This window comes from Onychomys torridus, chromosome 19, assembly GCF_903995425.1.
Source record: "Onychomys torridus chromosome 19, mOncTor1.1, whole genome shotgun sequence".
NCBI lineage: Eukaryota > Metazoa > Chordata > Mammalia > Rodentia > Cricetidae > Onychomys > Onychomys torridus.
The window spans coordinates 10,176,080-10,320,258 of record NC_050461.1 but is presented as its reverse complement, the minus strand read 5'-3'; the positions used below and the strand labels follow the sequence as shown (position 1 = coordinate 10,320,258).

The window sequence follows — 144,179 nt, the reverse complement described above, 5'->3', positions numbered from 1 at the left end:
CTCCAAGGCTTCTCATATGCTAACACTATCCAAAAAACTTAACAGACAGACAGCACAGACAGCAAAGAGTGGGCAGGATTAGACTTGGTGTTGTCCACCCATGTTGATAAACCCGCAAAGACAGCCTCACTTCTGCAGAGCCTGATTTAGTGACTCTGGACAGCATCTTCCTGGGGGGCTGAAGTGCCTGGGACTCCAGTCTTTGTTCCTTTGAATGTTTCCTTCCATTCCAGTATTCACTGTGTCTGATGCCATCAAATTTCCTCGGGGTGAAATTACCCTTTTCAAAAGTACTCTGAAAATTCAATGATACTGATTTAAGCACCTCACTGGCCCAAATTCTATCTCCCAACAGTGCTTGATTTCCTAAGACCAAAGCTGACTGTTTTTATGTATAAAAGTTTAGGTTTGTGTTTCCTTTAAGATTCCTTATAAGAATCCTTTTCAAGATAAATAATAAAATGATTGATTCTTTCTTTGTAACTACAATATGCAGCCTGCCAACAAAAGATTTGGCTGAGAAAAAAAAAAATGGTCCTTGCTTGCTTATGTTCTGTTAATCTGTAGTGGGTTATCAAGATGACTCTGTTTTTAATCATGTAAGGAAGATGAAAAACATGTTTTTTTTACCTGTATTCATTATAATCACTCACTTGAAGAATGAAATGTGACTGCTTTGTGACACCTGTACTGTCTGAAAGGTTTTGTTGGGGTATATAAGCTGTAGAAAAAAGTATACAATAGAAGAAGACAGGAGAACAGAAAAGAATAAAGAAGAAAACCATCAAGAGAGTGTGTCTTTTTCCCCTAACTCTCTCAGATAAAAAAGTCATAGTATAGTATACACTAACTCTGTGGATTTCCCACTGAACCCTGAGCTGTCTGGAGGCTGGCCCCCCAGGTAGCAATAATATGGTATGGTATGGTATGATTATGTGATACGATATGGAGGTGGCATCGTGAGTGACCAAATCTGAGAATCCCATTTTGTTGCTTTGTTACAGATTGATATTCTCAAGGCAGATCTGGAAAGTGCAGAATGGAAAGTTCTAGAAAATCTCATTCTGGAAGATGTCCTTGAACAGATCGGCCAGCTCATCTTTGAGATTCATCTCCACTGGCCTGGCTTTGAGGTCAGCGGCAGCGAGAGCAGCGTGGTGCGGTTCTGGTACAGCCTCCTGAAAGAGTTGGAGCGGAAGGACTTCAGGCTCTTCCACACCTATAAAGACCTGTCGAAGCCTCAGCTTTTCCTGAAGAAAGACATTTTCAATGCCAGCAGCTGTTACACCCTGAGTTGGGTGAATACAAGATGGAAATAGGAACATACATACGAGAAACGTTTGCAGATAGAGGCGTCGTCGGTGCTTCGGGTCAAGGAGCTAGGTCTCCGCCTCCACCAGCCTGTTACTGCTGAGCGCAGGGACCGTGTCTGCAGTTCATGAAGTCTTGAGCTGGACAAGCGACAGCAGCCCGGATGAACACCTCTACTTTCCCAGACTGAGACTTTTGCGTTTTTGCCTTTGACAGATCGGGGTGTGCCCTCTTCACTCACACTCAGAGGGTAGAAATACCCCGCCGGTGCCGGTTTCCTGTGTCCTTAAAACTCATTATGTGTCTGTAGCTCATGCATTTACATGAAAATGAAATTTTATTAATTTCGACTTTTACTAAGTTGATCGAATTTTAAATTTCACTGTTCATTTTAAATGGGGACACTTGCCTCCTTCAAGGGTTCTCTTGCCCAGCCAGGTAAAGCTGCTTTGCAGCCTGTGGATTTCCCCCAGTGCTTCTCAGCCTTTGCTGAGGACATGCTCTGGCTTTCCCAGAACTGCTGATTCCAGTTCCTGGGAACTTAGAGACAACAACTTCTGTCAGAGAATGTCAAGAACTTCAGTTCAAAATTCTTTTTGTACTCAGCCTTAAACACTTTCATTTCCTATGAGACAGAGACCAAAGCAGAGGCTGAGTGTTTTTGCTACTGCCTTGCCTGCCTTCAAACATGACTTCTGTACCACAGACTTGCCTATGCTGTCAAATCCTCTGAAATACACTCTCTTAGGGCTGAGGAGATGGCCCCGTTAGGAGAGTGACTGCTACACAAGCCTGAGGGCCTGAGTTTGCATCCCCTGTACCTAAAAGCCAGGTGCCAGGCATGCCTCTGTAACTCCAGTGCAGGACAAGGGTGGGCTGGAGACAGGCTGGGGCAGACTGGCCAGGCTAGCGTGGCTGAATCAATGAGTTTCCTGTTTAGTGAGAGCCCCTGTCTCAAAAGATAAATTGTAAGATGGGCATGGTGGTGCATACCTTTAATCCCAGCACTCAGGAGGCAGAAGCAGGTGGATCTCTGTGAGTTCAAGGCCAGCCTGGTTTACACAGTGAGTTCCAGGACAGCCTGAGCTACATCGTGAGATCCTGTCTGAAAAAAAAAAAAAAAAAAGGTAAGTTATACAAAGATAGAGGAAGACCCCAGTGTCAATCAACTGATTCCTCCTCTGTCTGTCTCTCTGTCTCCCTCTCCTTCTCTCTCTCTCTCTGTCTCTCTGTCTCTCTCTCTGTCTCAATCTCTCACTTGCTCAACCTTGCTGTGTAGCCCAGGGTAGTCCAGAACTCACTAGATGTCTCAGGCTGGTTTTGACCTTTGATCCTCCTGCCTCAGCCCCTGGTTTCACTTAAAAAAAAAAAATTAAGTAGAACAGGTATGTTATCAATGGTTCAAATGCTATCTATAATTCTTATTTATAGATATAGACTGTCCTGTGGATGATTTTCAAAAGTTTTATGCTAATTAAACAATATAAAAATAAACCAAGTTAAGGTTTGGAGGCATATTTTTACATACAGAGTATGAAAACTCTATTTTCATTATTCAAAACATTGAAGGAGGCAGAGGAACTCTGATTGTTTTCACAGCTCATCCCTTCCCCCAGGCTTCTCTTTCCGACCTGCTTCCACTTCAGATATCACTGATCTGGCTTTTGGCTTTTGAAAATATTATTTTCAATTGAGAACCTGACAGATATTAGAATAGGATGATCTCCCTAATGAGCTAAAGGGAGACCAGAATTTCTGAATTAGTTGTGATGATTTTTAAAAATCTGAGATTTAGGGGTTGGAAAGATGGCTCAGTGGTTAAGAGCATTGGCTGCTGTACCAGAGGACCCAGGTTCAATGCCCAGCTCCCACATGGCAGCTCACAACTGTCTGTAATTCCACTTCCAGGGGATCTGGCACCCTCACACATACATGTGAGCAAAACACCAATACACATAAAATAATTATTATTAAAAATCTGAGGTTTTGATTTTTAAAATCACAGTACCTAAAAAAAAAGTCCCAGGTTTGGAAGAACAGCTGGAATAAATGTAATCAGCAATGTCAGCTCAGTCTCATCAGTGTATTTCAGCCATCCATGAATACAGAAGGGTCCAAGGATAGTCTAAAATGGTTTGTACTGGAGTTTGTATGGTGTTGTCTCTGAAGAAAGGTAACTTTAGTCTGACTTTGTTTGGATTTGTCACAGATTTTTTTTTTTAAATAATAGTTTTATGCACTGAAGTGTATACATAATAAACACCCTTTATATACACCAATGTATAGAGTGCACTATATTTTAAGTGTCCAGTCTGACCAGCCCCTACATTTATACACACCTATAGCAAGATTTTTAGTCCACGAATGGGCGATTTAAGGCACTGAAGGTTCCGGACAAATGATGTAGAGCATTGGCTTCATCATGCCATATATGACTAAATCAAGAGTGGATGTACTGCTACAAACAACACAGAACCCCCACCCAGACCCACTTAGCAGGCAGCCTGTGTAATGGCTCTGCTATTTATTCTTATTTTTCTTCATGGATAGTTTAATTTTTACGATGGATATTTTGATGGTTGCTGTGACTTCCCTGTCTCTGGAATCGGTTGTGCCGATGTGGGCCAGAGTCTCAGCAGTGTTACCATTTGGAACTGGATAAATCTCCAAGTGTGGGAAGACTGTCCCATGCACTATAGGATGCTTGGCAGCATCTCTGGACTCTACCCGCTAGAAGGCAGGACAACAACCCCACCCTCCAAGTTGTCACATCCCAATGTGTCTGCAGTGCCAAATGTCCACCCGGGCGCGACCCACCTACTGCCTCCACCCTCGCCTCCAGTGTGGGAAGTACTGATGTTGGCTCTGAGAAGCAGGTCAGACTACTGTGGCCCTGGCGTTTGCTTTCAGAGGAGGGGTAACAAAAATGGCTTCCAAGGAGCAGACAAAACAAGAGCCACCACTGCCACCAACACGACACAGACAAAACACATCCAACAAGCAAACCAACCAAATCAAGAGCTGTTGTTGAGTGGGAGCTCTTCAGATGGGCCAGTCACTGTGTGCATCAGGCATTCCCTTCTCACTCAACAACACAATGAGGAAGTCTAATTTTCCCGGTGTACGGGTAAAGAAACCGAGAGGTTACATAGCCTGTATTCTGATAACTCACCGAGTGGATGGAATGTGACTCTACAGTCCCCATCAGATCCTACGGGGGGGGGGGGGGGGGGGGGGGGGGGGGGGGGGGGGGGGGATGCTCCATTTCCCGCACAGGGCAGCAACCTTAGACGCTACGTCGGAAGATAGCTTTACCCTCCGGTCAGCTGAAGGAGGGAGAACAGCAAACGCACCTAAACAGACCTGCAAATTGGTGACGGTTGGGTTGAGCATTTGGATTGAGCATTTGGATTTGCTTAACTTGGACTTCATTTAAATAAGCCTGGCAAGTGGAGGCTTACTGAGGGACTGTGGGGACCCAGTGACTTCTCTGTCCATGTAAGTTAGGCAGAAAGGCTGCTGCGAGGCCTGGGTGGTGCTCTTGCTCCTGCCTGTCACAATGGATGGTACCCCCCGACGCCCGCTGTGATGACTGTAACTGCAGCAGGTTCCCCTGGACCTTAAGGCTCGTCTTTAGCCTACACACAAATGAGCTGAGATGTGACTGTCTGTGGTGTGCATCCCCTTCATCAACACTTACCAGCACAGTGTTGCATAAACGATCCAGGAAATACGAACTCCATAAATATCAAACTACTTCAAAGAGCCTGCACTTTCTCAAGGTAAGGAACTAGGGGGTGTAAGGGACTCAGAAGTTGCCTTTTAGCATGAGCTGTGTGAGAGCCGAAGAAAAACATCCTCCTCTACCTGAATGTTACAAGTGGTTATAATCGGCTATGGTAGAAATGTCGCCAACTATTTGGCATGTTTGGATGAACGGAGCCAGGGAAAAGGGGATAACACTACACGAGAATTGACTGGCACTCCAGTAATAGTTACATGGGGTAAAAGAAAAGGAATTTCATAGATTTACAGGGTGTCCAAGCCTGTTATTCACACCAGCATTTCTGCCTTGGATACACAATCTTTTGGTAAATGTGGTAAAGATGTGACTTTCCTCAATGTTAAATGCTTGGGTTTTTGCAAAGCTGGATTAAACCAGCTTTCCAGTTTAGGCAACAAGGGCACCTCCGCACTCAGCTGTCCTCTGCTGATAAACTCGTGTTTGCTTTTAGGCAGTGTGCTGCCTGGCACTTTGTCCACTTGACACATTTGGGAAGAGAGAACCTCAGCTGAGAAAATGGCCTACCAGATCAGCCCATGGGCAAGTCTGTAGTGCATTTTCTTGGCAGATGATTGATGGGGAAGGGCCAGCATCGTGCATGGTGCATGGTGCAATCCCTAGTTTTTGGTTCTATAAGAAAACAGGTTGAGCAAGCCACGAGGAGCAAGCAGCAATTGTCACTCCCTCATGGACTCTGCCTCAGTTCCTGCCTCCAGGTTCCTGCCCTGACTTTTCTCAGCGACAGAGTGTGACCTAAGAGCTGTAAACTGAGATAAAACCTTTTTCTCCCCAAGCTGTTTTTGAGATAGGCAAGAATTACTTTTTACTAGCCGACTGCTGGCCCTTCCTTTATGTTAAAAAACTTCCATTCATTTCCACTAGGAGAGGTGTCTGCACTTCATGAAGCTATCACCCAAAGAGTCGGGAAATCCTTAAAACTGTCTAGATTTAGAGGTTAGTTTAAACATTGGAATACTTTTATTGTATTTGTGTTCTTAAGAAAAATAAACCAAGCAGGCCTAATGCCATATTTTATATTTAGAGCAATATCATTATCAATGTATTAAAAATATATCTGGAGCTGGCGTGATGTTAAAAGCACATGCTTGCATTGGCCCTGCACTCTCACACACATAGCCACATACAACACATAAATAAAAAGATAAAAATAAATCTTAGCCGGGTAGTGGTGGTGCATGCCGTTAACCCCAGCACTTGGGAGGTAGAGGCAGGCAGATCTCTGTGAGTTTAAAACCAGCCTGGTCTATAGAGTAAATTCTAGAATAGCCAGGGCTACACACAGAGAAACACTGTCTCAAAAAGCAAACAAACAAACAAGTCAAATCTTAAAAAAAAATGTTTTTTTTAATTTTTGTTTTTGTTTTTGTTTTTAAAGCATGATGCTTCATATTCATCTCATGTAAAGTTTCTTGGTGGCTGGTTTGTAAGATTAAGGGATTATACTTGGCTAAATTTAAATTCAGATAGGTTATACAGAAGTGTTCACAGGAGGATATCCCATCACTGTGAGCCAGTAGAAGAGATCTGCTATACACATGTGTACATATATATGTACATATGTATGTCCCTATCCTTGATAAAAAGAATGTACACATGTACACACACACACACACACACACACACACACACACACACACACACACCAGTTCCTATCCTCGATAGACATGACTTTACATCATCTAACTTTTCTTCTCTCATGAGATAAAAACTCTCCCTGCACAACTATGGATTGTGTGTAGTATACTGTAGTTTACATGATGACTCAGAAATGATTGGTATCAAAGCTAGTATAAAGGACAGTGAGAGTAGGGGGAAGACTGTATTGACTATCCCAACTTAGATCCATCTTCTAATAACTGAACCTCCATTATTGCCATATTTATCCAATGCATCAACTAGCTCTCAGCTCCCCAAGGTCAAGGTTAAGAAGGTCTCCAGGCTAGGATCTTTTAATCAGGAATGAAAACTACAAATTCAGTATAATAATCAATAAAAGGACGACTGTGTCTAAATACAAATTAACAAGACAAAAAAAAATACTAACTCATCTAACTTCCAAAAGTATTGAAAATATTTCTAATGACAGAAAACTTCAATAAGAAATGATGAAGTATTTTTACTGGAAAATTCTGTTTGTTAAGAACATTTGAAACTTACACCCAATGAATCCCTATTGAGCAGGTTCCTAGCAGGCTCCAAGGTGGGCACTGGGGCTCCAGGCTGCGGATGTGGCCCTTACTCTCATGGGCATAGTCTTCTGGGAGAGACAGACATTAACAGCAAGTAATAAGACACAGAGTAAAGGCAGCAGAACAATGGGGGCAGGTACAAAGCCAGAGGCCTTACCTGGGGTGTGTGTGTGTCCCCTTGATTTCACCTCAATCCTTTAGAAATAGTTTCTTATACACTTACTACATTTCAATTGCTATGGAACTGTGGTTTCTCACTGGGGCTGCAGAATGCACTTGGCCTTTCATTTCTTACATATGCCTGCCCAGGACTGGCTCTCAATATGCCTGGTACCCAGTCACAAGTAAGACAGAAGACAAATGGAAAGGAAGCTAGCCTAGTTGAGGTGGTTCCTGGAGGCTGCCTGTCATAGCTGTGCAGAAATCTGTGTGTTGTGTGATATTCTGTTTGTGTTCTGACACATAAAGCTTGCTTGGAGTCAGAGGGTGGAGCCAGCCACTAGTTAACCACAGAGGTCTGGAGGTCTGTACAGAGAGGAGACAGGAAGTGATAAGGTGGACAGAGAGAATCTCTGCCTTTTTGGACGGAGGAATGGAAGAGGTAGGAAGCACCTGGTGGCTGCTCCCAGTTCTCTGATCTTTCAGGTTCTTACCCCAATATTTGACTCCTAATTTTTTATTGATAAGATTGATTTGATTTACGCATCATCTGGTGCCCAACACAAACAGGGCACAACAGCTGCTGATCTTTCAAAGGTACCAACAGCCCAACCTTTAAAATGGTTAACTGACAAGCCTGTCTGGGTAGAACAATGGCCTTTGACATCAGAGAAATTACAGGCCTTAGAGCAGTTAGTACAGGAGCCACTAAATGCTCAGCATATTGTAGAATCAATCAGTCTTTAGGATTCTCCTGTATTGTTATTAAAAAGAAATCTGGAAAATGAAGAATGGTAACAGATCTAAGAGCTGTTAATAAGATGATTCAGCCAATGGGCTCTTTACAGCCTGGAATTCCCTTGCCTTCTCTATTACCTAAAGGATGGTCTCTTATAGTGATTGATTTAAAAGACTTTTTTTTTTTTTTTTTTTTTACTTACCTTTGCAAGAACAGGATAAGGAAAAATTTGCCTTCACAGTGCCGACTTACAATAATTCTCAGCCTGTTAAGAGATATCAATGGAAAATTCTTCCACAAGGGATGTTAAACATCCATACCCTATGCCGATATTTTGTAAGACAGCTGTTGGGAATAATTCATGTACAGTTTCCTCAATATATAACTTCCCATTATATGGATGATATCTTACTAGCTGATTCAAATGTAGATACTTTAGAGAAAATGTTTGAAGAAGTAAAGAAAATGTTGCCTTGTTGGGGATTACAAATTGTTTCTGAAAAAATACAAAGAGGAGATTTTGTAGTGGATAGGCATCCCAGCATTGGCCTGGAAGTTCCAACCCCCACTGAGGCTTTGGTAATGGTCACGCCCACAAGGCGGGGCGGAGGAGGAAGTGGAAGACCAAGGATCGGGAAGAGGTCGCTCTCTTGGTTCCCGGACTCCAGACGCGAGAGGTAGACCGAGCAGAGTTCTCCAGAGAACACCGCCGGACTGCGCTATACCCTTGCCAGACCCTGTAACCTACCCCTTCATTTGTAAGTACCCCACAAAATAAACCTCCCTTTTAACTACGTGGAGTGGCCTTAATAATTTCACCAATATCTGGCGCTCACGTGGGGCAAATTCCAAAGGCCTAGGTGGCTCCCTCCCTCAGCCTCCTCCCCGGCTGGCGGGTACCTAAAAGTTCCATTTAACCAGGGGACACCTACACGGTTCCATTCCCAAAAAAGGGAGCAGCTACTCCAGTCTCAGTTCCCTAGCTTATCCCCCAGACCAGCGAAAACCGCTGTGAGTGAGATCTTCCCACTCCTCCAAGTGCCATTTCCCCGCCATCTTGGCTCCTGCATTCAGCTGCCGCCAGCCAAGGTTGCCAGCAGGCCCTGCTTTGGAGCTATACCAACGCCTCCTGCTAGCTGAAAAGTGCTACTGCACCCCCGAAAACCACGGAAAGGTAAGCTTCTTTCAAGTAAAAGTACTTGATAATTTTACACCTTAAAACTGACTAACAAATTTTGAGTAATTCTTGTAATATGGCTGACAACATTACCTCACAAGAATTTAATAACCTTTTTGCCTGTATGATGAATGACATTTTCCTGGAAATGTACGACCTCCCTAAGACATATCTGGCCTGTACCATTTTGACATTCATTGTAATAATTCACACAGTGTTCAAACACTGGTTTAATAATAAGAACAAAGATGAGTCATTATTGGGACTGATACAGGCTTTAAAAGATAACAATGAAGGCTTACAGAAAAAGATTCTGTCTATGGAATCTGCTGACCAGGACTTACATAAAAAGATTCTCTTTCTGGAATCTGGTAACCAGGAATTACAGGTTTTAAAAGATAGCAATGAAGGCTTACAGAAAAAGATTCTCTTTCTGGAATCTGCTAACCAGGAATTACAGGTTTTAAAAGATAGCAATGAAGGCTTACAGAAAAAGATTCTCTCTCTGGAATCTGCTGGCCAGGACTTACATAAAAAGATTCTCTCTCTGGAATCTGCTAACCAAAATTTACAAAACAAGCTTGTACCCAAGATTGCTTTTATTGATAATAAATATGAGTATTTAATGGATAGAACACTAACTCTCCAGAGTGCAGTTGTAGCTACTCAGACACTATATAAGGAAGAAAAATTATCATTACTTGATAAGATAAGGTCCATGGAATCATGTGTTTCAGAAGAACATAAAAACTTCCATGATTCCATGAAAAATCTGGAATCCCTTACAAGAGAGGAGGTTTACTCCCTGGAACAGACCCTAGGTGCTCGTTTACAAGCCCTGGAGGAAACTCTAAATAAACATGACAAGGGACCTAATAAGCAGAAGGGCAAGACCATACAGGTTGTAACATCTCCAAATGGCTCTCATACAATGGCTTATCCTGTTATCATCCATGAGAAGCCAGCAGATGACACACGCCCTGAGCCATATACAACATATACATTACAACCAATTTCAACAAGGGACTTTAAAAATATAAAGGAAGCAGTAGTTACATATGGGATACATTCCACATATGTAAAACAGATGTTAAATTCGTGGTCTACCTCACATAGAATCATTCGAGATGACTGGCATCAGTTAATTTCAGCTGTTCTAGAATATAGCCAGCAGTTACAGTGGAAAAGCTGGTTGAGAGAAGAGGCAAGAAATTTAGAACAACAAGGTAAACTCAGAGGTTTTGAGATCTCCCAAGATCAAATACTTGGTGAGGGATGTTTCGCTTACAGGAATGTACAAGCCATTTATGATGAGCATACAATATCCCTATGCCGTACAGCAGCTCTAAATGCTTGGGAAAAAATTCCAGAACCTGGAAAAGCAACTGAGGTATACACAAAAATATTTCAGGGACCACATGAACCCTTCACTGATTTTTTACAAAGGCTGAACACAGCTATAACAAAAGCTATATCAGATAAAGAATTAAGAAAAGTATTAACTGAGTCCTTGGCATTCGACAATGCTAATGCAGAATGCAAAAGAATACTTACACCATTAAAGATCAGATCAGCTCCTTTGGAAGAATGGATTCAGTATACTAATAGTGTTGAATCTCTTAACTACAGTAATGAGGCTTGGATAGGAGAGACAAATCCCAGAGGTGTAAGAAGGCCCCATGGTACCAAATGTTTTAAATGTGGTACACCAGGTCATATAAGTAAAAACTGTACATGGGGTAATCCTAGAAGTAATACTCCTTCTAGGAATAGCCTAAACAGAAGACCCCAACCACCTCCTGGATTATGTAGAAGATGTGGCAAAGGCCGACATTGGACCAGTGAGTGCAGATCAAAAATAGATATACGAGGCAACCCTTTAGTATCGGGAAACGCCTCAGGGGGCCTCTTGTAGGCCCCCAAATCAAATGTGGTAAGAACATTCCCAGCCACTGTGGAAGACATTCCTCTCCAGGACAACTGAATAAACCAATGTCTAATGTAAAAACTGATACTGCAATGGATGATAAAACAGCTCTGATACATGAATCACAGTTTACAAAGAACACAATAAAACAAATATTTTGGCAGACTTCCATAAATGAACAAAGGCCAAAGCTTAGAATTCGAATTAATGGCTTGGTTCTGGAGGGCCTGGTAGACACAGGTGCGGATGTTACTGTAATTACACCAAAATCATGGCATCCAAATTGGCCTCTTCAAGAGGTAGATGTCCAACTTTTAGGAATTGGCACCCTATCTCAGATAAAACAGAGTTCGAGATGGGTTGAATGCATAGGGCCAAAAGGACAGAGAGGAAGGCTGAAGCCATATGTAGCAAATGTAGCAGTAAATCTATGGGGCCGAGATCTGTTACAACAGTGGAATACCCAGATTAAAATTCCTACACTCTCAGAAAAGGAATACAGGCCAATGCATGTTTCTAGGAATAATATCATAAAATGCTATAAAAAACAGTCACCAACCATTCAGGCTATACACAAACAGAGCACAACTGCTGTTGAACTCTCAGAAGTACCAACTGCCTTACCTTTAAAATGGCTAACTAATAAACCTGTCTGGGTTGGACAATGGCCTTTGACAAAAGAGAAGCTACAAGCTTTAGAACAGCTGGTTCAAGAGCAGTTAAATGCTCAACACATTGAAGAATCTACCAGCCCTTGGAATTCTCCTGTATTTGTTATTAAAAAAAAGTCTGGTAATTGGAGAATGCTGACAGATCTGAGAGCTATTAATAAAGTAATTCAGCCAATGGGCTCCCTACAGACTGGGATGCCCTTGCCCTCTCTGCTACCCAAAGAATGGCCTATAATAGTTATTGACTTAAAAGACTGTTTCTTTCCCATACCCTTACAAGAAAATGATAGAGAAAAATTTGCCTTCACAGTTCCTAATTATAACAATTCTCAGCCAGTCAAGAGATATCAATGGAAGGTCCTCCCACAGGGAATGTTAAACAGCCCTACCTTATGCCAATACTTTGTGCAAAAACCATTGGAGTTAATTCGTGTAAAGTTTCCACAATCCATAATGTATCACTATATGGATGATATCCTATTAACTGATCCACAGTTAGACACATTAGAAAGCATGTTTGAAGAAGTAAAAAAAAGTTTTGCCTCGCTGGGGACTGCAAATTGCTCCTGAAAAAATACAAAGAGGAGATTCTATCAATTACTTAGGATATAAGATAGAGTTACAAAAAATTAGACCCCAAAAGGTACAACTGAGGAGAGATCGATTAAAGACTCTTAATGATTTTCAAAAGTTGTTAGGAAGCATTTCCAACTTATTGGGTATCATGGGAATACCCAAAGATGGACTACAAAATTTGGCTAATACTCTAGAAGGGGACAAAGAATTAAATAGTCCAAGAGAATTATCAGCCGAAGCTGAGAAGGAATTGGCCCTAGTAGAAAAGACAATTCGAGAAGCACATGTGGATCGTGTGGATCCAGAACTTAAATGTATTCTTGTCATATTCCCCCCCAGACATTCCCCCACAGGTATTTTGATGCAGAGGGAAGATATTATATTGGAATGGATATTCCTACCACGTAAACCAAATAAGAAATTAAAGACTTATATAGAAAAGATCTCTGATTTGATTCAAAAAGGTAAATTAAGACTTCGTCAGTTGACAGGAATGGACCCAGCAGAAATTGTAGTACCTTTAACTAATGAGGAAATTTCATCACTATGGAAAGATAATGAATACTGGCAGAGAGCCTGCAGTAACTTTTTGGGAGAGATTAACAACCATTATCCCAAAAGCAAGAGGATAGAATTCATAAAGAAGACTGAATGGGTCCTTCCTCACATTGTACGACACAAGCCAATTTCTGGAGTCTTCACATTCTATACTGATGCAAATAAATCAGGGAAAGCAGGATACAAATCAGGAGACTTAAGTAAAGTGGTACAAAGTCCATACAGCTGTGTACAAAAGGCAGAACTGTATGCCGTTCTTATGGTACTGATGGACTTCACAGAACCCCTCAATATAGTCACTGACTCTCAATATGCAGAGAGAGTTGTTTTACACATTGAAACTGCTGAATTTATTCCTGATAATACAGAATTAACTTCATTATTCATACAATTGCAGTAAATCATCAGAAAAAGGGAACATCCTATATATATATATATATATATATATATATATATATATATATATATAACACATATCAGATCCCATACAGGTCTGCCAGGACCTCTAGCACAAGGTAATGATGAGATTGATCAGTTACTAATAGGTAATGTGCTAGAAGCCTCAGAATTTCATAAGAAACACCATGTAAATAGCAAAGGTTTGAAGAAGGATTTCTCCATTACTTGGCAACAAGCTAAGGATATTGTGAAAAAATGTCCTACTTGTTCCTTCTATAACCAAACTCCATTACCTGCAGGAAGCAATCCAAAGAGTATACAAAGAAATGAAATTTGGCAGATGGATGTGTTTCATTTTGCAGAATTTGGAAGATTAAAGTATGTACACCATACCATTGACACCTATTCAGGATTTCAGTGGGCAACTCCTATGAGTTCTGAAAAGGCTGATTCTGTGATTACACACCTATTAGAAGTTATGGCCATCATGGGAATACCTGTACAAATTAAGACAGACAATGCCCCAGCATATGGATCTCTTAATATGGTTATGGACTCTCGGTATGCAGAAACAGTTGTTTTACATAGTGAAACTGCTGAATTTATTACATATGATACAGAATTGACTTTGTTATTTATTCAGTTACAAGAAATAATCAGAAATAGAAATCATCCCTTATATATAAAACATATTAGATCCCATATGGTTCTATCAGGCCCTCTAGCACAAGGTAATGATGACATTGATCAGCTATTGGTAAGAAATGTGCTAGAAGCCTCAGGATTTCATAAAAAAACACTATGTCGATATCAAAGGTTTGAACAAAGATTTTTCCATCATATGGCAACAAACAAGAAAATGATAAGAAAATGTTGTATTTGTTTCTTTTTAAAAAAGATTTACTATTTTTTATTTTGTTTTATATTTTTATTATTATGTGTTTTAATTTTATATATCAGCCATGGGTTCCCATGTCCTCCCCCCTCGTGCCCCCACCCCCACCTTCCCCCCAGCCCCTCCCCTCCATTCCCATGTCCTCCAGGACCAAGACACCCCTGGGGATTCATTTAAACCTGGTGGATTCAGTTCAGGCAGGTCCTGTCCCCTCCTTCCAGGCTGATCAAAGTGTCCCTGTGTAAGCCCAAGGTTCCAAACAGCCAGCTCATACATTAAGGACAGGTCCTGGTCCCACAGCCTGGGTGCCTCCCAAACAGATCAAACTAGTCAATTGTCTCACTTATCCAGAGGGCCTGATCTAGCTGGGGGCTCCACAGCCGTTGGTTCATAATTCATGTGCTTTCTTTTGATTGTCTATTTGTCCCTGTGCTTTTTGCAATCTTGGATTCAACAATTCACGCTCTTGTAGTCCCTCCTCTTTCTCGACAGTTGGACACCTGGAGCTCCACCTGGGGCCTGGGTGAGGATCTCTGCATCCACTTCCATCAGTTATTAGATGAGAGTTCCAAGACGACTGTTAGGGTGTTTAGTCATCTGATCGCCAGACTAGGTCAGATCAGGCTTTCTCTCGACCATTGTCAGCAGACTACAGAGGATATATCATTGTGGGTTTCTGGGGACCTCTCGAGCACTCTGCCTATTCCTGTTCTCATGTGGTCTTCATTTATCATGGTCTGTTATTCCTCGTTCTCCCTTTCTGTTCTTGATCCAGCTGGGATCTCCTGCTCCCCTAAGCCTTCTTTCCCTCAAATCTTGCCCTTCATTACTCCTACTGTTGTCCAGGTTGTTCATGTAGATCTCATCCATTTCTCTGTCATTGGGTGATCCCTGGGTCTTTCCTAAGGTCCCGTTTTCTAGGTAGCCTCCCTGGAGTTGTGTAGCAGTCTAGTCATCTTTGTTTTACATCTAATATCCTCCTATGAGTGAGTACATACCATGTTTGTCCTTCTGAGCCTGGGTTACCTCACTCAGGATGATTTTTTCTAGATCCATCCATTTGCCTGCAAACCTCATGATGTCATTGTTTGAACTCTCCTCCATTGCTGGTGGGAATGCAAGCTTGTACAGCCACTTTGGAAATCAATATGGCGCTTCCTTAGAAAATTGGGAATCCATCTCCCCCAAGACCCAGCTGTAGCACTCTTGGGCATATACCCAAGGAATGCTCAATCATACTACAAGGGCATTTGCTCAGCTATGTTCATATCAGCATTGTTTGTAATAGCCAGAACCTGGAAACAACCTAGATGCCCTTCAACTGAAGAATGGATAAAGAAAATATGGTACATATACACAATGGAGTACTACTCAACAGAGAAAAACAATGACATCATGAGGTTTGCAGGCAAATGGATGGACCTATTTGTTTCTTGTATAACTAAATTCCACTACCTTCAGGAAGTAACCCAAAGGATACTCAAAGGAATGAAATTTGGCAAATGGATGCGTTTAACTTTATAAAGGTTAGAAAATTAAAATATGTACACCACACCACAGATACATATTCAGGATTTCAATGGGCAACTGCTTTGAATTCTGAAAAGGCTGATTCTGTAATCACACATCTGTTAGAAGTTATGGCCATCATGGGGATACCTGTACAAATTAAGACTGACAATGTTTCAGTACATATCTCTAGTAAAATAAAAGTTTTTTTTGCACATTACAACATAAACCATATTACAGATATAACACACAATCCCACAGGGCAAGCAGTTATAGAAATATCTAATCAAACTCTAAAAGATATGCTTAATAAATGGAAAGTGATAACAACCCCCCCAAGATAGATTGAATAATGCTTTATTAACTTTGAATTTTCTCAATGCTAATGAGAAAGGAACAACAGCTGCAGAGAGACACTGAATAATAGAAAAAAACTACTGAATTATATCAGCCTGTATACTTTAAGGATGTGCTAACCTCAGAATGGAAACCAGGATATGTGATACACTGGGGGAAAGGTTTTGCTTTTGTTTCTACAAGAGAAGAAAAGCTATGGATACCATCAAAACTGATATGGATTAGATTTGAAAAAGAGAGACTTCTTGATCAGAAGAAATGATAGTTCATCAACCAGTGTGGCCATTCAATCTAAACTAACTTAGAATAACAAATGCTTTTCATTTGATCAGGTATAACTTGTCAAAAGGGGAACTCCCCAAAGTTAGAGTTGGGGCAGGGTTTTGTTTTTGTCTTTCCAGGAGAATGAAGGCATCCAGCTAAAGAACTTGAAGAGCACTGGACAAATGAGACTTTTAGAGAAAAAGGATGAATCATCTAGAGAAAATGTCCCCCCCAAAACCCTGGTATATCACATTTCCAACAGAATAAAATTTCATAAATCTTCCCAAATGTTTGTTTCTGCTGTTTTCTACAGCCACATAATGCAAATAGTCTTTTTGTAGTCCCAGTTCAATTAAAAATTCAGTCTGGATTTGAAGTTGGAGCATGGCTCTCTCCTCTAAATTCAAGCATCCTTATTAAAAGGAAAATTCAAAATCTCTGTCTCATGTCAGAAGAGCCATCTAATATGAGACAGAAGAAAAACCAAAATTAAGGGACTATTCTATTGTTATTAATCTCATGATCCTTTGGTTTTATTTTGACTCTTTAAAGCTTTTCTTAAGGTATAAATACTATCTCAAAATTTATAAAATTAATATATATTAAACTTTTTGTCATGATATTAATGATCATATAGATTATTAATTCTAGTAAAAGGCTTCATCTAGCTTTCTGTACATGATTTTGGGTTTGAGTGTCTATCAGGTAACTAGGAATCAGGTAACTGTGGATGTACATAACAAATTATGGTCCTTTAACCTCTTTGAGATCTGCTGCATATGACATTTAAAATGTTTTAAGTTTTCTGCAGTGAACCATGGCCATGCCTAACAGCAACCTTTGAAGTCTTCAAAAAGATGATGGGGCCGCACAATGATGATTCCACCCAGATTGTGGTAATGCCACAAAGCTAACAAACACAACCCAAAGATTGGCTTTGGACTACAAACTGCTCAGGACAATTTCAAGATGGCTGGCTCAGATGGCCCAACCTCACAGACTACTCTAGCCAGGACTTGACATAAGTCCTGCACTTTCCCATCACACAGAAACTGGACAACAAATAATACCTCTAGCTCTCCCAGGACTCGACCATTGTCCCTATTTTTTCAGGGTCCCCTAAAAATGCCATCACCCCAGGACAGCAGGAAGTAATTTTAAGAACACAACACTCATATTTCCTAGAGGTAGGGTGGGCAGTTTTTGGTTGTTCAGTGGGTTGTCATCTTTTAGGGGGATTGGTTATAAGTCATTATGGTAATGGTCAAGAAAAAAAGCTGGACAAAGGAGATTATATTCAGGGATCTCATTCTAAAAAGAAAAAGGGGGGATGTAGAAATAGGACAAAAGGGTAGATTATTGAATCTGCTTTTTAACCAAAAAAGTAACTACTAGCCTTAAATATTTTACATTCATATGTTTTTTTGTATATTGATACAAATTTGAGGTTGTTTTTGTTATACTGTATATATGTTTCTACTCTTGTTTAAGATATTTTTATATATTGATACAAATTTAAGGTTATTTTTGTTAGAACATTCTGTACATATGTTTCTATTCTTGTTCAAGGTACTGTACCTATACAGCTCATTTAACAATGTAATGTAAATTCCTAATCCTTGAAAGTTATTATTACTTAGGATAATAAATAAATGCAGGTTAGTAGTTAGTCACCTATTACAATCAAACTTAGAGTCATGTTAGGTATGCTTTCAAGATCAAATAGAGACATATTTTACGTAGATAGGTGGTCTTCAAATACTGCAGAGATTTACAGAATATGGCATTTAAGATGCTTTAATAACATAAGGTTCTTTTTTTTTTTTATAACAATAAGACATGTCTGCTTCTGGCAGCACCAATCTACTTCAGAGAAGATTATGGGCATCCAAGAAACTCCATATGGAGTTTACTTTCTTTGTGGCAAAAGTTAGTCATTGGGCAAGAGATTGCCCTTGCCTCAACTACTGACAGTATACCATCCAAATTGGACAAGCAGGACAAGAAAGTGACTGCAGAACTTTGCCAGGACAAGGTTGGACAGTCCTTCAAAAATCTTGCTTTATAGAAAAGTCTATCAAATATTCTAGACCTGCAGGCTGAAGACAGATGCCCCAACATTACAGAGGAACCTTGGGTAACTATCCAGGAAGACAGCTGCTTCTGTCATTTCTTAATTTTGGAAGTTGTTTGCTCTGCACTTCCTGTTTACTCAGGTAATACTACATCCTTCTCAGGTCTCTGATGGTGTTGAAGACTAGATAGCTATAGAAACTCACAAAAGAGTTGTAACATGTATAAGGTTGAGAGACATGAAAGGATGGTTTTGGGTTAGTAATACAAGTTAGGATAGAAATTGAATTAGGTACAGCACTTTGGACTCATCAAGATAGGATAAGTAAGAGTATTTTCTCTGAATTTGTCAAATGTTATGAACTACACACTGTTAATATAATTATTGTTTATATATATTGTATATAGTTATTGTACTTATTGTATATAGTTTTCTATGTTAGTTAAAACCTTTACTTTTTATTTAGACAAAAAGGGAGAAATGTCATGTGATATTTTGTTTGTGTTCTGACAAATAAAGCCTGCTTGGAGTCAGAGGGCGGAGCTAGCCACTAGTAACCACAGAGGTCTGGAGGTCTATACGGAGAGGACACAGGAAGTGATAAGGCAGGGCAGAGAGAAGATCTAGGGTCTTTTTGGATGGAGGAATGGAAGAGGTAGGGAGCAACTGGCAGCTGCTCCTCTGCTTCCCTGATCTTTCCAGTTTTTACCCTGATATCTCACTTTTGGTTTTTATTGATAGGGTTAATTCAATTTATGCATCAAACCTGTCACTGCTCCATAATGAGGAAGTTGAGGTATTCTACACTGGAAGAAAATCCCTTGGAACTAAGAACCACATTACTAGCCATGCTAGCTCTTTAGGAAAGCATATTTTGCTTAATTGTTCTGTTTTGTATAAATATATCCAAACATTTCCTGGGACACTTTAAGATTAATAAACAAATCGTGCGCATTTACTGTGTACAAGATGCTTCAGTATATGTAAGCGTTGTGAATGACTAAAATGAACTGCTGCCGTCGCCTCACATGCTTACCTCAGCGTCGTTTCAGGTGAGCATATAAAAATCTACTCTTAGTCATTCCATATGGATATAGCTTTAATGAGTCAAGATATGCTGCTTTTATAAGATAAAATAAATAATAAAGGCAGCAGGTAGAGTAAAAATTGAGGTAGGAAAAGGTGCTATATATTTTCAAGACTGAAGTATGAGCCAAGAAAATTTCTCTGTGGGCGAAGGAAGTGAGGGAGGCCTTCTCTAATGTAAGGGGCTCTGAGAAAGTCTTTAGGAACAGGTTCTGTCTTGCTAAAGGAAGAAAACAAACATACATTGTTTATTTATTTAGCCCGTGTGTGCAGACATGTGCCACAGGGTGCATATGGAGGTCAGAGGACAACTTTCAGGAGTCAGTTCTCTCCTCCCACCATACGTTGGGTTCAACCCAGGATCAAATACTGGTCCTCAGGCTTGGCTCTAGGTGCCCTGACCCACTGAGCAGAAATGTCCCGGTGAAGCACAAAGATTCTGACATAAAGCTCAGCTTTAAGATGTGCACTTAAATGGTTGTGTGGAGGCAGGACCGTAGGGCCACAGAACAAGAAGACCCGGACATTGCTGCTAGCTAGCTTCATCTTGTCTAACAAATCAGCACCTTTCTCGGTCTGTTTCCTTCTTTTAGGTTAGACTGTTGCATTTCTAAAAGTTTCTTCTTGCTGGAACATCTCATTATTTTGAATCCCGTGGTTATGCCAAGTGTTGGCAATGATTGCATCTCACCTTGACTGTGTGTGCCTGCTGCATCTGAATGTCCTTCCAAACTTACCCTGAAAGCTAATACCCAGTGCTTTGGCAGTGAAGGCAAACCATTTGGGAGGTGAGCAGGTTGTGAGGTTAGAGCTTATTGGAATTAGGGTACTTGCAAAAGAGGCTTGGCATGGGGGGTGGGTTGGGGGATGCTTCCCCTTTCCACTATGAGGATGCAGCAAGAAGGTGCTGTGTCTGTGGCCAAGAGTAATCTCACATCGGGCACTCATGCTTGTTCTTGAGCATCTTAGCTCCCAACATGGTGAGCAATAAACCTGTTGTTTATGAATTATTCAGCCTAATGTATTTTGTTCCAGAAGCTTGACTGGACCGAGTGGACTGAAGCATTTGCCAGGAAAGGAAGTTATAGAATATAATACACTTATGCATTAAAAAAAAAAAGAAACCCAGATAAGAGGGAACCAATTCTGATGGCTCTTCAGGAAGCAGAAGTGCCCCGAGGGAAATGCCTTTTGGGATTACATGAACTCAGGGTTCTTAGACTGGAACTCAGGCTTTTATAGGTGCTACTAGTTTATTACTTCTGTTTTCAGACTATCTCAATAACATGACAGTATGCTAAACAGAACTATGAATAGCCCCAATGACTCTTTCATATGCACACACGCATGTATGTGTGTGTGTGTGTTTTTTTAGGAGGTGTGAGTATGAGGCAGGTATGGCTGGATGCCCAAGAACAAAATCTTCAGATATATGAAGCCCAGAGAGAACCTGGAATGAGAGGTAGAGTTAGAATACCACACTAGTCTTATCTGAGGATTTAGTTATCTGTGAAGTTCCAGAAGGACCAGATTCTTGGAGGGTACAACTTCACCCCCACAAGCACCAGGAAAAGCACCTTGTGCTGTGGCTGAGTGCAAACAGAAGCTCCCCACGAGAACTAGACACCAAGCTTGTGCAAGGAGTGCAATAGTGGAATTTATGTTAATCACAGGTGAGCAAAACTATAAGCTGAGGGATTACAATGACCACTTGGTTTTAGCGGTGACACCCCCAGGGGGACATGGTAAAGGCAGATGCAAAATGCTTTGAAGGGATTCTTCATCAACCCAGGCTACTAAGAATTTCCTCAGTGAATGAGACCATTCATAATTAAAAAGTTACATCCAGTAAGGAAATGAATGGTGTGCTATGAAGCAGAGAACAGACGATGAAACACTGAGATAAATGAATGGCACTCCTTTTTGGAGGGGGCAGTACAGAGGGACAGTACAAGGTCTCATCTGTCCCAGGCTGGCCTTAGACTGTAGCTGAGGATGACCATGAGTTCTGATCCTTCTGTAACATTTTTAAAAATGTAGAATACCAGCTGGAGAGATGGCACAGCAGTTAAGAGTTTATGCTGCTCTTCCAGGCACCTGAGTTCAGCTCAGAGCACTCACATAGGGTAGATCACAGCTACCTGTACACATGTGGCCTGTGCGCACACACATATGCACACAGATACATAAATAAAAACAAATCATAAAAAAAGACGATAGCTGGGTGGTGGTGGTGGTGGTGGTGGTGCACGTCTTTAATCCCAGCACTCAGGAGGCAGAGCCAGGAGGATCTCTGTGAGTTCAAGGCCAGCCTGGGCTACCAAGTGAGTTCCAGGAAAGGCGCAAAGCTACACAGAGAAACCCTGTCTCAAAAACAAAACAAAACAAAAACAAAAACAAAAAAACAAAAAACAACAAACAACAACAACAACAACAAAAAACCCAAACAACAACAACAACAACAAAAAAGACTATACTATAAACCGGTCATGACTGAAGACATAGAAGACAATATAAACCTTAAGAAAACAAGAGACTATGGAGGAAAAAAAGTGCAGGCATACCAACAAGTGCAAACAGACCTCTCAGAAAAGGAAAACGGTGGCTGAAGCGAGAAATTTAGTGGATTCAAAAAATCAGGCATAACCAAAGAGAATTTAAAGTTACCCGCAGATTGGGGGGAAATACCCAAAATGTAACACAGGACAGTATGAACATCAAAAGTCCTTATATGAATTCTATCATGAGCAATTTGGGCCTTAGAACATCTTTTAGAAGATGAGGTAGTAACTATGAATATCTGAACTCTTTATGTGAAGAAATGATTCTAGGGCCATACTTGTGCAGGATGGTGGCCCACGGGCACATGGTGCCATTGAGCATTTACAAGGTGGTTGATTGAGACACACGCTTATCCATGTTCATTGCTGTTCTGGTCACAAATGCTAGGACATGCAAACAGCCTAAATGCCCAGCCCAAATGATAAATGAAAATGTGCTTCCTATATACAATAGAATTTTATTCAGCTTTAAAGAAAAACAAAACCACAAAATTTGCAGGTAAATAGATGGAATTGGAAACCATGCTGAATGAAATAACCCAGACCCAGAAGAATAAGTATCACATGGGTCATCTTTAAATTTGTGTGTTTAGGAACTTGGGATACCTGTAGAATCCAGGCAACTAGAAAGGAACTATTGGTTAGAAGAAGAGACCTTAGAGGTGGAGAGATGTAGAACACGGGCGATGTGACGAGGAAATAATGCAGAGGGAGGTCTAAGTGTGGAGGCAGATGAGTGGGTAGGGCAGAGGAGGGGATGGATGAAGGGATACCTAACAGGGAGGATGCTTGAAAGATGAGAATCACCTGTAAAGGGAACCTGAGAAGTCGAGAATTTGTCTTAATGGACATGGGAAGGCCCTCCACAAATGCAGGCAGCACCTTCTAGTAGCAGCCCAGACACAGAGGGGGCTGGCAGAGGGAAGGCGGCCCATCTGCTGGTCGTTTAGTCTTGCCTCTTACTGCTGAGTGAGTTTATCCTGTGCTATGACGACTCCTTCGCTGAGCTCAAAACCATTGTTGCTAGGCTTCTGTGGGTGACTGAGGACCAATCGCACTTCAGAAAACCTTCAGGCTTTGGTGAGATTTGGACTGCTGAGCTGCCCAGCCTCAAAAACCAAGCAGCTACAGAGTTCTCAGTCTCCCGGGTGTGATTCAGTTGTTATGATGATTTCAAAGTAAGTGACTTAATAAAATCGCTTAATATTTATACTCATTGGTTTGTTTCTGGGCCTCTAGAGCAGTGGTTCTCAACCTGTGGGTTGTGACCCCTCTGGGGGTCGAATGACCATTTCACAGGGGTCTCCTAAGACCATCAGGAAATATAGATATTTACATTATGATTCATAACAGTAGCAAAATTATAGTTATGAAGTAGCAATGGAAATAATTTTATGCTTGGGGTCGTCACAACATGAGGACTGTATTAAAGGGTCACAGCATTTTAGGAAGGTTGAGAACCAGTGCTCTAGAGAAACCTGGCTAATACACCTTTCCTTGATTTGTTGGCTGGGGTGTTCTGGAGCCTCCAAAACCAATACAGGTTACCGTCAGTCATTGCTCTTGCTTGCCCAACAGAGCTTGGTAGTAAGACCGTATTGCTGAAAACAGCACACATTTGGGTCACATGGAGATGGTACTGACAGGGAAACTTCACCCTGCTGATCATTTCATACTACTGGAAAGTGCTATGTAGGCTTTTGGGGGTTGGGAAGTCACTAACAGCCTTAGTTGTAGCCTCTGTGAACTAACAATAGTGACCAATGTGGAAAGATACACCCGTGGGTACAATATTGGCATTAATGTTATAGAGGTAACCACCCAATTCCTGACTGGATTTAAGGCCTGCTCCACAGGAGAAGAAGAAATGTGTGGTACTCTAAATCTTGCCAAGAACTCATGGTTGGAGAATTCATAGGTCCCAGGAGTGAGCCTACTGCTATTATTTTGCTAAATTGACAATATTAAGTTGCCATCTAAATTTGTATCGCTGCACTGTACATCGTAGCTCTCAGACCTCATCAGAGGAGTTTTTTGTGCAATAAAGGGTGATTAACACAGAAACTCACAGTCAAAGCGCAGAGTCGGTGGAGCACTCAGCCGCAAACAGGGCATCTGCATCCCACCCACCCTGGAAGGCTCCAGACTGCTGTGGAAGAAAATGTGGGAAGATCTACACTAGAGGTTAGGAGGACCAAGATCACTGTAATCATGAGTTCATAGCGCCTGTAGTTGCCTGCATAAGACCCGCACAAAGTCAAGCCAATCAACACTCCAGCATGGAGCTCCCATCCCTGGGAAGCTATTGACAGTTATGGCTTCTGGGTGAAGGAAAGTCCGGTTTCAAAAAGGGTATGACTCCTAGTAGGTCAACAACACTCTAGTGGGTGGTCCTATACTCATGGAGTATATGGCTGCACAAATTTGACTCAGAGCTTTTTAAACAAAATGACATGAATCTGGGAAGGGGAAGTAAGGGGTGGATCTGGAAGGAGTTAGGGGAAGGAGTGGGGAAAGAACAGGATTAAAACTATTTGAAATCCTCAAAGAATACAAATATATTGAAAATGGCTGAGGAATTCAAAACAACTGAATTTCTTTTTACTAAAAACCATGTTTAGACCCTGGCTCAGTGCTTAAGAGTAAGAACATACTGCTCTTAGCAAGGACCAGAGTTTGGGTCTCAGTATTCACGTTGGGTTGTTTTCAACTGACTATAACTTCAGTTCTAGGAGGTCTGCTACCCTCTTCCAGACACAGATACACACACGCATGTGTGCACACACACACACACAAATAAACATTTTAAAAAGTGTTTTTGTGCAAGGTGCTGGGGTCAACTCAATGCCTCGTGTACGCTAAGTACATGCTCTTCCACTGAGCTCACTTTTAGTCCAAGAAGTGACTTTTAAGTCATACTTATTTTCATAATTAAAAACCATAAAATTCATTTGATTCAGTAATTGGAAAAATTTAAAGAGTGCTTGCAACAACTTGGTAGGTAAATATACTTCGTTTGAAAGATTTTTTTAAATGAAAATTTAGTTGTTTGAATTGAAATATGTTGTCAGTGTAAAATGCAATGTTTCAAGGTCTTGGGATACAAAATGAAATACTAATTTTCAAAATTGAATACATGCTGAAATAAAGATTTTGACATGTTAAATAAAATATAAGATTAATTGCCCACTTTAACCTGGTGATTAAAAAAGTTAAAACTAATGTAAGACTCATATATTTCTATTGGAATATAATACACACACACACACACACACACACATATATATAAATATTATAATAGAATCTCTTTGTACAGTGCTCTGTACAAGTGCACCTAAGACTCAGGGATCTATGTGGAAGAGGGGACAGAATTTGCTGTGAGAATGTGTCTCCTAGGAATGTCAGAATTTCATCAGCGTGACTGCCTCAACACTAGCTGAACAAGGATGCTACCAACAGACATGCTAATGTGGAAGCGAGGAAGCCCAGGAGACCTCAACCCTAGACAAAGAGCTACAGGTCACAAAGGAAGGCCGAGAGCGGAGACAGCCTTCCCCAGGGAAGAGCAGAGCAGCTGGTTGTCCAGTTCCAAATGGTCAGCCCTGAGAACATACATACAGGTAACACTACACAGACCGAACAGGTTGTACTTCTGCATTTAGGAATACACACACACACACACACACACACACACACACACACACACACACACACACACACACAAATTAATGAAAAAGGAGGCAGTGAATTTGAAAGAGAGCAAGGAGGGGGTACATGGCAGGGCCTGGAGGGAAGGGATAAGTGATATAATTATCTCAAAAGTGAAAAACATTTTTTAAAAAAGCATAAATTCTAAAGTGTTTATTCTGGGCATGGTGGCACACACCTTTATAACCCCAGCACTCGGGAGGCAGAGGCAGGCAGTTCTCTTGTGAGTTCAAGGCCAGCCTGGTCTACAACAGAAACAGAAAAATGAGATTTGAGTTAACCCCCTGAGATCTAAAATGCTGGAAGTTAGAGAGCAGGGAGCTAAAACATTCATTTAGTGTGCTGGTTAGATTTCATGAGACTGACACAAACCTAGACATACCCGGAATGGGGGATTCTTCACTGAAGAATCGCCTCCATCAGACTGGTCTGTAGGCGTGTCTGAGGAGTACTTTCTTGATTGCTATTCCAGGCTGGAGGGCCAAGCCCACTGTGGGCAGTGCCATCCCGGGGACAGGTGGGCCTGGGCGGTGTAAGAATAAAGGGAAATAGCTGAGCAAGGCACAGGGAGCAAGCCAGTAAGCAGCCGTAGTTCCTGCTGCAGGCTTGTGCCTCGGCTTCCGTTGGCCACAGGCTGTAACCTGGAAGATGAAAAGGCCTTCTGCTCCCCAGTTGCCTTTGGCTGTGCTGTTTATCAGAGCAACAGAAAGTACATGAGGCCGGTGATGCGGTGGAATCAATGTTCTCTCATGTACTGTGGCGGAAAACAAAGCCATTTCAAAGACTTTTGGTTCAAGCCTGTAATTCCCTTTTCCTTAAGTTCTGGGTAAAACAGAAAGTTGCTTCCTTCTGCATTACTGAAGTAGTTGTGCACATGGAAGATGTGACACAAGCATGTGATCTATGTGCATACATGCATTCAGGCAGCCACATGTACTTCTTCTGGCTATCCAATTTCTTTATCCAAACAGCCCAGGTTTTTAAATGTCCAAGATACAATTGTGATCCTAACTTCATTAGTACAATCTCGCTGGAAGATCGTTTGGAGAGCTTACCAAAAGTTTTAGTCTGAGTTAGAAACAAGAATTCTCCATTTTAAGGAAAGGTTCCAGGGATTTTATGTGTCTGTATTTTTCACTTCAACTGAATCTTCCGTTGGTTCATTCTGTTTATTTACCCACTGATCATGAGTTTCATGACACTAATTTTGTTCCAGTGTGTGTGACAGACACCTTCCTCCTACTGGCTCCTCTCTCCTTGCCTTGTCTACCCTACTCTATATCAACTTATTTATGACTCAGTGCTCACAGGTGCTGCCAGTAAACCAATGGTGCATCATTGCTTTTAAACTACAGCCTTAGCCTCAGACATGACATTATGGATCTGATGAAACATGGCAGCTGTATTCCCCAGCTCTCACACTGAGATCCACATTTAAGAGCGCTGGCGGGTCTGGGTGGCATTTTACATTCCTTTCTAGCACGTGAACTTACCATGGCCCCCTCAACTGTCCACTCTTTTCTATCATGGCAAACACCACAATCAAAGGTCAGTCCAGTCAGCTGATCTTCAATGAGCATCTGCAACTGTTGCTGTTATTAGAGTCTCCGTGGCTGTCACTGCAGGGTTGACATTTTACTGCCAGTAAATTCTCTTAGCGCGTTATAACATTTTAAGGTTAGTGGCCAGCCCCGTAATGCGTTTCTCAAGAGTCACATGCCTGTGATCCCAGCATTTGGGAGACAGAGGCAGGAGAATTAATTCAAAGACATCCTTGGCTACATAGTGAGTTTGAGGCCAGGCTGAGGTCCATGAGACTCTGTCTCAAAACACACACACACACACACACACACACACACACACACACACACACAAAGTGTTTCTATTCAGAAAGAGTTTGTTTGACTGAACTTCCTATTCCTTATCTTAAATCTGGTTGTTTACTTATGCAAAATAGTCAGGTTCTGCTTCAGTGTTTAAATATTAATTCAGTTGAATCTTTTACAGCAGTCAACAGTTCTGACTTTCAAAGAAGAACTGTCCTGGGTTGACACAAATCTTGCAGCAATGAGGCAGAAGGTTTCACAATGTGTAAGAGTATGCTTTTAAGTTTTCTATGCTGGGAAAGAACCCACCTGTCTGAATACCCTAGTCCTGCATGTCTACATGCCCTAAATGCTTCAAGGGTGCTGAGTTGTGTTTGATCATGTGATCAGAGTAAGCCATTAACACACTAAACACACCACGCCCACCTCTAATGTTCCTCTGAAGTCAGAAGATGATTTGATCTGGTGTCTCCACAGACTTAAGACTAAAAAGGACACAGTGCCACTTTCTACAAAAAGGAAGCTTTATTCAAAAATAGGATCTTTTCAAAAAAGAGAAAACTTTTATGTACAGTTACTCAGTTTAGAAACAGTCAAAAACACAATAAGAGAAATTGATATTCTGAAATTATGATTCATAACATGCAACCTTGCTGCTGAAGTCTTTCTCTTACCACACTTCAGGAATTCACATTTGTTAAGGTAGTGGTTGGGACGACAGAAACGTTTTGTATGAATTCTTTCCTCCTGTATGCCACCCTCCTGAAGACACACGTGGCGATGGTGTGGCAGTGAAAGTTCAGTATGTGATATTTTTTAAAAACATGGTTACTGCCTCTCAAACTGGGGACTCTTGGTATTTTCTTATAGTCTCAATGTTTTTTCAAAGATCTGAAAGGAAGTTTAATCTTTCCTAACGTTCAAAAGTTTTACTGTTTGTACTCACAAGCAAAACCAGAGTAATTTAAAAAACAAAATGTGACTTCAAAGAAATTACAAGGTAGTATTTTGGACTCTGCCTTCGTACTCTGGCCAGAGGGAATTCATTAGTAGCAGTGGTGAAGCAGAGCCCTAGAAGCCCTGATTTCTGAGGGTGCAGCCAGGTCCTTGCTGACAGTGATTACAAGTAAAATTCAAAGCCTTGGCTCACTCCCTGGAGTTCGTCTTCAGAGGGACCTCACTTCTGCTTTGAGCTGTACAGTCCTGTCCATCCTGATCAGGAAGAGAGTCAAGGGAGGAACTGAGGGTTGCTTTGAATTTTAAATTGCTTAATAATTGGAGAAATGCTGTAGCCAAGAAAGGTCACTCATTTACAAGTAAAAACATACATCACAGGCCACCAAAATAATGGGGCTCGTGAAGCCACAAGACTAGAGCTTGATTTGGTGAACATGGTAGGAGCAGCAATCCCGAGTGTCTTCAGCCCTCCTTTAGTACCAACTGTCATTCCTTCCCTTCCACTCTGGTTGGATTGGTAAGCATCTGGTACCTTTCTGAGGCACTAGTTACATCATTTCCTCTAGGATCCCATAGCCAATAGGCATTTTTTCTTGAACCCCAAAAATGATCCTTCCAGTGACATCTCGGGGATAAATGGAAACTGCCTGACAACAATAACTCTTTGTCAAATATAGTTAGTTGTCGTTCTTCATATAAATAACATCTATATAGAGCAAAATGAAGTTGCCAATGAACTTACATGAGGCACATTTACAACGCTCTTAACAAAAACCATGGGTCAACTTCATAAGGCCATAGATGAAAAGATTACCTATAAATCAAATTGTCATCCAACACATTTTAATAATTAAATAGTTAAATATGACACTGGATCAAAAATGATCCCAGACTGTGAAAGGACTAATCCCATTAATCCCACAATTTAATGAGGCCATCCCAACCACACGTGATGACCTTGGACGTCTCATGTGGGTGCCACACTGCACCTATGCACACTTTATCATGGGCTTTAAACCGACTGTAGAGTTTGGTGGTCTTCCAGTCCCAAATGTTTAATTTTCCATTTCCATCTCCTGAAATCACATAGCTGCAATGGAATGAAAACAAATCCCAATTACTCACACACCTTGAACTGGCGAGACAAATGAAGAAACAGAGCTTATGTGAAGCACTGCTCTCAGGAGACTAAGCCTAGGAAGCAGTCTGTAGTCGACGCCCCAGCCCTCCCCTCTGGTAAGCTGCTGATCTAAGAGTTAGAAAGTTACAGCCTCTAGACAGAAGACTGCACAGAGGGACCTGTTTCTCACACCACCAGGGAACTTTTAAACATTTTCAGCTTCAATACCCTTTGAACATGTCAAAGACTGAATCAGAGACAGGAAGCTGAGGCCTAATTCTCTCTAAACATACAAAGCCAGCAGATAGCTCAATTCCTTCTACCTATATATTCTTAACTAAGAGGAGGAAATGAATGCAGAAATTTCACTTTTGTGACCTAGAAATAGCCAAAAGCTGCATTTCTGTTTTCAGTGTGGACAAATCTGTACACAAGATTTGTAGAGTGTCCAACACTGTGATGAGGAATTCTCCTTGTACCCATTCAACCATAGCACATGGAAAACCAGAGAGTCATGGCCATGCAGACAGGAATGCATTAGCAGGTTAAAAGGCCTAAGTGGATCAGAAAACAGACCCTACAGAAAAGCCAAACTTGATTTTTACAACCTGTTCTTGCCTTTATAACTGTCCTATCTGTCCTTTGGAAAGATGAGTCAGTTCTCACGCAATTGCACATGTCACAGCGGTTTGTACTGTCATTTACAACACTATACCATCCGTCATAGGTGAGTATGAAGACTTAACTCACCTCATATCTGGGGAGAAGTCCACCTGACAAGCATAGCCTGCTACCATATGACCCTTAAAGATTTTCTTCTTGTTTAATCTGAATCTGTTCTGTGCTCCAAAAATCAAGATTTGGTTATCCATCGACTGGCATGCTAGCCATTTCCCTGTAAAATGCAGTAAGGGGCATATTTTAGTGGAAGAGTTAACATTTTTTTCTTTTTGAGCTAAGGATTGAACCCAGGGCAAGTGGGCAAGCGCTCTACCACTGAGCTAAATCCCCAACCCCAAGAGTTAACATTTTTTCAAGTTTTATTTTACATATATTAGTTTTCATTACTTTTGTGCTCAACTACTTTCTAATACTAGAAAAGCAAGTTCCTATGGCACCTGTGAAGTGTATAAATCAGCCACGGGAAGAGCTGTTTTTATCAAAGGAACTCCTGGAATCCCATTGTCATTTAGTACTCTTCACATCAAAGCTTTTGACTTTTTAAAAATAAGGAAACAAATTCCAAGCTTCGTGTCAAAAGAACTAAGTTATTAATAAAACATGCTAAGTGGAATTAATTTAACTTAAACACCAGTACATGGAATTTTAAATCCTGACAACAAAGGGTTTATATGGGGACTGTCAAAATGGTATGGACATGGCTGTTTTTCTAAGAATGACAGGGTTCTTGCCAACTGTCACTGAGCTGCCACAGAAAGGCAGATGGAGGGGCATATTCTCCCTGTCCTCTGTCTACCTCCAGAATAGCTCTGAAAACACACTCACGTTACCCCCCCCCCCCCCCCCCCCGAGAACTTGATGGTATCAGTATGCCTGTAGCACAATTATCTGTTACTTAAAAGACAATGGATTATGGAATAGGAAACTATCGATTTTTTGTTTTGTTTTGCTGAAGAAAATCTTTTGGAGATGCAGCTCTCCCTCCTACAATCCCCTGTACCCTTTCTTTTTAACTTGGGCCCTGAAAATGGCCCCCACAGAGAGGGGTGGAGAGAAGGGCCTCTGCCATCAACAAGAACACACCACTAGGACTTAAGAGATGATTCAGTGGTTAAGAGCACTGGATGCTAAGAACCTGGGTTCATTTCCAGCACCCACATGGCAGCTCACAACTTTCTGTAATTACAGTTCCAGGGGATCTGACACCTACACACAGACATACATGCAGGCAAAGCACTAATGCACATAAAAAAAAAAGAACACACCATTAACACTCCCAAGTGCATCCATGCAATGAGTGGGCTGCATGAAGTGTAACCCTTGGATAGTCAGAGAAAGACAGAAACTTGACAAGAAGGGCTCCAGATGTGAGCACCCACACCAGCTCAACAAAGCCATCTAGGCCAGAGGAATGAAGTTCCCCATCATATCTGGGCATGTTTGTCTACCAAGTGTAATCAGACAAGCTCTCCACTGTGGGGACCTATTCCTGCTACCACAGTCAAACACTAAAGAAAATGTGCCTGGGAACTAGATGTTTAAGTTAAATTAATTCCACTTAGCATGTTTTATTAATAACTTAGTTCTTTTGTCACTAAGCTTGGAATTTGTTTCCTTATTTTTAAAAAGTCAAAATGTGTCAAATAGGGCTATAAAACTGCTTTAAAAAACCTTTTATAAGTAAATTGCTAAAATGTTCCTATTTTGAAGAATCAGACCAAAATTTCCTATTCCCTTGAAAGAAAAGTGCTTATTAAATGATTTATTGAACCTGATTTGTGTTGGAAGGATAATTATTAAAAACTAAGAAACAAAAAAAAAGCAACTGTCAGAAATCCTTAACATTAACTGTCAATCATTGATTCTTTTATTTTTTCAAGAGAGTGGGTGAGGTGATTCACATATGAACTCCAGTAATTACTCCTACAACTGAAAAGGTTTCCTTACACAAGTATGGCAACACCCTGGCTCCCCACACCCAGGGCTCCAGTTCTCATGACTCCAGGAGTTACTCTGGGCCTTCGAAAGCTCAGTTTAGAACACAGTCTATGTTCCAACTCACCATTTGGAGACAAAGTCACTGCAGGCATTGAGTGCATACTGGGCTCTGCTATGTACTTAAAATCCACAGGGATATCCCTAAAAATTGAAAATAGCATACATATTAGAATGAGTAATTCATAAAAGCACATTTAGAAGAATTACCCAAATGTACCCAAATAAAAGCAACTTGCTTTTCATTAAACTTTCAGGATGGAGTTTATTATTAAAAAGCTTTTATTTTGCGAATGACTTTCCATGAAAATTATAATGGTGTCAGTAGTTCTAGTTTCTAGTTATGAGACTTAAACTTTGGCCTTTATATTCCTAAATATCCTTTAATGATGAACTCATCTTCAAAGGTACATGGGAGGCAGAGAGGGTGTCTGAGCAAGGCTTGAAGAACGTTGTTTACCTGCAGCCAACCTCAGCTCATTACCTCATGAGCAGTGGGGTGAGTGTGGATGACAGGCTGAGCTGTAGGGACCCATGTGCTAGTTTCATCTGCCCAGAAACAGTGACTCAGGCCATGGAGAGGAGGTGCTTGCTACCAAGCCTCTTTCAGTTTACATGAAAAGCATTTCCTAAGTGTACAGAGCAGGACAAAAGCAAAATACAGAGCAGCAAAACCCTCATCTGATAAAAATGCCTAATACAGAACACTTAAATTGAGAATGAAATGTACTAAGTAACTTTCCATTTTCATTATTTTTTATTATAAAAATTACTTGGAATTCTGAAAGGGGGGTTGGTATTGCTGCTTTCTCTGGGACTAACACTGGTTGTGTGGTGTAACGTGTGGGAAATGTAATCTGGTGACAACAATGGGGTGAAGAGAGATTTCAATCTTAAGGTACGATTTGCTTAATTGGAAAATAATTATACTTCACTTCATGTGCGGATTTCTCTGTCATTTACCCAACACCCAGAAGGAACAGATGACTAGAGGAAAAGACTTCTGTAACCAGGGAAGTGACGTTTGTCAGCTCCCAGAGCTCATGTTTCTAAGTGCTGTGAGAAGGGCCTTTCAGAATGATCCAAATTGTTAAAAAAGATTCATGTGCCTCTCTTTGTATTCATCACTAGTAGGTAGTGAATTTTATAACATGGATTGAAGAGCACTTTCTAAATTAATCAACCACATTTTAGGTTCACATCTTAAGTTAACACAGAAAAGTTCCAGTGCCCTATTTCAAAGCCTTGGTACAATAAACTCTACAAAAGTGGTACTCAATCTGTGGGTTTGAGTGTTTGAAAGACCTTTTCCAGGGTTGCATAGCAGATATCCTGCACATCAGATATTTACATTAGAATTCATAACAGTAGCAAAATTACAGTTATGAAGTAGCAATGAAAGAATTTTATGGCTGGGGTCAACACAACATGAGGAACTGTATTAAAGGGTCATAGTATTAGAAAGGGTGAGAATCATGCTCTAGAAGAACTGATTCTGGACTACCCTTGGAACTTCATTATTTCTGGCAAAAATGCCTGCTAGGCATGGTTAAATGTCATAAGCACAGCACCATTTTTCTACTTAGACACTGTGATTCAATTATAACAAGGGTGGAACTGATTTCAGATCACCTGGTTTGGAAATGAACTTATCAAAAAGCTAGCAGATCTGTGGCATTTTAAAAATAAAAGATAAACAGCAATGTTTATTAAATTCTGTAAAATTTCCTTTAAAAAACATTTTACCAAAATAAATCCCTTTGGTTAAAAGACAAAAACAAAACCGCCATGCCTACTGGTATCTACTATAACCTCTAGTTCTCCTTCTCAGTTACGTTACATACCGTCTTTGTTAGTACAGCACTGTTAAAGAAAGCCCAGCTTCCTTTGGTTGTTTTAAGTATTTATTTTTATGTGTATGGGTATCTTTTCTACATGTATGTCTGTGCACCACATGTGTACTTGGCTGCCTGTGGAAGACAGACGAGAGCATCCAGTCCCCTTGAACTGGAGTTATAGAGACAGTTCTGAGCTACCATGTGGGAGCTGGGAACTGCAGCTGGCTTCTCTAGAAGAACAGCCGGTGCTCTTAACCACCGAACCATCTGGTTCTTTCCTCTATCATGGTGCTATGCTACAATGAGGTAGAGGACATAGGAGTTTGGGAAAACACCTCTTGTACAAAAGCCCTAGTGCTGGGAACTTCCTGCACCTGGGCTCAGTCTTTCTGTGAGTTTAGGGCCCCTTCTCCTGTGCTAGGATCAGAATCACCAGCCATTACTCTCAGCAGAGATGTCAAGAGATCCCGAGGGGTCCTGAGCTGTCTGTTCTCCACTAAGTAGATGCAAGTTACCTTCTCTCCCTATAGGTCTCCCCATCATTCACACAGCCACAGAGCCACAAACCCAAGTTCTGGAATCAGTCTGACATGAACTTTGATCTTTTCATGTCTGGTATACCCTTAGGCAGATCACTTACACTATCTTAGTTTCCTTATGCAGAAAAGACAGAGAAACAAAGACCCCTACCCACATAAACATACTTATCTCATGAGACTGCTTTGCACATGAAATAAAAAAAATTTATATAAAATGCTTATCCTAGTGACTGACATACAGAAAGTGCTAGCTCCACACCTGTATTGTCATTTATGATAGACCAGCTGATAACCGGTGACAGCCAAACAGAAATCTGCATTGTGTCATCATTTGTAACAAAAGAGCAGCGTGCCTTTTAGGAATGTTTCTTAGGATCCGAGAGGGAAACAAGGATGCTAACATTGCCACCTTAAGTTAACCAAAGCATCCTGAGAAAACACAAATGTCCAAAGCCCTCTAACTGGTACAGCATCTCAATATTAACAACCTTCTTACACCACTCTCCTTCAATGGAACAGCAGCTCAAGATACAAACATCTGAATGTTTAAGTAAAATCATACCACTGACATCACACACACACACACACACACACACACACACACACACACACACACGGTGTCAGGCTGGGGAGCTGGTTCGGTGGCTAAGAGTGCTTGCTGTACAAGTGTGAGGACCTGAGTTCAAATCCCCAGCACCTATATAATGGCAAGACATGACTGTGAGATAGAGGAAGACAGCTGACGTCCTTGTCTGGCTTCTGCACACATGCAGACGGGATGTGTACATCCTCACAAGTGTGCACACACCATGTGCATACAGCCCAAACCAAGCTAAACCATCCAAACCAAAACACCAGTGTTCACATCAGATTTTCTGTAGGAAACAGCCTCCCTCCCCCCTCCCTCCCCCCTCCTTTCTTTCACTGTGGGCCTTGCTAGGCCAGCACTCTCCACTGAGAGCTAAATGTCTTAAGAAGCACCATTTCTGAGGACAGACCCATAAGGATGAAGCTAAATGTTAAAATTAGAAACAAAGTACAGCCAATGTCCTTGCGGATGATCATGAAGGATACAGTGTTGGTGTACAAGTTGCATTAAATCTGAAATTCCCTCAATTGTCTTAACAATACCTACTCAGCCCACTCAGCTCTCCATGGCAGTCAGTCTGAGGAGGAAACCCTGGCTGAGGTTCAAGGCTGCTTGCTTTCTCTTGAATTGCAACTTCTAGGGGTGAGTGGGAAGGTGTTCTTTTGAGTCCTTGCAAGGCTGTGGCCTCCACTGAGCTGTACTTTGTGACTATAAAAACAAGCTGGGTTTTACCCAAGAACTGATTTTGATAAGAAGGATTACCACTTATTTATTTGCAACTGAATCATAAAACAATCATGCCACTTAATGAAACCAGCTTAAGTGTTTTTGATTTTAGAAAAATATGTTTTTTGATAAAAGGAAAAAGTATTCAATATATTCTAGCAAAATGCTTGTTTAAAGCTGATGATATTGGGCAACTTACAGAGTGAATGATTACAAAGCAGGCATTAGGAAAACTAAAAGCTAACTACACTGGTATTTTCTTTGGATTTGTTCTGAGGCCAGGATCTTTATTTTACTTACTTACTTACTTATTTGTTTATTTGATTTTTTTTCTCTGTGTAGCTTTGCACCTTTTCCTGGATCTCACTCTGTAGCCCAGGCTGGCCTTGAACTCACAGAGATCCGTCTGGCTCTGCCTCCCGAGTGCTAGGATTAAAGGCGTGCGCCACCACCGCCCGGCGAGGCCAGGATCTTTATGTGTAACCCCCACATAACAAAATGCAGCCCAACGTGCTACACCTTGCCTGTCATTCTGCAAAGATGAATAGGACAGACAGCTAAGAAAGGCCAGGACAGGGCTGGTGAGACGCTCAGTGGATGCAACTGCTGCTGTGCAAACCAGGTTTGATCTCAGACCCTCCAATGAAGGAGTTCGGACTCCTCAGCGCTGTCCTCGACCTCCACATGTCTGCAGTGAGACACAAGCCAACACTCGCACACACACACATGTACAAAAATAATAAAAATAAAACAAGAATTGTGATACCACAATATGACAGTTACCATGACCACAAAAGCAGCGGTTCAAATCCACGAACTTTGGAGGATTCTCCAAAGGCTGTGAAGGTTAGTATGTTTAGTTTTCAATTTCCAAATTGTTAGTACTTAATTAAAACACTTTGGCGGGGGGAAAAATACAAACGGCTGCATATTGTCAGGCTTTGACTTTGGCTATAATTTCACTTTTTATGTATTCATTTATGCGCTTTATAAAGTCAGATGTTTTAGCGATGAACACTCACCATTCCCAAACTCTTAGGCTCTTATCGTCCGATGTGCTCACAAATCTCCGATTCTCATCAACAAAAACAATGGTGTTGACAGCTCCCAAATGCCGATCATACTCCTGAACAATCTCTCCACTGCGGATGTCCCACTGTGCAGCCACAGGAGAGAAGGACAGACAGAGGTGAGGACACACAACAACCAGCAGGCTCTACTGGGAACCTGAAGAGACTCCTAGTACCCATGCTCATGAACGGACCGCTCCCTTCTGAGAACACGCGAGGGCCTGCTCAAAGCAGCACACGTCAATGAAGGGGATGTCCTTTCTGTTCTCTTCACCAGTCCTAACGAAGATAGACACTGAAAAAAGACATACCTGCACGATCTTTTTGTCAGACATCCCAGCCACAAAGAGATTTTGCTTGTCTTCATCGGGATTGAACTTGACACAGTAGGGTACTTTTCGGTTTGTAAATCTTGATATACACTGTCCTAAACCAAAGAGTCAAATTAAACCAGAAAAATAAGTTTCACTCCCAAAGTTTCACTCCACAAAGATCTGCCTAGTAGTCATTAGGTGATGAACGCTGAGGAAGGGCAGCTTGCTTGCTCTAACAGCCACCACACTGCTACTTTTCAGATTTTGAATGATACATTTTTTTTCAGGAGTTGGGGAGATGGACCAATTGGTAAGAACACTTTCTGTGCAAGTGTAAGCATCAGGTCAACAGCCAGGCATGGCTGTGCATGTCTGTGAACCCAGCACTGGGGGGCAAAGACACATGGATCCTGGGAGCTTGCTGGCCAGCCAGTCCAGCAAAGCTGGTAAGCTTCCAGTTCAATTGAGACACCCTTCCTCAAGGCAATAGGGTGGACACACACACACACACACACACACACACACACACACACACTCTCACATACACAATTTTCCCAAAAGTAACATACCACCAGTTATAGAGACAAATTCTAATTACATCAATGCACGGAATATTTTGAACAACAGAAAACATAGCCGGTATGAGCCAGGAGAGTGAATATCAGATGTCAAGCTGAGTGATGAATCAGAAATGAAGAGAAGTTATGGTGTGATTCTATCTACAAGTTTAAGAAGGGGGAAGGATCTGGGGTTGTCGGGAGTGGGTGCAGACTAGGGGAGAACACAAGAAGTCTACGCATGCTGGAATGCTCTATGTCTTGATCTTGGCAGTGTTTAAAACAAATCTGTAGAGGTTTACTATTAAGAGCAACAATCACTGAACACCTGTGCCTGTTATACTTTTTGTTTTTAAGTTTAAGTCTTAGTTTTTAAGAGCTGTAGGACGGTTGCCTTTTAGCCTTGGGGACACTAGCCCAGTCCACACACTGGCAGGAGGGTGGAGTCCAGGCAGGGGTAACTTGCTGCTCTCCAGATGATGGCAATGTGTAGTCAGAACTGAGAACCGCTCCAAGCAAGAGTTGGAGTCAGGACAACCTTGGATTGAACCAACTCTGACACTTAGTAGACGTGGGCTCCCTTCCGAGAAACCTACCTTCGGGCCAGTTTCCTCACCTGTAATGAGAGACTAGCACACCTCGTAGGGATGTGTTAAAATCAAATCATATATACCAGCATAAATGCTCAGCATAGACAATGTCCAGTACACATTATTTAGTATCATTAACTTGGCAAAAATCAAAGGGTTTTTTTGTTGTTGTTTTCTTTTATTTTCAGACTGGGTCTTACTCTGTAGCCCAGGCTGGCCTCTAACTCATGGTCTTCATGACTTCCTAACTCTCAGCCTCCTGAATGCTGGGACTGTAGCTATGTACCTTCACTCCTGATTCTGTTTTCTGATAATACACAATATACCATTACAAAATACTGATGCAATTAATATGGCCATAATAAGTAAAACTGACTGGCCCATGTGAGTTCAGATCTACGTTATCAATTTGGGCAATTAGATTAAATTTGCTTTTGGTCTGTGCAATGACTACACTAGGAGGTGTGGGGAGATAAGGAGATCAATTAGACAGTGGACAGACCAGTTTGTGCTGGTTTGTCCATCAATACGTGTGCTGTATAAACTACACGGGGGAGGATAACGCTTCCCAGGGAAAGCACCAGTTATACAGATGAGCTTCAGTCCACGCACACACTTATGCTATCAGCTGATTTTCAATAATCATCATTTCACCAGAGGCCACAAAGGGTTAACTCTGGAGAGTAAGCCGCACTTACCTGTCTCAGTGTCCCAGAGTTTCAGGTACCTGTCATAGGCTGCACTGAGGAACTGTGTGCCTGCAGTGTTGAAGCAGATATCTCTCACGGCTTTACTGTGACCTAGAAGCAGAGCCACCAGAGGCTATGGTGAGATTGGGCGCTGCCCTGCACAAGCGCCCTGAACAAGAGAAGTCCTAAGCTGTGGTCTCAAGGAAGCTGCCAGTCTGTACTCTCCCCACCACCCATCTCCTGCTTTACCAACCATCTGTGGGCACAGGCTCTCGGGGTGACAGTTGTCTTCCTTCAAGATGCTCTGCAGGTGGCTCTGACACATTCCGTTTTGGTAAGAACCAAGGAAAAAGGCCTAATGATGACTAACCAGCCAAGAATTGATTGAGATCTAAAGTTCTAATTACTGTCAGTGAAAGAAATGAAGCTGAGATTTTTTTGAGGTTCACTTCCAGACTGCTCACCACGTTAGAAATGAAAACAAAGTGTTCCAAACCTCAAGTGCAGGAAATTGTAGCCGTTATTCAGTAATTGTATATTTCTGGGATCACATTATTTCATTCGATAAAAACTGACTCAAAACCATGATGTTAGTTCCATTTTTTAAAAGATGTTATTCTGACACTAAATTAATTTCAGGGCCCCAATTATGCTTTACCTGGATGTCAACCTTGCCAGACCAATGAATCTTTTCAAAGTTTTTGAGACAAATAAAATATAGTTAAACAAAAGCAGAAACATGCCCATTTTTCACTATGACCAAGACACAAATAATTTCACAGAATGTCCATGGCTCAAATTGTCAACCATGGGCTGCATCCTGGAACCACCCCCCACCACAGAACTCCAGTCAGGCGGGTGCAGAAGCGCCATAGCAACAAGGGAGTGTGAGCATGGTGACAAGCAGCCCCCCCAACCCCCGCAGAGAGGCTGTCTGTAGAGAATTCAGTTTTCCCCTGAGAATTCTGGCAGTATCAGTGAGGCAGAGATCAAACCCTTTGTACCCGAGGGACATTTTATTCCCCTGGACACAGGTAACGGTTTCCCTAGAGGTCTTGTGTGCTGGTGTGGAATTTTAGTACCCACTTGCATGGAGTACCCACACCGTTAGCATAGCATGGGAGAAGAGACTCCCACTTGAATCTAAAAACAGAGCCACCGTGATCCGCAACATTTCAGTGTGGTACAGTTAAATCTGGAAAGAGTAACAGGACAAGGACAGAGACGTTTGTCAGGCTGTACTGGCACAGCCTGTCCTTCCTGCGGTCCACTTCTTATCTTCACGGAGTTTTCTCGACCCCACTGTTCCTATGCTGCAGCTGCTCGCTCCCAGCCTCCTTTAAAGCTTCACCTACAGCTCACTGGACATCCTCACAGCTGCTCAGACCCCACAGTCCAGAACCTTCTGCTCCCTCCCTTGCTGAACAGCACGACCATTCAGCTGGTGACCTGGGAGTCATCTAAGGTCCCTGCTGTGTGTCCCTCAGATCCTGTTACTGAATCTCATCCAAGTCTTTCTTCTGTCTCTGTGCTTTAGTTCAAGCACTCACCATTCTGAATAGAGACTAATCAAATAACTGTATACTTTATTTCCTTACTTCTAGGCTTGCCTATCAAGGTATGCGCCAGATTGCCATGTAATCTTTGTAGACTTCCAATCACATTGCTTTTCTAGAAAGGGCTGTTAAGCGGCTCTTCCCCACCATTAGGGTACAGTCTCTGTCACAGCGGCACGCCTGGTTCTCCATTCCCTGCCCCTCTACTTTTACCCACTCCCTAGCGTGGCTATTCCATGTGGTCCCCAGTGCGGCACACTTTCTCAGACCAGCTTTGCCTTGGGCACTCTCATCCCCAGACCCCTTTGCTTTTACAGAGATGCACCCTTCATGACTCAGCTCAGTAGACCCGAGTACTTTCCTCCTTCACATGGGGTAGTCAAATCACTGCTGCTGACTTTATCATTCTTGCAAAAGCTTCCCTAAGCAGATTTATAGTCAGGGAGGAAAAGAAATATTACCAATAAATGTTCTCAGACAGCGTCGGTCTCCATAAACTTCCCATAGCTGGAGAAAATAAAGACACATGAAAATATTAATTTTTTTTCTTTATGGTGTTAGAAACTGAACCCAGGACCTCATGTACACTAATCCTGTGCTCTGCCCCTAGCCCTGGGGATATCAGCCTTAATGCAAGTCTTTATCAACAGCAACAGTCTTCGCTGGCTATGTGTATCTACATATCTTTGTTGGCACCATGGATTTAATTACTAAACATTGATTAGTTTGCCACTTTATGTTACACTTTTGGGACACAGATATACACACATATTCTTTATACTTGAAGAGGTTTTTATATCAAAGTATCAAGCGGATTTAGCTAGATATGGAGTTTATCTGGGTATTTTTATTTTCTTACTGTTTTTTCAATATTTTATGTATTTTTCTATGAGAAATAGTTTTTATTTTTGTAACATTATAAACTAATTTTAAAGGAATTAAGTGCTTTTAGGACTGATGTTATGTAGCATTTAGCATGGAAAAGCATTTTAAAAATAACTTTCTGGAGTAACACATATAGAAGCTATATGAAATTATCATCTGTGCCTCCTAATTCTCATCATATGCAAAGCAGATAAACACTTCAAAACTAGCATTGCTCTTGTCTACCCCAAATTCATCAATGTTGCTGGTGCTCTAAGATAGAGTTTTCTGGTCACCTAATGCCAACCGGATGGAAGCCTCAGGTCCTGTACATGCCAGACAAGGACTTCCGGGGCCTGCTCCCTTGCCTGGGACTGCAATTATTTCTTTTTCCTCGTATATTTCATGCTCCGGCAACCACAACACCGCTGTGGGTTCCAGCATTCACCACGCTGCTTTGTTCTGTTCATTTTTCCTAAGCACACTCCACTGTCTCTCCCTCCCCTTCCTTGGCCTTCCTGCTCAGGTATGCTTCTACCGAAGCTGGAACACGTTCCTTGTGCCTGCCTGGCTCATGGCTGTGCCTACTATAAGTCTATAGGCAGGAGCAATTCAACTTTATGTTTTGTTTCTTGATCCAAGGGAAGAGTGTAATCTCAACGGAAGTGAAAGAAAATTAGGGGTATTCTGAGAAACTGTTTTAATCAGAGACAAAGTGTTTCTATTACAGACAAATGCCTACAGGGTTGCTCCCATCAAACACAGCGGCTTTATATACTGGGAATACTTATCACTATTTGAAAAGGACAAATTCTTAACAATTTGACTCTCTAAGCCACAGGACCACTAAACAGTTGTATTTACTGAACCACCATAATGATCTGGACACAGAAGACACAAAGATATCAACTATTGTTTAAAACTTTGGGTTTCAAACAAGTTTTCTTCATATTTGTGTAGGTAAGAGTTGACAGCTCGCTCTTCCTGCTACACTCTACAGCTGGGAAGAGGGTTGAGATGGGACTTCCTGAGAACACTGAGTGAGAGGGCTGAGGGCCTTGCTGCTAGTTGTCCAAGTGTTCAACAGAAAGGATAAAGTACACTGTCTACTCTCTAGACATGGGGTTTTTTATCACATCTTTCCTTCCTCAGTCAGTCTGAGCAACACACAAACTCAGTTACATATCTATAACCTCGATAAAAAATGCATTATTCCTGATTCAATATTTATGTGCCCAATGCCAAAGTGATTGGATTACATCCTAATCAGTCGTCTGAGCTTTAAAAAGAGTCCAGCCAATTGGACCACAGAGCCATATCTGAATCTACAAGTTTGGACCCAGTCCATAAACAGCTACATACACAGGGCTTAACAGAAAACAATTAGTCTCTAATTGCCTAACAAGCCCGAATTTATTTATGATTATTCCAGCAGCCTTAACCCAACCCTGGCTCTGCAGCACTCTCCCTGGGTTCCTGAACTCACCTTAATTTTACAGTCCATGGAACAAGACAGCAACAAATGTCCAGAAAGAGGGAACAGCCTGACCGCACTGACACCCTGGAAAAAGGCACCTCGTTATTGCCCCAAGCATTAAAAAAGACAATATGTTGCAAGTAACCCAGTTTGCTATTTTTCTTTATTCCACGCATCATGTTCTGGAATAGCCTTGATCAGTGCTCCAAAAGGCGGCACCGCGACACTAAGCTATCAGAGGCTTTTTATTTAAATGTAATTTTCACTTCCTTATGCTGAGCCAGTCAAGCTGCTACATGCCCCACTTCTTTCCCTTCTTCTCTGTGCTTCCCTGTTTTGGCAAAGATCTGGAAACCCACAGCTGGACACTGCAGAAGACAGAGAATACCAGCCTCCAAAGTCTGCAAATAGCTCCCTTTGCATTATTTCAAAATCATTTAAATAAGATCAATGAAAATACAAAGCTCTGCCTTGGAGTAGAGAGCAAAGAGCACCCCGGAGCACTCCCCTCCGGTCTGCAGCGGGCCCGGAGCAAAGCCGCATTCCTGAGGCTGAGCGGCAGAGTCGGTGCCATCTGCCCAGTTCTTCCCGTGTGGTGCCAAGGGGAAGCAGATGGCAGCAGGTACTTGTGGGGGAGGAACAAGCAACAGTATGGAGGATGGACGCTGACCCACAAAGCTGAAATCATGAGCAACCTGGACAGCCCTGAAGACCGCTAAGTGACCGCTCCATGTAGGATGCTCCAAAGCCTATCTCACACTTACCCAGATTTTCATGCTCCTACTCTGTCCTGACATGCCTGTATTCACAGCTGAAGTCTCACACCCGCTTCCCCACTCAGCTGCCTTACCTTTGTGTGTCCAGACCACACATGAATTTGTTTTTTGGGAAGGTAACACTTTTCAGGCGGCACAGACGACCGTAGATTAACACCAACATCCTGAGGTATGTGCAGATAGGACCTGCCTTGATAGTCATACATTTCCTTAACTAAAAAACAAAAAGTCAAAAGAAAGCCATAAACATAAGCCAGAGTCGCTGAAATCACACTCTTAAAGCAGTAGCAAATGCACAGGTCTAGTGTCCATCCTGAGACTGAGGTAATAACAACACGCTGATGATGCTAAATGCTAAGATCATAGGGTGGGACCTTGCTGTCAGTACAGTGAAAGGTAATATTTTAGAATTTTGAAACACCCAAGAGGTATGAGCCCTCTAAGAGGATCTACAACTAGCTCTCTCACTCAGCTACACGTCAGTAATAAAGGCTCCATGACAATACAGTACTATGAGGGATGAAAAGATAATAGTTAAGTCTTTCACGTCACTGGTAAAGAACTGGAGGTAGAACAGGCCGAGACAGAAGTCAACAAACAAGTATTAGCTCTCCTTCTCCCGTCTTCCCACTTTACCTGTCTGCTTCCATTACATCTGCCTCTCTCCATTTTCACTGCCAACTTTACAAGAAAAGGTGCATGGGCGGCTTAGACCACAGCTCATATGGCTGCAACCAACGTGAAGTTACAATCAAATGCATAAGGAATCTAGGGTGTTTCCAGCAGAGCTTCCGGGAGCTGCACTGTGCAAGTCCAGCAGCTTCCTCAGAGTTTTGAACATTCAACATGTGTACTCTGCACTGTGCATGCTGTAACTCCTGTAATGTCAGCGCTGCTTAAAGAACTCTCAGCTCAGATTTAAGACTACTGTATGCTATAAACGGCAGTGTTTTTACTGTACAAAGCTCTGTGCTATTCTAGACATATAATTCTTCAATTTGGAAAACAAAGACGTTCAATTTTCCTATCATCATCCTTAGCATGTATGCATCCAACTAGTACACCTTTGGACCATGTTTGTTTGGTTTAAAAAGCTGCTATTTGAGTGGTTGGTTTGAGCTTCACTGAAAATGACTAAATGACTTCTGGCTTAGAATTAGGACAGAATTTCCAACAATTTCTGAAATGGCCCTAAATATTCATCTGCCATTTTATACTATGTATTCATGTGAAGTGGTATTCTCAGCATTGATGACTATAAAATCAAAATATTGACCAAGTCTGAAAAATTAAAAATTAAAATGAAAATGCCCTCTACCTCCTGCAGTATCAAATACTCAACCAAGATTTATTTCTTATGTAAAAATAAATGAGAACATTGATTTCATTAGTATGAAAACTTGTTTTCATCTTGAAAGAATAGTACAATTTATATACCAAAATTTAAAAATTTCTTTAATTCATTATCAGGTAAATGTCTAATTTGTATGCCAGTTTTACATACCTATTAGGTACAGCGATGGTCACAGAGGTATTTCTCAGGTAGAAAAAATTTAAGCAGCTGACTGAAATAACAGAGTGTACCTACAGAACCTGGCAGCATGCTGGTACAGGTTAGGAGTTCGGTAACACTGCCGGTTACTGCTTATGGTGCTCACAGTATAAGCCCACAGCACTGCCAGACCCCTTAGACAGAGGCTAAGTGTGGCCTCCTGAAACCTAAGTACTCGCCGTGACAAAGCAGCAGGGCCAGTACTGAATCATTCTCTGAGCTGGTCACCACGAGGAATTCCCTAACTGGAACTAATTCTTAACGAACAGGTACATTACAGTACATTTAAAAGGCTAGTAATCTCAAATTTACTCCTGTGGAAAACAGTTAATTCTGTGAGAGCGAAATGTAATATATGATGATCCATGAACACTTATGTGGCTTGGGTTAAAAATGAAATTAATTGATACACGTAAGGTATCAACATTATTTTAGGGAAGAACTTATGGACCATTCAAGCTTCTTCTTTACCCTTTTTAAAAATATCCACTGATACTTACACAGAAATTATCTGTGCTTACCTTTAATCATACTGCATTTCCCCTTTTACTAGCATAAAAAGTCTATGGTGATTTCTGTAGGATGCAAATTGTCCTTAATATAATGGTTACATAATAGCAGCTGACAGTATGAACTGGTATTATATGGAATGGAAATGAACACCATAGATTTTCATAACAGTAAAGATGTGAAAACTGGTACCATGTAAGATTGTCTTCTCCTCTCCAGGTCTCTCCTCTTCCTGTTTGCCTTTTTTCTGCCTCTTTGCTGTGATTTCATCCAACTCCTTTTGCTCTTCCTAAGGAAACAAAGACGTGAACTTTAGAATGAATGTCTGAAAATCTCATCATGCCCACCGCTGGGTCATATACTCTCTATAATGAGGTTGACAAATTCGTCTCCTAGGATAGCAATGGCAACTCTTTCACAACCAGAGGTGGATTATCTCCTACACAGATCACAGGATGACATTAAACACATGCCTGGCAATATTTTTAAACTGATTATGTTCATGTATGTATGTATATGTGCGTGCGTGCGTGTGTATGTGTGTGTGTGCGTGCGTGTGTATGTGTGTATATATGTGCGTGTGTATGTGTGTGTGCGTGTGCGTGTGTATGTGTGTATATATGTGCGTGTGTATGTGTGTGTGTGCGTGCGTGTGTATGTGTGTATATATGTGCGTGTGTATGTGTGCGTGCGTGCGTATGTGTGTGTATATGTGCATGTGCATGTGCGTATGTGTGTGCATGTGCGTATGTGTGTGCGTGTGTATGTGTGGGTGTGCGTGTGTGTATGTGTGTGTGTGCGTGCGTATGTGTGTGTGTGTGCATGTGTATGTGTGTGCGTGTGTATGTGTGTGCGTGTGTATGTGTGTGTGTGTGTGTGTGTGTGTGTGTGTGTGTGTGTGTGTGTGTGTGCGTGTGTGTGCATGTGTAGTTCACACTTCTGGAACACCTGGAAATACATCTCATGCGGCACACTAATGATGCAAACGAGAAGCCATCAGAAGATCCGGCATCAAGTGGATGCGGAGTTTGGAAGACGGCATTGCTTTCAGAGAACTGCTTTCACGTTCGCGACAACGGCGGATTGAAGATCAGCCTTTTTGGGGAGGGCTGGGAAGGGAACGAGAGGGAAATAGCCAATCTATGTCTATAATAAACAAGTCATGACATCCAAAGAAAGAGGCTAGCATACACACACACTAAGTCACACGGATGTAAGCAGCCAGCCGGAGTTCAAGCTTCCTAAGGACAAGAGTGTCTTGATTCTGTCCATCACTGTGCTCCAGAACCTAGAACAGAGCCCAGCTCTCAGAGACAGTGGGGTAGAGGTGAGAGGTGGGGAAGAACTCCGTAGTTTTACTTCATAAATTCACAGGAGTCTTTTAAGAAATAATATAGATAAAACTTAAGATTTGAAAAATAAATTAGCAAGTACAGCCACCACCACTTCCAGAATGAAGCAAGGCCAACTCTCTAGTAACAATCTGTCAGGTATGGGAAGGCAGCAAGCAGGCAGCCTAGAAGCATTATTAAAGAGAATTTTATTAAAAGATGGTTCCATCTTCTATGTTAGTCAAAAGAGCACAGGAGAAAATACAGCAGAAAAAAGGCAAATACAAACATGGCAAAGAAAAGCAAAGAAATTGTATATTTTCTCAGCCAGCTCAGCTGAGCAAGTTTGATGAGTCATGGGTCCTCTAGGGAAATCTCACATTTATCAACAGAGACACGACAGCACACCCTGGAACTGGCGCTGAAAAACATCAAGGCTTACTTCTGAAGGTTTGGCTACATCTTTTTCATCCACATATTTTGCCCACGGTCCCAAGAAACCATCAATATTAGATGCATCATTTTCTTTGAACTTTTTCCTCTTTTCTGTTTTCTTCTGACCAGTTTCAAATACAGTTAAACCTACATTAAGAAACATAAACAGTAAGTAAGCAAGCCTATATTCTTTAGAAATATCAACATCATGATTTTATTTGGCTAATGTAATTATAAGCAACCAAAACCAAAATCTGCCTGAATCTGCCATACAGACCCACTCTTGCTGGCAAGAAGAAATTCGGCATTCTAGGAAAAGATGTTGAGATATTTGGAACAGTTTTTTAAAAGACATGTAACCTTCTAATGGTATACAGCCTCTTTTCGTTTTGTGTTTTTAGTTTTAGAGAGAGGTTTATTACCACTAGCTTCAGAAGCATGGAGGACAGCTCCTGTTGGCAGGAGAGGTCCCAGGCAGTCGGGGACCACCAGGTTGCTGGTCTTTGACTTTTAAAGACTTATGACAGATCTGGGTTAAGGTGTGGAGGAAAAACCAGTATTGATGGACCTTTTGTTTTGTTTTCAGAGACAAGGTCTCATGTAGCCCAGGACAGCCTTAACTGGGATTATAGGTGTATACTATCATGCTCAGCAAGATACCAGCAATTCTGAAAACCAAAATAAACTGTAATTTATCATTTAAAACTGGAATTAACTACAGTAAATGCTTAATAATTTATTTCATGTATATACAACAATACAAATTGAACGTGCTTTACAGAATCTGGTATTTATTCCATATGATGTCAACTTGGTCTCTAATGTCAACCTTAAAAAGACTGACAAAGGATGATGTTTTTGATTTCATCAGTAGATGAAGGCTGCATACTGTTTGCACCCTCTAATCTGAAATGTTGGAGTGTGATGGTCACAAGCTAAGAATCTAATGTGTGTGTGTGTGTGTGTGTGTGTGTGTGTGTGTGTGTGTGTGTGTGTGTAGAGGTGTAACTAGGGAAAAAAAGCCCATCTATATGAACTCAAAGCAGTTTCTATTGGGCTCTGTGTTATACCAAAGCAAATTAAAATTCTACTTCAATGCTAATTAGCCCATACTAAGAAGGTAGTTTCATAGCCGGGCGGCGGTGGCACACACCTTTAATCCCAGCACTCGGGAGGCAGAGCCAGTCGGATCTATGAGTTCGAGGCTAGAGTGAGATCCAGGACAGGCACCAAAACTACACAGAGAAACCCTGTCTTGAAAAAAACTAAAAAACAAAAGAACAAAGAGAAGGCAGCTTCATAATACAGGGATACATTTTATAAATAAGATTCCAATATTCTGATGCCTGTTGTAGTAAGGTGGCGTTTAGGTTTTGATATTTGTCATATCTACTAAGTGAGTAGGAACATAAATATATTTTAAAAACATTAAAAATCTGCTATCAAGTAATTTTGTCAAGAATTATTTCAACAGATACCTAGTATGGAATTTTTTTGTTAAAATGTAGCTGATAGTCAGAGGCCAATTGCCAAATTTACCTATGCATTAACTGTAACAGCATGATTTGTAGCAGTGGGCATGCTGTCAGGAACTGCACTTTAAAATACTAGTTCTCACTACTGTGATGACTGCAAGACACTCATTTAATCACCTGCTCCAAGTGCATTACCTTGATTCTTTTCAGCTTCTTCCACAGAACCGATATATTTAGCAGATACCTGATGATTATCTAATGAAGGGTCCAGTGCATAGCCTGAAAGCAAAAGGGTATAAATGACCAACTCCCCTTTTAAAACTGGTTTTATTACTGTCTGCAAACACCTATTTCATATTTTTCTTTCCAGATAACAAAAGAGTGTCCCCAAGGATTAGGCCTTCCTTCGTGCGCTCCATTTCCATTTACAACACTTAACCCCCATGTCAGGCTGGACCATGGAAGACCGGAGGAAGCAGTATTTCAGAGGATGATTCTAATAAACATTGCAGTACCAAGAGCCTTTCTAGCTGTGAATTCAAAGTGCAGTTTCAAATTCTCCCAGAGCTTCAAATAGAGGCACATTCTGTGTTCAGAAAGTTAGAAGGTATTTTCTTTTCCTTCTTGATAATGGACATTATAGTTAGAATATTAATTATTAAACTGAAAAGAAACAGGACAAAAGTTATATAGAAAATACAGCTATTATTTAGAAAATATCCTTCTTAAGTAAGGGCAGTCTCCAATCTTAAAATATGATTCTTAAAAGCAGTTCCTGATGTTTCTGTGGTAAGAGAGGTAAGGCGATCTGCCGGTGTATGAAATGATCCTTCAACCAGTTACACAGCACACAGGTGCACACACAGCACCCAGCTGCACACAGTATACAGGTGCACACACAGCACATAGGTGCACACAGTACACAGATGTACACATGGCACACAGCTGCACACACAGCACACAGGTGCACACATGGCACACAAGTACACATACAGCACACATGGCACACAGGTGCACACACAGCACACAGGTGCACACACAGCACATAGGTGCACGCACAGCACCCAGCTGCACACACGGCACCCAGCTGCACATGTGGCACCCAGCTGCACACGTGGCACACAGGTGCACACACGGTACACAGCTGCACACATGGCACACAGCTGCATGTATTTGTGGTCTTCATTGGTCAAAGGGAACCAAGGAAAACAAATAATATGCATAATCAAATTAGATTTTTCTTGAGTGGGTATGCTATTACAATAAATGTTTGATAAAGTTAGTCTTCATAATAATCTAGCATATTCATAAAGCCGAGCCAGATCAGGCTATGGCCTACAACCATGTCGACAGCCATGAAAAGCAGCAGTGCACTTTTTAAAGGGCACACACCAGTGGAGGGATTTAACATTTATTTTTATTTTTGCAGCTGAAGACTGAATTTCTTTGGGGGAAACGTAAAAAAGATGTGTTATGAAGTATAACTTTAAAGCAGGCCAAGGATGTAGGAGTTCAAATCATCCTTACAGTATACCAGAATAGAACCAACCATCTGGCTATTAGCTCAATTGCACTGCGTTTTCCTTTCCCACCATTAGAGCATGTTCTCAGCCAGGAGAGCGCTTGATGTCAGAAGAGAGGCTTGGAGTAGAATCTTGGAAACCATAGGCTCAAATGCCATGAGTTACTTCATTCAGGTTTAAGAGTATAATGATAAAATTAGTGTTACAACCATTTCAAGAATGACTACCAATAGGAAGAAAGTAAACTCCACTGAAAACTTACAATGGAAAAGAAGCTTCAAGATCCATGGGAATACTTACCTACAATGTTTGTATATTAATTTATTTGAATTATGGAATAATAGAAGACTTTTTTTTGTAATCTTTGATACACAAAAAGATTGTGAACCATAGGCTAACTGATGATCTGGTTCTCTCCTGTGAATAAGTCCTGTGAAGACTGATTATACCAAGCATTTATTGTAGTAGTGGACTTGGGAAAACCTAACGCGAGTGTATTTGGGTAGACTTTCTTTCCCTGGGTTCTGTTGGACCATTGAAGACCACAGTTACACGAAGCACATCTTGCATTTGGTAACCTTTGAAATACAGAATATTGTGCCTTCACCTTTAACTGAGCCAGTTCTCCAGCCCTGTACCTGAATTTTTTAATGAGACTTTTATACGTCTTATACAGAATCTAGACCAACAGTCTAAGTTTAAAAATGTCCACTTCAAGCGTAAACATTTATCAAAAGTGTAATTGAAATGAGATTTATGTTCATATGAATGGCATTGCATGGTGTTACAGGGGTTGCTCAGGGGAGAAGGTGGGTGTTCCTGGTCATCTTTGTTCTGTGTAAGCACCAGTCCCCAGCTCATCTCACCAGACCCAAGGAAAGGAACTTAGGTGCTGTTAAAATCATTCATCAGCACTTCTACCATCCCCACTGTCTCCTTTCACCCCAGGTGATGAGTATGTCGTATTATCTCCCTTTCACAAATGAGAGATTAAAACACGTAGGGACACATACTTCTAGAAGTCTCCAGTGACAAGACAAGATCTAAATCTAACACTATAGGATCTCAGTTCAACTAGTTTTCTATTATCCATCTCAAAAAGTAATAGACCTTCATTGCAGATTTTTAAAATATGTTCATGTATCTTTCTGAAGCTTATATTCGATTTTGCCTTTTCAATGGAATTAACATTTACTTTTTTTCCTTTTGATAGTCATACTTGAAATGGTTGTAACACTAAGTTTATTATTACACTTTCATGGTTATAAAATATTGTAAGTTAATAAAAAATATTTAAGCAATTTACAAAAGATTACTTGCAAATATATAGGAAAACCTTCAATCTCATTAGTAGTCCAGAAAAATCAAACTGAAATATAGACATACTATTTTGATTATCATATAACAAAGAAAAGATCAATCACATGGGTCCTGGGTAAAAGCAAAGCTTTCATACATGGCCTTCCATGTATTACATGGTAGAATAAACTGGGGAAATTCTTTCAGAAAGCAATTTGATAATGTGTTTAAAAACATAGTCTTTGACCTACTTTGGAAATATATTTAAGAAAACAATAATAAAGAAGTATAAGGTTTATGCATAAGAATATTCACTACTGCATTATAAAAGGCATCTTTAATATTGAAAACTGGAACTAACATGAAATCTAATACTTCAAGGATTTCTTACAGAAGTTAGTCTAGCAGACCTCAAATTTTAAAAATGTTAATTGCCACTAATATTGAAGTGAAATGCATGATAATAATGACTATGATGAAACTAATGGCATTTACTTAAAATTCTACTTTCCCATTCTAAAGACGGATGAAGAGAAAATTCTGGGTGGAAGTCAAACAATGGGAGGAGCCCTCACGGAGAACGCCCACCTAAGAGCATCAATAAAATAGGCCGGGAACTCAGAAGAAAGGGAGGAACAGGAAAAAGGATTCTCACACACACACACTAGGGACTAGAGCCCCAGGAGAAACAGCAACAATAGGAGCTAGAAGCTGAACTACAAGTAAGGAAATGGGTCGCTATAGTGAATGACTAGTTTCGCTGATAAGGGCTCTCACAGGCAGCTAAGCATAAACTAAACGCACTATGGAGTATAAATCGACCCAAGTCATTACTGAGATGGTAGGAGTGGTATTGTTCTATCTCCCAGCAGTGGCCTCTCAGAGCTAGGACAGGATACTCAGGTAAACCTGGATTTATATGCCATCTCCTTAGTTCTCACACAGGTAACAGCAGCACAGGGTGTAAGCAAAGCCCTTCTCTAGGGCTTTCCAAATGAGGGGCAGCAATGTAAAACCTTATACTTATTCTCTGTATAGGAGTGGAAATCAAGTGGCTAAGCACAGAGCCTAGGAGATACTACCTAGAGTCAGGTTCAGACCTACCAGTTCTCCTACTTTCCAGGCTGCTTCATTTGTTATAGCTGCACAGTTACTTTTTATGTCTTAAACACTCCAACTAGCTAGCACAGCCTTTGACCTAACCCACTGCCTTCTCCAGGGAGAAGCAAAACTTAACACCCCACCCCCACTCCTTCGAGACAGGGTCCCTTTCTATAGCTGTGGTTATCCTGGAACTCTCTCTAGACCAGGTTGTCCTTGAACTCACAGAGATCCACCCGCCTCTGCCTCTCAAGTGCTGGGATTAAAGGTGCGCACACACCACAAAGACTTTCTTTTCAAACCAGTCCACTTCCAACCTAAGCAAACTTAATGGCTGTACATGCTTATTCTCCCTATAAAGTACCTTGAAAAGCAGATGTCAATAAAAACATAATTTATTGTTATTTTTTAATCCTGCTTTGTTTTAAGGAGACTTAAGCTATCTAAATTATTAAAATAGCCCCCTTCTAAAAATCTATGAAAACAAAAACTTTAAGTCTGACTTACTATACTCTAGACTATATAAACTCATAAATTAAGTTTTTGTTTTTATGTGTGTGGGTGTTTTGTCTGCATGTATGTATATATGCATGTATGTACCATGTGAGTGCCTGGTGCTACAGAGGCAGAAGGTGGCTTTGGATCTCCTGGAACTAGAGTTACAGACAACTGTGAACCACCATGTGGGCGCTGGGAACTGAACCCACGTCCTCTAGAAGAACAGCCACATTCCCACCTCTCCTGACTTCATTTTCAATTTGTCTCCCATTACTGTCAACTTACAATGTACTCTTCATAGAGACAAACAAAGGGTACCAAGTGAATTTGTGACCCTTTTATTGGACTGGAAGTATCAATGAAATCTTTTAGGGTGACTATAATAGTATGTAGTCTTTTTTTGTTGTTCGTTTTTGAGACAGGATCTCATGTGGCCCAGGTTGGCCTAAACTCAGTATGTTCGTGAGGATGATCTTGAACTGCAGATCCTCAGGCCCTGTACTTCTTGAAATACTAAGATTAGAGGCATACATCACCACACTGCTTTGTAGTAGAATACTTTAAGGTGTGTTACTTTTGTTTATGTGGCATTTGTTTAACTCTATGAAGCTGTGTTACTGCGCCTGTCTAAAACACCTGATGGTCTAATAAAGGGCTGAACAATAGCAAGGCAGGAGAAAGGATAGGCAGGGCTGGCAGGCAGAGAGGGTATATAAAGGGAGAAATCTGGGAGGGGAGATCTAGAAGGAGCAAGAGAAGGAGGAGGACTCCAGGGTCCAGCCACCCAGCTACACAACCAGCTAGCCACAGAGTAAGAGTAAAATTTGCAGAAGTAAGAGAACGGGAAATGCCCAGGGGCAAAAGGTAGACAGGATAATTTAAAATAAGGAAAGCTGGCTAGAAACTAAGCCAAGCTAACGCTGGGCATTCGTAAGTAATAGTAAGCCTCTGCGTGTGAATTTATTTGGCAGCTGGGTGATGGGCTCCTAAAAAGAGTAAAAACCAAACAACACTGCCTGAGTTATGCTGCAGGTGACTGAACCCAGTGCCTATATACTCAGCTAGTGGCCTATCACTGAGCTACATTCCCAGCTGGTGTGCAGGATTCACTATGCAGTATCCTTGACATGGTGATACATGCATGACCTAATACTATAGGACAAATCCTTTTCACAACCATTTTTAATACTAGTTAACTTAAAAAAATTCCATCACTGAGAGAATATAGTTATTTTATACTATGGATTTGTTACTAGTCTATTGGCTAACCTCCCTTATTAACGAAGAGAAAATAATTAAGAAATAAGATCTGAGAAATAGAATAAAGTTAATAAATATATAATATAATGAATTTTTTCATACTATATTTTCATTTGCTAACTTAATAATAATCTCTATGTGATACATTTAATAACAAATGTTCATTACTAAGAACAATAACAAGGAACATCCTGGTTTTAGGACCACAGACTATTTTCAGGACTGAAAAAATTAGAGGATTTAAATAAAAGCTCAATATTCAATGCCACTTCCCATTCAGTATGTAGAGGTGTGTGTAAGAAGGTACACTGCCTCTCTGGTGCAATCTAGATGAATAAACTGAAAAAGCCAGAAACAAAATGAGTGATGATACACATTACTCACGCTTTTGGTCAGGCCAAACTTACAGCTGTGGAAGACTTATCACCTTACCGTACGTGGCAAATGTTCTTCTTTGCTGTTCGAACATGAAGTCATTGATATGCGCTGGCTCTGCATAGCCAGAGAGCATATTTCTGGGAGCAGCCATTTGCTGTGTTCGAAAGGGATTTTCTGGTCCAAACTGCAGTGTTTTAAGAGGGAAAAGAAGGTTACTGAAATTACTGCATAATGTATTTTCAATCCAAACCATCAGGGGCTGACTGATCTATCTATCTGGGATCATGCCAGCCGCATACAGTTCAGTGTGACCAGGCAATGGTTGATTAGCACTGTCTGTCAGCCCCTGGAACAGGAGATGAGCGCAGCTCACGGAGGTCCATGTGTGGATGTTTATCTCAAGAGCTACATGTTGGCACTGCAGGGAGTCTAATCTGAAGGCACTTCTCTGGGGAACTGAGAATTCTGTAGATTTTCTAAACTGTAACTGGGGGTTTGGGGTGATCTTTTGTCATGACAGCACTGAAATACAGCTTTTGCTCTAAAAGCCACATTTTTTTCCTCTACTAATTATGAGTTCTTCAAGGGCAGAGACTCGGAATCCTCTATATTCACCACAGTGCCTAACAAACAGAAAATACAGATATCATTCATCAAATAGGAATCAATCAGGAAACAAACTAAAAATGAAGTATCTGGAACAATTCCCTGAGAAGATACATCACAAATGTAAATAGAACTTCTCCACTCAGAGAATTCATATATTCATATTCTAAAACAAAACAGTGGCACCGTTACCTATTGGTTTACAATGCTGGGGACTTTCCAGAATTATTTTCCAAATGTTAATTTGTTTCTGAAAAGTCAGGCACTCTCCTCAGCCATACATACATAAAGAAGTCTATAATGAGCTGAGCGGTGGTGGTGCACCCCTTTAATCCCAGCACTTGGGAGGCAGAGGCAGGTGGATCTCTGTGAGTTCGAGGCCAGCCTGGTCTACAGAGTGAGTTCCAGGAAAGGCACAAAGCTACACAGAGAAACCCTGTCTCGAAACAACAACAACAACAACAGTCTACGATGGGGTGCTTCACCATCCTAGGGCCAGGTTTTACAACCTGTAAGAAACAAGGCGAGAACAAACCTGAGGCAAACGTCTTACTACCTGAAAACATTCCTTAAATGCACAACCACAAAATCTAGATGACTTCTTTTCTTTTCTTTTCTTTTCTTTTTTTTTTTTTTTGAGGCAGGGTTTCTCCATGTAGCTTTGGAGCCTGTTCTGGAACTTGCTCTGTAACCCAGGCTGGCCTCAAACTCACAGAGATCCTCCTGCCTCTGCCTCCCAAGTACCTAGGATCAAAGAAAGGCATGAGACCCCAAGTGCTGGTATTAAAGGTGTGATCCACCACTGCCTGGCCTGTAGTGTCTGCTCCACACTCTGATCTCCAGGCAAGCTTTAATTGTTAGAGCACAATCAAATATCACCACAGTGACGAAGGACCATGATATTCTGTATTAACCCTTATTAAATAATCCTATTAGGGGTTGGGGATTTAGCTCAGTGGTAGAGTGCTTGCCTAGCAAGCACAAGGCCCTGGGTTTGGTCCTCAGCTCCAAAAAAAAAAAAAAAAAAAAAAAAAAAATCTCAGGAAAATCCAACATACATAAAGAAGTCTATAATGACCTGGGTGGTGGTGGTGCACGCCTTTAATCCATACAGGGTTTCACTCTGTAGCCCAAACTGCCCTTGAACTCCTGCCAATCTTTCTAAAATTCTTGATTTTTGACTGTCTTTGTGGGGTCAAATGAGTATTCACACCTAGGGAAGAATGAATTTCATATTTCTCTGACTTTATTATTGTTTTGTTCTGTTTCACAATACAGCCCAGGCTGGCTTAGAACTTGCATGGAGCCCACACTGGTCTTACATTACCTATCTTCCTGCCTTCACCTCCTGAGTGATGGCACTACCAGCATATACCATCACTCCTGGCACATAAAGGTATTTTATTTGATCACTGGAACACTCACTGTTCCTGATGAAATATTTTGACATTAGAACATCTCAACTTACTGTCTTTGGAATAATATTTTCTATGATACATTTTCAAAGCTACAAATGTAAATTCCTGCTCCTTCTTAACCAGCACTGTTTCTTATCTAGATATCATTATACTGTGCATGAAAAACAATGAATTTAGCTGTCATATTTTACACACACACACACACACACACATTTTGCAGTAGAGGAAAGTAAACCACTACAAGATTGCTGTTGACTGAAAACTTGCATTTCTGCTTAAAATGCCTAGTTTTCTACCAAGTTTTTAATTGTACTCATTCCAAACTATAAAGGACAATTATAAGGACAGCATAGGACTTTGCAGCCCATATCTGCTGATGGGTGGTGTTGCACAAATCTTTAAAGGTCTTATAATAAAAAACCTGGGGCCAGATATTGGGGTAAATGCTAAAAGATGAGAGAGACAAAGGAACAGACCACTGCCACGCCTCATCTCACCAACTCCATGAATCCTCTGTTTGAAAGCCCGAGTCCTCAGCCACAAAAGCTCTCTAACCAAAAGGGCTCCAGCTGAAAAAGGACATTAGTTCCTGTCTCCTCACGCCTTATATACCTTTCTCTGCCTGGCTATTTCACTTCCTTCCTAGTACTGGGACTAACAGTGTGTGCTACCACTGCCTGGCTCTGTTTCTCTCCTAGACTGAGTCAATCTCATGTAATCCAGGGTGGCTTTGAACTCACAGAGATCCAGACAGATCTCTGCCTCCCGAGTGCTAGGATTAAAGGTGTGTGCCACCACTGCCTGGCCTCTATGTTTAATCTAGTGGCTGTTCTGTCCTCTGATCTTCAGGTAAATTTTATTAGGGTACACAGTACATCACCACAGGAAGATATACAGTGAAGACAATGCAGACTGCTGGAAGTCGCTGACAATGCCATTTACTCATGAAATTATTACAATGAACAGAACAGCCACAAACTAGAGATAATAAAATGTTTACGCACTCCTATGATGCACTACCTGTGCATCCAGACACACCTCACAGCAGCGTCTAGAGGGAAGAGGGAATCTAAAACTCCCAAATCCCCACTGCCTGGGTCCTCTGAGCATGTGTGATAAGTACCACGCTTACAGGTGTCCCGACTAGAAAAGAACACTATTCTAGAAGACAGTGCAGTAGACTGCACACATCAAACTCACTCCCCTGCTTACAGACCATCCATCCTCAGTACTGAGGAACAGGGATTTCTATCCAGAGACACATGTACTAAAGCTAAGCGTATTTCATGTATGGTGCTGTGTCCACAGCAACCTTAAAAACCTAAATATCTGATCGATATCTGAGGTGGGACAACAACAAAGAATCCTCTAGTAATAATAGGAAGCTGTGGTGGAGGAGGGCCCTCCACTTTAGATTTCCCTAACTGCCAGGTTACCAGCAACTACTGACACTTGCCTTAAAGACACAAACTAACAGGGGCAGAGAATGCTGCTCCGCAGGGCTGTGTTCTAACCATTACCAAAATGCTTCCCAGATGTCTGGTCTGCATGAGTATGCAACTCCTTTAGTTCTTGAGTAGCCATTTTAAAAGTGTGTGTGTGTGTGTGTGTGTGTGTGTGTGTGTGTGTGTGTGTGTGTAGAAAGCAATTTCAAGTATTTCTTTTCAAGTTTTAGTAGCCAAGTGTTAAGGCTGGGATATGAGGTGCCATCCCCGCTCCCCAAAAAACCAAAAAAAACAAACTTATGTGTGGGGACTCAGTACCCAGCAGCTCTCTAAGGGGAGGCTCTGGAAACTTTTATCTGGTGAGACCTAGCTGCAGAATGTCCCTGGGCACAGGTAGATTCTAGGTTCTAGGAAGGCTCTCAACTTTCCTAATGCTGCAGCCCTTTAACACAGTTCCTCATGCTGTGGTGACCCCCAACCATAAAATTATTTCATTGCTACTTCATAACTGTAATTTTGCTACTGTTATGAATCATAAATATGATATGAGACCCCTGTGAAAGGGTTATTGGATCCCCAAAGGGGACTCGACCACAGGCTGAGGACCACTGTTCTAGAGGACGTTTTGCCTGTGGCACCCTGCTCGGTCCCCCACCTCTTTCCTCCTGAATGAGATGGAGAAGCTTCTCGGCTACACGACCTGAGGTCATGACCTGAGGCCAAATGTTCTTGTCCAAGTTCACATGGCCAAGCAACCAAGGAACAAGGTGAAACCATGAGTAAAAAAAAAAAAAAAAAAAAAAAAAAAAAGAGGGCTGGAGAGGTGGCTCAGTGGTTAAGAGCACCGTGTATTCTTTCAGAGGATCTGGGTTCGATTCCCAGCACTCACATGGTGGCTCAAAAACATCTGTAGCTCCAGTTCTAGGGAATCCAATGCCTTCTTCTGACCTCCACTGGTACCAGACACGTAAGTGCTGCACTGCCATACAGGCTGGCACAACACCCATAAGTTAAAAATAGAAAATAAATCCCTCCTTCCCTTAAGCTGTTTGTATCAGAAATTTCGGTCACAGGGACAAAAAACAAACTAATATACTGTGTTTAAGAGTTATTATGTTCCAAGTAACAGCTCATGTTGGCAAGGATTTGGAGAAAGAATAACTAACACTCCTCCACTGCTGGTGGGAGTGCAAACTTGTACAGCCACCATGGAAGTCAATGTGGTGGTTCCTTAGAAAACTGGGCATATACCCAAAGGACGCTCTATCCTACCATAAGGACATTGCTCAACTATGTTCACAGTAGCTTTGTTCATAATAGCCAGAAACTGAAAACAACCTAGATGCCCCTCAACCAAAGAATGGATAAAGAAAATGTGGTACATGTACCTGAAGTATTACTGAGCAGTTAAAACATCAGAACAAACAACAAAACTCCCATGACATCATGAATTTGCAGGCAAATGGATGGAACTAGAAAAAAATCATTCTGAGTGAGGTAACCCAGACCAGAAAGACAAACATGGTATGTACTCAGTCATAAGTGGATACTAGCTGTTAAGTGAATGATAATCATGTGCCACTTCTTTTTTTTTTTTTTCCCAGTTTTTCGAGACAGGGTTTCACTGTGTAGCCCTGGCTATCCTGGAACTCACTCTGTAGAGCAGGTTAGCCTCAAACTTACAGAGCTCTGCCTGCAAATATATCATAGTGAATGTATAACAAGTATCTGTACATGAAAATATAATATACTCACGTATCAAGTTAATTAACTATGAGGGTTAAGTTTTCAGTTAAAATTATTAGAGCGCACTATAGTTAGCTACAATTGTAACCTCCCTATATACCATTTATTTATAAGTGTAAGCAAGAAACTATTCATAACTCCAAACCATATACTGATAAGGGGTTAATATCCCAAATATATAGAGATTTCAAACAGGTCCAGAGCAAGAAAACAACTGATTAAAACAAAGGTCCATGCTGGGTGGCACTTAATCCCAGAGCAAGTTCCAGGACAGGCTCCAAAGCTACACAGAGAAACCCTGTCTTGAAAAAAACCAAACCAAACCCAACCCAACCCAACCCAACCAACCAAAAACAAAGGACCATAATAGCCATTTTAGAAAAGACATGGTCAATAGTTAGATTAAAAAATGTTCATCATCAGTAATCAGAGACACATAAATTAAAATCTCAATGAAGAACACATCACCTCTGTTAGAACAGCTATTTGCTTATCAAAGGCAAAAGTCAATGTGTGTTGGCACAGATGGGAGAAAGGAATTCATGCACACTGTTGAAGGGAGTGCACATTAGCACCGATCCTATGCAACACAACATGGAGGGTCCTCCAAACTGGAAAACTAACTGTTGTGCGATCTAGCAGAACTGCTATTGGGTATGTATTCAAATGAAACCAATGAAATATGTACTCCCATGTTCACTACAGGGTCATGTACAACAGCCAAAACATGGAATCAACTTAAGTGTCTATCAACTAGGCAGTGGGAAAAGAAAAGGTTGTAAGCCAGGCACTCAGGAGGCAGAGGCAGAAGAATTATAAGACTGGGGCCACTCTTATCTCTGTAGTGTGTTCCAGGCCAGTCAGAGCTACCCAGTGGAACCCCCATCTAACCATCCCAAACAAAACAAAAGAAGAAAATGCACAGATAAAGAGCAGAAGACAATCCAACCTTAAAAAAAGAATGTCCCCGTGACAACACAGATGAACTTGGAGAATACTATGTTAAATAAGATAAGCTGTATGATCTCACTAGTTTGTGGAACTGAAAAGAGTTGCACATTATATTACTCAGGGTTCTCTAGAGGAACAGAACTTATAGAATGAATGGACATACATATATTTATTAGTACGGCTCACAGGCCATGGTGCAGCTAGACCATCAGTGGCTGTGTGCCAATGGAAGGTCCAAGAATGAAACAGTTTTGTCCACGAGGCTGGGTGGCTTGGCTGGTCATCAGTGTTCATCAGAACCCCAAAGAAGTAAGCTCTAACGCCAGTGGAGGAGTGGACCTGTCAGCAAGAGTGAGAGCAAACAGCAAGGAGCTAAAGCTTCCCTCTTCCATGTCCTTTATACAGGCCGCCACTAGAAGGTGTGGGCAGGATTAAAGGTGGACCTTCCCACTTCCAATAATTAAATTAAGGAAAAAATTCCCTGGCAGCTGAGGGGTTGTAGTTAATTCCGATGTAGTCAAGTTGACAGCCAAGAACAGCCACCACACCATGAGAGCAGGAAGCAGGACAGGAAGACCAAAGGGGGCAGGGGTATGTGTGGGTGACTCGGTCAGAGGTAAGGTTTGAACTCAAGAGCCCTGTGGAGCTTTCTGAATGACAATGGCTTCTAAGAGAAGCATCTTCAACTGTGTGAGTCGTGATTTACATAGAGCGGGAAGAAATATTTTTAATATGTGAAGATGCTGGTAATAAGCCTCAGACATCTGCCTATTACAAGAGGTTCTCCAGCTGAGTGGTGGTGCATGCCTTTAATCCCAGCACTCGGGAGGCAGAGGCAGACGGGTCTACAGAGTGGGTTCCAGGACAGGAAAAGAAAAGGTTCTCAGAAGTCTTCGGGAGACTCAATCATTGGAAAATGCATACTGGTAAAAACAGATTACATGAAATAACAACTATATAAGTTTACATAGAAGGAATACCTACATTACTGAACTAATATATCTATTGCTAAATTTTTCATTAATATTCATGGTATCATTAATGTATAAAATTTATAAACACATTTTAAAGTAAGAATTATTAACTGAATTACTTTCTACAAATCAGGAAAAGGTCATGACAGTTCTGTTGGCAGAGTAATTTTGGAAGATGTAAGCGAAGCCTGACTATTACTAACAGACAACTCTTCACTGGTGTTGCTGCTGACAACCTTGGGCTCAGTCTCCTCCTATGAGTGGGGAGCTACAGCATTTCTAAAGCATTAATATTTAAGCAGCTCTTACCGTTATATTTTTAATAGCGATTAGCATTTGGTCTCTGAATTTAGATGTACATATTTTCCCCTAAAAGCATTGCTAGTTTAAGGGGTCTGGAATTCTTCCTGAGTCCGGTGAATTTAATACGATTTTAGAGAAACTAATAAATAATATATCTCTAAGAAGCTAAAAAGGATCTAGTTCAAGGGAGAAGGCTGCTGGTATAAAACACTGCCTATTACATTTTCCCTCAGTCTGCAATGATTCACATTCATTCACAGATTCGAGCAAACGATTCTGTATTAACAGGCAGACCATCTAGGAAAGTGGTTGGTTGCAATGGAGGAATGATATTTACAAAATAAACAATTTGGTTAATTTTCAGAATTAGCAGAGTCATAGGATGTATCATGCAGATTACACAGTGGCCTTCAAATGCTGCTATACTGCTATACTGACAGATATATATATAGTAGAGATCTGGACATGAGTCCTACAATCATCACCTGATGGCAGTATAATCAGACTTGGTTTTGGTCTACAAAAAAGGGAGAAGAACGCTTCCTTCATAGGTTTGGTAAGTACAAAAATATCTCACCACCTGTCTATCTGTATATGGTAAAAATAAATGCTAGTTTTATCAAACCCATTGGTCTCCTTCTGTTCTGTTATCATTCAAGCCCTAATCAGACATCTCGTCCTAAAAATTCAATTTCCACACCATGCATTAACTCATGTATTCTTATAACGCAGTAAAGCAGAGATCACATTTATTTTAACTATGAGAAAACTAAGAACCTCCAGGGTCTTACAAAAGCTAAGACACAGCTAAGTCTCATTCCAAATTTCGAACCTAGACTGTATTGTTTGTTGTCCACTTCCAACAGGACTTTCATAGGGAAATCTCTCTCCCTCCTCTAACTTGTGAGGAGAGCCACTTCAGAGGTCCAGGGAACATCCTACTATTTGTCTGGTTAAGGAAACACAGTACACCACCTGTCAAGCACTAGGTGGAGGGGAGGGATTATGCACTGTTTCTAACTGAGGATCCTCAACATGTAGGACTTGAACTGAATCTAACGAAGTCCCTGCTGACACCTTTCCAGACTTGGCCAAGTGATTCGGATTCTAGTCATAAAACACAAAGTTCACAATCTGTTATATCACAGATGACTGCTTCCTTGGTAATTATTAAAGATTCTAAATTTGCTTCCAAGTATTACTCCTTTTTAAACTTTAACATATGTGGTATTCTTAACATGAATGAGTTTCCTTAACACGAGGAAGGAAGGATGGATGGAAATAATAAGTGGATGATTGACTTGCAAATACGCGCTATTTTCCTTTGTAAAACCATGAAGCATACATGCACGGCGCTTTCATGGGCCAGCTGAGGTGTCACTCAAGAAGAGGAGGCGGCTCACAGAGCCCAGGAGGCAGGACTAGGGGGACAGCATAAGGTGTGGAATGCATAAATCTCAGCGGCTGTGTACGTGCTTCACCAAAACAACACGGCACTGGCTGTGTGGCACATCTCTATGGCAATTGTTCAGATGCCATGGGAACCTAGGCAGGTGAAGTATGACAGAGCTCTGGCATGCTGCTGTGTCTGTAGCTATACAAGAAAACTATGAAAAGCACCTTATTATCTACCAAGGACGACGAGCTACAGATCCCCATGCCTACCTTTAAGATGCTTGTTAAAGATCCTACTATTCAAGTCTCTTTTTTAGCAGGGGTGGAGGGGATGACTATTTCCTGTTTTCTTTTTGTCAATCAAGTGCCTTTTCCATTTTAATGTCTAAGGATGTTAATTTTTTTAAATAAGCTTTTGTTAAGTGTTCAAAGACTTTAAATGGACATGACATTCTTCCGTTTGTTCTTCCCCAAGAACGTTTCTGTGACTATTTATTACCAAGGGAAGGAGGAAGAACTCCATAGAGCTCAGTGCTTACTGTTCCCAGAAGTAAGCTGCGAGTGTGACACTGGAGAGGCATGTGCACTTCCACAGTGCACTATGGACTATCCCTAATAAACCCGTTTTTCTTTGTAGTTCATTAGAATAGTCCCTTATCAATGCTGAGAGAAGGGTATCCAGTGCACAGTGAAGAATTACATATTTTCAGATTCCCTTTTTCAAAAGGCAGTTCCATATGACCAGCCTTTTGCATGCAGTCAGTGGATTTTTAAAAGAATTTGGTTTTTGAATACTAGAAGGATATATTTTCCAAAACTTATAGTAGCAGGGTTGAATGAGAAAATTTTTTTAAAAATTCAACACCCATTTATCTACCTCTGTATTAATTTAAATGCTCACCATAAGGGAAAGCCCTGGTTTGCTTTCTTACCTCAGGAGCAAACATGGTCTCGTAGGTAGGATTATACTGAACTTCTTTGACAGCAGGGTCAAGGTGAACTCCAGTCTCCAAATCTTCCTATAAGAAAGTCAGACGAACGTTACAAACTCGCTGGGTGAGTGTATATTTTAGGGACTACAGCAAAGTCACATCAGTACTGTAAAGACCTGAACACTGATTTCATGGCTATTACTTTAGTACCACAGCATCAATAATTATAACAATCAAAGAGTAATGAAACATATATGTAATACAATTTTAGACATAAAAATACAAATTTTCCCCAATATTCTAACTTTATTAACTAAGTCAGTTAACACTGCTCGAACACTTACATTAAGAAGCCAAGGCACTCTCCATGTAGGAACTCACTGGTATCTGCACCCTGGATATCAGGTAGACTGTATTCCCACTCTTTCCTGTCCTCCGTTTCCAATCCCTAGTCTTACAGCAGACCACCTGCAGCATAGCCTGTCCTCCACTTTGCCTCTACTCCCTGGGGACTCTGCTAACCTTAGCAGCAGACCCAGCTTTCCTCACAGCGGACCCTTTCAGCCCCCACTTCTAGCCCAGTCTCATTCCTTCTTGTTAGTCCCCAATAAATATCTAGAAACGGGGTTGGGGATTTAGCTCAGTGGTAGAGTGCTTGCCTAGCAAGCGCAAGGCCCTGGGTTCGATCCTCAGCTCAAAAAAAGAAAAAATATCTAGAAACACCTTCTACCCAGGACTTCCAGTGGCCACTAGAAAGGACTCAGAAGCACTCCCTAGCAAGCAACCCACAGCCAGCACACTCTCCTAAAATTCAGAAAACCAGGAATGGAACACCCACCTAGGCTCCACTGAGCAGTCAGGTGTAATTCTAATAGGTCTGCTTTTATGGCACATGGTCTTTTCCCCCTTTCAGCTTTCAATATTCTTTCTTTGGTCTGTACATTTGGTATTTTGATTATGTGCCGACATCAACACCTAGAATCACAATCATCTCAGAGTAAAAACACAATAAAAGCCAGCCAGGACACTATGTCTCCACTAAACCCCAGCAACCCTACACCAGTAGGCCCTATGAAATGCAATATAGCTGAAGCACAGGACAAGAACTTCAAAACAGCTGTTATGAATGTGTTGGAGGTCATGAAAGAGGGTGTAAATAAATCCATTAATAAAACATACAAACAAACAGTGAATGAAATGAAGAAACGTTCAAGATAGGAAGGTAGAGGCCGAGTCTCCAAAGAAAACCCAAACTGAGGCAAAACTGGCAATGAAAAATTTAGGAAGTCAAACAAAACCTCAGGGTAAGCCTCACCATCAGAATACAAGAGATGGCAGAGAGACTCCCAGACGTTGAAGACAAGGTAAAAGAAAGGAACACCTCAGTCAAAGAAAATGTTAAATCAAAAATGCAAGCATAAAACATCTAGGACATACGGGACACAAGGAAAAGACCAAGTCTATGAATAACAGGAACTGAGGAAGGAGAAGAAACCCAGGTCAAAGACAATATTTTCAGAAAAACCATAGAAGAAAATTTCCTTAGCATACAGAAGGAGGTACACAAAGCATGCAGAACACCAAGTAGACTGGACCAGAAAAGAAACTCCTTACTACAATAATCAAAACACCAAACATATTCTTTTTAAGAGGTCATAATTACCCTGATACCCAAACCACATAAAGACCCAACAAAGAGAATTACAAACGAATTTCCCTTATGAACACGGATGTGAAAATTCTCAATAAAATACTTGTAAACCAAATATAAGAACACATTAAAAAGATCATCTACCATGATCAAGTAGGCTTCATACCAGAGATGCAGAGATGGTTTAACATACATAAATCAATAAATGTAATCCACAACACAAACAGACAAAAATCACATAATCATCTTATTAGATGCAGCAAAGATCTTTGACCAGATCCAACACCCCTTCATGATAAAAGTCCTGGAGAGACTAGGGATACAAGGGACACGTCTCAACATAATAAGCAATTTACAGAAAGCAACAGTCAGCATCAACCTAAATGGAGAGAAACTCAAAGCGACTCCACTAAAATCAGGAACAAGACAAGGCTGTCCGCTCTCTCCACATCTGCTCAATACAGCACTTGACGTTCCAGCTGATGGAGATAAAGGGGACACAAAGAGGGCGGGAAGAAGTCAAAGTATCTATCTGCACATAATGTGACTGTATACCTAAGTGACTCTAGAAGCTGCAGCAGGAGACTTCTACAGCTGATAGACACTTTCAGCCAGGTAGCAGCACACAAAATTAATACACAAAAATCAGTTGGCCTTTCTATATACCAATGACAAATGGACTGAGAAAGAAATTAGGGAAACAATAGTTTTCACAATAGCCTCAATAAAAATATCTTGGGGGTAACTCCAACCAAACTAGTGAAAGACTTATGTGATAAAAACCTTAAGACATCAAAGCAAGAAATTGAAGAAGATATCAGAGGATGAAAAGATCTCCCATGCTCATCGGGTGGTAGGATTAACATAGTAAGAAAGGCCACCTTGCCCAGTGTCGGTGGCACACACCTCTAATCCCAGCCCTCAGGAGGCAGAGGCAGGTGGATCTCTGTGAGTTCAAGGCCAGTCTGGTCTACAGAGTGAGTTGTACCTGATTTTTGATAAAGAAGCCATAAATATACACTAGAGGAAAAAGAGATTCTTCAACAATTGGTGCTGTTCAAAGTACAGAGCTGCACGTTCAAGAATGCAAACATCCATATTTACCATCCTGCACAAACTCAACTACAAATGGATCAAAGACCTCAATGAAAGGCCAGATACACTGAATCTGATAGAAGAGAAAGTGGGGAATAGTTTTAAGCTCATTGGTGCAGGAAAAGACTTTCTGAATAAAACACCAGTAGCCCAGGCACTAAGAGCAACAATTAATAAATGGGACCTCATAAAACTGAAAAGCTTCTGCATGACAATGGGCACCATCATTAGAACAGAGCAACAGTTTACAAAATGGGAAAACATTCTTACCAACTACACATCTGATAGAGGGCTAATACTTAAAATATATAAAGAACTCAAAAAATTGAACATTAAGAAAACAATCTGCCGGGCAGTGGTGGCACATGCCTTTAATCCCAGCACTCGGGAGGCAGAGCCAGGCGGATCTCTGTGAGTTCGAGGCCAGCCTGGTCTCCAAAGCAAGTTCCAGGAAAGGCGCAAAGCTACACAGAGAAACCCTGTCTTGAAAAACAAAACAAAACAAAAAACCAAACAACAACAAAACAAAACAAAAACAAACAAACAAACAAACAAACAAAACAACCCAATTTTTAAAAAATGGGGTATAGACCTCAAGAGAGTATTCTTAAAACAGGAAACACAAATGGCTGAGAAGTACTTACGGAAATGTTCAGCACGCTTAGTCACCAGGGAAATGCAAATTAAAATTACTTTGATATTTCATCTTATACCAGTCAGAATGGCCAAGATTAATAAAACAAATGACTCTGTGGTGGTATTGCGTTCCCCAAAATATTGTGCATCCTAATAAACTTATCTGGAGTCAGAGAACAGAACAGCCACTAGATATAGAGGCCAGAAAATAGTGGCACACATGCCTTTAATCCTAGCATTCCAGAGGCAGAAATCCGCCTGGATCTCTGAGTTCAAGGCCACACTGGAAACAGCCAGGCATGGTGACTCACGCCTTTAATCCCAGGAAGTGATGGCAGAAAGCAGAAAGGTATATAAAGCGTGAAAAACCAGGAACAAGAGCTGGCTAAGCTTTTAGGCTTTTGAGCAGCAGTTCAGCTGAGAGGCATCCAGTCTGAGGAAACAAAATCAGCTGAGGAATTGGTGAGGTGAGGAAGCTGTGGCTTGTTCTGCTTCTCTGATCTTCCAGCGTTCACCCCAATACCTGGCTCTGGATTTGTTTTTAGTAATAAGACCATTTAAGATTCCTGCTACACAGCTCTGGCTGGTGAGGATGTGAAGGGGAACACATTGCTGGTGAGGGTGCAAACTTGTACAGACACTATAGAAATTGGTGTGGTGGTTCCTCAAGGAAGCTGGGAATCTTATCTCCCTCAAGATCCAGCTGTCCCTCTCTCAGACATATATTCAAAGGACTCTACATCCCATAACAGAGTGCCTAGCTGAACTGTGTTCACTGCTGCTCTATTCATAATAGCCGGAAACTGGAGACAGACTAGATGATTGACAATAGGTAAATGGATAAAGGAAATACAGTACATTTACACAACGGAACACCACTCCACTATTAAAAAGAGAACAAGATCATGAAATTCATAGGTATATGGATGCAGCTAGAAAAAAAATTGGACATCTCTAGCTACCAAAAGAAACCTCCAGTGCCAGAAATGGGTTACATCTAATCAAGTTATTGGTGAAAGGAACTTCATGGAAACCCCAAACAATGCAGGTTATTGCCAATACTATTGGTTGCTCTCCACAAACTGATGGTAAGGTCAGCCTATTACATAACTCACTGGACAGGGAGAAGTTGAGCTGGTGCCTACCTAGAGCCTTTACCTTTACTGAGTAGTGTTCACGGTACTAATAGGTACTCTGTATGCTACCAGAGGAGAAAGGTACATACCAACCTAGCTATAAATCCTTCAATCTACAATGGTGACCTGCCTATAGCATACACTTGTGTAATAGTAGCACAAAAGTTGTGGTATAGTGATATTTTATTTGTACAGAAATGTGACTTTATTTGTATATTAATAAAGTTGCCTTGGGGTCAGAAGCTGGGCAGTGGTGGTGCATGCCTTTAATCCCAGCACTTGGGAGGCAGAGCTAGGTGGATCTCTATGTTCAAGGATACAGCCAGCATGGAGACACACACCTTTAATCTCAATACCAACCATAGAAGACCTGGAGGTCTGTACAGACAGGCAGTGATGAGGAGGTCATGTGGATGGATTTATAACCAATGAGAAGGCAGAACAGAAAGTCTATAAAAAAGACAGGACACAGGAAGTAGCTCTCTTGTGGAGAGGAAAGACAGAGCAGCAGTGAAGGGTAAGGTTTTCAACTCTCAGCTATTGCTCTGACCTCTTGGCTTTTAACTCTGCAATTGGCTCTGTGTTTCTTATTTAACAAGACGGTTACATCTACACTGTGGGAGTAACCAACCATTATCTCTTTGGTATTAAGGCTCACTCTATGAGATGGTACCCATGTTCTTGGTGTTCAAGAACCTGAGACTTGACAGGCCATGGACCTAAGGGAAACCTAAATACTATTATTCTGCTAAAGGAATGTAATGACATTCTGCTATACTCATAGATCAGTGTCTTGCTCAGTCATTAGAGAAGTTTCCTTTTGGAGTAAATGGGAACAAATATGGAGACTCACAGCTGGACAATGTACAGAGAGTGAGAAATACTCAGTCTTAATGGGATGTCTCCATCAAATCTCTCCCTTCAGGACTCAGAATTTTGAGGAAGAGGAGGTGGATAGCTAGTAAGAGCCAATGGGGATGGAAGACATCAAGGAATTAAGGTCATTCAGACACAATAGACTGATGCACTATGAACTCATATACAGAGTGGCAGTATGTACAGGGCCTACACAGGTCTAAGCCAGAGGGGTCTCTGTGCTGAGAAGAGACACGAACATAAGCCATGTCTTGGATATCATGACAAGGATGAGATAAGCCCCACCCCTAACTCAGAAGCTAGCTCCAGTTGATAAACACTCACAAAAAGTAGTTTTCTCCAATGGAGTCTCACTAGGTATACATGCCACTCTTAAGGGCAGGCCCATGCCCAGCAGTAGTTGAGCAACACAAAATTAATTCAATGGCATTTTTAAGGGCTCTTTGTCTTGGCTTAAAAAAAAAAAAAGAAAGAAAAAAGAAAAAAGAAAAAACACCTTACAGGTCTTTTGCTTATATATTATAGTTTCTGATTTTGTTTTTATGGGATCCATGTGTGTGTGAATGTGTGTCTCTGGGTCTGTATGTTTCGTGTGCTTTTATTTATTTATTGCCCCCTTGTTTTATTCTATTCTGGTTTGCTTTTATTTTAGCTAATCTTATTATTATTATTTTAGATGTGTAATAAGTCTTTCTCTGTCCCACCAGCCAGCTCCCAAATCACAACACGGAGACTTATTAATTATGAAAGCTTGGCCAAAAGTTTAGGCTTGTTTCTAATTAGCTCTTGTAACTTAAATTAACCCATTTCTATTCATCTACATGTGCGACACAGCTTGTGGCTTTTACCTCTCATCCAGCATGTCTTGCTTCCTCTGCATCCTGCTGGCAACTCCTTTCTTCTTCCTAGCATCTTCTCTGCCCCCCAAATCCTGTCTAGCTATTGGCTGTTCAGCTTTTTATTAAAACAATCAGAGTGACACATATTCACGGTGTACAAAAAGATTATTCCACAGCATAGATGCCTGTTTGTTTCCTAATGAGAGAGAGAAAAAAGGGTGTGGATTTGAGGGGGTGGGGAGCATCTGGGAAGAAGTGCAAGGCAGGAGGAGAAACTGTAATCAATATATTGTATGAAAAAATATTTGCCAAAAATAGAAAAAAAAATTCTAACTCTTCTTGACTGTCTAGTTCCAAATTCAAAAGAGACACACCTGTGGAATTCAGCAACCCTATTAGATGTGTAAACAGAGGAAACAATGTGGCTGTGCTTGGATCTTCCTAATGTAAAGTTTTATAATCCACGTCGGTGTTTCCACCTTCTTAAGTAAATTTCCAGGTTATCGAGAACTCATTGGCAGTCTCTCTTTTGTAACTCCTCCACTTACAAATACATCAGTTCTCTAATTGCTACCTCTAGCTTGGCCCTCTCCCTTGAGTTCTAGAGACTCATATACCAACGTTGGATTTGGCATCTCTTCTCCTCAGGTGTCTTAACAGACATCTCCTGTAACTCCTGGTTCTCCTCTTTCAGTAAATCCTTCCAGGCCTCTCCTTCAGCTGCTCATGTGAAATTCTCCAGTTACCCTCACTAACTTTTCTTCACATTCTGTCCAGCCCATCAATAAACTTCCTTTCACATACATCCACAATTAACATCTTTACCCCCTCAGTCCACACAGCACCCTTAATCTAAGGACCTGAATGGTTTAAAAGCCTGTTTTCTGCTCTTGCCAAGTACAGCCTCCATACAGGAGTCATGAGCAATTCCTTCAAAATACGGTGAGATTATGTTAGCCTACACTCCAGCAGCCTCTGCTCTTAGTGAAAGTCTAGTAAAAGCTTAGGAGGGAGGTTGGGGATATGACTCAGTGGTAGATGTCGGGGGCCCAAAACAGCTTGACCACACAGCTGCCATGACAGGCTTTTCCGGATCCAGTGAAAGCCATAAGCTTACACCACCCAGAGATGGGTCATCAGCTAAGGGTAAGAACCTGACATCCCAAACATTCCAACCATGAGGTAAGATTAGATAAGATTGCCAGATGTCCCTGAGCCTAGCACACATCTGTTTCCCTTTTACAGATACCCCTAGACAAATGTCAGCCAATCAGGGTCCTGAGCCCTGGAAATCCTGTCATCCCAACCTCTGCTATGATAAAAACCCTACCCCGCCTGGGATCAGGTTCTCTGCTCTTGCTGTTGTGTCAGATAGACAGAGACCAAGCTCGAGCACAGTATAAAGGCTCTTTGCTTTTACATAAGAGATTTGGTCTCTGGTGGTCTACTGGGGGTCCCCGCGATCTGGGAGTAATAGTAGAGCCTTGCCTAGCATGTGTGAGGATCTCAATTTCTCCTCAGAGTGTTCCAACCCTAGATACCCACAAGGTTGTTCTCTACTTTTACGTCTTTGCTCAATCTTTTCTTTTTTCCTTCCATTGCTTTATCCCCCACCATTACATTTACCAGCACCTGTTATAAACGTTATTGCCACCACCCCCCCCACTGAAACATAAGCTACAAAGGTGACTTTGTACAAACAATTGTACAACCAACCCTAAGACCATGTCAATATCATCATTTTTGTTCCACTGACCTCTTAATGAGGGTAGAATATGTTCATTCACAAGATACACGGGCAGCACAAAGTCATAGCATAAATTCTGCAAACAGGTGGGGTTACTTGAAGCTAACAGTGATATTGTAGAAGAAACAACACTATAAGTGAAGACCTAGGTAGGAAGGCAGGTGACTGAGGATGAGAAAATTAATTTTTAAAAAATGCCACAGCCATACAGCCATTGTTCTAAAATCCTACCACCAAAAGTGTCTTACTCATGTCTGTCCACGCCCTCCCCACCTTATCAAACAGGCTACTCTTCCTACTTCTTAAAGGTAGAGATAGGGATGGCTTTCTTAAATCTCCCTCTTCTTTAGTTTCAAAGTCCACTTCCTTACCTAACCATTCTCATGACTTACAGTTACCTCCTGTCCATTGTTCCTCCAGTCCAGCCCCCATTCCTGGCCTTCACATCCTATCTAAGTGCCTAGAGCTTTTCATTAAGTACAGAGTCAGTACATTAAATGCTATGCTAAAGATGTTTCCCTAGGACTCCATCTTCACTAACAAATCAGGCACCTAGAGTTACTCATCCCACCAGCAGACACTTCTCCAGCCGACCCTCCCCACAGCCCACTGTCCTCATCCTTACCTTGCCTATTCTAACACCTCCTACTATACACACACACCCCTCTTCTGCTGTACTTCATTTATGGATGGTGTTTTAAAACACAGCAAGTACTTTGATGTTTCCTCTGACACCTGCACTGTTACCACCTGGTATCACAGGCATTGCCTCTGTCGTGTGCTAATAAGTCACCTTCTCGTTTCCCTAGACCCGGTCCCTCCTCCTGCTGCAGGAAGGAAAACTGTCTTTTTTCTGCTTGTAGTCTTATGGAATGCTTTATTTTTTCACAGTATTTGTAATGCATTATTTATTGCAATTGGCTTTTACTTACATTTTATACCCTTACTGTCTTGCAAAATGCAAGGCAGGCAGCACACGTCACTAAATATTTGTTAAATTAAAATGATGAAAGAAAATGTAAATCCACAGAGGAATTATGTAGGATAAGGCTAAGTAACTGTCACTGGATTTGGCCCAATCTCAGCCATAGTGATTCTGGTACTGAGACAGACAGCAGAAGCCAGATGCAGGGAGCACTGCTGAGGATGAGGATGTGCAGAGCAACACAGCAATGCTGCTCACTCTTCAGTTTAAAAAAGACAAAAGCCCAGACAAGCAAACAACCATAAATACCGGAAGAGATACAATTCTTTTCCCCTCCTTTAATGATAACTAAGTCAAAGACAGTCACAGAGCTAGAGGGAAGGAGGTGGCGGGGAGATCCACAGGACAGCAAGGGATGGTGGGGGGAGGAGGCCAGGAGATAAGCAGGACAGACAGCAAAGGGGTAGGAGGTGGTGTGGCATTCCTGGAATCCACCACCAGGGAGTTAGGGTGGTAGGGTTAGGAGTTCAGGCCAACCTTGCTACACAAAAAAACAAAAAGAAAAAAGAATGAGGGGATAATCAATTGTATTGTTATCTGAGAAGAGGTAAGAGGCGATGGAATCCAGGATAGAGCTGGAAGCATTAGTGTCTTTGTTACCTGGGAGATAACAAAGATCAGGTAATGGGGGAGACACGGGAGATGCTGGCAATCAAAGATGGTCTTTTTAATTTCTCTGTGTAGTTAAGGTGGTAAGATGTACAGCAACTTCAGATGTACATTCAGCAGACATTGACCGTGTGCCTGTATACATCAGACACTGTCTAAGCCTAAATAGACAAAGTTGCCTGTCTTTACAGTTTTACAAAGCTGCCTGACTTTATGGAGTTTTGGTCTAGTGAGTAAGAAAGACAATAACCCAAACAATAAACAAATACATAGTTTGCTATAAGAAAATAAATACCATGAAAAATGGAATTTAACAATACGAAGGTGTTACTAATGGGGTCGATAAATTATTTATATAGTCTTTTGGGGTGGGGGCAGAATGTAACCCCCAGTTTCATTTTTTAGGCACTGCTCATCTTTTTGTTGTTTTGAGAAAGGGTCTCTCATTGGCTGGAAACTTGCCAGCAGGCTAGGCTGGCCAGGTAGTGAGCACCAGGGCCTTCCTGTCTTCCCTTCCCCAGCCCTTGATGAGAAAACCACCACAGTCTAGGGCTTCTTTTTATGTGAGTTCTGGCCCTAGCTCAGGTCTGAGATTGTAAGGCAAGCACCTTCCTAACTGAGCTGTCTCCCCAGCCCATTTCATACGATCTTCACATCCTTCCTGTGAGTTAAGTTATAAGCAAGATTAAGTCACTCCTTCCAATGTATCGATAGAATTAACGTCTTGTACAAATTCCTAAGTGGTCTTTTAATTAGAAACCCAGAGCCAGATATTGAGGTAGATACTGAAAGATGAGAGAGACAAAGGAACAAACCACTGCTACGTCTCACCTCATCAACTCCACAAATCCTCTGAATGAAAGCCTCTGAGTCCTCAGCCGAAAAGGCTTCCTCTGCTGGAAAGGGCTAGTTCCTGTCTCTTCACGCCTTATATACCTTTTTCTGCCCAGCCATATCACTTCCTTCCTAGGGATTAAGGGCATGTGACTTCCAAGTACTGGGATTAAAGGTATATGCCACCACTGCCTGGCTCTGTTAAAGACTGAGTCTCTCCTAGACTGAGTCAATCTCATGTAGTTCAGGGTGGCTTTGAACTCATAGAGATCCACATGGATCTCTGCCTCCGGAGTGATAGGATTAAAGGTGTGTGCTACTATTGCCTGGAATCTAGTGGCTTGTTCTGACCTCTGATCTTCAAGCAAATTTTATTATGGCACACAGTATATCACTACATTAATGATAATGGGGTTGAGGGTGGGTTTGCAGTAACCATAGGAGGGAGCAGTGAGATGCCTCAGGGTAGAGGTGAGCCTGATGACCTGAGTTTGATCCTGAACCTGTAAGTAGGAGAGAACCAATTCCCCAAGTTGTTCTATAACTTCTACATATGCATTACCCCAACAGGCATGCATAATAAATACAAATGTTAGGGGGAATGTAAAGTAACCATTGAAAAAAACCAGACCAAACTAACATTAATCAACCCAGGGTGGGAGGGATTGCTGGCATACTAACTGGGTTGTTAGCTGCAAGTAACAGAAATCTTCGCAGACTGGAGAAACAGTACTGAATCCTTAGAGTTTCTTTTGGAGTTTCTAGAAAGTTAGGGGTTCAGCTTTGAGAAGTGGGCAGATGGAATCACAATCCAAAGCCAATCATACCACAGGACCAATCCAGTGCGCACAACAACTTCCTGTGACTGAACACCACCACGAAACTGCTGTTGCTGCCATGGGAAGCTGGCCCAAGAAACTAAGCGCTGGCTACCACGGCCACTCCACAGCCTCATTCCTCACTCTGTTGTGGATGAGTCTCCAGCTGGAAAGTTCAGGTGGACCTTGAGAGCTTGTTTGGAGGTTCTAGAAGGGAGCCCAGCTACTTGTATAGCCCTGACCAGGCCTCCTCTATTGTATTTGGGAAAGATCCCTCCCAATGTGCAGTTTTGAGAGGGCCAACCGCCTAGCAAGCCAGATCAGCAGAGTCAACCCTGGCAATCCACAGAGCAACAATGTTGCAGCCAGATTGCCCTCACATTTTAAAAAAAAGAAAAAGAAAAAAACATTAAATAATCAGAAGGTAGGTGGGTACCTCTGGCTAAGCCAAAATTCCAGTGCTGAGCAGAAAGGGAGCTGGGAACATGGGAAACTTGAGTTTCTCTTTCTGAAGGTGGGTGTGAGTGGGGATGTTCTTTACAGCAAGACTCTTATGGGAGGAGCTGAGGGTTGGAAAATTAAAGATCTAATATTTAATACTGTGCTGGCCAGTTCCATGTCAACCTGACGCATGCTAGAGTGATCAGAGGCATTTTCTCAACTGAGGCTCCCTCCTCTCCTGTAACTCTGGCTCGTGGGAGCAGGCCCAAGCTGGACTCTGGCAGACTCCCAGAACTACCTAAAAGAACAAGCAAGGACTTCAGCCACATTCCTGTCTCTTTCCTGAACTTTATATGGTATAATTGTTAGGACCACTTATAATATATGGATTGCCAGATTTCCTAGTTAATAGAAGAGTCTAAACTTGAATTAGTTTGAACACAGTATGGTGAGACATCAACTTTTAAATACAAAGTGCAATTTTAAAAATTAGCCCTTTATGCCAGGCAGTGGTGGCGCATGCCTTTAATCCCAGCAATGGGAAGGCAGAGGCAGGTGGATCTCTGTGAGTTTGAGGCCAGCCTGGTCTACAGAGTGAGTTCCAGGAAAGGCTCCAAAGCTACACAGAGAAACCCTGTCTCGAAAAACAAACAAACAAAACACAAAAAATTAGCCCTTTATAATAACAACAATGGTAACCAATAAACATCACAAGAAAGATCAGAAGCTTTCATTATGGCTAAAATTACAGGATGAACCTCCAGGAAAAGGGTGGTTTCTTTAAATTTAATGAGAAAATATGGACAGCACCTCAACCCAATTTAAATCTCAGAAGGAGTCCAACATCAGTTAGGCATGCAATTATAATTACCATAGAATTACAAAGGATTTCTACCCAGTTTTAATTAGCCACAAAAATTTAAAGTCAGTAAGTGAAGGGCACACTATGGGTCAAATAAATTTAAACAGTTTATCATTGTTGACTTAAATTTCAGATTAAGAAAAAGTTACCATTGATAGGTTCTTTCCACATTTCTTCCAGTGTATACATAAGAAATCAGACATGAAAATACTATATAAACTGAAAACAGATCAGAAATTTTAGTCATTATTATGGAGCTCTTACCAATTTATGACGTATTTTTCTATCAGGAATTAGAAATGACTAAATTTCCCAAAATGAAGAGTTTGGATGGATGAAGTAAAAGAATACAAATTTAAGCTGGGCGGTGGTGGGACATGCCTTTAATCCCAGCACTTGGGAGGCAGAGGCAGGCGGATCTCTGTGAGTTTGAGGCCAGCCTGCTCTACAGAGCAAGATACAGGACAGGCACCAAAACTACACAGAGAAACCCTGTCTTGAAAAAACAAAAAACAAAACAACACAAATTTGGATATACAGATTTTCTGAGCTTGGCCTTTAACTGATATAGAAGGAAAAGTAATTTAATTGAAGTTCACAAATATAAGAAATCCCACCCCAAAAGAAATTAAAGCTGTGCCACAAATTTAAGAGGCAGAATTTGCATTTTACTCAAGTTGGCTATGCTAAACAGGGAATTCATTTGGAGAAAGTAACAGTAATTGTCTGAAATGACGGTTTTTAATTTTTTAACTATATAGTAAATTAATAATTTTGTTGTTGCTTTTTGAGACCTGCCTCTGCCTCCCGAGTGTGCCAGCATAATAATTCTTGCAATACAATGAGGCTTATCACATTTTTTTTGTTTGTTTGTTTTTTGTCTGTCTATAAAGTCTAGGATGACCCTAACTCATGATTCTCCTACCTCGGCATCAGGTATGGGAATTACAGATGTGTAATACCATATGTATCCCAGTGTAGCACATGTAGAAAGTAGTGATTTTAAACATGCAAATAAGACAATGTTGTATTAAAAGAAAAGTCTAACTGAAACAAACAACTCAATCATTATGCTATATCAGAGAACACAACAGAGAACACAACAGAGAACACAACAGAGAACACAAATTGCGTAGATGGAGTTCTGGAAGTGGGGGGTAAATGGGGCTAAAGTAATATGTAGCCAAAAGAACTGGGAAGTTGGGGGTCAGGTGGGAGCAGAACAGCTTGGCTACACTGTTGCCATGACATGTAGGGCCCAGAACAGCTTGGCCACACTGCTGCCATGACAGGCTTAATAAAAAAAAACAGCTTGAAATAAAGGCTCTTTGCTTTTACACCAGGATTTGGCCAACGTGGTGGTCTTTTGGTGGGGTCCCACGATCTGGGCATAACATGAACTTCCCAGAAATACTAAAAGATCCACAGTCCAAAGGAATCTATCTTCTGCTAAAGAGACTCAACAGAATTATAAGTGGAAAAAGAATGAAAAGAAATTCACAAATTTATTCCATAGGTAAAACAATGAAACCCTACATTAAATAAAATAAAAGGGCGTGGGTGGGTTCTATATGCTGTCAAAAGAAAAGAAAAAAAATCAGTATGAAAACCATTTTTAAAGAAAACTAGGTTCATTAGAAAAAGACAGTTTGGTCTGTTATCAATAACAACGGAGTAAGATAAAATATCTTAAGTGAGTGAACTGAGAGAAATTCTCAGCTAAGTAAAGTAAACCTAGTAAAATATCCTCCAAGAAAGAGCATTACAAACACCATAAAGACAAACTAGAATGAACTCACTTGCCACCACCAGCCATTATAGTAGAAGACAGTCTAAAGAAGACAGAAAGCAGGTATCTTTGCTGATAGGATGCACGAATCACTGTCTTTCAGGCTGTCTTGTGGTGCGTGTGCGCACACATGCCAAACCACAGTATCTTAAAAAGGGGATGTGAGTAAAACTGAAGGTGCTGTACTGCTTAGAAGGTGAAGGTTCTGAGTAACTCAGACATGTAGTTTCTAGGGAAACCACTTCATAAAGAACACGATGACTAAAAAAACATCCAGAAGGATGCCTGGCATGCTTTCTGCCTTTCTTCTACCCTATCTAAACAGTGCATTTACAGTCTTCTATGTCTAGGTACACTTTTTAAAAAGTGAGATGGCTGCACCACACTGGTTTTATATCACCTTTATATTTTAGTTTAATGTGTGTGTGTATGTATATATATTTTAATGTATATATTTTTATGATGGGCTGAGGATATAGCTCAGATGATAAGAGTGCTTCCTCAGCACACACAAAGTGGTAGTGTGGACAGAATGGGGCCTAAGTCTAAAACCTCAGCACTTGGGATCAGAAGTTCAAGGTCATCCTTGGCTTCACAGTGAGCCTAAGGTCAGCCTGGGATACCAGAAGTCCTGTCTGCAAATAAACAATCCCAAATATCTTGTTATAACTGTTTTTTCTTTGGTTCATGGGCAAGTTCACAGTTACATAGAAAATTTATCTTTGTGCCTAGTTTTTAATGTAGATGCTTTAAGGGTAGGGACTGTTTGTCACGTGACCTATGTTATTGAGCACTGTTGTGTGGTCTAGCACATGGGCTGGCAAACTCCAGTATACAGACTACCGATTATATTTTGTACTAACAAAATAAGAATGGTATTTACAGTCTTAAAGTGTTGATTACAAATTAATGAGGAGAAAGAAAGGGTTGTCAGAGACTGGTCAACAGTGAAGACGACTTCTCATTTGGCCCTTTTTTGAAGTTTGTGAATCTCCATTGGTTTTTGACCTTTAATTTCTTTGTGTGGTACATATGTACACATCTGTACACACTGCAGGTGAACATGTGTGCCTGTGGAAACCGAAGGTTGATGTCAAGTGTCTTCCTCCATCATGCTTCACTTGATTTTCTGAGACAGGTTTCTCACTGAACCCGGAGCTTACCCATTCAGCTAGACTGGCGAGTTAGGGAGCCAGGGAACAAACTGTCCTCTGACCTCTGTATGGGTTCTGTGATATGCACTACCCCTCTCCACCTTCCCCCCAAAAGTAACACAACAGGTGTTGTAGAATATTATTTTAATGTGTGTTATTTCTGTTTATGTTACATCTGTTTAACTCTGTGAAGTTATGTTACAGCGCCTGTCTAAAACACCTGATGGTCCAATAAAGAGCTGAACGGTCAATAGTGAGGCAGGAGAAAGGACAAGCAGACAGAGAGAACTGAGAGGAGAAATCTGTGAGAGAAAGAAGTAGCCAGAGGAGGAGGACTCGGGCCAGCCACCCAGCTATGCAGCAAGCCATAGAGTAAGAAACAAAGAAAGGTATACAGGAATAGAAGAGGAAAAGCCCAGAGGCAAAAAGTAGACGGGATAATTTAAGAAAAGCTGGCTGGGGGGAGGACAGGGGAACCCATGGCTGATGTATACAATTTAAAACACATAATAATAAAGAAAAAAAAAGAAAAAGAAAAGCTGGCTAAGGCTGGGCATTCATAATTACAAATAAGCCTCCGCGTGTAATTTATTTGGGAGCTGGGTGGCAGGCAAATAGAGAAAACAATAGGGCATCCATTTATTTTTGGCCAAATACTCTCAGTCACCAGAAAATGAGTCAAATACAGACACATGTATATTTGCATGCTTCCCAATTCCTTCCTTGATCATCTTTTAATCATTTGGGATTACATTTACTACATGTGATCCTTCCTTTTCCCTTGCATACAAATGAACACTGGTACGCAAAGCTCATCTCTTATGACGGAACCCAGAGAGCCGGGGATCCAGCTCAGCTCGGACTGAACCTCTGGTGCCTCTGAGGTTGATTCCACCTGGTTTTTATTTACTGAACCAATTCCTTAGAGACTGAACTAAGCAAGCTCTCAAGACGACTTCCTCCCTGCCACCGCCTGCTCAACTCCAAATCTGATTCTTAATGTCTATACTTCCTCAAGACTTTTTCCTTTAGTTTTTCCAGTCTCTTATCAAATTTCCCTTAATCTTGTGAAAAAGGCATTGGAGATACAGCACTCCCTGGGCTCCAGAAATAAACTTAGAAATGTGGTAAGTGATGTCACTGGGATATGGCAAAGTATATAGGAAGATATATTGATATGCACAGTTAGATAGATAGATAGATAGATAGATAGATAGATAGATAGATAGATGGATAGATGGATAGATGGATGGATGGATGGGTGGGTGGGTGGGTGGATGGGTGGATGAAGAAACATGTACACCGAGGTTGGGGGAACCACAATTTTGGATATAAGAGAGAGGTCAGGGGATTTGGAAAAGAAAATTAGACTTGCAGGGCTTCATAGAGAATTCAGAATGGGCAGAATGGGAGGATGACAGACTTCACAAGGTGTATAAAGAGTCCAGTATTTATCTAATAGACAACATGATACTTTTGGACAGAGATGTGACATGATGAAATCTGAATTTAGAATGAACATTCTAAATGAACCTTAGAAGAAAGAAGGGGATATGGCACTAGAGGACGAAAAGAAAGAAGTATACAGAAAGTTATCCTTGTTTTAGAAGAAATAAGGATCTAAACAGTGGCAGCAGCAACAGAAAGAGAAAGTTGATAAACATCACTCAGTTATGGTGGGAAAAGCAAAGGCTGAAAAAGTCAAGAATAATTCCTAGGAGAAACAGGGTGCTATGAAGGCTGTGCTAAGGAAAATAGAGAGGGAAAAAGTGATTTGAAAAACAAAACAAGACAAGACAAAAACCTAACGAACAGAAGAAGTACCAGCTGAACGATGAACAACTAACTTGCTTCTGCGGCTGAGGAAAGGAAAATGATGAGCTTCTGTGTGATGGTCAGGCCACTGAGTGAGCTGTGGATCAAACAAAATGGGAATACAAAGGTGGACTTTGAGAGAAAGAAACCGGAGTTTTTAGCATACCACACAAACGGGGCCTGAGAACCATCTTGGATAGGATTTTTTTTTTTTTTTTTTTTTTTTTAAATTAGGGCTTAAGCTGACAGGGAGTTTAGGTCTGTTTACCAGGATAATTGGCATTTAATCAGCATGTATTTGGTACAGTTAAAATTGCTTCACATTTTTGAAAATTGGTAGCTAAATTTACTTGACAGATGAGTGAGTAAGAAATGGCTCAGAGTTCTTTTTTTTCCCCTCCAAGACAGGGTTTCTCTGTGTTGTTTTGGTGCCTACCCTGGATCTCGCTCCGTACACCAGGCTGGCTTTGAACTCACAGAGATCCGCCTGCCTCTGTCTCCTGAGTGCTGGGATTACAGGCGTGCGCCGCCGCCGCCGCCGCCGCCACCACCACCACCACCATCACCACCACCGGCTTGCTCAGAGATCTTAAGTAATGTATCCAAGTCGCCATGTGGGTAAGTGCTAGAGGAAGATATGAATACGGGAACCTTGATTCATTTCATGCCTATGTTAACCTCCTCACAACGGTCACCTATGAGCCACTGGGAGCACATATTGCCGTTAAGAAAAAAATGTGAGAGAATACGTGGAATGAAACTTGACATAAGGGCATAGACTTATGTAACTGAAGCTGAAGGGGTTGTCAGAAGAACAGGGGATCTAAAGGCAGAGGAAAGCTCAGTGGAAGCCACAGGGGGAAATGAATCAAGACAGAGGAATTATAACAGGAATTATCTAATGCAGAGATTCAAGGCAGATAACAAGACCTGATGAATGGAAGGCCTGGGACATCATTCCCATCAAGTAGTTAATCAAGAAGCTAAGGCTAGACTGCAGTGAGCTGGGGTGGGGGGTGTCGCAAAACTATGATAAAGATGGGAAGAATGCACAGTACCAAAAGTTGAGTTTTCTAAGGAACAGACTGAGGAGGCTGAGGAAAAGTTCTCAGTTGGGAGAGCTTTGTTTTGTTCTACAAAGATAGAATTCCCAGCATTCTTTCATGCCAAATGTCCTTATTAAAAACATAAATAAATGAAGTTTCATAAACGGCTCATCAAAACTTGTCAAAGACTTAAGGCACAAACAAGGCCCAGGGGCATCTGATGAAGGAATTTTTGTAGTTTCCCTCCACACTTTGAGCATCCACATGGAGCTTACTACTGATGGAAGGATACTCTCACTGGGTTTAAGCCACACAGCCTCATCTACACCAAGTCTCTGCCTTCCCAGGTTTGCAAGTCACCTAAGCTTGGAAGCTCTTGCTTTAGCTTCTTGGCTACCCCCTCCCCCAGAGAGGACTTGCCTGAGCATTCCACAAAAATCATACTTCTGCCTTATTCTTTATTATGTTTTTTCCCCTCCTGGTGTTTTCAATCCAATCTATAACTACTTTATTTGGCCACATTTAATTGGCTGCTTCACCCACTAGAACGATTCCAGTATGCACTCATGATCCCAGGATGTACTGGTTTGTTGGCCTTTGTGGCTTTCAAGCCTGCTGTTTCTGGAAAATAATACATGCTCAATAAAGAGCAACATAACTGGGTTTTTCTCTTTATCACCTTCCTTCATTGGGTTCATGTATGCTACATCCTCAAGTGTGTCCTTTTCCCTGATAAAAAACAAAAACAAAAACAAAAAAACCCAGAGCCAGATATTGGGGGTAAATGCTGAAAGATCAGATACAAGGGAACAAGCCACACCACCAATTCCACCATTCCTCTGACTGAATGTCTCTGAATCCTCAGCAGAGAGGGGTCCAGCCCACAAGGCTTCAGACGAAAAAGCAAGGGCTTAGTTCCTGTCTCCTCTCGCCTTACATACCGTCTCCTTTCTCTGTCCAGGCATATTACTTCCTTTCAAGTGCTGGGATTAAATGCATATGATTCCCAAGTGTGGTGGTATTGTGTTCCCTGAAATATTGTGTGTTCCCCGAAATAAACTTATCTGGAGTCAGAGAACAGGACAGCCACAATATTAAACATGAGGATAGGCAGTGGTAGCACACGCCTTTAATCCTAGCATTCCAGAGACAGAAATACCTATGGATCTCTGAGTTCAAGGCCACATTAGAAGCAGCCAGGCAAGGTGACACATGCCTTTAATCCCAGGGAGTGACAGCAGAAAGTAGAAAGATATATAAGGCGTGAAGACCAGAAACTAGAAGGATTTGGCTGGTTAAGCTTTTAGGTTTTGGAGTAACACAGTTCAGTTGAGATTCATTCTGGATGAGGGCTCAGAAGCTTGCAGAATGAGGAAACAAGACCAGCTGAGGGACTGGCGAGGTGAGGTAGCTGTGGCTTGTTCTGTCTTTCTGATCTTCCAGCAGTCACCCCAATAACTGGCCTCGGGTTTGATTTTATTAATAAGACTCCTTTGATATTTATGCTACACCCAAGTACTGGGATTAAAGGTGTGTGCCACCACTGCCTGGCTCTGTTTTCTCTCTTAGACTGAATCTCATGTAATCCAGGGTGGCTTTGAATTCGCAGAGATCCATGCCTCCCTAGTGCTAGGATTAAAGGTGTGTGCCACCACTGCCTGGCCTCTATGTTTAATCTAGTGGCTTGTTCTGTTCTCTTATCTTCAGGCAAATTTTATTAGGGTACAACAAAATATCACATTTCCCACTCATTGTTTTAACATATATAATCACAATAGCTAGCCTAGCATGCATTGCCCTTTCACTAGATTACTGGGCTCTGTGCCCATATAATTTCACTTAATCTTTACAATAACCTCCCAATATAGGTAAGTTTTTAAATAACTATCTCCATTATACAAGAAAAGAAGTTGTGTAATTTGCAAGTGGTGAAACCAGGATTAGAAACTAGTTTCTCAAAAGCAAAACAGTGCCTCGTCACATCTCACTTCTAGTGGAGGGCACACATCCTAGCTAGGAAGTCCTGAACCACTTTTAGCCATGTTGTGAACTTACATCTGCTCTAACAAGGCTACGTCCTAGCCTAAAATTCAAACTTTCTTCCCCTCTTGGACCACTTTTATGTGACGGAGGCACAAGAGGCAGTGGGTAGTGGAGGAAGATGTGGGAAGACGTGTAAACACTAGGAACTTACTTCTCAGCACCAAGCTAAACCAGCACCTCACCGGAGACGGGCGGATTGGGAGCTGAAACCAATTTCTCGCACCCATCAGTGGTCCAAACACTTACCTTAACTGCCACCTCCGGAGCCGAGTCCACCGCCACTGTCAGAGAGGGCTTGGCTGAAGGCGATTTGGTCAAGTGCATGAGAGAGTCGGCGGCTGGCAGCGGACACCGACTGCCCTCACTGTCCGAGTCCGATTCGGACCCTGAACCCGAACCATACGAAGCAGCGAGAGCTGCAATCGCAGCGGACATGACTGCAACAGATCCCCTCTGCTATGCTCAGGCCAGGGCGGAAGAAGCAGCGACTCCCAGGTCCTGACAGATTGCCCGTAGAACACGTTATTTACCTTTTCTGATAAAAAATCATTTGTAAACTTATTGAAAAAAGACTTAATGATTATTGCTATGACTGTACCAGAACCTGAGATTCGCAAACATTTCTCTAGAAAAGCACAAGGAATTTACAACTGCTTATAACTTTCAGGACCTCGCTGATTAAAGGACCCAATTCTGAGATACCTTTGAAGCCTCGAGGTCCTCCACTCCCGGCGTGCAGCGCGGCGGGGAAGCGCGACGCACCGTGGGAAATGTAGTTTGGAGGGAGGAGGCGGAGCCGGGCTGAGGGGTGGGGGGGGTCGGCCTTCGACCCCGCCCCCCAAAGGATGGTTCATTCAATTGGATCTCATCTTCCCTCATTCCCTAGCCCAGCGCCGTTCTCTCCGGCCCCCTCCCCCAAAGTGCGGATTGGGCAATACCACAGAGCCTCAGGACAGGGGGAAGCGCCGTCCTCTTGCCCACGGACGAGTAAGTGAGCGGCGGCTGGATCTCGCGCCACGCCGCCCCACGCCCTGCCGTGCTCAGCGGGGGCAAGTGTCAATCTCAAGTTCAGAGACCCGGGACCCATCTGTCGCAGCTCCGGGGAGAGGCTGTGAGGCGAGGCGGAGAGCGCCCCGCGGCTCCCCCCGCTGCAGGCGCGGGTCCCCGCGCCCGGTTGTGGAGCGTCGCGCGGGGAGGGGGCGGCGCGGGGCCGCGGCGGCTCGCGGTGTTGTTCGCTCGCGCGTCGCGCGCACCGCGGCTCGGGCGAGCAGTGGGCGCCCCCGGTGGCATTCCCGGCGGCCCGGCGCCCCAGCCACTGCCCGGCGCCGCTTCCACCCCGCAGCCCGACGCCCCCGAGGGGCTCTCGGTGGAGTCCCGGCGCGGAGCGGGACCGGCGGCCGCCGCCGAAGCATGAGGAAGGGGTAAGGCGCGAGCCCCCCACGGTTTCACGGTGAGCACGAGTCTGGCAGGATTTTGTCCTTTTTTTTTTTTCCTTCCCCGGGTCCTGGCAAGGGAACTGTTCTCCACCGGCCGGTGCCGAGCGGGGCGCGCGGAGGAGCCCGGGTCTGCGGCGGCGATGATGGGCGCGCCGCCCCCGCCCCCATCCCGGGCTCCCCCGCGCCCGCCGCCTTGCTGCCCGGGCTGCGCGTGGAGGACGGACGAGGCGCGGGGTCTCGGGCGCGGGGACCAGCCCGAGGCTGCCCCGGGGGCAGCGGCGGCGGCTCTCACCAGCCGTGCGGGGCTCGCGGCTCCGACCCCGCCGCTCCGCCCTCGTGCCTCGGCGCCGGCTGCAGCCCACCGCGGAGCCCCGGCTCGCCCTGCGTGCCAGCCGCTCTGAAAAGCCAGCTCTGGCTGCGCGTCTCTGCGCCTCGGCTCCCTGTGCACGACCCCGGTGAAGCGAGTGCGGGCATCCCTTTATTTTCCCGTTTGGAAGAGGAGGCAAAGCGGCTGCCGGCTCTTGTGATGCCTGGGAATCCGGAGGTTCCTCGGGCAGAGTTAGGGAGACGCTCGCTGGGCTCTGATGTCGGCAGGACTCGCCCATTGTGCCACCCAGATAATTATTCAACTATGCAGCATCCATTGCACCTTTCCCGTTTTTCTTTTCCCCTAGCTACAGCATGCCCCCTAGCTTCCGTACGCTGACACCTTCTCCTGCACTTGCGGATGATGAACTAGAATAATGGTGAAAAGAAAGCTCATCCGATCCGAACGTTCACGACCTGCCCGGTGACCGACTAATTGATTAATACTTAGCTAGAATAAGTACTTGAATATCTAACCTTATCCTTTACTATACAAAGTGTACCTGAGTCTATTTACATTTTTTCTTGATGTTCACATGTTAGCGAAGTATTGTTTCTGTTCAGTAATCGGTGTGATTAATTTTTATTAGTTGTTCAGTCCAGTGATGTTTGTAAATTTAATTTGGCAAACTTTCATTTTTCTAATTGCTGATAGCGTCGTAACACAATTGCAAATGCAATCCCAGTTGGAACTCGGAAGAACAGTTGATTTCTGATGATCCAAGTTTCTGTTAGAAAGCATTTTTATTTATTTTGAATATTTTTAATAAAGTATTTACTGCAAAAATTTCTGTTTTGAGTAATAAAGTTTTTGTATTTAGTATTTGTAGAATATTTGATTACTAATCATAGCCTTCATTTGAATGAAAGGAAGGATTTAATATTTAAAGGGGGGGGTCTTAACTCCCTAATTACTTGTATTTACTTTCCATTTAGCTATTTTTACAGTATATTTTATTCCTAGTTACATTTTTTCCTTATTTTTTTTTTCTAACTTCTGTCATGGATGAGTAGATCGTTTTGCATAGTCTACCTTAAGGATGAAATATGTCTTTGAAAATGTAAGAGTCAAACATTAGTTACTTACATTTAAATGGTATTATTTAAAAACAAATTCTTAGCTCCCAGAAACATCTGTTTTTTTCCTTTTGTCCTCCTTCCCATCTTTCTGTGTTTAAGCTTGTGTAGTTAACCCTTTCGACAAAAACAGGCTTACACACAGACAAGGCAAGAGTTGGAAGGTGCAGTGATCGCTTAATGGCACCTGTGAGTGACATGCATGAGTTGATAGTCGAGAGTCATTTACTTGGCGGTGAAAGACCTTGCTTGCAGTTTACAAAACGGACATCTTTTTGCCTTGGTTTCCTTACGTGTAAATGGAAACAATACTCTTATTTCACAGGATATTATTATGCATTAATTCAGAGCAGATAGTTTCATAGTACTTTTTTTTACACTAATTGTAAGTATTTTAATTGCTGAATCATGAAAATGCATCAGTGTGTTTTTCCAGGGCACCTGACAATGGCTGGTTTACATTTGATTTTGCTTTGGCAGGGTGGCTGTAACTTGAAGAATTCCTTATTTCTCAGTGGTTTTTAATTTTAGACTTCATGCATACGTATAATAATTATAGATAAACTGATGAAAATGATTGGTAACTGGTAGAATATTGAATTAAATTTGTGAAGAGTCTAGAACATGTCAGAGGTCTCTTAATTTTAAAAGGTACACTGTAGGTCGGCTTTATCACTAGGGTTCATAAATGTCCACATATGGAGAGACAGTGCATTCCTATGGTAAAATACTCTAGTTTTTGCTTAATTTTAAGAATTTTTTATCTTTTCCAAAGGCTTGGTCTTCATTTTAACAGAGAGTATGTATGGTTTCCTTACTGAGAGATTAAATCCTTCATTTTAACAGCAACTACTGTTGAAAAAGCCTTATAGCCTTTACTCAAATTTAGACTTTTGGTTACTTTGTGGGAGGAAGTCATATAGATGAAAAGTCTCTACAAGTGTGATTATATTTTATCATGTTTCCTTAACTATAAAGAGCTAAAATTTAGCTTTTTTTTTTTTTTAAAGTGGTTTTTCTTAAGCCTTTATGAAGGTAAAAACTAACCTGGGGCTTACTGTCACAAATCCAGAGGTGCTGCCATTGTGTTTAACAACTAGCCACGGGTTCATCTGTGTTCAACAAGCAAAAGGAGGAGCCACCAAATGCAAGATTTAGCCAGTATTTTATTTAATAAAGCAGTTTTATCTCTGAAGAGAAAGATACGTTTGGAGGTTTTTTGTAACCCCGTTTATAGTCTTTTGCCGCATACTGTTGAGCTAGCACTGGAGTGAATGATGTAGATGTTGGCATCCTACATGAAAAGATATTAATGCTCTTCTCGCAGTGCGCTTCCTGAAAATGGACATTAACACTTTTCTGAAATTCTCTCTTTGTGATGTCAGTTTTCCAGTGAAATCTCAATAAAAAAAGATACATATAAATGATGTCTAGTGCTTGTTTATGTAACATGTTTTAAAAATAAATGGCCACAAGATGGAACTTCATAAAATTAAGGGTTATATGTTTTTATTTATTCCGTGCAGATTTTAATTTTAAAATTTTCTCTCTTCTCCCCTTTTTTATTTTCTTTTTTTCTCAGTGCAAGGCATAAAATCCAGGGCTTCATGTGTGCCAGGCACCCCGTTACTGAGCTATGACTTCCTGCTCTTAATTTTGAATCTTGAATTTTTATGAGTTGGTAGTCTTGACTTTTCATTACATTTTAAAATCATACCATGCTGTAGGACTTCGTAGTAGTCCCTCTTCTCATTACTGTGGTAAAATAAAAAAATAAAAATGAACAGAGAGTTTGAAGGGGTACTGTCTGTCCCTCAAGGTGGTGGGGTGGGGGTGTGGCGGCATGGTGGCATGGAGGCCAGGCTGAGGCAGCTGACCATGGGAGAGGAGTGCTGGTCTCCACTTAGTGCTTCTGCTTGGTTCAGCCGGGATCTGAGTGCTTGGAGTGGAGTCCCCAACATTGAGGGTGGGTCTCAGTTATCCATCTCTGGAACCCTCCTGAGGTTTGTGTCCTGAGTGATTCTTCATCCAGTGAAGTTTCCAAGGAGGATTAGTCACCACAGACTGAGAACTTAGGTTTTTCAGAAGTAGTATGCTTAGTGATTAGACACAACCCACTAAAAGCCTACTTAACACATAATATAGTGGACTTAGAGGATTATGCTAGTAGTTAATAAATTTCTAGAAAATTATAAAATTATGCTAACTAATATAAATATATAAAAATATATTTAAAATATTTATAATACTAAATGACAATTCTTTCATCCATTGAACTGGAAGAGGAAGATATTTCTTGATTTTCCTATTGCTGCACCTTATATGGGGCAAGAAGTTAGGGTGTGTGAGAAATTGGAGGGGTGAAGGGTCTTATTGTGATTTTACTTCTTGAGGGCCCCTGCTGGTCTCTTCCTTAGAACAGGAGTCTAAGGTGCTTAAAAAAGAGTCTGTGGAACCCCTTTTTCTTGTGAGACGTTTTTTTCCTTTCTAATATTTCTGCCTATACCCTTGTCAGGGACTTGTTCCTTCTAGACCTACTTCTGAAAAGAACATAGTTCCACACTTTTCTTCATATGCCTCCTTCTGGAAGCAAGGTATAGTTCTTATGTTGTTAGTAATTTTGACAGTTTTTAAAATAAGGTCTCAGTACAATTAAATGGAATTATAATGGCATGGCATATATAATAGCAGTATGGCAGGATTGGAGGCAGACTGAAAAACAGTGAGTTATAAATGCGTCAAGGGGAGAGGCATTTTTGTTTGTCCGATCCCAGCACCCCCCCCCCTTCATTTTTATGTTCCTAGTGCCTGTTTTTTAGTTTAAGCTAAGTGGATTTTGAGTGAATGCCATTGATCCAGATTAGCAGGCAAGTCATCCTCTTTTGAGAGTGGAAAGATCTGAGTGTCATGAGAAACGAAATCTTGAAACAGCTGTTTGTCACTTTAGTTGAAGTATTTTGTAGGTTTTTAATTAACCTATTTGGAGATTAGTGATATCCAAAGATAATGTATAGCATCTTCTTCAAAGAGGAAAGGAAGTCCTATTGCATGCTTGCTTTATATGCAGGCCATTTTATCGAGTCTCTTAAATTTATTTTACCAAATGGGTACTGGATTTTAGGGAAGAATGAAGTAAGCTGAATCCCAGGTTGTCTGGGAACTGCCTTCTCCCCATGTTTCCGTCAGTTAGACCCTGACCATTCTGCCTAGCCTCTGCTCATTTGCATTTGGTTAGCCCAGCTGTGGCTGTCAACCATCTGCCAACCCAGTTATTCATTCTTTATATAAAATAAGGGCCAACAGAGTGCTAAGCCCAAGGCTTAGTAGGCAGGATTGTTGCTTGATAGGAGCTAGTCTACAAGAGCCTGGTTCTACAAAGTAATGGACTTTGAGTCTGGTGGGGAAGCCCATGAAAGGTTTAATGACTGTTGGGAAGGAGGCCCCAAGAAGACCAGTCAATTCTGTTGAGTTTGTTAAGTTCCAGATACTTAAATTAACCAAGTTAGAACTTTTTTCCTGGGTCCCAAATGCCCAAAGGGTGAGCAACTGTATTTTCTCTCTAGTTGTCTAGGCTATAAAATACAAACTCTGAGACCCCTGATGACTATTTCCTTTCCATGTAGACTAGGTAAATAAATTGCTGCTCAGAAGGGCCTTACAGGGAGCAGCTAGTTTCCTGACTGTAGGATGAAGTGTCTTTGTCCATGGTCCTGAGATTGAGTTCACCAAAGACGCCATTTCTGTTCCATATCTTTGTAATAGGTCTTTATTGTTGCATAAATTGGTTGGACATGTATTTTAGACAGTTTCCAGCTACCCAAGAGCATTCTGACTTAGATGAGGTAGATTGTTTGAGGTCACATGATTAATAAAAATGGAGGTGGATTTCACCACTGTGTGATTGCCAGTTCCTCTTTTCCTGCTACTCTGGACTGTCAGGAGTATTGGTTCTTAAGGCTGAGGATCTTAGAGGCACTCTGCAGAGTAAAACTAGAGGCTTCTATCTCTTGAATTTTGAATAAGGAAGACAGCAGAGCTCTTTGTCTGTATCAAAAAGTCACCTGGCTTCTTGCTGTTCTTTTTCTTGAGTGGCTAATGCTTCTGCGTTGATTAAATCAACCTAAAAGAAAAAGCTTTTGTGTCAGAATGTGGATTTCCTTGTTTGGTTCCTCTGTCAAAGATTAGGAAGGCTCTTGGGTTTTTTACTCGTTTGTTAGTTTTCAGATTTTCCTACAAAAGTAAGGAGTTTTGTTTTCTAATCCTTAATAGAAATGTCTCCCTTCCATTTATTATATTTCTCCATTTGAAGTAATATTTATAATATACTTATACTAGAGGTCATGCCAGAAAATTATAGAAAATCTAAGCAGAGAAAGTCAAGAAGTGAAGCACTTGCATCCCGGTAGAGAAAAAGACTAACTGTTTCCTGAAACCAAAATAAAGTCTTTCTGAGAGACTTAGAGATCTACCAGGTCTGTTGATATTTGTAGAGACTGCTTCTGTGCCCTCACCAATTTCTTTCTCCCTTGTTTCCAGTTTTGAATTGTACTGACGTCTGTTCTTTTACTGGTGTCTTTTTCCCGTACTCCAGGCCTGTTTACTCTTAGTTTCCTGGTTGGAAGTTTGAGATCCTCCCTTCCCAACTCTCCGTCTCCCGGTTTTTGAGATAGACTCTCCTACTTCAGGGTGGCCTCAGTCTTTACTTTTGTAGCCAAGGGTGACCCTGAACTCCCAAGCCCCTTGTCTCCACTTCCAAGGTGTTAGGATTACAGATATAGGCCCCCAGGGCAGACTCTTTCATTTCCTGGTTACCTCTGTTGGTGATTTCTCAAAGATTTTGAGAACATATTTTCCTTTAGTTCTGAATATTTAAAGAGTTTATCTGAGACTTGAACCATGGTATTCAATCTCCAAATATTTTGGTATTTTCTATTTATCTTTATGCTCTCTAATTTAATCTGATTGTCCTGTGAGAGCACACATTGTATAGTATCTATTTTAAGTTTTCGAAAGTGTATTTATGACCTAAAACATCTGTCTCAGTGAATGGCCCATGTGAGCTAGAGAAGAACGAATATTCTGTTTGGGGAATCAAAGTACTTTATACACGACATTAGATCCGCTTGATTGATGCTGTTATTTGGTTTAACTATATCGTGGCTGATAAAAAGGCCTGCCTGTTGCATCTGTGAGTTACTAATAGAGGAGTGCTGAAGCCTCCAGCTGTGCTAGTACATCCAGCCATTTTTCCTAGCCATTCTGTCAGTTTTGCTGCATGTATTTTGGTGTTCTGTTCTGAAGAACATGCATGTTAAAAAGATTGGCGTATTGTTTTAGTAAAGGTACCCCTTTATCTTACTATAGCGTATTTTTAAATTCCAGATACTTCCCCTCACTCCAAGGTTTCCTCTGTCAAATCCAGCCACGTCAAGCTTGCTTTTGCCATAGTTAGCGTTTCCGCATGTGGCTCCAGGCCGTGCTTTGGTGTTTTCCTCTGAAGAACCTGTTTTGTCCCTTCTTGACATTGTTCACTGGTGACAGAGTCCACTGGGTTCTGTTTGTCTGAAAAGTCTTGTTTACTTTTGAATAACTGAAGACAGTATTTTAGGTTGGTAAGTTTGTTTTTCTTCCAAGACTTTCTCCATCCTTTTATTCTTAATCTGTGTCTTTCTATCTAAAATACATTTCTTGTAGAGAGTTTGTAGTTGGATCTTTTTATTCAGTGGATTTCTCTCTCTCCTTTTTTTTTTTTTTTTTTTTTTTCAAGAAAGGGTTTCTCTGTGTAGCTTTGTGCCTTTCCTGGATCTCGCTCCGTAGACCACCAGGCTGGGCTCAAACTCACAAAGATTCGCCTGCCTCTGCCTCTCAAGTGCTGGGATTAAAGGCATGCGACACCACCGCCCAGCGAATCTCTCTCTTAATTGGTGTATATGAACCATTGACATTAACTTAAAGTTATTAATGACAGTTGGATTAGTGGCTATCATATTTTTAATGTATACTCATTGCTCTTATACTTTGCTTTTTAAAAATCTTCCTCGTTATTTTATCTTCCTAGACATTAATTGAACATTTTTTAAAAAGATTTATTTATTATATATACAGTGTTCTGCTGCGTGTATGCTTGCATACTAGAAGAGCCATTTTTCTCTCCATTCTTAATAAACCTGCTAGATCTTTTTAAACTTTCTTTTAATGTTTGCCCAGGTTTTTTGATCCATTTATAGTTAATCTAAGTCTCCATATGAATACACTTATGCTACTTAACAGATAGTTTAGAGACCTTTTAACAGTGTTCCCAATTTCTCTCTAACTTTTATAGGTGCCATTCATTTTCCCTAATTATATCACACAATACCTTGATGTATTATTTTGAATGAATAACTATCAAGATTTTGTTTTACCTTCCTTTATTTATTCTCTTACACTCTTCATATCTTTATGTAGATCTGGCCTATGTTTTAATATTTTCTTTCCCTCTGCAGAAGTTCTTTGTCATTTCCTTCTTTTTTTCTTTTTTTCTTTTGGTTTTTTGAGACAGGGTTTCTCTGTGTAGTTTTTTTGGTACCTGTCCTGGATCTCACTCTGTAGTCCAGGCTGGCCTCGAACTCACAGAGATCTACCTGGCTCTGCCTCTCAAGTGCTGGGATTAAGGCATGCGCCACCGCCTCCCAGCCACTTTGTCATTTCTTGACAGGCATATTCACTGGTGACAAATTCCCATGGTTTTTATTTGTCTGATTCACTATGGAATGACTGAAGACAGTTTTAAGTTGGTAGCTTTGTCCTTTCAAAACTTGAAGTATGTCAGGCTACCTCTTGCTTTAATGGCTTATAATGAGACTAGTCCAGTGTAAATGTTACCTGCCCATCTATAAGTCAGATAGTTTTTCCTCTTCAGGATTTTTTCCATGCCTTGCAGACTTTGATTTAATTAACTAATGCTAGGGGTCCATGATAGGTCAGTTCTCTAGCACTGAGTTGTATGTACCCTGGTCTACTGTTGTCTTCTGCCGTTGAGTACCACCTGCTAAGGTGTGGATTTTCTGCTTACCTGCTGTTCTTCATGGGGAACATTTGGTTTCTGTCGCTGACTTTAGAAAATTTCTGATTTGATATGTGCTGCATATCTTACACAGTTGATGTACTCCTCGAAACAACTTCGTGAGAAGATACAATTCTTACCTTTCAAAGCAAGAACTAAGCCGGGCAGTGGTGTCGCATGCCTTTAATCCCAGCACTCGGGAGGCAGAGCCAGGTGGATCTCTGTGAGTTTGAGGCCAGCCTGGGGCTACCAAGTGAGTTCCAGCAAAGGTGCAAAGCTACACAGGGAAACCCTGTCTCGAAAAACCAAAAAAAAAAAAAAAAAAAAAAAGCAAGAACTAAATTTTAAGTATAGACCATGACAGAAGTTTCATAATTATAGCCAAATATCAATGCCTTCTATCTATTTCTGACTCAGGCTTTCTGTCAGCGTAGAGAAGAAAACAGAATTATTTTAATTCCCTTACTCAGTTGCAATAGTGGAGATGGTTGTTAGGAATTAGTTCTGGAGCTCAGGTTATATGTAGCGTACCAGATCAGTTTACCATTAAAGATTTGAACGAGACTGACACACGGCATCTCCTGGAGAAATGTAAACATTTGTTCATCCCAGGGAGAGCCCTAACAGACCAAAGGAAGGATTCCTCTTAAATTCTTCCTCTTTTACTGTTGGGGTTACTTACTGGAGAATGGATGACAAACCATAAAAGCTTGAACCACTGTCCCAGCCCCCAGTCGGCCTTCCACTTCCTATACGCTCTAGCACACCCAAGACCAGTTGCAGCTAGGGCAGGAAGAAGTGGTGACTGGTGAGGGTCTCCTGAACTCCCCCACCCCCACTCCCCACCCACGGTGATGTCAACAGCCTCTTTACTGTAGCCTAGCACACATGGGCCATTACTCTATTGTTCTCCTTATTTTGTTGACCTGACTGTGGGCCCAGGTGTTCTGTAGATCATCAGCAACTCTGATTCGTGATGGCAGTAATCCTGTCACACAGTTAGAGGAAATATCTTTACAGTAACAGTCGGCAGCCATTTTACCAGAGGTTTGTACACAGTTGGGAGTTGACTGACAGCCTGTGTGGTAGTTCAGTAGGGAAAAGTACTTGCCTCATGAGCCTGACAACCTGGGTTTGATCCATGGAATCTACACTGGAAGGAGAGAACCCACTCCCAAAAGTTGTTTTCTGCTCTTCACATGTGTTGTACACACACCTTAGCACTGTCTCTCTCACATACACCTCGTATACAGAAAGCTTGAGTGTATTGATTAATAGGAGAATCTAATACTTGCTTTAATTTGAAGTTGCTTTAGTTTAAAGATAATCGTAGCCTAAATGATATGGTATTGTTACTAGAAATAGTTAATTCCAAACAGTGAGTAAGTTTCCTTTGGGGAGAGAGTGGAAAGTCATGCATGGTGAATTTGATTTGGAGTCTGTTCGATTTGGATTAGTGACATATCTTTTTTCAAGCTGTTTGAGTTTCTACAAATGTAGGGTTGATAGTTCAAGATCTGGTAGTAGATGGGTTCACGAAGAGAAGGGATGAGTATAAAGACCTGGCATGTAATAAAATTTACCTCTTGATGTTTGTTTAGAATGTGGGAGGGGAAGAAGATCTTGAAGAGACTGGAGAGGCTATAATGTGTCACATTGTGGTCTGGCTGCACTCTTACATAACTGCAGGCGAAGGCTGTAGCTGGAACCGGCTTGTTAAATGAGAAACACAGAGCCAGTTGCAGAGTTGAAAGCCACGAGGTCAGAGCAAGAGCGGAAAACCTTACCCTTCTCTGCTTCTGCTGTCCTTCCTCTCCGCAAGAGACCTACTTCTGTGTGTCCTGTCTATTTATAGACTTTCTGTTCTCCTCTCTCATTGGTTGTAAACCCAGCCACATGACCTCCTCCTCACTGCCTGTCTGTACAGACCTCCAGGTCTTCTATGGTTGGTATTGAGATTAAAGGCATGTGTCGCCTTGCTGGCTGTGTCCTTGAACACACAGAGATCTACCTAGCTCTGCCTCCCAAGAGCTGGGATTAAAGGTGTGCACCACTACTGCCCAGCTTCTGCTCTGGCTTGCTCTGACCTCAAGGCAACTTTATTAACATACAAATAAAATCACATTTCAGTACAAATAAAATATCACTATAGAAGGCCATAAAGTCTGTCTTTGAAGAGAAACCCAAAAGTAGTGTATAGGAAGAGAGGCAAAGTGAGCTCTGTGCTGTTGTTTTTGAAAACAGAGAACAGGAAAGCCAGATGGTTAGTGATGAGGAAACAAAGGGATAGTGTAGAATGCAACATGAATTCTGAAATGGTCTTCTAATAATAATAATAAAAAACCCCTGGAGCCTGATATTGAGGTGAAAGCTGAAAGATCAGAGAAGCAGAGCACCACCTCTTACCTCACCAACTCCTCAGCCTGAAAAAAAACCTCAAAAAACCTGAAAGAGCTTCCTCAGCCTAAAAGGCTTCTAGTTCCTGTCTCCTCACACCTTATATACCTTTCTCCACTCAGCCATTGAAGGTATATACCAGAATTGCCTGGCTCTGTTTCTTTCCTACTGAGTCAATCTCATGTAGTCCAGGTTGGCTTTGAACTCACAGAGATCCAGACATATCCCTGCCTCCCAAGTGCTAGGATTAAAGGTGTGTGCCACCAGTGCCTGGCCTCTGTGTTTAATCTTGTGGCTGTTCTGTCCTCTGATCTTATTAGGGTACACAATGTATCACCACAGTAGAAATTTTAGGTAAGAAAGGGCCAGTTCTAACATGGAAATCTTGAGAGTAAAATTGTTCGAAGTGTACACAGGCACTTGGCGTGCTTAGTAGAAGGAAAGGTACTCTTCTGTCTTTAGAACCTAAAGGAATGGTAATAGAGCCCTAGAGAGAAGGGTTACACATCTAAAAACCTGTTCTGGTCTGCATGCTTCCAGCATGTGCTCTGCTCAGCAAATAATACAAGCCATATTGAAGTATGAGAGCCATGGTGGGTGAAAAGCACCATGCATCATGCCTCACTACTGAGTGCCCTGTTAGAAATACATTCTCTTTGCTTGTAAAAGTACGACTTTGATTATGATAGTTAACCATCTTGTGCTTCATATACAGTAATCAAATATCATAAAAGTCACCATTTTATTGTCACAGAAGGAAATGAACCAGAGTATGTCTCTTAATAGATTTCTACATAAAGACTTTAGTTTCATTCTTGGCATTAAAAAGAAAATGTACAAGCTGGAAAGATGACTCAGTACAGGTCTTGCACAGGACCTGAGTTCATGCGTTCAGTTCCCAGCATCCATAGATCCAGTGGGATCCAATGCCTTTAGCCTCTGTGGGCACCTGTACTCATGTGCATATTCCTACACATCACATATTTTTAAAAAGTTTTTGTTGTTAAGTACAGAAAAATGTTATTAATGATCTTTCATAAATTTAACATGAAATTTAGTGTCTATTTCATAGAGTAGAGATCGATTTATGAATTCTCTAGTTGTGTGTGTGTGCACATGCGCGCGCGCAAAGGTGTTGCTTGCCTTTGTGTGCTCTTGTGGAGATCAGATGTTGCCATTGGGTATTTTCCTCCCTCATTCCCAACCTTGTGGGGGGCGTAGAGTCTCTCATTGAACCCGGAACCAGCCATTTTGGCAAGACTAGCTGGCTAGATAGTACCATTACCTCCTGAAGTTCTAGGTTCCAGACACACCACCATACATGGCTTTTCCATGGACCTGGGGACCTGTCAATCCAAGCACTTTACCCACAGAGCCATCTCCCCAGTCCTCTTGTTTTACTGTTGACAGCCTTGCTGTATTGCCAGACTAGCACTGAACTAGACTCTATTCCTCTTCCCTCAACCTCCTGAGTAGGTGTAAGAGTGTGTGCCGCTGTGCCCACTCATTAATTTCACTCCCTGAAAGCCTGCTATAGGCTGGGCATGTTGTCTCATACCTGTAATTGCATGTCATCCCAGCCCTGAGGAGGCTCAGTCAGGCATCCCACCTGAAGTCCCATGCCTGTTTGGCTACAGTGTGAGAGGGCGCTGTTTGAAATAACAAAAGCAATAAGAAGCCTGTGAGAGACTGTTAGGTCCAGACACTTGGTTTAAAAAGTGTTTACTTTACTGTCCTTAGAATTCTTGGGAGGTAAAGAAAGAATTCTAGAAAGGCTTTTGAAATAATATATTACATAGTAGGTATTATTGCTGTATTTTAAGCCCATGGGTTAGGACCAAAGACAAGACTGTGATTTATATTTTTTTATGAAATCCCCAATAAAGAGTATCTGTTTTACTTCTCATTAGCTTAGCTGTAGGATTTTAAGTTCGTGTGGCACTAAAGTCTTGTAAAACTTTAAAGAAAGGTGGTAATAGTATTGAAAATTACGACACTAGCTTTGACTTTTCTGTGTCTATTGGTACCTGATTTGAAGCTAAACTACCTAGATCCTGTGTGAGGGGTGGAGCCTTGAGCTTGGGGTGGGAGGGAAGCCTGAACTTGGACTGTCCTGAAAGTCAGGTTACATATCCTGAATCAGCTCAGTCATAATGGACCCTGGTGACATGATTCGGTACAGTACTCGGAATCGTGGTGTGAATGGCAGAACTGGAGAAGTCAAGTGACTTGTTAAGGAATTTGCCAGAAAGGAGAACAGAGGGGAGGTGTGGTTAGAGGGACAAGTGTGAGACCAAAAGAACTTTCCTTTTCTTTTTTGAGATGGATGAAATCGTCACTTCGCGTGCTGCTGATGTCAGTGATTGACTAAAGGGAAAACGGTTCGGAGGAAAAGTAATTAATCCCTACTGCTTAGGTACTTTGGGGAACTGTCCTGAAACGTAGCACCACATCGGAAATAAGTGTATTATGAAAAGACCAACAGTTCATCTACTATTTCTGTGTCGATTATCTTTAGTAATGATAGACTTTAATAATATAACTATACCGGTTTTCCATTGTACAGCCACATTTGTTCTCAAGTCAGGCATATGATTGTAATATGTTAACAGAAAGTAGAGAGCAGAGCTCTTCGGTTGGCTTGTGCCTGTCAGAGTCTGCTTTTGTGTGTCTGTGTCCCAAGATGTTCTGCTTGCATATTTCTAGAAAGTTTTTTTAAAAACTTTTGTGCCTACTTACACGCTGTCAACTTGACATTTAGTAGTACTAAACTTAGATCACTTATTTTTGTTTGTTTGTAGGTCATAGAAAGTAGTGTTTCATAACATGAATGTTTTCTTTAGTTGGGATGATTGCATTTGATTAAATGGATTTCTGAGCACTCTACCAAAATGTAATTGACGTAATAAACTGTACAGTTGGCTGCATTTTAACTTAGAGATTCATACAGGAATCCACCCTGCCAAGCAGGCTAAGGCACCGTCTGAATTTTGCAGTCTTTGTGTTCTCTCTACTCTTCACACCAGTCCCGCTCTTCCCTAAGCAGTAGTCATCTGTTTGCTGCTGCTGCTGCTGCTGCTGCTGCTGCTGCTGCTGCTGCCGGTTAGTTTGCATTTTTAAAAGCTCTATGTAAAAGGAATACATAGTATATATGCATTTTGTATTCGACTTCTTTCAGTTAACGTAATGACTGGAAGAGTTATGTTCTTACATCTATCATTAGTTCTTTATATTGCTGAATACTCTTCCATTATATAATAACGAATAACACCACTGTTACTCATTTACTTGCAGGGATTATTTGCAGGTTTTGACTTTAAAAATGTCTTGCTTTTGGCATTCCTGTACAGTCATTTTTGGGTACATGCTTTCATGTCTCCTCCTGCTAACACTGAAGCAAACAGAAACCGATGACTTGACTCCATTTTATGTATCTCTGGACACGCTAGGCTTTGAAAACTCATACAGAGATCTGACAGTGAAGCAGCTGACTAGCAGTTCTAATAACCCGCAGTCAAGGGTAAGCAGGAGGGGTCGGATTCATTCTATGAAGGGTGACTAGCCAGGCTAAGATACTGGGTTTGGCTGTAGGTGTAGAGTGGGTTCAGAGAGTTGGACTCTTAACACTCTGTCTAGCCTGGAGCAGTTCAAGCCCAACCTGATCTAATTGGGGAGCTCTAGGCCATTTCAGGCAACATGAGACCACACCTTCAAAAGAAAACAAAAACAAAAGAAATATCTATAGGATGTGTTGAGGAGGTGGGAGATTGTGGGAGGTTGAAGTTTGGAGTGGCTATGATCAAGATATATTTATTATATACCAGTATGAAATTACTGAAGTTTAAAAAGATTCCAAAACAATCCCAAGATTTCTATGAAATACGTATATCTAAATAGTAATATAGCCAACCTAGAACATTTACTTGTTTGATAAAATGTAAACTGTTAATCTCTGAGTTGCTTAAAATAAGATAATTTTTACTTTCCTTACATGTAAATATGTATTTTTCCAAAAAGAAAAAATATATATATATAATCAGCAGCAATCAATATTTCATAAGATTAAAAGAGATACATTTCTGAATGAAGTTAGGAAAATGCCTTATTTTATAACAAAATACATATATAATCAGCAATCAATATATCAAAAGATTAAAAGATGCATATTTCTGAATGAAGTTAGGAAAATACCCTATTTTGTGCTGACTACTATTTGTTAAATTTTTTAAATTAGCTATTTTAATGTATTATACTAGTTTCGTGTCGTAAAGACTTGCTATTCTTTCATAGACCTTAGAAATTCTCTCTTTTCACTGCCTGGAAACAACCATTACTAAAATTTTTGTTTTTGCAGAGTTACTGCTTTTGTGCTAGAAATAGGCTGTAATTCCGTCTCTGCACCGTCACTTTCTGTGTCTTGAAGTGAACGCATCAACCTCATTTTTGTGTATTGGGACACACTGATGTCTTGTGGAGAAGAGCAGAGTGAGAAAAGTCACTGAGTGGCGGTGGGGGGGGGGGGGGGAGCTTTGTTTCTCGGGAACAAACCGCTGCCCAGACTGACAATCACAGGCACTTGTTTTTAGGTAATGAATATTTTCATGATTGGAATTTGACCCGGAATCTTTCCTTGACACTTCCTGCGGTAAATTTAGTGTTCTCTTCTTTTGCTGTGTGCTGTTCTTAGAGAACAAACTATGTGATGCTTCACAAAAAAAAAAAAATAAATGTGAATTATCTTTACAACTGTCCGTTGTACACCAGAGAGACACACATACAGTCAAACGGTGCTGAACTGTTGGGATAGTAATGAGGAAGCTAGAATAGCAAAGACTAGCAACAACGAAGGATTACATCCGCATTTCAGTGCAGCCAAAAGCTGCTATAATCTTAAACACATGACTCAGGGTTGCTGGTGCTGTGACAAAACATGACCGAAAGCAGCTTGGGGAGGAAAGGGTGTATTTGTGGCTCACATACCCTGAATCACAGTCTGTTGAAGGAGGCCAGGAGCTGATGCAAAGGCCATGGCCAGGTGCTGCCTACCGGCTTGCTGATCATCGCTTGAGCAACTTGCTTTCTTACAGTGCCCAGAACCACCAGCTGAGAGATGTTGTAGGGACCAGCCCCCACACTTCTTTACCCCAGGACTTTTGAGGAACAATAAGAGATAAGAGACTTGGGGCAGGGAAACAGAGAGAAAACACAGGATAGACTTGGGTGGGCCTGGATCCTTATCCTAACGGGCCCAGAACTTTATTCCAAAGGTCTGTTTATAACAATGCCAAGGGGTGGAGCAAAAGACCTCCCCCTTGCTAGTTACAGTCACCCGGTACCCAAGCCCGTGGTACTGTTAACCTCTTATGCAGTCCTGCTGCGTACAGGCACTAGGAAACCTAGTGGGCTCCAATACTGTGGTCTTTACCCACAATGAGCTGGGCGTTCCCCCTTCAATCACTAATTAAGAAAATGCCTGCCGGCTTGCTTACACCTGATCTCATGGAGGCTTTTTTTTTTCCACTTAGGTTTCCCTTCTCACAGATGACTTTGGCTTGTTCCACATTGACATAAAACCATCCAGGACAACATAGAAAACAGCATGATCAAACTAGCATGTTAAGACTACCATTAGCCACTCTAGGAAGGCAAGAATGGACTCATATAGACCAAATGGGCACCAGTTCTAGCCTGAGCAAGAAACTATCGTGCCTTGATCTAGGGTAGTTGTGGGGATGTGAAAGTACTAGATGAATTTGATACTTATTTTGAAGATACAGTCAACCTAATGGTCCAAAAAAATATACATAATGAGCAGAAGGAAGGGTCGAGAATAACTAGTATGTCCCGACATTTGTGAATGTATGTTAATATGTACAGATGATTGAATTCTTTAAAATTGCTGTTCTTATGACTCAGTGTTAAGAGCACTTACTGTTCTTGTTCTTGCAGAGGTCCTGGGTTTGGTTTACAGCTCCTACCTGGTGGCTCACATTAATACTCTGTATCCAGGGATCTGGCACCCTCTCTGGCCTCCACAGGCACCACATAATGTGGTGCATAAACATACATGAAGATAAGACATTTATAAATAAAAGTAAATAATCAATTTTAAAATTGCTATTGTTATTAACATTTACAAATTTTTAAATACACAAGTAAAATACTTCAACTCAAATATTAGACTCCAGACATTGTTCTGGAAGTAATTATCTTATTAATATTTCCTTATGATTTAAGGAGGAGATCTTGTGTGAAAAAAATTTTCATGAGACAATATTATCTTGTTGCATCCTTAGCCTTTAGCACAGTGACTAATATGAGACGTTCGGTGAAGATTTGTTGAATGAATTGTATGTACTGAAAGAAAAGTACATTTTCCATAATCAAACTTAGGCAAGATGATTCTTGTGGCATATAAACAGCTTCTCATTTAGGTTGACCATGGGTGGTTTATAAGACAAGTAGGCTACACCAAAATAATCAAGCAAATTTGATTTAAACTTACATCCCAAATTGACATTGAGAAGCTACTTTAGGGAATTACTACAAAGAATTGAATTTCAGAGCTAAGGTATATGACTGCCAGGATCTTGCAGTAATAAATTGGTATCATGGAAAAATACTGACCTAAGACCCAGCAAATACAATTTTCAATTTTGACTCTGATGTGTATAATGTTATTTTGGGGTTAGTTACTAGCTTTAGAAACTTCCATTTCTAGCCTGTGGGTTGGGTCACATCTTTAAACCTAGCAGTCAGGAGAAAGACAGGCAGATCTCTGTTAGTTCCAGGACAGCCAGAGCTGTTGCACAGAGAAACTCTGTCTCAAAAACAACAACCAAAAAAAAAAAAAAAAAAAAAACTTCCATTGCCCTACATGTAAAGTAGGAATAGTCTTTCTTTCCTGAGGGCTTTGTATAACAATTAAATGCGATATGATAATTAAATTCATAAGGTTACACAACTGTGTGTATATAATAGTACAATACTTAGCAATACTGGCTGGGATTATAAGAATTTTTTTCCTAGTATATTAACACAATACTTGATATGACAGATTATAAACCACAGTAAGCAGCTTCTCCATTCTTTTAAGTTTTGGTCCTTCTTGCCGGCTTTGGCCGGCAGATTCAGTGGAACTTTGTTTTCTGACTCTGAGATTGGGCCTTACATGTTTCTACGTGTTTCAGGTTTCAGCCAAGTAAATGATGTGCAGTCATGGAGAATGGATGGAGATCATCCTGCCTGAGCCATTGTAGATTAGCCAGTTACCAACTACTTGGCAGCTGGCCATAAATGCAAATGATCTCTGCCTAAATTGTTGACCCATAAAATCAGTTGTGATTCTATACTATTAATTTTGGTACTGTTTTTTAGCAAACAGTAAGAACTGGTAAAGTCAGGGGCCATACTGGATACTATTAAGTATTAGAAGAATAGAAGTTTTAGAATGCTGTATTTGTTACTTGCCATAATATTTTGTTAAAAGGAAACCACATATAGCCCAAATTGGCCTGGGCTTTTTTTATTCATAAAGAATGAAGTCATGTTATTTGTAGGGAAATATGCACACTTGTAGACAATGATAAATGGATTAAGCTAGTCTTAGAAAAACAAATATTGTATATTTTCTCTCATTTATGGTTCTTAGATTTTATAAAGATACACAAAGCCATGTATGCAAATATAACATGAACATAGATACAAAACTGTCTGGAGGGAACAAAGAGTAAGTCTGCTGGGAGGAGACGGGTGGTAAAAAGAGGTGGGAGTCTACTGTGGTTTCAGTAAGAACGGCCCTACAGGCTTATCCATTTGGATGGGTCAACACTGGGGAGTGGAACTACTTCAGACAGGTTAAGAGGTGTGATCTTGATGGAAGTGTGTCACTGAGGGTGGACTTGGAGGTTTTCAGAGTCCAAGCCAGGCCCAGTGTCTTTTCTGCTATCTGCAGATCTGGATGCAGAACTCTTGACTCCTCCAGCACCATGCCTGCTTGCATGCTGCCATGCTTCCCACCATGATGATAATGGAATAACCTCTGAACTGTAAGCCAGCCCCAATTAAATGCTTTCTTTCAGAAGAGTTGCTGTGATCATGGTGTCCCTTCACAGCAATAGAACACTGACTGAGAGAGAGGGTTAGGGGCAGAATACGCTTAATGTACAACAAATACACATGAGAACTTAATTTTATTTAAGGTTTGCTAAGAATTTGTAACTTTTTACTTTATGAGATTTTCTAAGGCATTTAAATTTTTTCTAGGTTGCATGATTTTTATGGATAATTTGATTGGTCTTTTATTGTTACATAAACAAATATGTGAGGCTGAAAGCTTGTAAAGAATGAAGTTTATTTTGGCTCATGGCTTTGCTCCATTGTTGAGAGTCTGCATCTGATAGCAGCCTTCTTGCTGGTGGAGTCCTAAGACATCATAGGCCATCTACAGGGCAAGAGACAAGTAGCCACAGATGAGACCTTATCTAGCATCACCTCTCTTAAAGCCTCCAGTTCTAAATCTCGTGGTTGTATTTTTTTCTGTCTTCCTTGAGGCTCACATGAGCCTGGGGGAGGGAGGATATACTTAACTCATGCAAGCCATGCGAGTAATGATGCACAATTACTTACCAATTATCACAAGAATTGAACTTGAGTTTAATTCTGGGAGAATGCGATAAAGAGGGTTGGGGCTGAGACCTGAATAGCCACAGAAATGCCATTTGCTGGGAGTGGATCCTCAAAAAGGAGCAATGTTCTGGCGAATTTTGTGTCGACCCAACGCCAGCTAGAGTAACTGGAAGGAGGGAAGCTCAGTTAAGAAAATGCCCCTGTAATCCAGCTGTGGGACATTTCCTTAATTAGTGACTGATGGGGTGGGCCCAGCCCACTGTGGTCCTGGGTTCTGTAAGAAAGCAGGCTGAGCAAGCCCTGGGGAGCAAGCCGAGAAGCAGCTCCTCTCTAAGGCCTCTGCACCAGCTCCTGCCGTGTTTGAGTTCCTGTCCTGCTTCCTCGGGTGATGAACAGTGGTGTGGAAGTGTACGCCAAATAAGCCCTTCCCTCCCCAACTTGCTGTTTGGTCTTGATGTTCCATCACAGCAATAGAAACCTAACCAAGACAAGCAATTTCATAGTTGCATATTTTTCAGAGGACAGAGTGAATGCAAGTTGAATTCTAGACCTCTGAGAAGTGGATCTCTTCATTTTTGGTGTTTGAAGACTGCTTTATTTTTATCTGATGTGTATGAGCCTGTATGTATGCATATGCACCATGCTCCTCTAGAGCAGTGGTTTATTTTTATCTGACGTGTATGAGCCTGTATGTGTGCATATGCACCATGCTCCTCTAGAGCAGTGGTTTGCTGTTTTTGCTCTTTTACTCTTTTGGGTGGCCTGACATCCAGTTCTCAAATAAATCACAACACGGAGGCATATTCTTACTTACGAATGCCCGGCCTTAGCTTGGCTTGTTTCTTGCCAGCTTTCCTTAACTTTAAATTATTCCATCTGCCTTTAGCCTCTGGGCTTTTAGTCCTCCTCCTCCTCTGGCTACTTCTTCCTCCTCCCAGATTTCTCTTTCTATTTACCCTCTGCCTGCCAGTTCCACACTTATTTCTCTCTCATGCCTCACTGTTGGCCATTCAGCTCTTTATTAGACCATCAGATGTTTTAGACAGACAAACACAGCTTCACAGATTAAACAAATGCAACATTTTTAATTTTAAAATTATTTCTGTTGCTACTTCATAAGTATAATTTTGTTACTCCTATTGTATTGTAAATATCTGTGTTTTCTGATGGTCTTAGGCAACCCATGTGAAAGGGTCATTTGACCTCCAAAGGAGTCCAACCCACAGGTTGAGAACTGTTGCTGGAGAGAACCGCGCATAATGCAGTTGGTATCCATACTTTGATTTGTCATAGGATCTCTATCTGGGTGAATAGGGGTGTGTGTGTGTGTGTGTGTGTGTGTGTGTGTGTGTTTGTCATGGGATCTCTATCTGGGTGAATAGGTGTGTGTGTGTGTGTGTGTGTGTGTGTGTGTGTGTGTGTGTGTGTCATGGGTTCTCTATCTGGCTGCATAGAGGTGTGTGTGTGTGTGTGTGTGTGTGTGTGTGTGTCCGTGTGTGTCCGTGTGTCCCCGGGAAAAGTTTTGTCACACAACAACTGGTAATCTGACATTTCTCTGTAAAGACGGTGCGTATGGTGAATAAATGTAATTTGTGGAATTGAGGGGGTAGGGGGTGATATGAATGATTATGAGAGAGAAGAGGTGGGTAGGTGTGGGTGGAGCCTAGAGAACAGGCCTTGGGCATTGTTTCTTGGACTCTGTTTTTTTCTTAAACATAGTTCCTTATGGCCTGGGCCGTAGCAATCCCAGGGCTTGGCAGTACATGCCTCAACCTCCCCAGCACTGGGATTCCAAGTTCATGCCACCACACCTAGGTTGGTTGGTTGGTTGGTTGGTTGGTTGGTTGGTTCACTTTTTTGTTTTTCTTTGTAAGCGGGTTCTGAGGACCTAATGTGGCTCTCATGTAAGGAAATCAGCTGAGACTCTCCCCAGCTTTTTGGTACAAACCAGGAAATTTGCTGTTTTCTTAACAAAGTTTCAGTTTGCATCTTACTTGTTTTGAAAATATTGAAGAATGGAGAAGTTAAATTGTGAGTAGGTAGGAGTAGATTCTCTCAGAAGAGTCTCCCCAGAACAAACCAACCAGAATCCGGACCCTCTGTTGTAAGGCCCTTCCTAGGAAGCAGAAAAAGAGTGATATCGGTAATGCTGTCGCATGCCGTCCTGCTTTACTCCTTAAACACGGTGAATTTCTTTTCTTTTTTTTTTGAGCTGATGATCGAACCCAGGGCCAGGCAAGCGCTCTACCACTGAGCTAAATCCCCAACCCCAAATTTATTTTCTTAAGTATATGTGCTGAATTACATATGTGCTGAATTACGTATGTCAAGACAGAATTCTGAATTTCATTGCTCTTACAGTGTTTCAAGATTATTTCATATGTCAGTTGGAAATAGCAAACTTCTTCCATTGTGTTTAATTTCAGACCATTTTTTAATGTATGTGTTTAATGTGTATTAGCTGAGGATGCCCAGCTGTTACGGTCTGCTACAATATAGTCCTGTCATAGAGGTCAGGCAGAGCTAACCTGTGGTTTTTTCTTTCATGGAGCCTGTTCTTAGAAGACAGAATTACATTTTTCATCATAGGAAGTGGGAAGTATGGGATATAGACATCATAAGAATGCATTCGGAAAGTATGGCTGAATAAGGAGATACATTTCTCCCTTTTTCTCTGTCCCCCTTCCCACCCGTGTGTGTGTGTGTGTGTGTGTGTGTGTGTGTGTGTGTGTGTGTGTGTGCACTTACGAGTGCAGATCTATGTGGATGCCGGAAGTTGACATCAGGGTATCTTCCTTAGTAGTTTTTCTACCTTATTTTTTGAGACAGGGTCTCTCACTGAATCTAAAACTTGCTTTTTTGGCTAGAGTGGTTAACTAGTGAGCCATCCATCTTTGTCTGTTCCCCTTGCCCCACTGTTTGGGCTACAGGCACATGCCATTATGCCTGTCTTTTTATGTGGATGCTAGGGACACAAGCTGGGGGCCTTATGTCTTTCAACAAGCACTTCGCACACTTTGTTCCTCTTTTTTTTCCCCCTTAATCTTCCTTGACAAAATGGAAAGCTAAAGAAGATTTTAAAAAGTCAATAATATACTGTCAAGTCTCTTTAGGAAAATAGGCCTAGATGAATATGGTCTCACATATTTTGATTATGAAAAATATCTGGACAAGAAAAAAATCTAATTAAGGGAAGACAGGCTGTCAAGTCAGTCTAACCATAGGTAGGATTTCTGGGTTTGCTTGGCTACTAGTTAACTGAAACTTTAACCACTGCCTTTCTTTTAGGATTTTCTTATTTCATTGTTTTGTTTTGCTTTTTATAAGATGGCATTAGTAAGTAAAATGAGGTTAGTTGGTAGAAACTGTAATATACTGTTTAGCTGTGTTAGTATATCATGAACAAAAGCTATAAATAAGAAATAAAAGGCACAGGGTATGGCAGGGAGAAAAAACGGTCTTCAGTGGGGGAGGTAATGGAACACATTCGGTATAGGGAAGATGGAAATAAATATTGGAGATGGAAAGGTTTAAGATAGGACGAGTTAACTCTTCCCCTCCAATCTCTGTGTACTCCCATTTAAGACCGTTTTTCCTCCCTGCCATACCCTGTGCCTTTTATTTCTTATTTGTTCGTGATATTTATTCACTTTGCTGGCCACAGCCCAATACTAGGCTCTACTAAGTACCATCTGGTGTCAGTAGGAATCAGTGTTTGAAGACCCTTATCAAGTCCTAAAGGAACTGAAGAGGTGGAAAGAATCTTGTCACGTGACTGCACTTCACTGATGCAGTCTTTCCTTGGGATCTGGCAGTGCCTGTGGCTGTCCCAGTATCAGTGATTCTCATCTTCATTGTGCAGCTCTGCCAAGTACTGTGACAGGATTACATGGAGCTTAATCTATCATTCTTACTCATTCATACTCTGCCCCAACCCCCTCCCTCCCTCTGTGTGTATGTGGCTGTCGTCTGGCTGTCATGCTGCGTGCCCCACCCCACCCCAGGCAGGCCACCTTGATTTCTATGTTAGCAACCAAACTCAGACCTCACTCATGGCTAGTGCTTGCTAAGCAGATCCCGTCTCTTCCTTCTGAAGCTGGAATTACAAGTGGGTAGTCGTGCTCACTCAGTATTTACTTGTGTTCTGGGGATCCAAACACTAGTTCTCATGCTTGGGTGGTTCCAGTTCCCTCACCTGATTAGTCACCCCAGCCTGAAATGAAAGGTTTTGACAGACTAGGTAAATAAAACTTGGTAATAAAGTGTAGCTGGCCTTGCTTGGCTGGCCAGACTGTTAATGTCCATCAGGTGGTAGCAGGGGTGTCCGTGGACTCTTGGTGGGGTGCTGGTAGGATATAAACTGGCTCCAGCGTGTTAGGAAACTGGCAGTTTTTACTAAAGCTGTGCATATGCATGTGTGTACAGACCCTGTGATTCGTCACTCCTCATTCTGTGTTCATTCCCCAAGGCACACTCTTTAAATCAAATGTCTGCCACCTTACTCTTCTAATTAGTTCTTCATTGAAAACCAAAGTTGACAGTGTATAGTTTCAGTACATTTTTGTCTTTTCTTTTCTTTTTCTTTCTTTTTTTTTTTTTTTTTTTGCTTCTATGTTCCTTTCAAACAAGTTTCTGTGTTTTACATTTCTTATACTTGATTTAAAGTATCCTCACCTCTGCCATTTTATCTATATCATGAAACATCAGTGCTGTCTCATGGAGCTTTGTACAGTTCTGTAAGTACCCAGTATGAGTGTCAGCCAAAGCCACATGTGGCCACAGAAGCACTTTTGGCATGATTAGTATGATTGTGGAGTAGATTTTTAACTTATTTTAAATCTTAATTTAGTCACATGAGGCTAAAAGTTAGTATTTTGAATAGCAGTAGTCTGTATAAATATTTTCCTTAACTCTCACTTACTGTGATATCATTTTCTTTACTGCTTTTGTCTGGCCTGCTTTAGACATTAGCAAATGTTAGTTGTGACTGTCCTTGAAGTCTTTATATCTTTGTTCCTGTGCAAGCTTCTGAGTGGGGAAGTCATCTTAATTATTTTGCATCTTCACTATGTTTTAATCCTTCTGTATAATCTGCAGCTGTTTCTTGAAAGTAGTAGTCATCTGGGAATTGGGAAGCATTATTTGCAACCTCAAAATCCCACTGGAATCTTTTAGGATTTTGTGAGAGTTGTGAGTCTGCCTTTTCAGAAATCCAGAGTGGATCTGAAACAGTAACAGTTAAGAGCAGAATAAGCAGGATGATATGCAAAGTGTGCAAACCTAAGATCTGATCTTAGCTTGGCTGTGCCTTTTATGAACCTCGACAGTTTTCTTAACTTTTCCAGGTAAGTCTAGGTATCTACAGAAATGAGACTTAATAATCTAGCCTAGCTTTTAATGTTTCTTCCTGTCTTGACAGAGACAGGCTTTTCTGAACTGAAACTATTAACAATGAGGATGATACTTAGTAGTACTTTTCTTCTGTATTTTGGAAGTGCCAGGAAGAAAAAGTACACGTTGTAATGCCCAGGTGTGGTATGAGAAAATACTGTTCTGTATAGTGAAATGCCAAGATGAAAAATTATGTCAGGAACATATAATAGGCTGGAAAATAGCAAAGGAGTTTCTTTGTAGCACTGAATAAAACTAAGGAATAATAAAGCCATATTAAGTAAGTGTGTATTCCTAGTAATTAGCAAGTCCAGGAATAAGAATTAGGAGAAAGTCCACATGATTATAATGAAATGAATAAACAATGAATTGGAATTTGGGACAGAGAGCACTATCCCTGTTATGCCAATCATTTAATACGTTATTTTTATGCAGTAAAGTTAGAAAGAAAGGCTGTTTATTTCTGTATGCTATAACTTGTACCCTTAGACCCTAACATAAACATGAGTATCCCTTTGCTTTGAAAAGATCCAGAAATAATTCTTTTGTGACTCATCTTACTGTTTATGAGTCAGCCAGCAGAACAAGCCTTTGTTTTTTATCTTCTGCACTCATGAATGCTCACTCCTTTGAGCACTCCTTGTTTGACTGATGTCTCCAGCCTTCCTAAACCCCTTTACTATATTCTTGAGAATTTTCTGCCTCTGTGACCAGCAAACATCCCTAACATGTATTTTCAACCTTTTCTCTAAATTTTAACCTTCCATCTTCTTGCCTTAGTGGAAATTCATTTTATCTATGCCCTCTTATGTGAGAGTGCTAAGTATGCCCCATATACAGCTCACATGTGTACTTGGAAGCCATCTGTACCCTGTAATACTATATCCACACGTTTTCTCACTTTAAAAACAGAAGTCCGAGAGAGAGCCAGTTCTGTCTCCTAGCATTCAGTGTGATTCTTAGTAGTGAGCTAGGAGGCAGTGCTTACTGTGCGATAAGGACTTCTGTGTCTGTGTGTGTGATACCCATTTTTGCTGTCATGTCAATCCCTTGAGGTAGAAAATGTTTTCCTCAGTTTAAAGATAAGAAATTGGGGCACAAAGAAGTTAACCTGTCTTGGTTCTTAGAGAGCTGAGAAAATAGTAAAATGCCCTCATGTGAGAGCTGAAAATTTTTGTTTTCCTGTAAGACCTACTTTGAAAATGAATATTTCAGAGGCTTGAGTCTTTTATATTTAAGTCAATAGAAACTTGAGCCATGGTGAAAGCTTCCCCCACTGTTAATTATTAAAAAAAAAAAAAGTCGGGGTTGGGGATTTAGCTCAGTGGTAGGCCCTGGGTTCAACCCTCACTCAGCTCCAAAAAAAAAAAAAAGAAAAAGAAAAAGTCATAAAACTGTCCAACACTAGAGGAAAGTTAAATTACAGTCTATCTTACAGACTTTTAAGTAGGAATCAAAATGTGTTCCCAGTATTTGTGAGGGAAATAGGAATGTAAATTCAAAGAAAATGGAAGATTGACAGTTAAAAAATGTTTTGGTGTGTGTACCGTGTGTGTGTGTGTGTGTGTGTGTGTGTGTGTGTGTGTGTGTGTGTGTGTGTAGTTCAGAGGACCTCAGGTGTCGAGTCTCACCTCCCACAGGGCCTTAGCGTGTATGCTGGTAGCTAGCCAGCAGCTTTCTGGGGATTCCTCTGTCTCCGTGTCCTGTGCATTAGAGGCACCCAGCTTTATGTGGATGCTGGAGACTGGGACTCAGGTCCTCACACTTGCACAGCAAGTGCTTTTTACCCACTGAGCCGTCTTTCCAGCCCGAGCTGTAGAAGTTGTAAGAGATGTGTCAGCATTTAATGCCACACCAGTTCTAGAAATGTAGCCAATGGAGATTTTTGTACAAACTGAACATGATGCGGTTGGAGGTGAAAGGACCCCAGGATTTCTGACTTGGTTATTTGATAGAGCTATTGACAGTAAAGAGATAGATTTTTATTTTTTTTACTTTTCCTGGAGAAAAATAGGGCCCACGGTTTTGAGTTTTCTTCATAGAGACATGGAGGAAAGGCCAGCCAGCCAGTATCTGGAAATACATATCAAGAGGACGAGATCTGGCCAGAAGATGACAAGCCATTTGGATCTGGCGTAAACTTTTATATGTTGGCGGAGTCATGAGCCAAGAGTCCTCGGGCAGGGCAGTGTTCTGTGATATCAAGGATGTACTTTGCTACTTTTTAAAATTAGACCTTCCATTTGGGTTGGGAAAAAGAATAATTCTTCTCCTTGGTGAAATTTTACTTATTCTCTGAATGAAGGTTTATACAAACGTTTTGTAAAGTGCACACTGTGAGTCACCTTACTATTAAAGAGGAACTGGAGTATGGTCAGAAGAGCACAGAGAAGCAGATTGTGCTCCCAGCCCCTCAGTGCACAGCGCCCCGCTTTGAGCTCAACTTGGCCTTCAGTGGTTCTTACCCAGGACATCTTTGTAGATGCTCAAGAGTCTCTATCTTATTTGTTGTTTTGTTTTAGTGTTTACTTGGAAAGGAGTAATGAAAGCTTACTCTGGATTTTTTAGACGGCTGCATGTCAGCTGACTTCAGTGTCTTTCTTTCTGGTTATGTTAACATTGTTTGGTGGTCAATGGTCTAACTTGAACCTTTCACTTTAATGATGCTCGTATAGAGGCAAGCTTTCTATATAATATTTTCACACTGTAAGACTAACTAGTATCAACTGGGTATTGTAAAAATCAAATTTCTTCAGAGAAATGGCTGTGAGCATACAACATCAACAAAGTAAAGCATAACTCTGAAGCAGTTAGTACACACTTCCTACAGCAGGCAGTGCCGCGAGAGCTCAAGAATCTCCTCATACTAAATATTAATTAGAATTTGTTGGCTTTGTAGTTTCATCTGTTGTTTGCATGGTTGTATAAGAGTTATAAGGATTTGATATTTGTATATATCTAAGTAACATAAAATGTTAATATTAGAAGTCTGAAAGATGTTTTTCCTCTTCAAAAGGTGATAATACATCACTCAATTTTTTTTACAGTTATGTAAACATAAAATCTTTTCTCTCCTGGGGCTGATGAGATGCTCAGTGGATAAAGAAACTTGCTGCCAAGCCTGACAACCTGAGTTCAGTTTCAGAGCTCATATTGTAGGAGGAGAGAAGTAAGTCCCCAAGTTGTCCTCTGACCTCCATCTGTGACACTAAATAATAAATGGAAAAAATAATGCTGTGTCCTGGGCACAAGCTTGGTGACCAGAGTTTGATCCCCAGAACCCACATAAAGGTGAGGGTTGTCCTCTGACCTCTACAAATGCCCTGTGGCATGCACTGCAAAGCCTACACAAAACAGTAAATGCTTTTTAAGTTTTTAAAAATGCCCAGTCCTGCATGTCACTGTACTATTAGCCTTAGAATCGTTGAAGTCCTATAAACTGTCCATTTTGAATAGTCCATTTAAAAAGGAAAATAAATTTATCTCATTATGGATGTTTAGTTTCACAGACTGTAGCACAGACTGATGCCATTGACATGTTCACCATTCATTCAGTTTGCTGAGACATGAAGAGTAGAGTCAGGACAGTCAGGTAAATGAAGCATTGATCATGCAGATACTCTATCTGCAAAAGAAGACATCATTGCATGTGTGCGTAGGTTGGCCAGCAGTGCAGGTTGAAGTGCTAGGAATGTTGTTTGCCTTGGCCGGGTGGTCCACAAGTCCGGAAGATACAGGTTGCAGGTGTAGAGAGTATGGGAATGATGTAGGAGAACAGAGTGGCTGTATGGATCTAAGCTTTCCCCTTTGGCCTAGAATAGGTAAAATGTGTATGTCATACAGGAGAATTACAAAACACAGGAAAAATACTAAGGGAGATGAATGAAACCACTAAATATCTCATCGGACCTTTACATTGGTTCCTTCTCCAAACATTTAATTACTTTCTGCATAAGGTTTTTCCCAGTTGATAAATCCCTTCATGGTACATAGATTTTATGGATCAGAATAATAGATTGATATAATTGCTACGCTACAGAAATAATATGAACTGACTCTAGAAATTTTCTTACACCCAGAATTCGGATCTTACTCCTAATCATCATTCTTCATTTATTCTACCTCTAGGATATACCCAAAATTGATGCCAGTATGTCCCCAAGTGCTGGTGACTACCAATTGTATCTCCTAGACTACTTCATCCATCTTCCAACTGGCTCACCTCCACTTTGCTGTTTCCTGCTGCTCACGTCTTTATAGAAAGAAAGGTGATGGACCAAGATTAGAACAGTCAGCCCCATCTTGGTTTGCAGTTTGTTCAGAGGCTTCGGTTAGGGTAGCGTCGAACATCTCCAGACGGTGTTCAGGGTCCTGTTTGAGCCGGTCTTCTACTTGTTGCCCGTCTTCTTTATTTACATTCTGGTCTTTCCCGTTCTGGGCGGTGTTTGCATATGAGGTATCTGAGTTCAAGTGAAAATCTAAACAGAGTTTAGCCCTCAGCTTGCTAACTCTTGATAATCCCTTTTAAAGAAATTCGATCTTTGGCTGGGGAGAGATGGCTCAGAGGTTAAGAGCACTGGCTGCTCTTCCAGAGGTCCTGAGTTCAATTCCCAGCAACCACATGGTGGCTCACTGCCATCTGTAGTGAGATCTGGCGCCCTCTTCTGGCGTGCAGGTATACATGCAGGCAGAACACTGTATACATTATAAATAAATAAATCTTTGTTTTTTAAAAAAATAGACCTTACATAGTTAGACACTAGATCCAAAGACAACCTGTGTTTTTCTTGCCCCTTCAGCATGTCGTACGGTAGTAGATCACTGGTGTTTAGTAAACTGTGAATTGTTGGATAGCCATGTGTCATAACTACTCCATAGGAAAATACTGCTTTTCAGACAGGCCTCATTACTCTGTGGTCCAGGTGAACCTCAAGGAACTCCCTGTGTCACTCAGGCTGGCCTTGAACTCGAAATAGTCTGCCTGCTTTACCCTTTTTAGTGCAGGGGTTACAGTGTGAGGTGCCTCACATGCCTAAAGATGCACTTTTTAATATAGAGTGCTCGCTTGATCTTATTTTTCAGGTGACTTAATCTGAATTTGTGACACAGACATCTCAGATTTCCAAGTAATATCTCTTAAACTATTGAAAAGAACATTGCTGTAATAATACAGATTTGTAAAGTTTCGGTACTGGTTTATTAACCCAAGAAATACGTGTTTTCTTGAAGAGTAACATGGAATCACATAATAAACTTGGGTCTGGTGATCTAATTACTGCTTGTGTGCACTGTCTCTTTCGACTCTTGAAATGGCCGATGCTGTCAGGGTTATGATTGCTGTGTAGCGTATTTCATTTGCTTTTTCTTTATTTCATCTAACAATTTATTCTTTTCGGTCTCAGACTACCAAAATTAACATATTAGTGTTGTCACGTGGAATATAATCCTGAGGTAGTTTCGCACAAGCTTCTTTTATTACACTGTTAAACTGTTTCCTTCAGATTTTCACTTACAATAATGAACATTTACAGTAATGAAAGTCTTGGGTCTGAACACTGGAGGTCTAAAGAGAAGCAAGTTAGGAAGCCCTGTACTGGTACTTTTTTAAACAGTATGTTTATAATAATTGGTTGTTTAGAGGTCTGTGATGCTATATGATTGAATTTGTGTTTCAAAATTAGATTTATATATTTTGTTTCAGTGTAATTCTTATTAATTCTTTTTCAAAACTTTTATATTACCTTAATCAGTTTTGCCTTTCAAAACTGTGAAGCATCTTGTTACTTGTATAGTATTTTAAGAAAAAATTTTCCAAGAAGAATTTCTCTAAACATTTCCATGCTGAAATTATTTAATTAGTTTATTACATGTAATGACATCAATTCTAATCTCAAGGGACTAGGACATTTCTGTTAACAGTGTTCCTTAGGTGGGAAGATAGCTCGGGATAACATGATGGCAACATAGGCATGAGGATGTGAGTTCAGATGCAGACACAGAAAGCTGGCTGTGATGTCGCTCACCTGGGACCTCAGCCCTGAGACACTGAGAGCAGAGACAGGCAGATACTGGGGATCATGAGCCACATTCTAGCTGCAATGGTAAGCTCCAGGTTCAGTGTGCCACCCTATCACAAGAAAATAACATCACTAATAGTAATAATAAGGTGAAGAGCATGTAGAGATATACCCAAAGTTGACCTCTGCATGCACACACATGGGCCAGTTCACCTGTACAGAAACATATACACTACACAAAAAAAAATTTCTCTGTCAAAATTTCTTAAAATATTTAAAATACGGGAACTTTTTATTTGAATAATTATTTCATGCTGGTCTGTCTCCATTGATCATATAATAGATCTTTATATTCAGTAACTAAATATCCAGTAGTCTTAGGGAAATTGAAAATTATTTCTGTGATGTAAAATTTTTAGTGCTCCTTCTTTGAGAAAACATCACTTGATGGATGATGCTGTACAGCAGGGGGGTCCGGAGAAACTGAGGGTCCAGGATTAGGAGGCTGCAGCAGCTTCCTTGGAGGATTTGGCATCGTCTTAGTCTTTAGATCATAGTCAAGGTCAAGGCCTGTAGTTGAGGCCAACAGGCTCCTGGAGGTAAAGCTGAAGATAAGGAGTGAGTGGATCCCCATTACCAAGCTGGTCAAGGACACAAAGATCAAGTCCCTGGAGCAGATCTACCTGTTCTCTCTGCCCATTAAGGAACCCAAGATTATTGACTTTTTCCTGGGTGCATCCCTGAAGGATGAGGTTCTAAAGATCATGCCACTGCAGAAACGGGGCTGACCAGCAGACCAGGTTCAAGGCTTTTGTCGCTATCAGGGACTACAATAATCATGTTGGTCTTGGCGTTAAGTGCTCCAAGGAGGTAGCCACTGCCATCCGAGGGGCCATCATCTTGGCCAAGCTGTCCACTGTCCCTGTGCAGAGGCTACTGGGGCAACAAGATTGGCAAGCCCCACACTGTCATGCAGGCCGCTGTGGCTCTGTGTTGGTGCATCTCATCCGTGCCCCCAGAGGCACTGGCATCATCTCTGCCCCTGTGCCTACAAAGCTGCTGCTGATGGCTAGTGTCTGCTATTGATGACTGCTACTCATCAGCCAGGGGCTGCACTGCCACCAGGGCAACGTTGTCAAGGCCACTTTTGGTGCCATCTCCAAGACTGACAGCAGCTACCTGATCCCAGCCTCTGGAAGGAGACTGTACACTGACCATCTTGTGAAAACCCTCACCAGAGTCTCTGTTCAGGGCACTCAGGCTCCAGCTGTGGCCACCCATAAGGGTTTTTACACAGGAAAAATAAAGTGAATTAAGTCTGTTTTTTAAAAAGTTAAGACTAATGTTATTTTATTTTTTTAACTAAGAAAGTGCTTGAAATGGCCATTGGCTGTTAGACGGGCATGAGTCCTAAGACTTAGGGTTCACTGCTGACCTCATAGGGAAACACTAGAAGTTCTCATACTTCGTATGTAATTGCTTTAGCAGGTTGCATTAGTTATTTTTCTTGTTGCGCTAACAAAGCATTGACAGAAGTAACGTACAGAGGCTATTTTGTATTTGTATTTGGTTTTGGTTTTGGCTGCTGGGGAGTTCTGTGGCTACAGGACCAAGTGGTAGAGATCTCCACATGGCAGCTAGACTAAGAAGCAGAGAGGGCCGGGATAAGGCAGGCTAGCTCTCTAAGTCCCACTTCTGCCAGCAGGGCCTTCTCGAATTTCTGTAGGCTCCAGCTGTCACCAGCGGGGGACCCTTTAAATATATGAGTGTGCGAAGAACATTTTGCATTTAGACTAAAAAGTAGTTATTGGTTATAATTATTATCGTTTTCAAGCAGTGATTTTTATGCATTGTTTACATGTACCCCTTTAAACAGTTTAAGTAATTTTATAGGCTAGTTTTCCACCTTTTTTCATAATTTTTTAATTGATTCTTTGTGAATTTCATATCTTGCACCCCAGGCCCACTCATTTCCCAGTCCTTCCATGTCCGCCCTCCACTTTGGAGCCTCTCTCTAAAAAAGAAAATTAGCAAAACAAAATAAAAACACTTAGCTCCACCATCCTTCCCAGCTCTCCATCACATAATCATTTGTCATAGTGGCCTTTGCAGTACACCCTTTTGCAATGAGTTATTGGTCTGGTTCAAGTCCTCTGACCTCTGGCACACATGCCCTAAGTCATCCTGTAGCTATGGTTCCACAGGACTAGTACCTTCACACACTGTAGCAGCTCATAGATGGGGTAGATAGATGTTGGGGTGGGCCAGCTCAAAGCCCTAGATGTGGGCCTGGGTGGTAGCTGAGTTGGTCAGTCTAGGCCTCTGCTGAGATGGTCTCAGGCAAGGGTCAGGGCCAGCTTTCCCATGCTGATGTCACTGGGGCCATTTCTTCCCCGGGAGTGGGGACAGCTCTCCAGCTGAGATAGCTGACAAGGGGCAGAACCAGTTCTCTGGTGCCCAGACGACCTGGGCCAGCTTTTCAATGTCCCCTGGTAATAACATGGACCACAGACCGCAACACAGACCCGGGCTGCAGTAGGGACATGGATCCACACATGGCCCTCGGCTGCAGCTTAGGCTTGGATGTCAACATGACCTCAGTAGTGGCTCAGGCCATTCAGATCAGTATGGCCCTCAGACATAAACATGGCCTCAGGTGGCATCCAGACCGTGGGCATCCTCATAGCTCCCAGTGGTATCATGGGTCATGAACATCAACACAGACCCGGGTTTCATTAGGGCCACAGACCCAGACTGGCCTTTGACTGCAGCATAGACCACCCATAGCAGCCTGTTCCTCACAACCCTTGTGTCTTCAGTTCCGCTCTCCACAGCGCATGAACCACCCTGCTTCGCCCCTCTCCCATTTTGCCACCACATACCTGTTCACCGTAGTGGTGCCCAGCCCTGTGTGGAGCAGGCCTGTGGCTGGCTTCCCCATAGGCTAGTTTTCTGAGTTCTGAAAATGAGGATTTGTATAGCTTGTTTTTGTGCTCTCTAAAGTTTCAACATCATTATGGTATCCGACCTTAGGACATCTTGACTCTTACATATTGCTTCATGCTTTTATACATAGGCGTGCCTCATTAAAAATCAGCAGAAAACAGGCTGAGAAGAACTTAGAAAATGATTAATATGGTCACCAAAGTACAGCTTTGATTTCATATACTGTCAGATATTTTGCTGAGGTTGAATTTCTTCAGTTGTGTTTTCTTTGCTCTCAAAGGGAGCATTCAGTCTATTACTTTAGTAAACCTGTCATCTTCAGCATTATTGCAGCTAATTTAAAATTTTAAATCACAGCGTGCATCAGGATTTAGAACTATGCCCATAAAAAAGGTGTGTTTTCCTAATTAAAAACATTACTTAGATTTTTGCTAAAATTTTTATCTTAAAAATTATTTTAAGAATTTAAGGGGTTGGGGATTTAGCTCAGTGGTAGAGCGCAAGGCCCTGGGTTTGTTCCTCAGCTCCCAAAAACAAACAAAAACAAACAAACAAGAATTTAAGATTTTTAAGAATCTTAGGAATTTAAGAATTTGTTTAGGTGACACATAATTAAGTTTGTATCAGTAATTGATAATTTATTTGCTAAGAACTTTGGAAATATATATATGAAAAACCTGAGAATTGCTTTAGGTTTTTATATCTTCTACAGCTGATTATTTTTGAACCATGTGGGTTATATAATAGGAAGTGAGGGGTTGCTATGGTTGTGTCTTTAGCTGTGACCTAGAGGAACAGAGCAACAATTTCAGAAACAAATTGTTTTATGTTATAGCCAAATATATTTTGGCTTTCTTGTTAGATTAAAGTTTCCCTTCAGAATCAAGTTAAACATGGATAGTTTAAAAGATGTTAAGTTATATGTAATTGGCTCATTACAATTTTGTATTACTTTTAAATAAAATGTCATTTTCAGTATATTAAAAACAATGAAATAAATTTGATTTCATTTTCACTTGGTAATTAATTTGTTTTATTGTATATTTTGGTTTTTATTCTCTTTAATCTGGCAGAAGGTGCTGTGTTAAAAGTGGTGAAGGGATCTCTCAAACAAGGAATCTGACATTTTCATCGCTTTCGTTTACGTTTTTACCACTAAGATTTTGGTAGCTGAATTAGGTAGATGGCCATTGCAGTTTAGACGGGGAAATGAGAAGTGAGTCTGGAGTGAACTGAAGGGAAGGGAAGGGTGAAAGGCAAACTATTTCAGGGACCTTTGCGTTGTGTGGAAAGACACTGTTGTAACACACCGAAAGCCATTTTCCTTTCGGCATCACAGCAGGGTTTGAAACAACTTCATAGGCCTGTCTACATTTGTCCACCAGAAGGTATGTGTTTGCTGTCCCTTAGCCTCTGAGCTGGAGTCTACAGGTGCCCAAAAATAAGTCATATCCCTGCTTTATCCCTGCACAAAATGGGCAAACGTTGATTCTGTGGTGCAACTGTAGGATGTTGTTGTTGTTGTTGTTTTCAATATATCCTTTTCTGTGCAAATAAAAAAGCCCTCACCTCTTTAAATGATAACTAAGTAGTTGCTTTAGAGGGTATGTGTGCTTGTCTGCCATCTCAGTGACCTGAAGAGTCTTACTGTTCCTGCACTTCTATGCCATGACTGCTTTTTCTTCCACTTATATATTGATCAACTCTTCATCATCACCTATTTAGATATTAGAAATATAAGTTGAATAAGGCAAGATTTTGTTTCTCTCCAAGTCTGAATATGTAACCCAGTGCAATACGGTAGCATATACTTGATAGAATTCTGTTAATGTAAATATGGGTCAAAGTTGAGGACACCAAAAGTTGTCGTTAGATCTTCCTGGGGAGTTCAGTGAGGTTTCAAAGGAGAGGTGCTTAGTATAGTCTCAACAGTTAGTATGCCCTGGGAGGAGAAGAAAAGGGGAGGCGTTCTGGGCAGAGCAGCACGTGAAGACAGGACTGTAAGAGTCAGGTGGGAATCTACTGAGGAGGGATCTAGAAGGAGAGTTGGGGGCGCGCGCGCACACACACACACACACACACACACACACACACACACACACACACCTTAAAAAATAAACCATGGGGCTGGAGAGATGTTTCAGTCAGTAAAGTTCTTAGTGGATGAACATAAGGACCCATGTCCAACATCCTGTCACCTGTGTAAAACATTAGTGTAGCCGTGCCCACCAGCAATTCCAGTGCTGGGAGCCACACACAGGAGAGACCCTGCCTCAAAAAACAAGGTCGACACACACACACACACACACACACACACACACACTCTCACACAGTGGAGACTACAGGAAATGATCTTAATCCGTGGGAGAAATGATACTCTTTCTTTATGATGTTTTCATGTTCCCTGTTTTTGTTTTATTCTCCAAAACAGTGTCTTGAAGGCCAGATGACTCAGCAGGTAGAAGTGCTTTACCACATGTCTGAAGACAGGGGTTTGATCCCCATTGCCTTGCTCGAAGGAGAGAACAGATGCCGAGAAGTTCTCTGCTGTCCACAAGTGCATGTCTGCACCCATACACATCATACACACAACCAGAAAACCTTAAAAACTCTTTTGCTATTAAAAAAGTACAAGGACTTTTTCTAAGAAGTAAAATTGACTGGATATAAGTAAAATGTAACTTAAACCATTAGAATTCATTAAGAATTTCTTACTAAAGAACTTGCCAAGAGCGTTTTGAACAATATTTGCCTTGTGCAGCGTACAAAAGCGCAGTTAGCAGAGTGAGGTCTTTGCCTGTGCCTTGGCAAACTCTCAGCCTCTCTCTGCTGCATCTGAATCAGCCTCCGATGTATTCTCCTGTCCCTCTGTGAACTGCTGCAGCGCCGAGGCTTCCTGGCGTGCGAAATTCTTCGAGCGTTCACTGTCTGCAGCACACACTCCCTTTGTCGCAAACACATTTCTCATTTGTGACCCTAAGTTGACCTTTGCTAAGTCTTTCCAGCACTGACATTTCTAGTCTGGTCTTTTTTTGCACTTGGATTATATTTGAATTTCTTTCTCAGCATTATCTTCTTGGGTGGGGGTTGGCTGCTCTTTCGTTTCTGTCGACTCCCCTTTCCAGCCATGTGTTGTGTAAGAGTGTGGGGGGTTTAGGATGACAGGCAAGAAGGCATCACAGTGAAAAGCTTTGCTCTCTGAGAGCGAGTAACATACACAGTGCAGCAGACTGACTTTGGTGGGTCACACTGATCATGAGGCATCTCATGGTGACTGGTGTGTAGCCCACCCTGACGCTTGAGTTTGTACATTCATAGTTGATATTTTCTGGTCAGTGAAGTTTAACCCTTGCTTGTTGAATTTGTGCACATGGGGATTCCCCCAAGTGAGGACAGACTGCAATTCAAAGAAGCAGAACTTTTTGATAATTAAAGATTTGGTAGATTTGATGAGATTTCAGGTGGTGAGCTGTTGAGCACAGCTGGTACATGTAGAAATATAAACTTGGTGCTACTTTCTCAGCTTTTTTAGAGTTCCTTAGTGAGGATCTCTTACACCAGTCACATAATACAAATCTCTACCCGCGCTGAATAACAATGGTATGAATTCCCCAAGGGCAGTTGATACTGAAAATTTACAAGAATGGTTGTGTGTGTGTGTGTGTGTGTGTGTGTGTGTGTGTGTGTGTGTGTAATTGCAAAGAAATAGTTAACAAACAAACTTGGCTGTGGATGAGGTGGCTCTATTTTGTCTTCATACAGTGTATAGCTCCAGTCTTAAATATGTCACTGTGTGTCACAGCTGTAATACAGGTTTCTCTCTTTGTCTCTCACAGGTGAGCTGGTACAGCAAGCGGCTGATCTCAAGATGCCATTAGTGAAAAGAAACATTGACCCTAGGCACTTGTGCCACACAGCGCTGCCCAGGGGCATTAAGAATGAACTGGAATGTGTAACCAACATTTCCCTGGCAAATATAATTAGACAACTGAGTAGCCTAAGTAAGCATTTATACCAGTTTAAACATTGCAAACCAGAATTTGCTTTAGACTTAGAGTGTTAAGAAAATGTACTTGTGATTTAGGAGGGATGCTTCATAGAAAGATTTTAATGTTAACCATGAGAATTTTAGTCACTTTATGTAAAATCAGTGAGTTTGAATGGTAATTTCTTCTTCCTGTTAACAGAATCTCTCAAATCAGTATCACATGGAGATTAGAATTACTGAGATTAATGGGAAAATGTGATTTGATCTCAGAAGATAGAACCAGGATCGGACTTTGCTTGGTTGTTACTTCTGTTTACTATTTCTGGAGAGTTCGACTGTTCATATTTTGGGACTTTAGGATCTCTTTAAATATATTGTATTAACATAAGGAAATATTTCCATATGATGAAAAGTATAGAGAGCAAGGCCAGCGACAGCAATAGGCTGGGAATGTGACTTGTGTCAGGGACACCAGAAGACGTGACCAAGAGTCTAAAACACACTGTGTTGTGAAGCAGCAAGAGACCTTGGCTCCCGGCAAACAGACAAACAAAAGCGAAGTAAGACAGTTCCTGGCAATTCTGAGTTTTCCGTCTTACCCCCTGATGGCGCAGAAACTGCTTGTGAACCCAGCAGCGAAAAAAACTACAGTGCTTGGTGTGGTCTCGGGACCTGTGTCCGCCCCCGCCCCCGCTTCTCAGTACAAATACATCCCCCTTAACATTTTATGTTTCCCTATTGGAAAATAATAATGACTATCTTTGTAATAGAGAATTAGGGAAAATCTAAAATTCACTCTATAAATGTCTTCTGTTTTGTTGTCTCTGAACCGTTGCGTTCTAATTACCTCAGGCATCTTTTACTGTGGCCTTCCTGAGGTTTTCCCTTGTTGGACAGTTAGTTTACATTGCCGAGTTGAACTAATGAAGTCTAGTTTTTGCTCTCGCATGTAAATAATTTGACAGATAGTGTTTTATTCTGGATACCTATAAAGAAAAGATACTTAGGTCACACCTTTTGAAGTTGACAGTTAAGTTTGAGCAGCCTTCTCTGCTCAGCCTCTGGTGAGGGTCCGCTTGATTATATGTCACAGTATGATGGAGAAACAGAGGGTACCCGCTGGCTGGTCACTAACATGGGGAGCCTTTATCTTAACCTGCTCTCTTCAGAACTAGTCCAGTCTAGGAGAACAGTATTAGAGCCTTCTGATAGATGTCTCCATGACTTTATCATCTTGTGCTAGTCCCCAGTTTGTAATGCTCCACCGTCTCAGTGCTACTACACCAAAGGCCAGACCTCCTGCACGTGATCCTCTAGGGAACAACAATCTATCTAAACCATAGAGTCTAGGCAGGTAATAGGCTAGAAAGTAGGAGAGGGGATAGGTGGAGTGGATTAGACAAACATTGGACAGATCAAGTTGAACAGTCTGTTTAATGTTAAAGGTTTGTGGCTGTTGTCCCAAAATAACATCTCATTCTTTAGTTGAAGAATCTCAAATATTGTAAGTATAGAAACCATTCTGAATAGAATGCACAGGCATATATAATTTACATTCGAATGAACTGTAGATGCAGGAATTATTTTTAAAAGCTTATCATAGGTGAGTTATGATTTAAGGTAGCCTGCTATTTGAAGTTTGGATTGAATTGGATCTTTAAAGAGTGCAATATTTTGAAAAGGAGAAGACTGGAGGCAAAAATCACGTGTTCACAGGGAGAAGTAAAATGACTTGACGTTGGCAACCGTGGTGAAGTCTGCCTGGAGGACAGAATATTAGATGAGAGGCTTCATGCTCAGTTTCATAGATGATAGCATGGGAGAGCACAAAATGCTGGTGTGGTCTAATCTCAGCATAGTTGAACTTCATATAGGTTTCACATTGAAACTTACCTCTTTTGGGAGAGAAAGGGGGTAGATAGGAAATGTAAGGAATATAAAGAGAATGGATGGGATGCTGGCAGCTAAAGTGTTGAGCATTTAAACTTCTGGGGGAGAGTGTCATAGACTCTTTAAAACTGTTGAAAAGCTATGGACCGTTTCTCCAGAAAAATCCAAATGTATCTGTTGTAGTTAGGTTTTCTGTTTCTGTGATAAAACACCATGGTCATAAACAGCTTTGGGGATGAAAAAATATATTTCAACTTGCAACTCTGATACCACACTCCATTCATCACTCAAGGAAGGAACCTGGAGGCAGGAATTGATGCAGAGGTCATAGAAGAATTGATCCCCTTTGCTTGCTGAGCCTGCTTTCTTTTAGCACCCAGGACCACCAAGCCCAGGGGTGACACCACCCATTGTGTGGCACTCCCATATTAATCATCAATCAAGAAAACGCCCAATAGGCCAGTCTGGTGGAGACATTTCCGTAATTGAGGCTCTTTCCAAATGACTAGCTTGTGTCAAGCTAACGTAAAACTAGCCAGCACAGCATCTAAAAACCTGCTTATAATTTTAGGCATGCTTGAACTATGAAAAGGTCCTTGTTTTAAACTGATCTCTTTTAGAGATGAAGTAGTAATTTTCATCTGTGTCCCTGACATTTGAATTGATAGCCCATTTGTAATGCTTCTCTTACCTGCCAGGAAACTGTCTGGAAATACCTTGAACACTGTCCCCACAGCCACAGTCAGACGCTTCCTCTGCTCCAGGCTCTTACTCTACTGTTGCTGAGTCACGTTTGTGCCAGACATCTTGTTGTCTGTGTCTTCTTTCCTTCAAACTTCTTTTTGAGATAGATAGTTATTACTTATATTTACTTATGTATAAATATAACTATCAATAATTATATACAATATATTTTATGTATTTATTATATATTATTCTTATTTGACAGCTGAAGGAATTGATACCAGTGCCTCACTGTGAATGAAGGAAAGATTTGAGCCTACTCTACTTTTAAATTGCTTTTCATACTTGTTTAAATATCATCCTCTGTTTAAAATCTGCGAACTTTGGAGGAATTCTGGTCATTTTGGCTTTTAGTTTTTGGTGATAAGGATATACATGACTAGATAAGTTGAATAATAGAGCTTTTTAATAATTTTTAAAAGCAATTATAATAAGAGGTCAAATGTATCTCCTAAGTATTGGTTCTGTGTTTGCTGAGACAGTAACTAGTCTTGTATCTCTGGCTTGAAATCCAGCTCTAGCAGAGTCTGTACAAACACTGATTATGGAGTGAAAATTTTTTTGTATGTATTTTTACATAATAGTCTTCCCTAACCCTCATCTGGAAGTTAAGTATAAAACATTTAAAGTCTTTCCATTTTAGACACATCACCAAGCAGAATGTAGTAGGGCAGGGTTTAGAGTCAAGTTTTCCTAGACACACACACACACACACACACACACACACACCCCTACACCCCTGCCTCCACTGACCTCGTATTGCTGGGTAACATTAGGATGGGGTTTCCAGTGTAAGGCGGTTCCAGATGAATGCCCTGTGTAACAAGAATTGACCTGCTTCTTATGAATGCAGTTCCAGATGAATGCCCTAAGTGACAGGGGTTAACCTGCTTCTTGTGAATGAGTGATCACAGCTGCATTACACTGTGCTGTGTTTCATTTTTGCTTAGGTAAGTATGCTGAAGACATATTTGGAGAATTATTCAATGAAGCGCATAGTTTTTCCTTCAGAGTTAACTCGTTACAAGAACGTGTGGATCGTTTGTCTGTTAGCGTCACACAGCTTGACCCTAAAGAAGAAGAACGTAAGTTACTCTGTGTGTTTTTTGTTTACATTGTATTAAGACAGGAGATGAGTGTGTTTGTGAGTAATTTTAAGTGTGGATTTATTACAGTCGCCCCTTGACCTTTTGTGTCCGTGCAGAAATAAATCAGTATTATCTAAGATTTTGTCAGCTTGGCTTCCAGTGCTGCTTTTTAAAAAAAGCCTTTTGGGGAATACTATTTATTTCTTGATTTCAGACTTTCTTCAGTTCTTTCTCCCTTACTTTTTATGTGCTTTGTGTCTGAGAAACTGAAATTATTTGAAAAGTGTCTGAAATCTTAAGGTTCCGATGTCACTTCTTTTACTGTGCCCTTGTGTATGTATTGCTAAACTATGACTTTGATATTTAATTGACTGCTGCTACTGTCTGCTCTAAATGAACATTCCCCAAACAAATTGTTCTATGCCAAGAATAAAACTGGGATATAAGGTTTTATTAAAAAACCACATTGCTATTTATTAATGGTAGAACCACCCAGCTGCTATAGTTATCTTGCATATTAACTTTTTAAATGCCTTGAAACGCTGATTATTCTTTCGAGTTTTGATGTTGGGTTTTTTGTTGTTGTTTGTTTTTTGGGTCTTTTTTTGAGAAGAGAAGAGGTTTCTCTGTGTAGACCTGGCTATCTGGAACTTACTCTGTAGATAAGGCTGGCCTTGAACTCAGAGCTGCACCTGTCACTGCCTCTTGAGTGCTGGGATTGAAGGCGTGTGCCATCACTGCCTGGATTGTTTGCTTTTTTAATTCATAAAAAGAAATGCTGGGGGATTTAGCTCAGTGGTAGAGCGCTTTCCTAGCAAGTACAGGGCCCTGGGTTTAATCCTCAGCTCAAAAAAAAAGCATTTTGCCTGGCGGTGCTGGTGCACGCCTTTAATCCCAGCACTTGGGAGGCAGAGCCAGGCGGATCTCTGTGAGTCTGAGGCCAGCCTGGGCTACCAAGTGAGTTCTAGAAAAGGCACAAAGCTACACAGAGAAACCCTGTCTCGAAAAACAAAACAAAACAAAACAAAAATGCAACTGAGAATATAAATTTCATTTATATACTATAGAAAATTGTTTCATGTGAATTTCTCATAATAATGTATTCATCAGATTTTTTGCTGAGTAACACTTTTAGTATAAATTAAAGTTATAGATCCAAATTTAAACAATGAAAACATCAAAGAATATTTTTAAAACAAAGAATAGAGTGTTAGGATGAATATATTGATTGAACAATTCCTTTTGGCATAATGTAGCAAGTATTTATTACTCTTAATGTACATTATTCATTAAAATTGAGATATAGTTCAGCAAGGTCTTTTTAATGTATTTAACGAAGTTTTATAACTGCAGTCAATTTTAGAATATTTTTAGCACTCCATAAAAAGGCCCCATTCTACATTTCTTCTCCACCCTGCTGTGTCTGATCTACTGTATCAGTGGGTTTTCCTATTCTGGACGTGTCCTATGAGTGCTCGACATAGTGGTCTTGGGACCAGTGTCTTCCCCTTTGTTCTTAAAGTCTGTTTGTGTTTCTCTGGTGACTAATAATATTGAGCTTAGTGCCCTGTGTTTATTTTCTTGGAGAAATATTCATTCATTTCTTTGGCCTATATGTTTTTCCTTCTATACCTCATTTTAAAATTGAATTATCTTTTTATTGTTAAGTTGTAAGAGTGTTTCTGGATTCTAGATCCAAATCCTCTGTCACATGTATGTTTTACATGTAGGTTGTCTTTCTTAGAGCTTTCCTTTGAAATATAGTTGTGTACATTAACCACATTTCATGAAATTCTTGAAATATATCTATCTAATTGTTATTGTTGAGAAATAACTTATAACCATACATACTTTCAAATATAATTTATATCAACATTTTATTTTTAAATATGTAGTTACAAATGTATGCCATGTAATAATTCTTATATAAATTCCATTTTCATGTATAACAAAAATTAACATTTAATTTCAAAATTATTTATTACTTTTTAAATATAGTATTTATTGATTTTCTTCCTTGACAGTTTGATGCATGTATATACTGCATTCTGGTTACTCTCATACTGTTAAATGCTAATAAATGTCTTAATACCATCATTAAGTAAAAGTGCTGATACCAGTAAATGACTAAAGGTGTGAGTATGTCAGAATTCTTTTCTCAGTAGTTCCTTCAAAATACATGAAGCATGGAGAAGAATTCTCAATCTAAAAGCTGAACACTTAACTGTTTTGAATGTGAATAATAGGGATTGTTTGTGGAGATTTGTGATTCAATCTGGGCTTTGAAATTCAGTGAGAATTCAAAGAAAATAACATTGTGAACATATAATTAAACTACAGAGTATGATAAAAGTATTTTCAATTATCTTTAAGTGGTAGCAGCCATGAAACTGCCAAGTAATTAAGAAAGTGTGTAAAAATGTTATAAGAAAGTATACAATTATATTTAATTCAATTGTGTTTATGAGCATATAGAGCTGACATACTTACTGTGTGTCTGATACTATTGAGGTAATACAAGATCTTGTCAAGTGGAGGGGACATTGTCATTGTCGTAGTGGGGTGTTTCTCAGTAAGCTGTGACAGAGAAGAGCTGAAGACAGAGAAGGACTGACTAGTTTGTGTGCTTTGGATGTCCTTTACCCGATGGCTTTGGGCATCTGTCAGCAACTCTGTCGTGGTTGCTGGTTAAGTTGCTGAGTTGAGTGAAGGAGCAGCAAGAGTTGACCATGTTCATTGCCCCGCCTGGAAACAGTATGCATTGTGGGAAGACTTAGCCTCCAGACCGGGTCTGTTCTGCTGGGCTGCTTGGCCTCGTTTGCTGAGCCTGTTGTATGTTTTCTAGATGTTTGTATTTAAAGATGGAAAAGCAGTTCTGGTCTCACTGAAAAATGGAAAGGGTAAATGAAACTGGTTTAGTGAAGGCCTGCATCACACACAGTGTCTACTCATTAAGTACCTGCTGGCCCACTCTCCGATGACAGCAGGAAAGCCTTTTCTATTCCTACCCCTGAGTTGGATTCTCATGTTTACAAATACGTCACAAGTTGGGGGTGTGGACTTGTGGAAGATGCAGTTACACTGTGACTATGGTGTAGACCAGGCCCATTGCTCTGCCTGTGCCATACAGATCCAGTTGTTCACAAACTTTACTTGGAAGATATGTATTTTAGGGGAAATGGTGGAAAATTGTGATTGCTTACTGGCATTGCTGTGATATACAGCATTTGTATGCTTAAGGTTGTGCATACTTAGTATATAAGATAGCTTCTTCTTTTGTTTCTAGTTTTGTTTTGTGATAGAACCTCCCTCTATAAACTAGACTGGCTTGGAACTTGTGGCAAATCTCCTGCCATTACCTCCCAAGTGCTGGGAGCCATCACACCGGCTTTACCCGGCTTTTTAATGTGAAGAAATCACTCTAAATGTCAAAACTACAGTTTTGATGCATTTCTTATTTTAATATGCTGGACACTACAAAATGAAATTTTAGCTTTCATCATGTATGCCATTGTGCTGTGCCAGTAACAGGGTTTACTAATGTACAAGAAAGTCTGAGTCTTTAAAGATTTACGGTTAGGTAGAAATCACTGTAGTACAAATAAAAGGAGTAACGTCCAACCAAGACAGATCACCCACGGTGATGTTTGTAGTGTCTTAGTGAGAAGTCGACGCTGTTTGACCTAGAGTGCCGCAGAGAGTAGTTCCTTCAGCTGACGAGGAGTAAAAAGTAGATGGGAAGAGATGACAGAAAAAAGGAAAAGAGTTTAAGGTGGGTGGGGGTGGGCAAGAATAGCCAGCAAAGGAAAAGAAATAATGGAAATGTGTTATTAGGACCCTCTGGGCTTGAGAAACCGAAATTTGTGTTCAGAACTCACCTAGAAGATCAGGCAGAGAATGATCAGGTTAATATAATGAGACTATTTAGAATGATTCCTGGTTACTGAAGTCACTAAAGGCACACAACCTTTTGTGGCATACTAACTTTGAAATAAATATTCAGTATTGATATGTCATTCAGCTGAGTTGACTTAGGAAAATAAAATGAAGTTGTGATTTTTGTTTTAGTATCTTTGCAAGATATAACAATGAGAAAAGCTTTCCGAAGTTCTACAATTCAAGATCAGCAGCTTTTCGACCGCAAGACTTTGCCTATCCCATTGCAGGAGACATATGATGTGTGTGAGCAACCTCCACCACTCAATATACTCACTCCTTACAGGTCAGTAGAGTAGTAGTACATTAAAAACCCTGGTGTCTCTCTCATGCTTGAGATTGAGATGCTTGATTCACACACAGTTTGAATCTCACTTGGTTCTAGCCCACAGAATGGCTTCTCTATCTGTTGCTTTCAGAAAACTTTTATTTATTCAGTAAATGAGCTTCACAGGCTCTGACATACAAAAGACAGGACCTGTTCAAGTAATTATTATAAAGAGCCACTAGCAAAGTGATTGATTACTATGGAATTGGGTCAATAAAGTTGTCATTGTCTTTCTAATTTAATTTTTAGTCATAGGGAAATGAAGCTTAAAAATTCCACAATACTGACAAACATCATTGTTGCATTCTATCTGATCTTGATATGTGTATCTTCACTTTCTGAATAATGAAAATGTAGGGTTTTTTTTAATACTTTGCACCACTTATTCCAGTCAAGTCTGGAATTACTGTTTCTTGGGAATTCTTTCACAGGATTTGTTAAATAGGCAATTTGAGATGTACAACACATATCCTGAAAAAAGTGATATTGGAATTGTTATTTGAAGCTATAATTCAGTAGGCAGTTTGACAGATGTGAGTAAATGCTGATATTGAACTGGAAATTAAGAAACCCCTTTTGGATTTAGTAGGATACTAGCTTGGTTAGAACACTGGTAGAAATGGTAGGGGTTCCCTCTTCTAAGTGATGCTCCTGCTTTCCAGACTTAGGTTTCTGGCAGACTTATTTCTAATTATTGACTTTTCTCAAAGGACTTAGAAAATTCCGTATTCAACAAAAGTGGGCATTAATGTTGAACAGTGATACTTTAAACTATTAGTATCGACTCTGAAAAGCTCTGCTTTTTCATTTTCCATGGTTTCATTTCTGATTTATATTTTTTAAAAAAGGTGTTGCTGCAATGCTCTATTTTGGCAATGTTTATTCATTTTGAGACATGATCTCCTTATTCAGTCCAGAATGGCCTTGTGACTCTCTTGCCTTGAGTGCCAGGACCACTGACATGCACCATGGCTGGGAGACAGTATTGTAACACACACTGTGTCACAGTGCTGTATGATGGACTGTGATATGAGGGAAGCACATTTGGGTGACAAGTTTGTCTTGATTGTTCCTCTGTCTTACCTAATACATGGCGTTGGCATACTGTATTTCAGGGACGATGGGAAGGAAGGGCTGAAGTTTTATACCAATCCTTCGTATTTCTTTGATCTGTGGAAAGAAAAGATGTTGCAAGATACAGAGGATAAGCGGAAGGAAAAGAGAAAGCAGAAGGTATTAAAGAAGCCCAAGAGCCTGGAGTTCTGTATTCATGTGTTGTTGCACATTGAGTCCATGCATTGAAGTCCTTAACTGCACAGATCACAAAGGAATATTGTGTAGATGTGAGTGAAGGTCGTAAATGAAGCCACACCATGTGTCCTGGCTGTTGTCAACAGGTTGTCGTAGTCTCGTGAAGTTCCCGTTACCAGTCTGTTGTGCTGCCATTTTCCACTTTCTGCTAAAATTTTCCTGAATCTGCTTTATTTTAAAGTACATAGAAGGAAGGAACACATTTTTTGGCACAGGAGAGGCACAGGCTATCTTCATCATTCCTTTGTTTATCTCTACTTTCCTCAGCCCTGTAATACCCTCTTGTTACATTCTTATGTGCTGGACAGTGCCCTTGTGTTCTAGCTGGAGTTTGCAGACTGGTGACTGGCAAGCCAGAGTGCTCCTGAACACACGTTTTGTTCGCTAAGCACAAGGGTTTTAAACTTTGTTTGAATAATTCCTTTGCTGGCCATGCCTGTCTAATTCACAGCATGCCCCGTCTTACACCTGACAGACTTCGTTCATATTTGTGACCTGCCTTGTCTCTTTGCACGTTTGTTGTATCTTCTCCAGGCCTTTCTGTGCTCTCCCCTGACTGTACTTTCTGGCCATGTCCCATACAGACAGTTTAGTAGTGTCTTGGTTATTGACTAGGGGTAGATAGTTCCGTCCATGGCAAAACTTTGAGACTTACTAATAGTAGGTATGGGAGTAAAGATTAGTGACTTTCTATATTCAAAGGGTTTCTGCCTAAAATCTAGGCACACCATTTTGCATCTAATCCCTTGGTTTGAAATGGAGTTACAAAACCGTGATGAGAAACTGAGATTACAGCAACTGGTCAGTTTTAACTGAGTGCACCTGTAAAATGGTTCTGTGTTTTGCTATATCATGATGACATTGTCTTTTTAAACATTGACCTTAGAATTGTATTTTGATTATTGTAACCTCTTTTTAAGTGTTTAGCATTTCACCACTTGGCTTTGTGTCATTGCTTCTGTTATAGCAGAAAAATCTAGATCGTCCTCATGAACCCGAAAAAGTGCCAAGAGCACCTCATGACAGGCGGCGAGAATGGCAGAAGCTGGCCCAGGGTCCAGAGCTGGCGGAAGATGATGCTGATCTCTTACATAAGCATATTGAAGTTGCTAATGGCCCAGCCTCTCATTTTGAAACAAGGTTTCTTTTGTTTTATTTTTGAATGAATGCTGAACACTGAATTTACTTATACTGTCTCTATCCTTCTAAGTCTTGGCTCCCAAACTGGAGTTGGAAGGCTCTGTTTTAATAGGAAAGATTTCAGCCCTGACCACTGAACCTGCAAAATGCAACCTCTTCCGGCAGGCCATTTCCATACTTAGACTTTGTGTTGCCGTTTGTAGAAAGAAATGTTTATGATTTGTTTCAGCTTTTATCTGAAGATTTAACTGCCTCCAGTATTTCAGGGAGACTGTGATGACTGCCACAGTAGAGTGTCTGGAATATTTTTGAAGTATTGATTCATCTCGTGAACCTGGAGCTAAGAAGAGGTTCAGTTGTGTTCTTTCCCTGTCCCAAAATTCAGAAATATCATGGATTTCAGACAGAATTACCTACCTTCTTTTACAGACATGTGCTAGGTCCTGTTCCTTTCTCAGTGGCCAGAGGTCCTGGCTGAGTAACATGCTATTATAACAGACACATGTTTTCAAGTTTCTGTGTGAAAATTCATGTATGTATTATCATACTCATGTTATTGGAAACAAGATTCTACATAGCTATATTACTGAAAGAATGGAAATTAAACAAACAAAAATCTGTAGCTGTGCGCTTCTGCTACGGTTAAACATAGGTATTTGTCTGGCCTGTTTACCAGTCTAAGCAGAGTAATTTGTGACATGCTCTGCACATCTGTTAATCCAGCAGCTGGTAAATACTAATCTCCCTGTGCTCATCTAAAATTTTATCTAGCTCTCATGTTGCTATGTCACTTAGCTCTGTTCTCAGTTTTCTTGTCTTTTCTGTGGCCCTAGAACCAGAGAAAGTTTCCTCTTGTTAGAAAACTTTTAGAAGCCATTGGTTTAAGAAAACAAATGTCCAAGTGGTAATAAATTCCAGTTTTTACATTTTACTTGTCAATCATTGGTTAAAAATATGTCACACAGAAATAAACTTCTGGCACTCAAACGAATAACCATTCGTGTAACATTTGGTTTCGCTAATAGATGCATTATTCTTTGTCTATTTCTTGAAGGCCACAGACATACGTGGATCATATGGATGGTTCTTACTCACTTTCTGCCTTGCCATTCAGTCAGATGAGTGAACTTCTGACCAGAGCTGAGGAAAGGGTCTTGGTCAGACCTCATGAGCCACCTCCACCTCCACCAATGCATGGAGCAGGAGATGCAAAGCCCATACCCACCTGTATCAGGTATGCGGGGACAACCTCATAATCCTTTTTCTTTAAAGGATCAATAGTAAACATTTGGGGCTTTCTAGACAAAGTTTTTATCACTAGGGCTTTAGTCTACCTTCATTGTGTGGAAGCAGCCGGAGAATGTCCATAAGTGACTGTTTGAAACAAAACTTGGTTCACAAACCAAGGAGCCTTTGGCCTATAAAATGTGTTTGCTTTCCTCTGATTGGAGCAGGCACATTCTCCTGGGGACATTTAGATAATTGCTTTAAAGATTCGTGTTTTCATGCAATTACAGCTTTGTTAACTAGCATTATCTTACACAGTTTATTAAGAAAAAATGAATTTTTGCAGTGTGGTAAGGGTCTGAAATATGGAGGTTAAATATATTAGTTTGATGTTAAGGAAAATATTTTAGTAACTTCAAAGAGAATAGAAAGTTTATTGTAGCAATATTTCAGTGAAGCTATTTTGAACATTAATGTGGTCAGTTATCCAACTTAGACATTTTTAACATAGGCATATTAAAGAAGTTTTCTAACAGAGAAATACAGCCCAGCTTTACCATTTTTAGTTTAAAATAGAACAAACCACAAAAACCTCGGATCACTAACTTAGGAAGAAAAAAAGGGCTGTAAATTTCCTTTTGTGGTTTTTAATGAGCTGGCATTGGCTTCACTGAAATGACATGCAATGAGCCTTAACAGCTTCAGTATGAATGCACCATCATCATGTTAGCCAAATATTGCCGTGAGTGTGAGTGCAGCGACCGCAGTGTGTAAGTGTTGCCTCATTGCAGACTCCTGCCATAATGCAGGATTGAACACTATCGACTAAAGTAGGCATGAAATTCCCAGTGGATGTGAAAGCTGCATACAAAGTCGAGACTGCCCCGAAAGTTAGATTATTACAAACCGAGGAGAGAGATGGCTCCGTGGTTAAGATTACTGACTGGTGTTCCAGAGATTATTACAGACCAAAGCACCACTCGTTAATTTTCTTGTACACTTTGAGTTCTTATTCTTTTGAAGTACTGTTAAATGAAATCTCGATAGGAACATGTTAGTGGACGTATTGATGTAGCTCCCGGTAGTCATTTATAGTTTCTACAGTCACTTTCTTGGTTTCCTGTTCAGTAACTTTTAGATTCTCTTTACCATTTCAGCTCTGCTACAGGTTTGGTAGAAAATCGCCCCCAGTCACCAGCTGCAGGCAGAACACCTGTGTTTGTGAGCCCCCCCCCCCCACCTCCTCCACCACCTCTTCCACCTGCCTTGTCAACTTCTTCATTAAGAGCCTCAATGACTTCAACCCCTCCCCCGCCAGTACCTCCCCCACCTCCACCTCCAGCCACTGCCTTGCAGGCTCCTGCAGTTCCACCACCTCCAGCTCCTCTTCAGATTGCCCCTGGCGTTCTTCACCCAGCTCCTCCTCCAATTGCTCCTCCTCTGGTCCAGCCTTCTCCACCAGTAGCTAGAGCTGCCCCAGTATGTGAGACTGTACCAGTTCATCCACTCCCACAAGGGGAAGTGCAGGGGCTGCCTCCGCCCCCTCCACCACCTCCTCTGCCTCCACCTGGCATCCGGCCATCATCACCTGTCACAGTTGCAGCTCTTGCTCACCCTCCCTCTGGGCTCCATCCAGCTCCATCTACTGCCCCAGGTCCCCATGTTCCATTAATGCCCCCATCTCCTCCATCACAAGTTATACCTGCTTCTGAGCCAAAGCGTCATCCATCCACCCTACCTGTCATCAGTGACGCAAGGAGTGTACTACTGGAAGCAATACGAAAAGGTAATTGTCTCAGAGCCGTGAAAAGCATTGGAAATCTTCTAAATACTTAGGACAATGCTGTGTTCCTCATTTATAAACCTAGGTGACTGGTTTTTTGTTTTGTTTTTTTTTTTAACAAATGTTATTTAAGGAACAGAGCTATGTAGGACATCTATTTTAAATGACTTTCAGAAAAAAGATAACATTTTACCATTCTATTTTCATACTTAGTGGGGTTTCTTAAAGTGAATGAGAAATCGAAAGCATTGGAGTTGGGAATGGAGTTCAGTTGATAGAGTGCTTGCCTAGCATTCACAGAGCCCTGGGCTTGATTCCTGGTGCCACATAAGCCTGAACATAATGGCCTACACTTGTAATCCCAGCACTGGGGAGCTAGAGGCATGAGGGGCATCAGAAGTTCTAGGTGATTCTTGGCTGTGGTTAGTCTCATGCCAGCCTGGGCTACATAAGACTGTCGGAAAAAGAAAAGCAGAAGCTTAAAGCATTAGACTTCTGTGATATAGAAAATTTAATAAAAAGTCTCCCTCTGTATATTTTTAACCTCCTTAAAATAGTATTTTCAGTGCAGAAGCTATTTATTTGGGGTGTAATTGACATTTGTTTCTCCAGGTGCCTCTAACGGATTAAAGTTCTTTGCTTAGAAAAAAGAAAGATATGTTTATTCATTTCTTATTTCAACATTTCCTAAGCCGATGTAAGAATATAAAGAATGATAGTACCTTTCCTTCAAGGACAGGGACAATAAGGCATAGAAGGTATATTCATCAGTTTATTTGTCCTAGAGGTGGTAGAAGTTTGTCATCTGGTTATAGATGAGCATAAGGTGCAGCAGAGCATGATGGGTAAATACAGATACCCCCAGGCATAGCTGGGGTTCAGGATCTAAGTTACAGGTGATTATGTAGCAAAAGACTTAAAACTCAAATACACTTCCTTCCAGTTCTTTTTTAGTGGAGCTTGCTTTTTATTTTCCCATTGGTATTTCTCATATGCCTTTAGTTTTAATCCATAAGGATTGTGTCTGGTTTTTGCACTCTGATTTTAAATGGCTGGTTTGGCTTCGCTGTATCAGGAATTCAGCTACGGAAGGTAGAAGAGCAGCGTGAACAGGAAGCTAAGCATGAGCGGATTGAAAACGATGTTGCCACCATCCTGTCGCGCCGCATCGCTGTGGAATATAGTGATTCGGAAGATGACTCGGAGTTCGATGAAGTAGACTGGCTGGAGTAGGAAGGTGCATTGCTCTGTATTGGATTCGGAAGATGACTCGGAGTTCGATGAAGTAGACTGGCTGGAGTAAGGAAGGTGCATTGCTCTGTATTGCAAGACTGGATGCACATGTCCTTTGTGGCGCTTGTTCTTTGAAAATGTTTGGTCATTCTAGTGTTTTGCTTCCTATTCCTCATAATGAATAACCCTTTTCCTCCATAATTTTTGATTTCTATGAAAAGTATTAGCATATATTTCAAACTAAATATTTTACAGTGGCTTATCTTTTTCCCCCTGGAAAAATCTAATTTGGTCCAATAAACCACTAAGTATTAAGCATGGACAGCTGTTGTTAGAGTAGCAGCTTCAGTTTTTGGTATACCTTAATTGTGCACTTTGTGATTTTTTTTTTTTTTTTAAATTTTAAAGAAAGCAACTAAGAATGAAATCTTGAAGGCAGCTGTGTCTGTTAATGAGCCTTATTCCATTTTTTGATGTTTTAAATGAAGAAACACTGCCTCAGTTATATGAAAACACTCAGAAAGAACATTTAGCTCGTAGTGTTGAATTCTCTTAAGGAATGGTTAATTTTTTTGTTATCCTTTTATTGTTTTAAATACTTGCCTTATTTGAACGTTTAGCAGAACCCCTTTCCCACTTATATATTGTGTGGTACAGTTTTGCTTGCCTATAGAAGTTTAAATTTTTTCCATGTGAAATACTCAGAATAAGCATATGTGTAACTACATAATGTGAGAATAACAATCTGATGTAATAAATGGTTCATTTGAAAGGTTCCCGGTGTCGCTCTTGAATGTATTTGTGGATGAGGTAGCTCCTGAATGTGTAGGTAGTGTGCGAAGGAGGAACAGCTTCAGCCATGGAAGTCCTCTGAGTTGTTTAAAATACAAATTGTCTCTTGTGTAAGGGAATGTTTATGCCACGCTTTTCTGAAGTTGCACAGTTACATTTCATCTCCTTGTTACCTAACGTTCCTCCTTGCTCCTTGCCCTCTGCATGCCTTATTGTCAATTTATCACCAAGTGAACAGGTTGTGTAGGGATGAGTTGTTCGTATTGCGTCAGTTCGAGGTGATAGGCAGGCACGTTAACATCTATACTTGTGTTAAGGATGCTAAGAGAAGCATCTGTGACTGCTTGCCTGTGGTGCGGTCCAGCACTTGGAAGGCCGACAAGGGTGAGAGTCTGAGGTAGCCAACAAGCTAAACTGAATGGAGTTAGGGCAGGGCAGCTCCGTTGTTGTTTGCTTTGGGTGGCCTCACTCTCGAGCCTGGCTTGTGTCCACATCTTGCAGTCAGTCCACTTCCCAGTTCTTCATCAAGAGGTGCCTTTGTATTCCTTGACTCTGGGTCTCCAAGACTTGCAGACAAGGTGCATGTGGACGATGTGGAGTACAGCAGTTCTGCACCTAGGCCTCCTCCCTGATGCCTGTCCCCTCCCCCTCCCTGGCCTCCTGGCTGCCGCCGGATGAGAGCCTTGTAGAGAATGGTGCTGAGGAAAGACGATGCTACAGCAGCCCAGCCCAGGTTCACTTGCTCCCGGGCACATTGTAAACAGGCAGACAAACCTGAACAGACACATGAGCTTATGAACACAAGGTGAGTGCTTATTGTTCTGCATCTAAGTTTTGAGGTGAGTTATCTCATGAAGCATTATTAGGAAAATAGGTGGTTGATTCATAGTCACTTGCTATCATGATAATATGGGAGGTATTTAAACAAATAACCAGTGACCTATGATTTTTGTAAAATAGAATGATGAGCTAAGTTCAGCTGTAGCAATTTGATTTGTGAGTAAAAAAATTCCCAATAGTTTAAATAAAAGAATTGATTCAGTCTTTTTTTGAGCTGAGGACTGAACCCAGGGCCTTGCGCTTGCTAGGCAAGCACTCTACCGCTGAGCTAAATCCCCAACCCCTTGATTCAGTCTTTTAAATAGCTTAGTTTAGAACAGTGGTTCTCAACCTTCCTAGTGCTGAGACCCTTTAATACAATTCCTCATGTTGTGGTGACCCCCAACCGTAAAATATTTTCACTGCTACTGTTATGAATCATAATTTAAAATTTTACTATCTGATATGTGACCCTTATGAGAGGGTTGTTTGACAACTCCCCTTAAAGGGGTTGTGACCCACAGTTTAAAACAAGTTTAAGCCATTCAAGCTCCTTTCCAGCCTTAGGAAAATACAGTATCAAATTAAAACTTAGAATATGACAGTTTAGAGCCTGTCTTAGGTGTGATCATAGTAAAAAGTTACAACTTGCAGTTTTTTTAAAAATCTGTGTATGTGTTTGCACATGTGTATGTGTGCACATGGAGTGGGGCACACATGATGGTCTATACATGTGGAGGCCAAAAGTGACTTGGGATGTCAATCATCATCCTTCACCTTGTTAGGAGATGGGCTCTTGCTGCCTGCCCTTACATGGACCAGGTTCGCAGCCTGTGAGATTAACTATCGCCCATAACCAAAGCATAACTGTGTGGGGTTTGAACAGTTAAGGGAAATACAAAAGAACATTGATTTTTTTTTAAATAGTAATAAAGTAGATGTGCTTATCAGCAAAGCCTAGGGGTATATACTATTATAGTTTATAGAGCCTCTTTTTGTTTTTTAAATATTTCTGGGACACACCGTGACTGAAGAAGCCAGATATAGCTTCCATTGTAGAGTCAAAATACTCTTTTAGTATAGGGTATTCAGCTCACTTTGCTAGAAAGTTCTTTTAAGCAGGTTATCTGAGGCCAGCTCTATTTCCATAGGAAGAATGAAAGCTGCTGGGGATGGCCACCTTCTTATGGCTGAACTGTTCTCCATATCCAGCAGAGCTATACACAAACATAGATAAGTGTACGTTGTGGGCACCCATTCTCCACCAGATCCAGCCAGCAGTCTTTGCTTAACCTGCTTGAAACTTTCCGTTCCCCTTTGGCATCTGTGAGCTCTTCTTCCCAGGCATGGTGAGTCAGGAGGGAAGAAAGGCTCCCTTGCAGCAGTAGTGCTGGGATGAAGTGCAGCCGTTGCCTGAAGAGGGAAGGGGTGTTTCTCTCTAGATGTTCCTAGCTTCAAGCTTAAAAGGCATGTTTAGCTGCCACCATGAGCTCCTAATAACGTGAGCAGATGAGCTGAATCCCAGAGACAAAACTGTTAATTTGGGTTGTGCTGCATGAATAAGGAAGTGCCTCCTGTGGTCTTATTTTTGGAAAGTCCTACACTTGCTTGCACATCCATCTCACATCATACTTTCATGAGGTCTCTCTGGACACCACAACTGAAACTATATCCCTCTTCTAATGTCTCTGGTTCTTTCGTTGCAGGCTTTCCTCAACAAATACTCGTCCCACTTGGCATCACAGTTACTGCCTTTTTGAACTTGCCAAATAGATCACTCACAAGACTGCTGGGCACTAATGGGCAACTCCAAAAGTATTGTTAGAAGCAATTTCAGAAATGCCTTCTTTTTTGTTCTGTCTCCTAGGACTCTTAAAGTACCCCCTCCTGTGAAAATTTCTTTCTCTGTTAATCTCAGTAAGAGTTGATGGGAAACTAGTCTTGATATCATCAATTTCTGTGTGTGTCTCTGTGTGTACTCCAGTAAATGGAAAGTATAGGAATGGCTTCTAGCCAAAAGCTGACAACCATTAATATTTCTGAAGTCTTTTTTTTCCTTAGTGTAGAAAGCAAAAATTGTGTTTTAATGGGAATCCTCATGAGTTACTTTCAAAGTAGAACTTTTAACTTTGCCCTCAGTAAACATGGCACTGGTGCTTTTTTAAAATTTTCAGTCCACTCATTTTTCTTTTTTTTTTGAAGATTTATTTTTTTATGTCTATGGGTGTTTGGCCTATAGTTCTGTATGTATACCACGTGTGTGCATGGTGCCCACAGAGGTCAGAAAAGGTCGTTGGATCCCCTAGAACTAGAGTTACAGTTGTGAGCTGGTCTGTGGGTGCTGGGAAACTGAACCTGGATCTTCTGCAAGAGCTTCAGATGCCATCTCTCCAACTAAAACTACTAAGCCATTTCTCCAACACCCCCCCCCTCATTTTTCTCTTGATACCAGCTGTTTTAAAAACCTTCCTAAAGTGAAGTAACTATAAGATCAATTACTTCAAGCTTCTAAATAGTTTAAGAAATTCGTTTTTTTTTTTTTTTTTTAGTCCATCATCTCTGTTAAATTCACTTGATAAGAGCTGCATATATACCAGCTTAAAAAAAAGATACTCATTGTGCAAATCAGGATTGAAAGATAGTGTTTCTGTGTTGAACTAATAAAATGCAAATTAGGGAATTTCTTAGTTGGGTATAAATAATTGTAGTTGATTAAAGGCAGTTGATTACTGAAGCCAAGCGGAATGCATAGGCCCTTGTAATACATATAATGCACCCCCATTTATTCATTGCTGTATGAAGAACACATTTATTTATGTTCTCCATGACCGGACTGTAGAATGCAAGTAATTGCTGCCCCTTTCAAGCCTGACAGCCGGGCTCTGAGTGAAGAATGAATACAGCCTTGAATGAGCATTTGATACACTTCTTTTAAAGGCTAGTTATCAATACCTTTTTCT

At 41.1% G+C, this 144,179-nt stretch overlaps 2 protein-coding genes and 1 pseudogene across 10 annotated transcripts; 2 read left to right on the top strand and 1 right to left on the bottom strand.

Moving 5' to 3' along the window:
* Nucleotides 1-28,308: 28,308 nt before the first annotated feature.
* Cdc40 (cell division cycle 40) lies at nucleotides 28,309-86,531 on the bottom strand. Of its 2 annotated transcripts, none has more exons than XM_036169250.1 (15): nucleotides 86,340-86,531; nucleotides 65,262-65,348; nucleotides 55,546-55,675; nucleotides 49,628-49,711; nucleotides 47,965-48,104; nucleotides 46,384-46,480; nucleotides 44,204-44,343; nucleotides 43,363-43,437; nucleotides 41,474-41,519; nucleotides 39,466-39,567; nucleotides 37,618-37,733; nucleotides 37,259-37,392; nucleotides 32,612-32,688; nucleotides 30,619-30,763; nucleotides 28,309-29,838 (listed from the first exon to the last, which is right to left on the bottom strand). In XM_036169250.1, the coding sequence occupies exons 1-15, from the start codon at nucleotides 86,514-86,516 to the stop codon at nucleotides 29,661-29,663; spliced, it is 1,728 nt and encodes a 575-aa protein (XP_036025143.1). In that variant the 5' UTR covers nucleotides 86,517-86,531; the 3' UTR covers nucleotides 28,309-29,660. The 2 variants fall into 2 exon arrangements, with proteins under 2 accessions (XP_036025143.1, XP_036025142.1); XM_036169249.1 differs by lacking the exon at nucleotides 86,340-86,531 and adding an exon at nucleotides 85,884-86,329.
* On the top strand, nucleotides 86,509-140,384 carry Wasf1 (WASP family member 1). 8 transcript variants are annotated; one of them, XM_036169242.1, is made up of 10 exons: nucleotides 86,509-86,624; nucleotides 124,777-124,941; nucleotides 128,513-128,647; nucleotides 132,719-132,872; nucleotides 134,030-134,147; nucleotides 135,193-135,365; nucleotides 136,420-136,599; nucleotides 137,750-138,378; nucleotides 139,451-139,570; nucleotides 139,641-140,384. In XM_036169242.1, the coding sequence occupies exons 2-10, from the start codon at nucleotides 124,809-124,811 to the stop codon at nucleotides 139,676-139,678; spliced, it is 1,680 nt and encodes a 559-aa protein (XP_036025135.1). In that variant the 5' UTR covers nucleotides 86,509-86,624; nucleotides 124,777-124,808; the 3' UTR covers nucleotides 139,679-140,384. The 8 variants fall into 8 exon arrangements, with proteins under 8 accessions (XP_036025135.1, XP_036025136.1, XP_036025134.1 ...); XM_036169243.1 differs by having other exon boundaries at nucleotides 135,196-135,365; nucleotides 139,451-140,384; XM_036169241.1 differs by having other exon boundaries at nucleotides 86,510-86,624; nucleotides 139,451-140,384.
* On the top strand, nucleotides 116,778-119,208 carry LOC118570663 (annotated as a pseudogene).
* Nucleotides 140,385-144,179: the final 3,795 nt, after the last annotated feature.

Coding starts and splice junctions, on each gene's coding strand:
- Cdc40 (XM_036169249.1), bottom strand. CDS start 86,072: ATGTCCGCTGCGATTGCAGCTCTCGCTGCTTCGTATGGTTCGGGTTCA. Junction 37,734..39,465: donor ACTCTGGGACACTGAGACAG/GTAAGTGCGGCT, acceptor TCTTTGGTTTAG/GACAGTGTATATCAAGATTT. Junction 37,393..37,617: donor CTGACAAAAAGATCGTGCAG/GTATGTCTTTTT, acceptor GTGGCTGCACAG/TGGGACATCCGCAGTGGAGA.
- Wasf1 (XM_036169242.1), top strand. CDS start 124,809: ATGCCATTAGTGAAAAGAAACATTGACCCTAGGCACTTGTGCCACACA. Junction 132,873..134,029: donor AATATACTCACTCCTTACAG/GTCAGTAGAGTA, acceptor ACTGTATTTCAG/GGACGATGGGAAGGAAGGGC. Junction 139,571..139,640: donor GGAATATAGTGATTCGGAAG/ATGACTCGGAGT, acceptor TGGATTCGGAAG/ATGACTCGGAGTTCGATGAA.